Genomic DNA, 144,179 nt, shown 5'->3' with positions numbered 1-144,179 from the left:
TTCTTACATGGACACCAATTGCCTTCCTCTCTTCTAGCTGAGTGGTCTTCAGTAGAAAAAGAAAGGGATCTACCTCTGATTGAAATAAAATAGCACACACAGAAACAAAAGGCCAATCAGTTCTTAAGGAATTTCCTGAGTAGGGGAAAGGTAAGCTTTGAGGCCTGCATCCTGTCTCTACTGCAACTAAGATGGCACCAAAATAACCACCCAAAGTGTGGGATTCCTGTGGATCTGGGCAAAAGGCAATTCCTTCCTTCCCTTTCTCCAGCATTTCACATTTCTTATTGTCAGATTATTCTTTTTAGTGTTCGGTCCAAATTCTCTGCAAATTCTGTCCAAATTCTCTGCTAATTTGTTCTGTCCATGGGGGAAAGATAAATGGAGGGGCTGCTAGCTATTTTGTGTTCCTGGAGGACTTACAATCATCCCCTTGCACAGAGCCAGGCTACAAGCTGCAGGTTCAGACCTCGGGGTGGTGAGGATACAAGGCTGGCTTTCTGCCCCAAACAGAACTATTTACATCTGCATTCGATGGAGGCACAACCCAGACTAAATCAGGAAGAAGGAACGGTCCCATTCATCTCAAGGATAAATTACCCTAATTGAGTGGTTAAGAGCCTGAATAATTTCTAGATACTTTACAGTAAGGGACCTGCTACTCCTAGATGCAATAATAGAAAACCACGGACCGTCAGAGCCATTTGGGAAAGAGCATTAGCATCCCGTCTGCTCACATCCTTGGTCCTCAGCACTGGTTTCCAGGAAATCAGCTCCGTTTTAACAATTAGTGCTATATTATTTGAGTTTTTATTTTAATTTTCTCTTGTATGTTTCTGAAAAAGCAAGGTCTCTTTTTCTTATCCCTATGTGTATACATGTGCAGTATATGCCTTTTATTTTTAATTTTTTTCACTTTTCCATGTTATAACAGTATATGCCTTTTAGACTTCTGACACAAATCTCTGCTTCTGAATTATGAAAGTAAATTCCTACATCCCTCTACCCCACCTCCATAAAACAGGCAACTCTGGAATTCCTCCTCAGCACCCCCTCCAGCTTGCTATAGGCATAGACACCTCTGCTTCTGGAAAAATGAAAGCTTAGTTATTTACTTTTTGAAAAATATAAAATCTTGCTTTATGCAGTCAGTTGGAGAACTAGCTTTTAAAAATATTCTTATTATTATTTTTGAGACAGAGTCTCACTGTGTTGCCCAGGTTGGAGTGCAATGGCATGATCTTGGTTCACTGCAACCTCTGCCCCCTGGGTTCAAGCGATTCTCCTGCCTCAGCTTTCTGAGTAGCTAGGCTTACAGGTGTGTGCCACCATGCCCAGCTATTTTTTGTATTTTTAGTAGAGATGAGGTTTCACCATGTTGGCCAAGCTGGTCTTGAACTGCTGACCTCAAGTGATCTGCTGGCCTTAGGTTCCTAAATTGCTGGGATTACAAATGTGAGGCACTGTGCCTGGCAAAACAAAAAATATAAATTTTTAAAAAACTGTATCTTTTTGAACAGACAATGCATTTACATGATTAAAACTCCATATATTTAGTACATACAAAAGTATATACAGTGGAATGTCTCCTTCCTGCTGAGGGCTGATTTAAAAAGTAACGCTTTATAAGCTATGGCATCAGAGATCCTTATCTGCATATATCCCTTCTAAGGCTCTGTATCTAACTTTGTATTTATAATTTTGTATTTTTTTTTTTTGGTAAAAGTGCTCCCCACAAAATGTATGAGCTTCAGTGCACCCAAAACTTGATTCTGCTCTTCTTCCATCCTTAACCCCCACATCCCATTCCCTTCCCAGCAGGCAGCCAATGCCATTCATTCCTTTTTTAAAAAAATTATTTATTTTTAACTGGCTTATAATAATCATGGATATAATTGTTATATTTGAATTACATAATCAATTTCTTGCATATTTTTCTGGATATGTTTTATGCACATTTAAGTAAAAACATTTATTTATCTTCCCTTCCCTTTCATATAAATGGCAGTGTGCTATATCCACTGTTCTGCACTTTTTGCATTTGTCTTGAAGTAAATTCATCTCTTTAAATTTTGTTTTTTCCATCTATAATATGGAAATAATTGTACCTATCCCACAGACTTCTGTTAGGATTACCTGAGATAATGTAAAGCACTTAGCTCATTCCTGGAATACATTAAGTGATCAATAAATTTAAGTTATTATTCTATTATTAATGTCTAAAATATACTACAAAGCTACAATAATAAAACTAGTGTGGCATTGATAACATACTAGCAGACTGATGAAACAAAGTAAGAAGCCTCTTCAACTTCCTCTTTATGATTTGTGTGCAAGATACTGTTGTCAACAGATGAAATACAAACACTAAAACGAAAGTTTGTCTCAAGGAACTTAAAGACTAGGGGAAGAAAGAATATGTGTGTGTCAAAAATATAATACAAAAAGAATTGTGGATAAGCTCAGTGCAGCGGTGTGTGCCTGTAGTCCCAGCTGCTTAGGAGGCTGAGTCAAGAGTGTTGCTTGAGCCTAGGAATTCAAGGCCTTAGTGGGCTGTGATTATGCCTGTGAATAGACACTGTGCTCCAGCCTGGGAAACATTGTGATACTCCATCTCTAAAAAGAAATCAATCAATCACAGATAAATGGCCTTGGGGGTTTAGTGAGGAGTTCTGATGATGGGGACACAGGGAATACAGAATCAGGAAGGTTAAGTGGATGAAGTGGTGTCTGAACTGATTAAGTAGAAATCTGGAATCCAACAATAATAGGAGGATGGTGGTTATGGCAAGGATGATCCAATCTGACAGAAGCACAAATGCTGAGAAAAATCTGGTTAACCAAAATAATGTGTAAAAGAGTTTATTCTTTAACATCGAGTTACAGATTGGCAGAATGTTTTCCTATATGACATGATCTCTGGGGTCCTTTCTACAAGTCTGCACAAGTAAAAGAGAAGCAGAAGTCCCTTGGCGGGGGATAAGATGTGCATTTTGATTGAATTTGGCATCTCAGTCTAACTCCTAACTGCATTAAAGGGGGGAAACAGTATCAATATTAACAAAACCGATCCCTCATGAACAGACTCAAAGTCTAAATCTTTAGCTAGCTCTTTATCAATAACATGTTCTAATTACATGTGAGGCTTTGAAAATATACCTCTGTGTGATAATTGCTGGAAAGCAGATTTTAATCCCAGGAACTTACAAATTGCAGTTGTAAAGAAGTAGAGAGCTTATCAATTGACACTATTTAGTGTCATTTGTTTGCAACTGCAGATATTGACAGGACGCTGCTTGGAACAACGGGTGCCCTGACCCCCTTTGTGACCACTACCCCAGTAGATCAAGTGTATAAGTGACAGTTCATATGCAAAATGGTCTAAAGGCTACCTGATCACCCCCCAAGGCCACATGGGGCTTTGAGGAAACTGAATGCAAAGCCACATGTTAGATAAAATAAAGTTTATATCTTCTTCCCAGAAATTAAAAAACCTCCTGGCAAAGTCAGCTTCCAGACAAGCTGAGTCCCAAAAGAACCAGTTCCCCAAAGCTCTGTCATTGGATTGAATTGTTTCAGACCTGAGGAGAAGGGAGCTCCTGAAGCTGGCTCACCCTGGCACATGGAGGGTGGGCTTCTTCTGCCATCTGCCACCTCTTTATTCCAATGCCTTCTCCTCTCAGTCTAGATTTCCCTGGGCCCCCAGTCCTCGCCCAACCAGTGTGTGCTGTTTGTGTGATCAGCAAATCATTTAGGGAAAACCTTTTAATTAAGAGGAAAGCAACAAATTATTAAATCAGAGTCATTTATTACCCTGCCATCTGGCCAGACTTCCTTCTGGCCCCCCTTCTTCCTCAACCAAGCCTGCGCAGGCATATAAAGTAACAAAGAGAATGGAAAAAGAGGAGATTCCTTTCTGCCTGGACTTGGAAAGGACCATCCAGCTCTTCCTGGAAGCAGCGTAAGGGTTCTAGGAGGACTTTCCCACACCCTTTCTATACTGTAGAAGCCAAGTCTTGGTTTTCCTCTCCTATAAAATGGGGATGATGAGGTCTACCTCCAGGCTTCTGGATGCCTGTCCCAATGGCTGGTATAGTGGAGGCACTCAGGAAACAGAAGCTGAATCGGAAGCCTGCAAATTGGAAGCTTTGTTATGGATGGTGGCATCAGCAGTAGCAGAGGCAGTGATGGCTGGAGGGAGCCTACTACATGTTTCCATCCTGTAAGCCCCGCTGGCTCTCCCTCTGTTGTAACCCACAGAGGTATTCCCTTGCTGCCTCCCTGCAAATGTCAGGGGAGCTCAGGAAATTCATGCCCACCCCTTGCCCCCATCCCCAACCAAGCCTGGATGCTAGGACATTATTCTAAGAGAAAGGCAGCTGGAGACCACAGTATCTGGTTCAGGCATGGTGAGAAGGACTGAGCAACACTTAGAGTAGGAAGAAGCTAAGGAATCACACATAAGGATGTATTTCAAAAGCCAACAGCTCAGGGAGGACTATACTGGGATACATAATAAGATAGTCAGGCACTATTTCCTAAAAGCAAAATCACCACAGTTATGACAGCTATGAATTAAAACTAATACAAGCATATTGGAGACTCAATTACCATGAGTGGTGTGGCAGTCAATGATGTGATTTTCCAAAAGAGTGAGCAACTCTAGTAAAGAAATTAACAACACAAACTATAACCTTCCCTTAACTTACAGTGTAGTTTCATTCTTAGCGTATACTTCATGCATGTTAAAAATCATTTTTAAAAAGTCTCTCTGGGCCGGGCGCGGTGGCTCAAGCCTGTAATCCCAGCACTTTGGGAGGCCGAGACGGGCGGATCACGAGGTCAGGAGATCGAGACCATCCTGGCTAACACAGTGAAACCCCGTCTCTACTAAAAAATACAAAAAACTAGCCGGGCGAGGTGGCGGGCGCCTGTAGTCCCAGCTGCTCGGGAGGCTGAGGCAGGAGAATGGTGTGAACCCGGGAGGCGGAGCTTGCAGTGAGCTGAGATCTGGCCACTGCACTCCAGCCTGGGCGACGAGCAAGACTCCATCTCAAAAAAAAAAAAAAAAAAAAAGTCTCTCTGTTTACATATAAAACTAAGTTACTTTTTAAAGCTCAGATAGTTATAAACAAGTTATAAACAACTCTGTAAATATCTAGTAGAACATTTGAAAATTGTGTGGAGTATCAGGTAAGTGTATATGAGATGGTGAGGTTGTCTCACAGATAGTAAAAGATTGAGCTGCCTGGGGTTCCAGCCTCTACTTGCCAGGAGTGAGCCCCTTACCCATCATTGGGGTAACCAGAAACTCTCCACACTTTTTCAAAATGCCCCCTACTGGGTGATCCTGTGCTAAACTAAAAATTAAAATGTGAATCAAACTAAATTAAATGTTAAAAAAGACCTTACTTTGACACAATCAGGAAATTTTGAATTTGAATGGATACCTGATGATAAGAAAGAATTTTTGTTTTGTTAGAGATGATAATTGTCTTAGTCCATTTGTATTGCTGTAACAGATTACCACAGACTAGGTAATTTGTAAACCATCAAAATTTATCTGGCTCGGGGATCTGCAGGCTGTGAAGTCCAACATGGAGGAGATGCATCTGGCGAGGGCCTTCTTGCTGTGTCATAACCTGGCAGAGGGCATCACGTGGTGAGAAACCTCTCCAGAGAGCAAGAGAGCAAGAGGGGGCTGGACTTGCTTTTATAACTGTCCCACCCTGGAGACAACTAACCACTTCTGCAATCATGATTTTAATCCATTCTTGAGGGCAGAGCCTTCTGACCTAATCGCCTCTTACTTGGCCGTGCCTCCCAACACTTTTGCCTTGGGGAGTAAGTTTCCAACACACCAACTTTGGGGGACACATTCAGATCATAGTAATAATGAAATGGTTTTACATAAAAGCACATTCAAACATGCATATACTCATATCAAAAAATCAGGCTCACAATAAAATTTCAGTAGTGACCATCTGAGTACAATATATCTTTGCATTTTATAGAAAGTATTTCTTGGGGTGGCTACTCAGCTCCCAAAGACTCATTCATCTCATGGAACGTCGTTAATACAGTAATCAAGGGGACCTTAGTAGTGGAGTTTGTGTCACTTACTCTCCTGTCTGTAGGTGATGGGTCTGTGTGGGGCTGGAGCATCCCTGACCCTATTGAAGCCCATCAGATACTCTTGCACAGAGATCTGGCCATTCTGAAAAGAGAGATGGGGGCCTGGGGTGTGGGAGCAGAGTCACATTGGTGGCAACTCCTAGAGAAGAGCCTTGTCCTGCAGGAACTGAGGTCTCCAAAGTCACCCTGTTCCCTGCCCTTGTTGAGGCTTAGTAATCCAGTCCTTCCAAGGTTTCTGTGAGACACCACAAAATCTTTCCCCCAGGTTCCCTTTATTTGTGTCCAAGACAGCTAAAGTTGGTACTTGTTGTTTATTACTAAATAATTTTAGCAAGATTATTTCGCTCTGGAGGCAAATAATATTTCAGGAGATGATTTACAGATGAAAGATGGACTACTTAAGACTAGGTCCTTTGGGAGTCAAAATTTGAGAATTGTTGTATTCCTGAATTTGTTTGTTTTTTAGATAAACACTGCAAAGGGGGATGCAGTTGAACTTGGTAAATCATCTGTCTTTGGATATATTGGAAATTCTCATTTAAATAGGATAGCTGTGATAGCCAGTTTCCAAAAGGGCCCCCAGTGTTGTTTCCTGCTTGGTATTCACGTTCTTGTTTAGTCTCCTTCCACACGGAATAAGGCTGACCTGTGTAAACAATAAAATACTATGAAATATTATGTGTAGAGTCATAAAAAAGTGGAGCCTTCCACTTTGTCTCATGGATCACTCACCAGGGAGGAAGCTATTCCCCATGTCATGAGGACCCCATGGAGACGGCCATGTGGTGAGGAACAGAGCCTCCTGTCAACTGCCAGCACACACTTGCCAGCCTTGTGAGTGTGAGCCACTTTGGAAGAGGGTCCTCCAGCCCCTTTCAAGAGCCTGCAGATGAATACAGTACGTGGCCACCATCTTGATTACAATCTCACGAGTGTCCCTAAGCCACTGAAACTGTGAGGTAATGAATGTTTGCTGTTGTTTTAAGCCACTGTGTTTTAAGTTTTGTTATATTCCAATAGATACTTAGCCCAAAAATCAAATCAAACTCCTCACAAACGGTACATGGCCTTCCCACTTTCTTACCCCAGCCGCATTTTTTTTTTTTTGGAGACCAAGTCTCACTCTGTTGCCCAGGCTGGAGTATAGTGATGCGATCTCGATTCACTGCAACCTCTGCCTCCTGGGTTCAAGCGATTCTCCTTCCTCAGCCTCCCAAGTAACTGGGACTACAGATGCATACCATCATGCCTGGCTAATTTTTGTATTTTTAGTAGAGATGGCGTTTCTCCATGTTGCCCAGGCTGGTCTTGAACTCCTGACCTCAGGTGATCCACCCACCTTGGGCTCGCAAAGTACTGGGATTACAGGCATGAGCTACCACACCCGGCCTTTCCCAGCTACATCTTTGTTTTTTTCTTTTCTTTTCTTTTCTCTTCTTTTCAATTTCTTTTGTTTTTTCTTCCCCCAACTACATCTTTGACCTTATCTTCTGGTCCTCTCCCTCTCTCTCATTCTGCTCCAGATACCCTGGTCACCTGCTTTTCTTGGAACTTGCCTGGCACACATCTGCCTCACACACGTTGTATCTGCGGGCCTCTCTGCCTGAACCACCCTTCTCCCAGATACCTAAGTGACTCGTTCCCCCTGCCTCCTTCAACACTTGGTTTAAATCTCCCCTTCTCAGTGATGCCTTCCCTAGTCACCATATTTAAAATGAAAATCCTTCTCCTTACCTGGTAATTCCACCCTCCTCTCCTGTTTTATTTTCTCCATCACTCTTATCGCCATTTTACATCCCGTATGTTTTACTTGTCCATCTTCTTTATCATCAGCTCCAGGAGGGCAAGGATTTAAGTACATTTTGTACATGGCGTCCTTAGGGTCCAAATCAATGCTTTGCATGCAGGAAGCTCCAATAATTATTTGCTAGGTGAATGAATAAATGAATTAATCTAGTTAGCTTAAAATATTAAACACATTATAGGGGTCCCTTGTAGGAAAATTAGAAACTATGATAATCCTTAGGAATGAAATAAGAACCACCATCTGGAAATATCCAATACTAACATTTTTCTAGCTATTCTTCTTGACTGTTCTCATTCATGCCCTTAGATTTGCAAGGAATGGAAATCCACTCTGGCTAACCCAGACAAAGGCTGCAGAGGACTCTAGGGAAATGGACAAGGCACAAGACACTTCTGGGGATTAAGAGAACCAAAACTCCAACCAACATGCTGCTCTCTCTGGCTTGTGGGGCCTGAGGACCTCCCTCCTGTGGCATCTCTGCTTCCTCTCCTCACCTGCTCCAGTCTGCTCATTCATTAATTCACATGTGGTTTTCATGGCCATACTGGGACTGCCACGCTTTTCAGTCTCGCTGGCTTAGTCCCTCTTTGTCTCAGTTCCCAAGTTCCAAGAAAACTCTAAGTATGCCAGATTGGGCCAGGCATCTTCGTCAGGTGGACGAGGTCATAAATCTGTATTTGTTTGCTGGAGCTGCCATAATGAAGTACTACAAACTGGGCGGCTCAAGCAATGGAAATCTGCTGTCTCATGGTTCTGGAGGCCAGAAATCTGAGATCGAGGGGTTGGCGGGTTGGTTCCTTCTGAGGGCTGTGAGGGAGCATCTGCTCCATGCCTCTTGTCAAGCTTCACGTGGTTTGCTGGAAATCATTAGCATTTCCTGCCTTCCACTGCATCATGTGATCTCTGCCTTCATCTTCATATGACACTCCCCCTGTGTCTATCTCTTTGTTTCAAAATTTCCCCTTTTTATAAGGACACTAGTCGTATTGGATTATGGTGTACCTAATGACCTCTTCTTAATTTAATCATCCACAAAGACCTTATTTCCAAATGAAGTCACATGCTCTGGAATTGGGGGTTAGGGCTTCAGCATAGACCCCGTGATGGTCACACTGAAACACAAATGCTCCCTGACTTATGATGGCTGCAGGGCTCACCTCCTTTTCTCTGCTTCTGAGTGAGGGTGATGCTCTGATATCAACTTGCAAAAAGGACAGGTCTAGATGATGTTTTCCCCAACAGATTGTATTATATAAATGTCTCAACATCTGCCAAAAGGGAGACTTGGGCCAGATACTCTCAAACCTCTCTTTTAGATCTTAAAAACCTGTGGTCCCCAAACCTGAGCCATTGGCCTGGCAATATGAACAAGGTACAGGAAAACGAGTGGTTCTGTTTAGCCAGGACTCAGGGTGCCTTTTCCTATAGAGGGTCCTCTGGTTCCAGGCACCTGGAGGGACAGGATAAAGTCACATAAGTGGGAAGGTCATGTTGAATTCATCCCTGTATCCCTAGAGCCCAACACATTGCTGGGTCTTGCCGGACATGTTTGATGTCTAAGATAAAAACCCCTCGAATGACAGTGGCTCAGCTGAAGCCCTCATCCTCTGAGACCCCCAAACCATTTCTGACAGTTTCCCAGAGTGCTGCCTTGCAAAGGTCCGGAAACAAATCCAGGAGATGATTTCTGTTGCCTTATCCCTGAGCCACTGCCTCCTTCATTGACTTTCACCGTGTTTCAGCTGGATACGATTGCCCTGCTACTACCACTGATTCGATTTCTCTGGTCTCAAGGGAGGGGACACTGTCCACTGCTCTACTGTTTGGTCCCAAATGGGTACCACAGTCTTCCCTCAGCCCCTACAGCATCACTGAGACCAGGCTGTAAATCTTAAAGATACTTTTCTCTAAGTCTGAGATTAATGGAAGGAAATATAAAAACTGAAAATTACCAAAACTCTTGGCCCATATCAAGTTCTTCCCTAGGATCTCTTTCCTTGTTTGGTTCCTGGGCTGCCTGCATTTGGCAAAGGGCAGCCTTCCTTCTGCCCCAAAATGCACTCACTGGGAATATCCTACTCCTCTCTTGAGACACCAGATAAAGACATTCTGTGCTCTGGGGAAAATGAATACTTTTTTTTCTTTCCACTCTCTAAGTGTCTCTCCTCTTTATATCCTTATAGCCAGCATCAAATCAAATTCTTGCCAGGATGATGGACAATGACAGTATCCATTAGCTTCGTGGGCAAGCCCTCCCCATTCCTCTACCAGGGTGTGTCTGGCCTAGATAAGACAACCACAGAATGGCCTGACATGAATGAATTTCTTCACTTGGGTTCGCTAATCTTATTCATATGCACTTTATTGATGAAGCAATGAATGATGTGACCTAAATCAAGGTACCCACCCGAATTCCAACCAGCAAGGCCTACACCAAGCATCTTCTTAAGTATTCAGACAGCTTCCTCTTCACACCAGAGCTTATACATTCCCAGTACAGTCCCCCGCACGGATCAACACTATCCTCCCCTCCTCTGGCCATCGTCAGTTCTCCAAGCCCAGGATCATTAATCACTCTGCCCCCGCTAGGCCCTTTCTGTCAGCCGTGGTTTCTTCCATCGTGTCCTGTCAGTCCCTCTCCCTTGCCTCAGCCTCTGACAGCAGAGCTGAGGCTCACACCTGTCAGAATGGAATGGGCAAAACCAATCAACAGGAGTGTCAATCTCCCCTACTGCCCACCTTGCCGCCCACCCTTTCATTCCTCTACTTCTCAATAGTACGCCATGACCTGACACATTTAGATTTTTTCTTTTTTTCCTTTGAGAGGGGGTCTCACTCTGTTGCCCAGGCTGGAGTGCAGCAGTGCGATCTCAGCTCACTGCAGCCTTGACCTCCCAGGCTCAAATGATCCTCCCACCCTAGCCTCCTTAGTAGCTGGGACTACAAGCGTGCTCCACCATACCCAGCTAATTTTTGTACTTTTTGTAGGGACAGGGTTTCACCATGTTGTCCAGGTTTGTCTGGAACTCCTGGGCTCAATCGATCCACCCACCTTGGCCTCCCAAAGTGCTGAGATGAAAGGAGTGAGCCATTGCACTCGGCCCACACTTGTATTTTTAATTTTTTCCTGGGATTAGCCAAGGGGAAGTGGTGATGAGAGGAAGAGGGGAAGAACTTTGGGAGAACAACAATCTCTGGGGGATCCTGTGGGGCTTTGGGTGCACCCTAATGCCTGGCTGGCCCAAGCACATAAAAAGTTCTCCAACTTGGACCCAGATTCCCATGAGGAGAAATTGCAAAACCTAAATGGAACTGCAAAGGAGAAGCAGAATATGATGCTTTACTTGTGGGTCCATTGCCTTATTTTCTTTACAGCCTGCTGCCTAATTTCTTCAGGGCCCTGGTCATATGGGCATGAATGAATTAAATGACTGGCATCTTAGTAGGAGGCAAAATTGTAAAGTAGGCCACTCCTGCCTCCTCTGAGCTTCTGGCCATATTAGCTTTTTGTGCTAAAAGGAGCAGACTCAAGGGCCTCCCTTCCGCTCCCAGGAAGCCTGCTTTAATGGTGACCTGCTGGGAAACATGCCCTGTTCTTTGTCATCTAAACCCTTAGCAACTCTAATGGTAGAAATTTCAGGCTCGATAAGAAGGGACGGTGTCCCAGGCAGGTGGGTAGAGGAGCTATTTTTAGGCAGGCAGAGCCTCTGAGAACCCATCAAATCACAGCGGCCCGCCCACTCCACCTGTGTTGTCAGCTTTAAATTTGGATGGTATTTTTGGTGGCACAAAAGAGTCTATGCCTCCTGCCACTGGGAGGGCCCATTCTCCCAGCCCGACATCTCTGGATGTTCCATCCTTCTCCTCCCTGCTGACCCCAGCACCCAGCTGGCTCCACTCAGCTTGAAGGACAGCAGGCTGCCAGAACAGCCTTGCTAGACTGGCCATCTGTCCCAGAAGAGGGTGGCAGTCCCACCTATCCCAGGACCTCCCAGGGCTGCTGACACAGCTGCTCCAAGAAGAAGATTTTATTTTATTTTAATTAATTTATTTATTTTGAGACAACATCTTGCTCTGTTGCCCAGGCTGGAGTGCAGCGGCGCAATCTCTGCTCCTGGCTCACTGCAGCCTCTGCCTCCTGGGCTCAAGCGATTCTTGTGCCCCAGCCTCCTGTGTAGCTGGGACTACAGGCACGCACCACCATGCCCAGCCTAATTTTTGTATTTTTAATAGAATGGGGTTTCGCCATGTTGGCCAGGCTGGACTTAAACTCCTGGCCTCATGTGATTTGCCCTCCTCTGCCTTCCAAAGTGCTGGGATTATGAGTGTGAGCCACCATATCCGGCCAAGAGAGATTTGAAAGCATGTTTTCTCATAGGTGCCACCGACTGAGATTGGGGTGCAGGGATAGTGACTTCTAGCACTTCAAGCCAAATCCTCAATCTCTACATGGATCATTTAAGAAGATGGGACCCAGTATCAGACAGAGTTGGTGAGGGAAAATGAGCTGGGATAGAACAGTGAGGAGACGTGACTTCTGGTCCTGGCTCTACCACTCAGTAACTGAGTGACCTTGGTGATTATTTCCCTCTCTGGGCCTCCATTTCCTCCTCTGTAAAATGAGAAGGCGGGATAGGATGTATCTATTTCCTTTTAACTCTTCCTTTTTATGGATTTAATATGATTCTTATGACCAAATATGTGTATGAAGCATCCAGGCAATACCTGCAATGATTCAGTGGCATTTGAAGTCGTGACAACTGTCCAAACTTGAGGCCCATACTTTCTTTAATTTTATTAATATTTTAAGCAGAAGTATTTTGTTTTATTTGGGAAAGGTAACGGGGTGGGAGGAGGCTGGGTAGTTGCTTCATTCTACTTTATTTGCTGGTATAGATTAGATTTATTTGCTGGGTTCAGATTAATTTGAAAATACTTATATCTGTTGCCTGCACTGGAGGGACTTTTGGGTACTGGGAACTCTATTCCTACTCCATCTTTATCACTTAAATCTGTTGCAAGCAACAGAAACCCCACCCCTAATGGACTAAAGCCAAGCAAAGAAAATGTATTGTCTCATAAATCTAAACCATTTGTCACTAAGATCCACTTCTTCCTTCTCCTCAGCTCTGCATCCTTGAGTCCTAGATAGGGCCTTTCTTTGTGATTAGAAGAGAACTTCCAGGCCGGGCATGGTGGCTCATACCTGTAATCCCAGCACTTTGGGAGGCTGAGGTGGGCAGATCACCACGTCAGGAGTTCAAGACCAGCCTGGCCAATGTGGTAAAACCCCATCTCTACTAAAAATACAAAAATTAGCTGGGCCCAGTGGCACGTGCCTGTAATGTCAGCTTCTTGGGAGGCTAAGGCAGGAGAATTGCTTGAACTGAGACTCAGGAGGTGGAGGTTGCAGTGAGCCGAGATGGCGCCACTGCACTCCAGCTTGGGCTACAGAGCAAGACTCCTCAAAAAAACCCAAAAAAACAAAAAGAGAGAGAGAACTTCCAGTAACTCCCAGGTCCACATATGTCCTTATTGAAGTCTATGTCAGTTAGGATAATTTCAGCTGCAAACAACAGAAAATCTGTAGCTTAAATGATAAATAAATTTTTCTTTTGAGATGGAGTCTCCCTCTGTCACCCAAGCTGGAGTGCAGTGGCGCTATCTCGGCTCACTGCAAGCTCCACCTCCCAGGTTCATGCCATTCTCCTGCCTCAGCCTCCAGAGTAGCTGGGACTACAGGCGCCCGCCACCATGCCCCGCTAATTTTTTGTATTTTTAGTAGAGACGGGGTTTCACTGTGTTAGCCAGGATGGTCTCAATCTTTTGACCTTGTGATCCATCCGCCTCGGCCTCCCAAAGTGCTGAGATTACAGGCGTGAGCCACTGCACCCAGTCAAGAAATTTTTCTCTGCACACAAGAAATACAAACATGTGGTGAGATCCAGAATAGTTGATTAAGCACCTCAACAATGTAGCTGAGATGCCAAGTTTTTCCCACCCCTTTATTTTCAGTGTCAACTCTCTCAGGATGGCTTCCCTCGTGGTTACACAGGCCGTTAAATTTTTGAGTGTCATATTCAGACACTGCAGTGTGCAGAAAAAGAAGTGAAACCACCTCTTCCTTCTGCTCTTTTGTCAGAAAAAGGAAATGTTTCCCAGAATCTCCTAGAAGACTTTTTACATCTTATGGGACAGAATTGCATCACATGCCCATTCTCACCCAGCCACTGATAAGTAGGATAAAATGTTCATGGTTAGCTTAGACCAGTGGTTCTCAATCAGGGGAGATGTTGCCCCATTGGGGCCATTTGACAAAATCTGGAGTCATTTTGGGTTGTCACTGTGGGAGGTGGGGTGCTCCCGCAATCTAATGGGTAGATGACAGAAATGCTGCTAAACATTCCAGATTGCGCAAAACAACCCTTCTACAACAAAAACCTATCTTGTCCAAAGCGTCAATAGTGTGATGTTGAGAACCCCGGCTTGGACGACCACCTAGGGTGGAATGGCTGGTGGAAAGTCAACCAGCCATAATGTCTTCTGCAATGTCTGCTCTATGAAAAGTCTTTGTTCCAGAATTTCTAGCAAAATTTCACTACATTTTATTGGCTCTGACTGCATCACATATCTACTCCAAAACAATTTCTGTGTACAGGAAAATGGGACGCAATGATTGGATTAAGCCCAGGTCACGTGTTCTACCTCTGAACCAGGCTCAAGTCAACTCTACCTGAAACACATGAGCTGAGACTTGGGAAGGAAGGGATGATACCCTAGAGAGAAGCAAGAATGTCATCAAGATAAGATGAATATATGCTGAGCACTAATAAACAAATAAACACAAACAAACAAACAAACAAAACTCCAGATGTCCACTACCCCAGTCCTCTTACTGAGAAATTGTGGGCAAGAATTGTGCATGTACTTTGACTTGGATAGCAGCAGCAGCAGCAGCAGGCTAATGGGACTGTCCAGGAACTCTCTGGGCTGACTCCAAGAATTTCTCATTCCGCATGGTAGATAGCAGTACTGACTTTGATTATCACCATCCAGGAACTACTTTTCACCTGAGGGGATGCTCAGTCAACCTAGCAAAGTGAAAGTGGGAGGAGCAGAGAAGGAAGAGGGAGAGGAGGAGGCAGCAGCTAAGAAGAGTGCAGAGAGAGGGAGAGCTGGAGCACAAGTATACTGTTTGTCCCCAACCCCAGATGACTTCTCTGGCCTGGAGGCCATCTCTATGACCCAGAAACCCAGCTTTTCTTGTCTTGTGGCTTTCAGTTGGGTTTGGCCAATGGGTGGCATTATCAGGGGATGAAAAGAAGGAGGAATGAGAGATTGGGATATTTGTTCCTCCTGTTTCCTCCCCTACTTGTCACAGTTCTGGCAGTCGCTACATCCCACTTCACTAGTGCTTCTTTTGGGTGGTTCCCCACAACACCCCTTCCTCCCTTTGCTCCTTTAGGTCTAAAGGTCACATTACATTACTGATGGTACCTTCCTAGACGAGTCAGTATTGGTTTTCTTAATTCTACCTATACATCTGTAAATAGTACCTTCATTAGAAAGTCTCTGAATGTGTTGTCTGGTTCCTATAAGGATTCTGACTAACAGGCAGGTGGGAGGCCCAAGAGCCTCTTGTGCCACACTGTTGTGTCTGGGTACCACATGCTTTGATCACACCCAATGCTCTGTGAGCCTAAAGAACATCTACTCATACCTGTTTTTAGGACCTAGCCTTCTTGGGAAGCCTAGTAGTTAAAATGATGGATTTGCAGGTCATTCTCTCTCTCTCCTTTCAATCTCTGCCAACCTCTTCTCCCTATTTTCTAAGCAAGTAAAAAGTATACCAAACATGATACATTTGATGAAGGTGCCTCCCATTTCTTGAACACATTATGTGCCAGACACTGTGATAAACACTTAAGATGCTTTACTTTATTTAATCTTCACAACAACTTATATGTTAGATACTCTTGTTTTTCACATTTTACAGTTCAGGGAACTGAGGCTCAGAGAATTAAGTAACTTGCCCAAGATCCAACAGCTGGTAAGTGGCTATGGTAGCTACTATCAGTGGTCACCAATATTTTCAATTCTCTGCCTTTCCTAGATACACGGAAAATTTCGTTTTCCATCTTTCTTGGCAATTGGGTAGGGTCTTATGACTAGTTTTGCCAATGTGTTGTGACTTTGAGTGATAAGGTACCTCTAGGCTGACACATGTAAGAACTGCCCTGTGGGCTTTAATGCTTTATTCCTCTGCTCCATCAGTCACGGAGGCATTTGTTGAAATAGAGGTGCCAAAAGATTGAAGAGATATGGATTGCTGATCCACTGCATGAAGGTGGTTGCCCTACAGAGTCACTTGGACCTGCGCTGACTTGGTATAAAGGCAAAATAAGCTTTTAATGTGTTCAGAAACTGAAAATTTGGTGGTGCTGTTTGTTACTGCAGCAAAACCTAACCTCTCCTGAATGAAACAGTGAAGGAGCCAGGATTAAATCAAAAGTCAGTGTCTTTAACCACTGGATAATACTTTTTCTCCCTGCCTCTTAATCCATGGAAATTTCTTGAAAGTTGTGGTTTTAGAAGGATGAGTGAAAGGGGACAAAAGAAAAGAAAGTGATACTCACGAGGACTATCATTGAAGGAAGAAACATGTTAGAAAAGGGATTAGCAAAAAATCATGCTTGTCTTTCCTTTACTCCCCATGTCAATACAAAAAATTAAAGAAAATAAAAGAGAGGAATGTTTATACATAGGGCCTCCAGGAGTTTTGTTCTTGGCCAGGGAATTAATTGTGGCTGCTTCTTACTGAAAATAACTTGCAGCCCATCTCTAGGGAAGTTGAAGTGGAAATTCTGTCTGCTTTAGAAGAGAAGCTTCAAGCAACAGTCCCTTTGCCAGAAAGCAGGACAGAACCTCCATTCGGGTCATTGTCTCCCTGTGAGGTTTATCTCTTTTTTTGGTTCAATAAAGACAGTTCGCTGGTTTAACACTGTTTATTAATCTTAACCACCTCCTCCTTTCAGCCCTCCATCACCTACTGCTCTCAAATCCCAAGGATCGACAGGCCGTGTCTTTGTATCTAAGTTTGGAAAGAACCCAGGTAATGAGGCCAGTGTTCATGGATCTAAAGGCACTTTGTGTAATAAATCACAGTTCCCCAAGGTTACTAGAAAACCTGAGTTTAAAGGGATTACATAGGAAACCAAGATGCTAAAATGACCTCTTTTTCTGGAGTGAAAAAGATAATCCTTTCTATTGAAAGGAAAAAAAAGATTTGACAAAGAAGGTGGTACTTATTGCTCATACCTTTATATACCTATGGGTGAGAACATAGAATGGTGACCCATCTTATCCACATTCCAGGGCATGTGTACATGTGTTCCCAAACTGGAAACAGCTATGAGACGATTTGCTAATTAGCATCATGTTTACACATTTATTGTCAACTGCAATTACTTGTTTATTAGAACAGAGGTTTCCCTGTTTATTACAGTCATTATGGTCTGTCAGCAAGAGATAGTGTGCTTGAATTTCACAAGTATGTGTACATTGCACAAATCCTGCCAGCCCTAGCTAGGACCAACTCTCAGTTAAAATGCTCAGGGAGGTAATTATCAAGGAGGTATGGAGATTTAATTTAAGCTAATAAGGAGTTATCCTGCCCAATAGAACCGCAAATCTTCTCTTAAGTAAGGAGTTTGCAGCAAGCTCCTTCTTATTTAGCATGAACGTGTTTCTCTTCAGTAGTGTTAATGCCAGGCATTGTGCTAGGCACTTACTTGGTATGTGTGTTTTCATTCCATCCTCAGAACAACCCTTCAGTGTGAAAGTGAATGGCCTCATTTTCTAGATGAGGAAACTAAGACTCCAAGAGGTCAGGAGACTTGCACTGAGGGACGCACCTGGTATCTATTACACACACACACACGCGCATGCACGCGCACACACACACACGTGCACATGCATACACACTCTGCCCACTCATGCTCTCCTGCCCCACGTAAGTGAATTACAAGATAACACTGATTGGGCTAGTTTTTCTGGTGTATGTAACTGCAGGGGCGTATAAGAAGGGGCATTGCTGGGAAGGACAGGACGGGGAGGTAGATTCTTTAGGTTAGGAAAAGCAAGCAGAGATGTGGCAACGTGTTAAGATGGGGAAGCTGGTGATAGAACAGGGTTGTGCTGTTTGCTGAGGAAGTTAGAAAACATGATGATTCGTCGAGGAATTGGGAGATCAACTGTTGTGGATGGAGTTGGACAACCAGGACAGTAAGAATCATTAGATTATGTGTAATTCTTTTTTGCTTTCACAGATACTCTGGGGCTGAGGTTGTGTCCCATAAATAGTGCTATGCATTGAGCATCTCTGGCATTGTCAGTGTGAGGACTAAGGGGTGGTCATGGTCATCTTGGAAAGAGCCCACTGTTGCTGAGAGTTACCATGTGCCAGACACCATGCAAAGTGCTTTATGTTAATTTTTTTCATTTGATTTTTCTGCAGCTCTATGAGGTTTGATCTATTTTGTTTGTGGATGAGGAAGCAAGCACAAGGAGTAAAGTGGCCAAGGAGACATGACCATGAATTATCAGAATCCGGACTCAATGCTCCACCTTATCTGAACTAACTGATAAGTGCCCCATGTAGCAAGTTCCAACATCCCTCTGAGATGTTGCAGATTCAGTTTTAGGCCACCATAGTAAAAGGAATATTGCAACAAAGCAAGTTACACACGTTTTTGGTTTCCCAGTGCAATAGAAGTTATGTTTACATTATCTTGCAGTCTATTAAGTGTGCAATAACGTGTCTAAAAAACAAGGTACACATCTTCATTAAAAGATACTTTATTGCTAAAAATGCAGGTGGTCATCTGAGCCTGCAGCGAGTCATAATCTTATTGCTGGTGGAGGGTCTTATCTCTATGTTGACAGCGGCTGGAGGGTCAGGCTGGTGGTGGTTGAAGGTTGGAGTGGCGGTGGGTTTTGTTTTGTTTTTTTCCTTGAGACAGGGTCTTACTCTGTCACCTAGGCCGTAGTGCAGCGGTGCGATCACAGCTCACTGCCTCCTTTCAAGTAGCTGGGACACCAGGCACGCGCCACCACACCTGGCTAGTTTTTACAAACTATTTGTAAAGACAGGATCTTGCTGTGTTACCCAGGCTGGTCTTGAACTCCTAGGCTCAAGCAATCCTCAGCCTCCCAAAGTGCTGGGATTACAGGCATGAGTCACTGCACCTGGCATGTGGTTATTTCTTAAAATAAGACAACAAAGAAGTGTGCTGCATTGATTGACTCTTTTGTGTTTGGTTTCTGAGACAGAGTTTTTCTCTGTTGCCAGGCTGAAGTGCGGTGGCATGATCTCAGCTCACTGCAGCCTCTGCCCCCCGGGTTGATTCTTCTGCCTCAGCCTCCAGAGTAGCTGGGATTGCAGATGCCTGCAACCATGCCCAGTTAATTTTTATATTTTTAGTAGAGATGGGATTTTACCATGTTGGCCAGGCTGGTCTCAAATTCCTGACCTCAAGAGATTTGCCTGCCTTGGCCCCCCAAAGTGCTGGGATTACAGGCACGAGCCACCGTTCCTGGCCCAATTTGCTCTTTTAAGAAAGATTTCTCTGTAGCATGTGATGCTGTTTGATAGCATATCACCCATGGTAGAACTTCTTTCAAAATCGGAGTCACTCCTCTTAAGCCCTGCAGCTGCTTTATCAACTAAGTGTATGGAATGTTCTAAATCCTTTGTTGTGCAATGAGATCACTTGGACACAGGAAAGGGAACATCACACACCGGGCCTGTTGTGGGGTGGGGGGAGGGGGAGGGATAACATTAGGAGATATACCTAATGTAAATGACGAGTTAATGGGTGCAGCACACCAACATGGCACATGTATACATATGTAACAAACCTGCACGTTGTGCACATGTACCCTAGAACGTAAAGTGTAATAAAAAATTAAAATAAAAATAAATCCTTTGTTGTCATTTCAACAATGTTCACAGCATCTTCACCAGGAGTAGATTCTATCTCAAGAAATTACTTTCTTTGCTCATCCATAAGAAACAACTCCTCATTCATTAAAGTTTTATCATAAAATTATAGCAATTCAGTAGCATCTTTAGGCTGTAATTTCTAGTTATGATTATCTTGCTATTTCCACCACATCTGCAGTGACCCCCTCCCCTGAAGTCTTGAACCCCCAAAGTCATCCATGAGGGTTGAAATCAACTTCTTCCAAACTCATGTTTAAAGTTGATATTTTGACCTCCTCCCATGAAACACAAATGTGCTTAGTGACGTCTAGAATGATGAATCTTTTCCAGAAGGTTTTCAATGTACTTTACCCAGATCCATCAGAAGAATCACTATGTGTGGCTGCTATAGCCTTACAAAATGTATTTCTTAAACCACAAGACAGGAAAGTTAAAATGACTCCTTGATCCATGGGCTATGGAGTGGATGTTAGGTTAAAAGGGCATGAAAGCAGCACTAATCTCGTGGTGCATCTCCACCAGAGCTCTTGGGTGGCCAGGGGCATTGTTAATGAGCAGTAATATTTTGAAAGGAATCATTTTTTTGCTTAGCAGTAGTTCTCAACAGTGGGCTTAAAGTATTCACTAAACCAGCCAGGTATGGTGACTCATGCCTGTAATCCCAGCACTTTGGGAGGCCTAGGTGGGCAGATCACCTGAGGTCAGGAGTTCAAGACTAGGCTGGCCAACATGGTGAAACCCCGTCTCTACTTAAAAAAAAAAAAAATGTTAGCCAGGTGTGGTGGTGGGTGCCTGTAGTCCCAGCTACTCAGGAGGCTACGGCAGGAGAATCACTTGACCCCAGGAGGCTGAGGTTTCAGTGAGCTGAGATCACACCACTGCACTCTAGCACTCTAGCTTGGGTGACAGAGCAAGACTCTTTCTCAAAAAAAAAAAAAACAAATATTCAATATATATATATTCAGTAAACCTTGCTACAAACAAATGTCTTGTCATCCAGGCTTTGTTTTTCCATTTATACTGCACAGGCAGAGTAGATTTAGCATAATTCTTAAGGACCCCAGGATTTTTGGAATGGTCAATGAGTATTGGTTTCAACTTAAAGTCATCAGCTGCATTAGCTTCTAACAAGACAGTCAGCCTGTCCTTTAAAGCATCAAAGCCAGGCAATTACTTCCCTAGCTGTGAAAGTCCTAGATGGCATCTTCTTCCAATATAAGTCTGTTTTGTCTACACTGAGAATGTGTTATTTAGTGTGGCCACCTTCATTAATTGTCTTAGCTAGATCTTCTGGCTAACTTGCTGCAGCTTCTCCACCAGTACTTGCTGCTTCGCCTTGTATTTTCGTGTTGTGAAGACAGGATAATGAACTAACCTTTGCTAGTTTCCAGCTTTTCTTGTGCAGCTTCCTCACCTCTCTCAACCTTCACAGAGTTGAAGAGAGTTAGGTCTTTGCTCTGGATTAGTCTTTGGCTTAAAAGACAGTTGTGTCTGGTTTGACCTTCTATTCAGACCACCAAAACTTTCTCCATATCAGCAATGAGGCAGTTTTGCTTTCTTATCATTTGTGTGTTCACTGTAGTACTTTTAAATTCCTTCAAGAACTTTTTCTCTGTATTCATAACTTGGCTGTTTGGCTCAAGAGGTCTAGCTTTTGGCCTATCTCTGCTTTCAAAATGGCTTCCTCACTAAGCATAATAATTTCTAGTTTCTAATTTAACATAAGCGACATGCAACTCTTTTTTCCACTTGCACACTTAGAGGTCATTGTAGGGTTATTAATTGACCTAATTACAATATGGTTTGATCTCAGGGAATAGGAAGGACGGAGAAGCAGGAGAGAGATGTGGGAATGACCGGTCAGTGGAACAATCAAGACATACAAAACATTTATCAATTAAGTTTATTGTTTTATATGGGCATGGTTCATGACACCTCAAAACAATTACTATCGTAGCATCTAAGACCTCTCATTACAGATCCCCATAACAGATAAAATAATGATGAAAAAGTTTGGAGTATTGTGAGAATTGCCAGAATGGGACATAGAGACACGAAATGAGCACAGGCTATTGTGAAAATGTCACCAATAGACTTGCTCCACGTAGGGTTGCCACAAACCTTTCAATTTGTAAGAAATGCAAGATCTGTGAAGTGCAATACAGTGACATGTAATAAAACAAGCTATGCCTGTACTCTACATTACCCTGAGCCCAGGTTATGAGACAGCATCCTGGATTTCAAGATGCAACTTTGTTTTTTCTCACTTTTTAATATTGAGGTATTTACCTATATATAGCAAATTGCAGGAGTCTTAAGTGAACCACTTAATGGATTTTTACCCAATTATCTAATCATGTTAATCATGTTCTATTTCAATAACTATACCTAATCTGAAAAGGCAGAAATGAAAATGCACTTACAAAGTTTTTTTTTTTAATCTCCAGGTAATGTTACTTAGGACATAGTCACATAGCATGCATGTGTATGGTATTACATACAAATTCTTGATATAATTTATATTTTAGATGGTGTGTGAATTCAGACGCTTAGGGTGCATATGGTGCATAGGTAGCATTAACTAAAATGTTATAGGACTTTCTCTGTGTTTATATTAATTCTGCTTCACATCTCATGCATAAACTTTTGGACTCTCCACATAGGGGAGATGTGATACATTCTGCAAATTCCCCAGGAGAAGGATGGTATATAAATTAAAGGTTTTATTGTTGCTATGTTTGCATCTAAAAATCAATATTTCTATTTGTCTGGCTATCAAGCTACATGTGCCCATTGAGCCATTTAAAACAGGCTCTTTTTAAAGTCACATTGCATTAAGTGAGCCCTGTGGTAAAATGGGTTACGTGTACATGGCTAACGTTTGCAGAATGTGGGTATCACTGTACACATATGAGCTGGGGGAATTTGAGGTAAATACAGATTACATTTCTGTTTAGAACTATATATGTATACACATACATCTCAGACACCTGTAATTCCACACATTGTCACATGTCACTTGAACAAGGTGATATGTCACCATTGAGGAATGGTCTGTGGAGGGACTTGTCCCCATGAAGGATAAAAGCCCTCATATCTGGGACCACATGTAGGGTGGACACATCAGAGGAGCCCTGGGAAGCATTGGCTGAGACCACACCTCCTTTGTCCCAGCCTCACTCTGAGTAGGCAGCTGCCCTCTCAGCACAATTGAAAAGCAGGTTCTGTCTATCATGTCCACTGCCTCTTTGCAGGCGTATTGAATATTTAATAATGCCATTTGCCTTCCCAGAAAAAGAGCTCAAAGAAGCCTGCACAGGCGGGCGGTAGGCAGCAGGGTGGTGCTGGAGGTGGGTAGTAGGGCTGGTGATGATACAGAGCAGGCTGGCCAGTCGTTTCCCCCCAGGAGCATCCCCAAACTAGAAACCCTGGCAGATGGCTCTGGGCTGGGATGCGACAGGCAAGGAGGCCATCTGTGTGGTTTCAGGCACCAGTCAGGAGCCATGGAGAGGAGGAGGAAGTGCTGAGCTGATATCAAGTGACCATGGCATGCAGTGAGATGGAAACCAGAGACTTATTTTCCACTCACATATAAGAGCTTGGTTCAAATTCAGGCTACCACGGTGTATTCATGGAATAGTGAAGATAGAAGGAACCATACTGCTCCTTTGGTGCCAAGTATTTTACTGATTGGGAAACTGAGGCCCCAAGTGCACTCAATCTCTGGAGTCATACAGCTGATTAGTGGCCAAGCTGTTTCCACTCTTGCCTACTTCCAGTCCACTCCCTACTCAGCAACCGAAAGGATGTTTTACAAAAAAAAAAAAAAAAAAAAAAATCCATTACTTAAAATCTTTCAGTGGCTTTCCAGCTCAGTTAGAATTAAATGCAATCTCTTTTCCCATTGTTACAGTAGCCTACATAACATGATTCCTGCCCTCCTCTCTCATTTCATCTTCCATTACGCCGCCTCTCGTTCCCTTGCCTCCAACTGGCCTTTTATATGTTCCCCTAATGTGCCACATAGCCTCACCTCAGGCTCTGTGCTTGCTGACTTCTCTGATTGAAAACAGCCTCAGATCTTCAAATCATTAGTTCCTTCTCTTTGAGGTCTAAATTCAGGGAAGCCATCGCAGCCCTTACCATCTATTTTCCTCTCGTAAACACACATTCTAGTAGGTCATTCTCTACCACATTACTGTGTTTAGTCTCCTTATAGCACCTATCAACACAGGAAATTAACTTATTTTATTTGCTTACTTATCTGTCTTTCACACCAGGCTGTGAACTTTGTGAGGGCATGGACATGATCTGTCTTACTGTATACCTATCACCAGGAGGGTCTAGGGCTCCAGAGCCAAATGAACAAATCTCTGTTCAGCATCTTTTCTGTTTCACTATGTTGCTTCTTTTTGACATTGATCCAGAAATTGCTCTTTACTCACTCATGTCTACAGAGTAATATTAAATCATGGCAGGCAGTGGCTAGCTCTGCTCTCATGGTAACTGATAACTGAAGGGTGGGGTCCTGGCTCTGGGCTTTACCTTTTAAGTCAGTGTTCTTCACAAGGGAGCTCAAGGATTGTCTGTCCCAGAATTGCCCAAGGAACTAATCCAAAGTGCATATCCTAAATCCTACACTGTACTAAATTGGAATCTCTGGAGGCAAGAGTCTACCCAGGAATCTGCCCCTTTAATGAGCACCACAGGTGATCCTTAAGATAATCTTAGGGCATGAATTCAAGCTCACCAATTAAGCATATCAAAATACTTCCCCCTCCCCACCCCCATGAGCTCTCACATTTATACTTTCAATGCCTTATGAATGATCAAACTCTGTCTGAGTTTTTAGGGTAGCATACATTGCAGTACAGGAAGTATGGGCATAGTGGTTGGTGCTCTAAGTGCCCTTATGTATGGGTTATCAATTGCTGTGTAACAAATTACCCCAAAACTTAGTGTGCTCCTCTCATTTAGGGACAATCTTATTCTCACCAGAAACTCCTTGAGAAGTATGGAGTAGGGTGACATGGGTCAGGAACAGAAATAGGAAATTAAAATCCTTTTCAAATTACCCCCTTGTCAATGGTTTAGCCTCCCAAAGTGCTGGGACTACAAGCATAAGCCACCGCACCCAACCAAGTCACAGTCTTTTGTATCCTGATCTCTGAAGTGACATCCCATCATTTTCACTGTATTCTGATTATTAGAATCAAGTAAGGCATGGGTGCCAGAAGGCAGGGATCATTGGGGCCATTTAGGAAGCTCCCTACACACCTTACCTTGAATTTGAACTATCTTTTGACATGGGACATGTAGAGCAGACAGATAACTATGTGGGGATACCATGTGGCACCTGGAGATCTAATTAAAAGGGCAGTATTTCATAGTAAGAAGAGCATAGACTTCAATTTCAGAGAGCCCTCTGTCAGAATCTCAGCTTTGGTATTTACCAACTGCATGACCTTAGACTTAGTTTCCCCAAGACTCAGTTTTCTTACCCCAAAAATGTGAAAAATAACAACTACCATCTAAGGCATTTTGAGGTTTAAAAAAATCACTTGGGTAATGCACTTGTCAAAAAATGGATTTCCAGGTTGTTTCCCAAGAAATTCTTATTTAGTAGACTTGCAGTGGCACCTAAGAATTTATATTTTTAATAAGTGTCCAGGTGCTCCTAAGTACATATGAAAAGCACATGGTAGCTCTTAATTTGCCTGTTAACCATAATTCTACACCGATTATTGAGGAGCTATATGTCTGAAGAAAGTCTAATGTGGTATAGCAGAAAGCAAATTGTATTGAGGAGTAGAAGAGAAGATATGTGAGTTCTGGCCCCTACCTGACACTTACTTTTCAATGAGATCTTAGTCACAGAGTTATTTAATTTTTCTAAACCTCTCTTTTTAAAGGGTCTGTAAAATCTCCTCTAGCCTGGGTTACTATCTGTCTAGGCAAAGAAGAAATAATAACAACGAGCATGGAGTCTCTTTAGAGCTCTTTGTTGGAGAAACAAGTACAATGGCCTCCATAATGCATCCCTTCTGAATCTCTGGGTCTCCTCACATTTCTTCCTGAAGACTATTTTTTGGTGCCTTTCATTCCTCTATTCCTCTTCTAATTCTTATGATCTCAGCATCCCTGTATGTAATGAAATATATCTGAAAACAACCTCATTTAAAAGAATAAATCTATTAAGAAGCTGAGAATTTTCTGGCGTGAAATGAAAAATATTGATTGCTTCCCACCTGTTAGCAATGAAATCCCACCCAGTTAATTAACCTGCTCAGAGATAAAGTTTATTTTTGCCCTTCACTTTCAGCTCCAAATCTTTAAAACCATTAAAACAAGTACCTGGTCAATGAATAAATCTTCTCCCAGAGTGGCGTTCAGGGTCTTCTGTAATCTGGCTCCAGCCTACCTTTCTGACATTTCCTCTAGCTACTTACCTTTGAGTAACTTCCACCATAGCCTAATGGAAAAGCTAAAGTATTCAATGCTCCCACTGCCAGGAATATGCCTCCTTCCTCTAAATTCCACGTATTTTAACTGAGTTCAAATGTCACTTCTTGAAAAAGGCTTTCAAGGCTTTCCCAGAGCTCTGGCGTCTATCTCCACCTCCCCGCTCTTCCCACCTCTCCTAATTGCTGCCAAGCTGTAAGCATTATCTCCCTATTCTGACACTCCCCAAACTTTGTATGCTTTTGTAAAACTTACTATTTTATGCTTTATATTATGATTGCATACATATTTATAGTACTAGACTCTTGAGGATGCAATTCCAAAGAATTTGTGTTCGCCACATCTTTCAACACAATTCAATGCCTTACCTATGATGGGTGTTCAGTAAATATTTTTCGAATGTCTAAATAGGAACCCATTGATTTAATATGGTCTTTATGGTTGTTTTTACTCTGGAGCTCATTAGACAATAATGGGGTTTTTACTTTTAGGCTCATGCTTAGACAATAATGTAAAAAGAATCTAACTCAGTTAAGTGTTTTACAAGATTTACATTATATTCAAAACAGGCCTCTCAGGCTTCTCAGTCTTTTTTTTTTTTTTTTTTTTTTTTTTTTTTTTTTTTTTTGAGGTGGAGTCTTACTCTGTTACCCAGGCTGGAGTGCAGTGGTGCAATCTCTGCTCACTGCAACCTCCATCTCCCTGGTTCAAGCAATTCTCCTCCCTCAGCCTCCCGAGTAGCTGGGATTACAGGTGCACACCACCATGCCTGGTTTTTTGTTTTTTGGTTTTTTTTTGTATTTTTAGTAGAGATGGGGTTTCACCATGTTGGCCAGGCTGGTCTCAAACTCCTGACCTCTGGCAATCCATCTGCCTAGGCCTCCCAAAGTGCTGGGATTGCAGGTTTGAGCCACCATGCCCGGCCACTTCTCAATCTTTCTGAAGGCAGTCCTGTTGTTGCTTCCTGTCCTTAGCAGTTTTCTGTTTCTAGAAATCTTTTCACTTTCAATGGAAGGGTTGGGAAAGGTAATCTTGTTATGGACATCATACATTTCCTTCTTTTCTATTCTTTTCTTGATGGAGTTTCACTCTTGTTGCCCAGGCTGGAGTGCAATGGCACAATCTTGGCTCACCGCAACCTCTGCCTCCCAGGTTCAAGCGATTCTCCGGCCTCAGCCTCCCAAGTAGCTGGGATTACAGGCATGTGCCACCACACCTAGCTAATTTTGTATTTTTAGTAGAGACGGGGTTTCTCCATGTTAGTCAGGGTGGTCTTGAACTCTCAACCTCAGGTAATCCACCCGCCTCGGCCTCCCAGTGTGCTGAGATTACAGGTGTGAGCCACCGCACCTGGCTGGACATCATCCATTTCTATGACTCTGGATATAGGTCTCATATGGCATTTCTATCTCCTGCCCCAATTTACTTGCACAACACACTTGGAGCTAGAATTTAATGAGCACAAAACCCTAAAAGTCAATTTTAGGTAAAGCAGATATTCAGTCATATGTGGGAGCACTCACATGTATGTGTCTAGGCTGAAGGGGAGAAATATGGTAGCTTCACTGAAATAAAAAAGCCATTTATTTATTCAGAGTCCATTTTCTTGAACACCTACTAAACTTTGGGTGCTGCATTATGTGCTGGTGATACAAATATAAATACTGATCCTAGCCTTAAAGTAGCTCTGAGTCATATAAAGGGAGATTAATGTATGGTGAGATAATTATTATATAGAATATGATTTCTGCAATACCAGAGACAGATACAGAGTGATGTGGAACACAAAATATTTTCTTGAAGAACAAATAAAAATTTTAAAATAAAGAGGTTCTGCACAGTCTTTGTGCTGATATTAATAAATATTATTTTGTAGTTATTAAAAATATTAGTATCATCTTTAAACCAGCCACCTTGGGCTGGGTCTCAGCATCCATGGTGGGTCCTGGGGCATGATTCAGACAAGTATCCATGCTGGGTTAACCAAGACTGAGATGTAGGTCGTTTCTCCTTAGGGCTTATAGGAATGAATCATTCATGGAGATGGCAGCAAAGGGGTAGTTTTCTTATGACTCATTGGACTGAACTTCATTCCAATGATATTTTGCTGCAGAAATTTTGCATGCTACTCTGTCTATGGCTCCAATATTTCTAAAGACATTACCACGGCTGTTTGGATGAATCACTGGCATAACTTCTCTATGGTCCTAGAGGGGTGTGTGTGTGTGGGAGGGGGAGAGTTTATAAGGAAAGGCAAAAAAAAAAAAAAAAAAAAAAGCAATCCTAAGTTTTCAATGACCAAATTCTACAGCTGCAAATACTGAGGTTTTATATAGCACACTTTAAGTTTCCTGCTTTTTCTTGCTCTTCACATTTAGGGACACTTTGCTGCTCACTAGAAACTCCTTGAGAAAAATAGGGTAGGATGACATGAGTCAGTAGCAGAAGTAGGAGAGGAAATTAAAATCCATTTCAAATTACCTCTTGTCAGCGGCTCAGTGAAAGGCTTGAATAGGGAGGAGGCTGGGGATATTGGTGAAGATGAAGATGAAATATTGCTCTGGATTCTTATGATTCACAATTGAAAGAGGACTGTGACTTACAGTAGTGATGACTGTGGTGATGGTGGCCACAAGCCATTCAACAAATATGCATTGAACACTTACTACATACCATCACTGACTTAGGCACATGGGATCAGATGAATTAAAAAATTATCTCTGTCAGTTGGAGCTTAAATTCTAGACGAAGAAGTTGACAAAAAAAAAATGGTACTAGCATCCTCCTCCCTGTTTGAACATTTGAAGCATTTCCTTCTCATGAGGTCTTAGTCGTGAGGGATTTAATCTCCATCAAGTCCCAGCTTCATTGTGGAAGTCACAAAACTTTATCTCCTCGAAACCTTGCAGACTGAGATCTACTTTAAATGTTTACGTGAACAGAGAAACGGTCTCTGGTCGAGAGGTGTCTGTGTCTTGTATGTGCAAAGAGGGGAACTGTGATAGTGGACAGCTGGCAGAGAGTCTACAATCAGACCTTCCACACCGACACGTTCCTGCTGAGGAAAACGCAAGAGTTACTGCCTGAATCGCTCCCCTCCCTCCCCGTGGCCTTTCTCTTTCTTTCTTTTGCTCTTCACTTCGCTCCCTCCTCCCTCCCTTCCTCAATCCCTCCCTCTCCTGGTTACCTCCCTTTCCCTTGGTCCCTCCCCATCCCCTTCCCTCGCACAGTCTCTCCTCCTCTTGCTCCCTCTCCCTCCAGCTTCTTTTCCTCTCATCCCCTTTCCCTCCTCCATCCCTCCGCGGCGTCTGCGTCAGGCCCCCACTAGCGTGACGCGCGGGGTCTGGGTGGGAGCTGTCCACTCGCCCGGGGTGCTGAATGCAGCAGCGGCGGCCGCGGCGCCGGCGGCGGAGATAGCCGAGAGCCTCCCTCGCTGCAAGAACCTTGTTTCCAATTCTCGGACGGTCAGCTAGCCGCCCCGCCACCTCCTTCCAGCACCACCCCTTTGGGAACCGAGCCAGTGGGGGCAGCGGCGGGTGCTGAGCAACGGCGGAAGACGAGACAACACCTGGCAGCAGCCTGGAATCTGATTTGCTTCCTCTCGGCTTTTATAAGAGATATATTTATATACGGTTTTGGGGAGTCGCGAGGACCAAGCTGGAGCCAAGTGCCGGCTGCCTCCCACCTCGGCCACACTGCTTCGCTCCCCCCTCCCCACCTTCAGCTGGCACCGCAAACAAGCCTTACCTCGTTGCATCTGCGAGGAGAGGTAGCAACAGCGAACCCAGCCAGCCAGAGGCGGCGGAGAGGAGGAAGGGGCGGGGTGGGGGGGCAGAGAGCGGGCCGAGGCCGCCCTTGGTGGGGGTAGCGGGGGCAGAGCTGCCGAGCAGACCCGGCAGCCGCCCTCCTCCGCCCCCACCCTTCAGAAGCACTCTTGCCTGACTGAGAACCGAATTATTCCACTAGTATTATTTCATTTTTTATTACCCCCCCTCCTCACTCCCCAGCCGCCCCCACCCCCACGCCTGCCTCGCTTCTGGTTGCATGGCAGCGCTGCCCGGGCGCGGGGGCTCAGGGCTGGCCCCCAGGGAAGGGGGAGGAGGAGGAGGAGGATCATGAAGGCCGGAGTCGCGACCGCGCCGGACGGCGGGCAGCAGCCAGAGGACGAGCCCGAGCAGCCCCCGCCCCGGAGACATCCGGACGCCGAGCAGCAGTCGCCTCCACCGCCGCAGCAGCAGCTGCGGGCGCGGGCCGACCCGGAGCCGGAGGAGGAGGGCGACCGCGACCCAGAGGAGGAAGAGGAGGAGAAGGCGAGGCCACTCGCCCGCCCGGACCTGCCCTTCTCTCGGCTCTTGCCCCTCGCCCGAAGGGACCTTTGATGGAACCGAGGGGGGGGGCCACGGATTTGCCGACTGCAGCAGGGGTGGGCTGGGGGCTGAGATAATGTAACCGCTCCTTTCTCCTGTTCTCTCCCACACGCCCCTCTCCTCTACCCCTGTTCTCTGCTCCACCGCCCTCTCACCCCGGTACACACATCCTTCCTCTAGCCAGGATCTTCACGCTCAGGAAGGAGGCGCCTCTGCAAGGGTTAAACGATCTTTTCTTTTTCTTCCATCCTTTTTCCTTCCTAACCCTCTATTTTACCTCTCTTCTCCTAATTGGCTTTCCCCTCTTCTGCTTAGCCCTTTGGCTGCAGAGGCAAAGCACAAGCCCCTAGCCCAGTTTCACCTGCAACCCCCTCCCCCACCCAACTGCTCTCTTAAAAGCAACTCTGGTGCTTCTGGGGGTTAATTGCCCCAGTTTTCTGCCCAGGAGAATTAAAACTTCTCCCAATCTTCTCTCCTCCCCTACCTTGACTCCCCCTAACCCCTACCACCTGAGAAGAACTATCTTTTCTCTCTCACACATGCAGTCTTCAATTCTTCATTGAGCTAGTTTTCTCTAAGCCCAGTTCAATCCACTCCAAATTTGATTTACAATTGTCCTCACCCTTTTATATAAAAGAAAGATTTCTCACGGCCTAGGAATTTGAGAAGAACCCAATAATCCTTTCCTGGGGAACTTTTAAACAATTCAACATTGATCTTAAAGCTCTAGTGGCCCCTTCAGCACACTTCTTCAAACCCTCTGCTCCTACCAGTGTCCTCAGGTCAAAGGCAGAAAGGAGACACACTGAACAAAGTTGGAGGTTGGGGTGGGTGTGTGAGGGCAAGAAAAACTTTTTTGTTATTGGGCTTTGCAGGTGGAGTTCAGAACCAGTGACTCACACTTCTCAGTCCTGGGATCAATTTATTTGCTACTTGGAGGGGTTGTACGAAAAGCCAGTGAGAAAGCAGACTGCCCCCACAATACAGATCCACTGTGGGCCCCCAAACCTGTCCTGTCCCCCTCTTTTAAGACTCCGGCCACCCCTCTTGGGCTCTCTCCTTCCACGGGGCACATGCTGATGCCCCTGTGTGGGCTGCTCTGGTGGTGGTGGTGCTGCTGCTGCGGCTGGTACTGCTGTGGATTGTGCGCCCCAGCCCCCCAGATGTTGCGCCACCAGGGTCTCCTCAAGTGCCGCTGCCGCATGCTCTTCAATGACCTGAAGGTTTTCTTACTGCGGCGCCCTCCTCAAGCGCCCCTGCCCATGCACGGCGACCCCCAGCCCCCCGGTTTGGCGGCCAACAACAACACCCTTCCGGCTCTGGGCGCCGGGGGGTGGGCAGGCTGGAGGGGCCCCCGAGAAGTGGTGGGCAGGGAGCCCCCTCCTGTGCCACCTCCACCCCCCTTGCCACCTTCTTCTGTGGAAAATGACTGGGGTGGCCCAGCCACAGAGCCACCTGCCTCACTGCTCAGCAGTGCCTCCTCAGATGACTTCTGTAAGGAGAAGACCGAGGATCGTTACTCACTGGGCAGCAGCTTGGACAGTGGTATGAGGACCCCACTCTGCCGCATCTGCTTCCAGGGGCCAGAACAGGTGAGTCCCCTTTTCTCTTCTCCTGCTTCCTGTGGTATTTTCAGGTCTTGCAGATTGCTACTCGCCTGCTTGCCCTGGGGAACCATTATGTTGCCTCTAGTATGAGGACTCTATATTTAAGAGCCCTCATTGATATTTCTTGTGGTTAACTTTGCCCAATGAGTGTCTGGTTCCCCGTGGAGCCTGCTTGGTGGTTCGTTTGTGTTCTAGGTTTTGCATTTTCTTTCCAATGCTAGTGTCTCCAATTCCATCTCCAAATTTCACAAACATCCTCAGAATAGAAGATCTAGAAGTAACGGAGTGAAGAAACTTGGTGGTACATTCACACTGGTTGCCAAGATATCCTTTTATCTAATTTGTTGTTAATAACATTTCGTCTAGCTCATCTTCAGTCCCATATCCCAACTTCTTCCTGCTCTGAGAGTATGCCAAGATCTTGTTCTCTTTTCCTATTCTCATAGGTTGAAATCCAGTAAGCTTGTTCTTTCACTTTGGACAACTTTCTTTCATATCACATTGACATCCTCTGCATATTATGTTCTAGCAACTGAGGAGGAAATGGAGAGGGATTCTAGGCCCAAGACTAAATGGTTTGCTGAGACACTTCTTGGCAGACCCAAATTTTTCTATGTTGAAAACAGGCAGGTAAATAGGAATGAGAGTGAGTTTAAAGGACTGGAGTAGGGAATAAGGTATCTTGTTATTTCTCTTTTCAGACCTAAAGTGTATTGACTTAGAAAATCCCTTAAATGCTGCCCATCCAGGATAGGGAATGCCAACTCTCTCATGGACCAGAGCTTTCCCAAGTCTGGCAGGTTTTCCCTACCCTATTCATTCAGATTTTTCACAAACACCTCTCCTAAGTTCACCTACAATCTAGTGCCAGTAGTGCTGGATAGCATGTGTACATTCTTCAAGAACCATAGAAGGTGGCAACACTCTCCAAAGAATCACAGATAGAAAGGCTCAGCCAGTAAGTGATGCTGGAGAAGGAATATTCAATTGCAAGGTGGGCAAGGTTATGTGTTCCCATCAGCCACTTCTTCAGTAGTTTCCTGAAGTGCAGAGAAGACCTCTGGATACTCCTTGTGGAAGTGGCAGTGCAGCAGGATGCCATGCCAGGCTTTGACTGGCTCTGGTTCTTGCTGAGGGTGTGCTCTGTAAGACGCAGGCTTAGCTGGCATTTTCATTCATTTTCTTGCTTTGCTTTCAATGGACAAAGAACTTTAGGGACTAGCGATTCCTGGAGCTACAGCTTGGAATTATGAGGGGAAGTGATATAGATCTCAGTATGAATAAATGTCTCTGAGAGGCTGGGGGCTGGATTCTGCCTTCTTATGACTAAGATTACCTAAGTATCCAATAAAGTGTTGTCCAGAGTTGAAAACTCCTGTTAGGAAAAAACTTCCAGAGTGCCTTTCCTTCAGTCCTTCTCTCTACTTCCAGCACCAGGCTCCATCAGAGCTGTGGGATAGAGTGGCTTGGCTGACAACAAGAGGGTGCCTCACTTTAATATCAGGCTCTTGCCGCCATCAAGTACTTCATACTTTTCAAAAGAAAGAATTATTTAGCTTCCTAAATTCCTAAGGCATTTCTTTTGTCTCCCATATGGGCTCAGGTCTGCATGTCACAGGGGCTGCTGCAAATGTGGCTTCTGGCAAGAGCACTCTTGTATCTAGAAAACAGCAGGACTTGGAGGTGCCCTGGGATAATATTTCCCCTCCTGTGTGAACTTCTCCAAATAGCTTTATGCCTCTGGGCTGCTTTTCCAACTTACATGATTTGGAGACACCTTTTCATGCCCCTCTCCCTTCCTCAGAGGTGTGTTGGGAGAATCCAGGAGAAAACAAGTATAAAAAATATCTTGGAAGGGATTTATATATAATGAGCATGTATTTTGATAACAGAAAGCTGTATTTTATTGAAAAAAGAAAAAAAAATGGCAATATTGTGAAATACCCTCATGTGATACAAGATCTGGTCAGAGGTTAGAAGCTTTCCTTTCTTGTTCATTATTTTGATGATGTGTCATAAATAAAGCATTGAATAAAAAAAGCTAACACCAGTAAAGGAATGGGCTCTATTATGTGAGAGGATTAGGGGGCCAAGTCTGCATTAAGACTGGATCAAATTAAGCACTTCCTGCATATGATTATTATGTTTTGGGGGTTTACTTTATCTGTGCAGGAACCAAGAGGCTTTAATGGGATTGTGTTATAGCAGTAATAAGAGCAATGTGAGTACTGCATTAGGTGTGGAGAATACAGTTTCCCACTTTCTTCTTTTTTTTTTTTTTCCCACAGCATTTCTATGAAAGAGACAAAGGAGAGAAGATAAGGGAAACTCTAGAGAAGGAAGAGAGAGATAGAGAGATAGAAGGGCAACAGCAGCAGAGGGGAAGGAGAAAGAGAGGGACAGAGAGAGGAGGAGGAGGAGGAGGAGGGAGGGGGAATGGGGGAAAGAGAGAGAAAAAATTTCTGTATTTTAGTTTCTGTTCAGGGAGAGAGCTGTTCAGCAATTGTCTACACATGGCCCTGGAGGAAATGTGGTCTGCAATCTTAGTAGCTGAATGTCTTGGTGTTATCTCTGGCCAAACAAAGGAATTAAGCAGACCCCCACCTCCCCACTCCCCATCACCCCAATCATTTGCTACTGCTATAGGGGCTAAACAACTGCCCAAAAAATGAATATTTGGTCCTTTCCTGCCAAGGGCTTGCAATATCTGTGGTGAGGAACAACAAGAGAATCCAGCTAGTTTCACCTTTGCACCTACCTACAAAGGACTTTGCATCCATTCATTGGTGCATGCATTTATTTAACAATTTTTTGGGGGCATCTACAGTGTGCCCGTTGCTGTTCCAGGCATGAGTATTCAGGAGTGAACAAAACAGATGAAATTTCTGCTCTCCTGAAGCTGACATTCTGGTAGAGACCATACATAGACAAGTAAAATAGTAAGAAAATAAGGTAATTTAAGTGCCGTGATGAAATTTAAAAAAGGAAAATGAGTTAGAAAGGAATGAAAGGGAGGTAGTAGGAAAGGCACCACCACATTAGATAGGGTAATCAGGAAAAGTCTTCCTAAGAATGTGTCATCTGAGCTGATACCTAAATGATGAGAAGGGCCCGGCAATGCATAGGTCTAGGGGAAGAGCATTTCAGGTGGAGGAAATAGCAAGTTCAAAAGCGTGAATGTGAATGAGCTTAGCATGTTGGAAAAATGGAAGAGAAGACAGGAACTGAGAGAGGGATAGGTGTGAACACTTGCTCTGAGAACCTACTTGGCTCCATGCTAAAAAGCTACTGAGTAGCCTCTCTCCTCTCCACCATTCATTCATGTTGAGCAGGGGTCAGGACCCATGAGACTGTAGAACCAGAGTCCAGCTCAAAACTTCCTCACTCTTCCTTTTTCGTTGAAGCTGCGCTAGCCCACTTTGTGGGACAATGTACCATTGTGGGTAATCTGAACTCTCTGAAGCCAGATGTCCCCAGCTATAGGCCTGAACAAGTTATACACCCTGTCTGTGTCTTGGATTCCTCATTTGTACAACTGGGAAAATAATAATAGTCCCTATGTCATAAGATTATTCTGAGCATCAAATCAGTCAATACTATAAGAGCAGTGCTATCATAGCATTTTGTTATTGTTATTATTACTATCTCAGATTCAAGAGAGTGCTGTTCCTGCCTTGTTTAAAAGGAAAAGTGTGCCCTAGCCCACAGGCTGTCAGGAAGCCACTATGATTGTGGCATGTATGTGGACTGTTTCTTGCAGACTTATAATGCTCTAGGCACAGAGTGCAGCTTGTCCATTTCCATCATCAAAGTCTTTATTAAGCACCTACCTTTTGCCTGCTGTTCTGCTGGACAAGGTCCAGAGATGCAGGGTAGATGTGGTCCTGCCCTCTGGGAGTGTCACAATCTAACCCAGACATCACAGGGGCTGATAGAAATCAAGAACACACAGACAGTGAGGCTGAGTGAATTACAGTAATATCAGGTACAAGAAAGAGATGTGTATTTAAAAGCAGCTAGTGGGCAGGGTGCCTATTGAAAAAGACAAGTCGGGGAATTTGCCACTTTATCTACAGTTAGTTAGAGAAGACTTCTCTATTGCTGCCGAAGACCAAGTGAGAAGAAATAGATTTAGGCTGCCAGGCTGAGGTTGGACAGATGGAAGCAGAAGAGATGTGTGTCCCCCACCCCCACATCTGACTGCCATGGAGGATTTTATCTTTGTGGAACAACCTCCAGGCACTCCACACATGGATACCTTGAAAAGAGGCGAATCCGCCTCCCAGCTAGGCAGCTGTGGAGTGCCTAGAGGTGGGTGCAAAGACGAAATCCACCATGGCAGTCAGAAGCTAGGGTGGGAGGCCACCTGTTCTGGCCCTAATGGAAAGTAGGACGTATATCTGGATAAGTTTAGCAAGCTTAATCTGCCTTTTTATTCTTTCTGGGGTTGGCTTCCCTGGAATTCTGTGTTCAGAAGGGGCAATAATTGTATGGAATGGTCTAGTCAGTGTTTCGGTTAGTTGGGAATAAGATATGGCTTTTCAGGGCATGGGGAATCTGGAGATCCTAAGATGCAATGAAAACCTGGGAATGGAGCTCAAGTAGAGCATTTTAGAAGAGACTTAAATGGTGTACTTAGTCGTCTTAGTGCTATGGTTTGATTTTACATTTCTTTGTGTGGTTATTTAGTATCTGTCTTCCACAAAGAAGAGACCCATCCCTCACATTTACAGGCCCTGGGGCAGGAGTATAAATGGAACCTCACATACCATGGGCCAAAATATTTAAAAGCAGTAAATCCAGCTAACAAACTGTTAAAATATATTTTATCCTCCTTTCCTAACAAATACTCCTTGAAAACAACCTGGGAGACAGGTTTGAATTTAGAACTTTTAGATGTCTCTGGATTCTGTGCTAGTCAAATGGGGATAACTGTCTTTTGGTCTACAGGACATTCTGATTCTCTTTCCAATGCTGACTCTAGCCTGTACTAATGAGCCTTGGACCCACGTGTACACACAGTCCTGCTGGCTTGTCCAAGCTCTGTCCATACCATTCCCCAAACAGTGGTGCCTTGCCCCAATCCCTGCCCTTGGGCCAGGGAGGGAAGAGTTTATGGATCCAAAGAAGAGAGTCCTGCAGGTCCTGGGAGCAAGTTCATGGCTCTCTGGACAGGAATTCCAGAGTTCCAGGTAATTGGAGCATATTCCAGAAGACAGGTGAGGTTCCTTGACCCTGCAGACTCCTCACACTGTGGGGAGAGGTTCAGCTGAAGGGGGAGCAGAGTGGGGTCCTCTAGAGCTAGAGGTTATCTTGTCTAGGTCTAAGGGGAGCACTGCAAAGGGACTACAAGATCCCTGGAGGAAGTGAACTGTGTGTGTTCATTCGTTGCTGGATCATCGGCTCTCAACCCAGTACCTGGCACCTGCTTCATGCTGTATGAGTATTTCTTGAAAGGACCAGCCTCTGGAGCTCCTCCAGTGGGCAGCTTCATAAGTAGGAGAACTGGGGAAAAGAGAACATTTAGGAAAAAAGTGGTGTCAAATGCCAAAGATGTGCTCTGCAGAAGAAAGGGTCCACAGGGCAGTGCCTTCGATAGTGATAGAATTTCCAGGGAAGTAAACTTGGGTTTCACTATTATACAAACTTTCCATGAAAGCTGTCCCAAGATCTTATAGGCTGCCTTAGAAGGGAGATCTTATGGGGACCTGGGACTAGATAATCCTCAAGATCCCTTCTGAGCTTGGGAGTTAGAATTCATAAATAAGATAATTTTGGGGTCTGGGAGATTTTTAATCTAAGCAAAAAGAGATGATCCCCTCACCTTCTCCAATTCAAGGGGTTATCTTATCTCAGGGCATCTAGGCTCAGTAAACACATTACATGGCATACACAAATATATCTTCAGCAAAGATTGGAAAGAACAGTTTCTGTCCTGTGTTCATGGAAATCCTAAGGTGTTACCAGCCATTTACAATGCTGCAATTGTAAATTTTCACCATGCATACATCATGATGGGAGAGCAAGTCCTTCATGGCCAATAGACAACAGACACCATCATGGACCCAAGGATACAAAACCATCCTGGGAAAGGGGGAGCCCACTTACCTCCAAGAGTTGTGAGCTTTCAGTTCCTATTTCTGTCAGTCCTGGTCCTACTTAAATTGGAAGCTCCAAGAAACTTTTCTTCACTCAAGCCTCTTACCAAAGCTCTAATTCTCTATTGGGAGGTAAGGTAAGGATGTTAAAACCCCACCACAGGGTTACAGGTTATTTCACAGATATCGCTGTCTTACATGTACACACTTGGTCACGCATAAGCACGAATACAACATTGAATGCATCTGTCTCGCTTTCACAGGCAGAACTGGGAACGAGAGGAAGGGAGATGCCTGTGTCTTGGCAGTTGCAGAGCAGTTCTCAAATCAATTGATTGTAAGATTCTCTACACAGTGTTCAGTTTGTAGTAATCCTTCACTTACCAGGATCAGCTTGGGGTGAGTTGACCAATTTATTGGACGTGGCTTCTAGCTGAGGCCCCCATCGAGAAAGTGACTTAAGGCTAGCAGGACAGGAAGTTACAAAATATGGATTTCACAAGAGGCTGGGAGAGAAAAAGGAGAGATATTGGGATTCTCTCTTTCTGCCTGTTTTTCCAGCTGGTATGCTGGAAAAGTCCAGCTGTGGCCTGTGAGATGGGGGAGGGAGAGGAGGTTGGAGGGAGAGGAGACACTCAAAGGAGTGTGGGGATGAGCGAGCTGCTGCTTGTTTGCTGGGAAGGAAGCCAAGTTGGAAGTAAGCCTGGATGTAAAGGAGCTGGCAAGCAAATACTGTGTGGCCCAAGCTGCATACCATCCCCCTCCCGAGATGCATCATATGTAAGCCAGAGTTTACATGTACATATAGTACACATTTGATACCCCATTCTGTGTATGGTAAAAGCAAAGGTGAGGTGTACCTGGGGCTGACTGTCTCATGACAAAAGAGCAAAATTGAGTAAGTTACAATTTGAAATCCAGGTAGATGCAAATTGTCAGGGAAAGAAAGGGGGGAGTTTCCAAATACAGGTTCTACCCAACTCTGTGATCCAAGAATGACTTCATGACTCACAAGAGGTATACAAGGGCCCCATTCCTGAACCCAGCGAATTGTACTCGTGAGGTGTTTTGCAGGACCTGTCCATAGAGGTGTTGAGAAGGACAGATCAAGTTATTTTTCTCCTTTATGGAAAGACTGTTTTGGATGTGGTTGAATAGAATCAACATCAATGTCTGAAAGAACCCTCTTGAAGCCACCCCAGTGGCTAGCATAGGGCTCTGCAAACAGTAGGGACTCATTATTTGCTAATCCTTTCCCCCTGCTACTTGCACATGTTCATTCCGGATTAATAGTGCTATATTTATATGTATATGTGTGGTAGAGGATATATTTGTGTGTGTGTGCATGCGTGTGTGCACACATATGTGTATAAACTAAAAGGCCAAGCAACGGGGGTATGGATGACCCCTTGCAATCTCATCCAACCTCATTTACTGTTTCTATAATGACAAATAGTGATGATTCTTGTCCTAGTAATCATAGTGATCATTATCTTGGCTTAAGACCATTTGGCTAGCATGCATTTCCTTATTCTATTGCAGAATGATGGGAAGAACATGGGCTTTGAAGTCCAAAAGACATGGATTTCATTCCCATTTGGGGCCTTTCCCAGCTGAGTGGTCTTGGGCAACTTATTTAACTTCCCTGGACCTAGATTTTATTGTTTATAAAACAGAGATAAAATACTGAGTTTGAACATTTGTAAGGAATTGACATGATGCATTAAAGATCTAGGCACACAACAGCTGCTAACTGAAAGGGAGTGATATTTACCCCATCCCACTAGTGTGTCTCAGAGACCTGGAATGGAGCCCTCAGATCACACTGTTGCTTTTCCTACTACCCTCTCTCACTGAAGTCTTTAAAAAATCAGATGTCTAAGGCTATGCTTCCATCACAGTAAACCCCAAGCTGTTTTTATGACTGACAATCAGGGATGGGTGTTTTGGACCAGTCTCTGTTTAGCAGATTTTCTGCCTCTGTATTGTCTGATTCAGCTGAACTCTGTCCTCTCTTCCTTGGGTCCCTCACTCCCAACATCGTTGTCTTTATCCATCTCCATCATCACCAGGTCCCTGACAGATCTTTACGAAGCAGCACTCTCTGCTTGGCAGGAGCTATGTAGAAAGACACTTTCCTGCACTTTGAGTCCCTACAGGTCAGGGGCAGACCATGCATGCAGACAAGCATGCAGAGGAAGTTGCAGAGGAAATGCTTGCCCAATAAGCAAGCAAGAGGTTTGCATTGAAGGTCCTCCTTGGACTGGTGTTTCTGAAAACCTAGGATGGGGTGGACAGCCCCAGACAGACATGATGTTAAATAACATTGATCCCCAGGTAAGAATGTTGTTCCCTTTTCAGTCTGCTCTCATGCTTCATGATTATGTCTAGGAGAAAATCTCACCCTAGTGATAATATGTATTTAACACCTTTCTAGGGATGTCAGTCTGCTTTATAAACAAAGAAAGAAGGCATTAGACTCAGATCTTCGGACATGCACTTATTTTAGCTAGAATTTCTCACCTTGTTTTGTTTATATTTGTATGTGTCTACTCCTTTTTTTAATGGGCTTCATTTTTTTAGAGCAGCCTTAGGTTCACAGCAAAATTGAACAGAAAGTACAGAGAGTTCCCATGTACTCCCTGCTACCCCACCATCAACATCCCGTACTTTGGCCAGGCACAATGGCTCATGCTGTAATCCCAGCACTTTGGGAGGCTGAAGTGGGAGGATCGTTTGAGCCCTGGAGTTTGAGATGAGCCTGGGCAACATAGCAAGACTCCATCTCCACAAAACAAAATAAAAGCAAAAAAAAAAAATCCCACCAGGGTGGAACATTTGTTACAACTGACCCTGCATTGACACATCATTATCACCCAAAGTCCATAGAATACATGAGGGTTCACTGTTGGTATCGTACATTCTAAGGGTTTTGACAAACATATAGTGACATGTATTCACCATTATGGTATCACACAGAAAACCTATGGTATGGTATCATACCTAAAAACCCGCTGTGCTCCACCACCTATTCGTCTCCCTGCTTCCACTCCCAATCTCCTGGCAAAATATTTGGCCTTTTCTAGGATGTCATATAATTGGAATCAGATAGTGTATAGCCTTTTCAGATTGGCTTTTTCACTTAGTAATATGCATTTAAACTTCCTCCATGTCTCAGTGTCTTTTTGTGGTTGATAGCACATTTCTTCTTAGCGCTGAATAATATTCCATCGCATGGATGTCCCAGAGTTTGTCTATTCTTTTTATGGCAAATGGTACCAGTCTTTCATTTATGGCAGTGACAAAAAGTCTCCCTTAGAAATAAATTTATTGAAATAGAAATGTGAGACATTTAAAGGCAAATGTTAAGTTTGAAGAAAATAATAGTATAGATGGTACATGAATACATCAAAAAGCGTAAGTGACTGAAGTTATTCTGACCTGGCTATACTTTAAAGTAGTTTTTGAAACATCTGTGGACATCAAGAAGTGCTTCAGGAAGGAGATGATACATGGAGTCCCAGGCTGTGATCCCAGGGCATTTTCAGTCTCTGGCTTTGAGAATTCCAAAGTAGATGATTACTTCAGGAATACTGTGTATTAGTAGGAAACCAAATGGGGAGAAGACATGTGTCCACCAGACCTGAGGTTCTGGAACAAGGAACAGAGGTGTGGGCCCTGGAGGAGGAGAGGAGAGTTAGTTGGGAGAGTATGATGTAATCAAAAATGCAAGTTCAGTCATTCAGCACTGGCAGAGTTCAATTAATAAGAGTAAGATCTGCTATGAAGAAAGTGACTTTTTATTCCAAAGCTAGCTTAGGGGAAGAAGTACAGGCTTCTTGCCTTAAAGGTACCACTTCGTTTTTAGAGCAGAAATCAGGTGCTTTTAGAAGGGGTCTCAGCGCAAAAGACACACAGTGGAGGAAGCAAGCAGGTGGAGGTCTGCATAACTCATTTCAGTGCCTTATCTACTGGGTGGTCAAGCTGGTGACTGCTGGCATCTTCAAGAGCAGAACTAGACTGTAAATGTGACCGAAGCTTTCCAGGTGGGAGAGAGTTTTGTAGTGGGCATACTTGGGGTTGTAGATTGACTGTTGTCTCTTGAGGCAACCTCCTGGTGGGTGAGTTCCACTCAAGCTTCTAAGTACATAGTTAGGTGAACTTGCCCTGTAGGGAGAGCCTGATGAAGAGGAGGTGAAAAGCTATAATTGCCTTTCTAAAGGACTAAGTAGGAAGTGGGGAATAGGGGGAAACAGAGAAAAGAGAAAATAAGATGAAAAAATAATAAAAATAATAATTCATTCTCTTTTTTGTAGAAAAATGGGGGTACTTGGCTACAACAGGGCCATGTGACTAGGAATGAAGAGGCATGTGTCACCCATGGCAGAGGCAGGAAGGGATGCCTCTTGCATCTCTCTTCTCCCCTGCCTCAGGGATCTGAGAACTCTAAGTCCTAGATGGGATATCTGCAAGATGGAAAAGTCTGACCAACATGGGCTCTGACATGAGGGAAATGCTAACTTTGATTGCGTTAAGATACTGAAGCTTGGGGGTTTGTCTGTTACCCAGCTAATGTTAATTTCCCTGACTAATACAACCATAAATTCCCACTCCTGAATTATGTTCTCAGGGTATTCTTGAGTGAAGCCAAATCTGGGGCTCGCTTCCCATTTCTCCCCATTTGGTTTCTTTCCCCTAGATCCCAGAGCAGGGCAACAGATGGTACACAGCTCCATCCCTCACAGCTCACTAAGCCCCAACAACGAAGTGTTTCAGCTCAGGACTGACATATCACTTTTGCCTACAACTCCCTGGCTGGATCTAGGAATATGTTTTTGCCTAACAGCAATAGGGGTGGGGAGTATAATCCTTCTGGGTGCCGGCAAAAAGACGAAGGCTTTTTTTCCAGAGATGGGTGAGTTCTAGAAGTCTCTACCTCAATAAAGGTAGAGTGAGTGAATGAATGAAAAAACACATGGCAAGCTTTTAGAACACCACTTGACCCACATTAAGCATGCAATAAGTATTACTAGTTATCGTTCTTATTTGCTCTTTTATAAAAAGAGGAGGTTGTACTCTGGAATATCCAAGCTGCTTCTAGTTCTGCTGTCCTCTTTTATGCCTTGTGATGCCCCAGTCACACCTGGGGTTGATATAAATCCAATTCCTCCTTCCACCTATAGCAGATGCCTCCCTAGAAGAATGGCCTAAAAACTGGACATTAAAGGCTGAAAAGGGAAAAGAATTTGGGAAATAGAAAATGAAGGATGTTCCTGGCACAAGGACAATGAAAGCAAGGAGTCAGAGATGCTTTTGTAGAAAACTAGCAAGGTTGATAAGAACACAGGGCTTATAGAGTCAGGCAGAACTGCTTTCAGATCCCACTGTTACTGTGCAGTAGATGTGTATCCTTGGGCAAGCCACTTATAGACTCAGAATCTTAATTTTCTCCACTGTAGAATGGCAATGATAATAACAGTACCTGTCCCAGAGGTTGTTGTGAGGTTAACTGATATAATGAATGCGAAAATGTTAGCATAATGCAGAACACAAACATACAATAAAATCACAAATATACATTAAACATTAGTGCTTGGTGTTTTTATATGACCTCACAAGCTCTCTATTGTTTTCTTCAAACTTCGAAAATGTCTGCCTTCGACTGTGTATGACTGTGGGCTGCTGACCTCAGGAGGAGCTACCATGATATCATCTGTCAGGAATAGATGAAACTAAATATACCCAACCATTGCCTGTAGCTAAGTAAAATGATCTCACAGATATACTTACTATTTTTCAAATGTATATGGAACAAACTCAAAAGCATCCTTCAATTTACTGTAGCTTGTCAATAAATATATTCTCAAAGAGATACTCAAAGTATAACTACAGTCATTTGAGGGTTTGTGATACTTTCTGAATATTAAAAAGAGTCTAATTAGAGAGATTGTATAAAATAACTAGCCAGTACTTTCCAAAGTCTCAACATCAGGAAAGATATAGAAGAACGGCCGGGCATGGTGCCTCATTCCTGCAATCCCAGCGCTTTGACTGACTAAGGCAGGAAGATTGCTTGAGCCCAGGAGTTTGTGACCACACTGGGCAGTATAGTGAAACTTTACTTCTACAAAAAAAATTTAAAAATTAGCCAAGCATGGTGGTACACGCCTGTGGTCCCAGCTATTCAGGGGACTGAGGTGGGAGGACTGCTTGGACCCAGAGGCAGAGGCTGCAGGGAGCCATGACTGCACTACACACTCCAGCCTCAGTGACAGAGAGAGATCATGTCAAAAAAGTATGTGTGTGTGTATATAAAAGTGTACATATAGAATGATGGAGAACTGTCTCAGATTGGAAGAGTCTAAGGTGATATAACAATTAAATACTTTGTATAATCTGGATTGGATTCTGGACCACGTAAAGGACATTAGTGGGACCCTCGGTGAAATTCAAATAAGGTCTGTAGATTAGTTACTAGACTTGTATCAATGTTAAGTTCCTAGTTTGGGTCATTGTACTATGGTTAAATGAGATTTAACTTTTGGGGAACTTGGCTGAAAGTCATATGAGAAATCTTCATGCTGTTTTTTTTTTTTTTTTTTTTTGAGATGGAGTCTCATTTTGTTGCCCAGGCTGGAGTGCAGTGGCACGATCTCAGCTCACTGCAACCTCCGCCTCCCAGGTTTAAGTAGTTCTCCTGTGTCACCCTCCTTAGTAGCTAGGATTACAGGGGCCCGCCACCACGCCCACCTAATTTTTATATTTTTAGTAGAAACAGGGTTTCACCATGTTGATCAGGCTGGTCTCAAACACCTGACCTCAAGTGATCCACCCACCTCGGCCTCCCAAAGTGCTGGGATTACAGACGTGAGCCACTGTGCCCGGCCTATTTTTATAATTTTTAAAAATAAGTTTAATGTTATTTCAAAATGAAAAGTTAAAAAATTCACTTAAAAGGGGAGAGGATGCAGTATACTTACACCTGAGGAACTGCGTGAAGCATGTTTGTCATGTATTTTTATAATCTTTTTATTAACCAAACAATATGGAAATTTTCAAGCACATATAAAAGTAGAATATTTGCGAATTATTGCGAATTGGAATAATTGTGAATTACCGGTATAGCAAAAAATAGCATGGATTTGCTGGTAAGAAAAACCTGTGTTAGAATTCAGGCTCTATCATTTACTAGCTGTGTGACTTTAGGCATATCAGTTAAATCCTTTAAACTTCAGTGTCCTCTATCTGTCATAGGGGGCTAATGAAAATAAATACCTCATAGAATTGTTTTGGAATTTAAGAAGACAATACGTAGCCCAGTGCATGAAACGGGCTCCTGAGAAGTCTTCGTTCCCTTTCTGGTCTTTCCTTCCCCTTCTGTCCAAAGCGGATGATAAACATGCTTCACGCAGTTCCTCAGGTGTAAGTATACTGCATGCTTTGAGATCGACAGGATTGACACCGGGGCAGTGCGGTGTTGAGTGGGCAGGAAAGTTTCCCCAATACGGGCCCTTCAGCATATAAACAGAGTTAATGATGATCAGCACAAACAGCATTGGCCACTATGCAGTGTTCTTGAACACGTCCTAACCCGACACTGCCAAAAAAGTGCCTTCGCACATTGAAGGAATGTGGGTTGTATCTTTTGATTTATCCCGTGGTGATCCCTCTAGGAGCCACAGATTTAAGCCTCTGTGGAGCCAAAAGAGCTTTCTAGTCCTGGGGCTGTCAGTTCGACTGGTTTGGAAAACAAGTGCCAAAACCAGCCATTGGCAGGTGAATGAGTGTAGGCAGCCAGTGAGTGTGCAGAGGTGTCCCTTCTGCTGTATGTGTGCCTGTGGGTAGGAGCGAAGGAGAAGACTGAGGGGTTGGGGGAGGAGGCTGGGTCTGCACGAAATGCAACTTTTTAACACAAAAGAAAAAAGGCACTCCAGGGGTTGGCCCATTTGGCTGCTCCAGCCTTTTGTGTATCTTTGTTCCAGGGAGAACCCAGAGGGTCTGGTCTTTGCAAAGTCAATGCAGGCATTCTGTGCAATACTTGCTGTCTTATTTCTGGTTTCTTGACATCCATTACGCATTTGCCTCCAAAAAAATAAAAAATCTGTTTGAGTATCAGAAAGAGTACGTGATGTGATTTCAAGGACTTTCTACCTCCAACCAAAAACGAAACAAACAAACAAACAAAAATCCACTTATTGGGAAGTGACCCTAGAGATTTAAATTAATTTTTATTCTTTCTACAAATGCAATTCAAGTAAAAAAGTGTGTCTTTGACATGAGGCTGGAATTTGCTTCAAAATAATCGAGTGACTATAAGTAAAACAAGACTGATTGTGCATGTCATTGCTGAAGGTGGGTGCTGGGTACATGGGAGGTTTATTCTAATTTTCTCTCTACTTTTATATGTGCTTGAAAATTTCCATATTGTTTGGTTAATAAAAAGATGATAAAAATACAAGTGTTAGGGCCAGGCGCAGCGGCTCACGCCTGTAATCCCCGCACTTTGAGAGGCTGAGGCGAGTGGATCACTTGAGGTCAGGAGTTCAAGACCAGCCTGACCAACATAGTGAAACCCCATCTCTACTAAAAATACAAAAATGAGCCGGGTGTGGTGGCGCCTGCCTGTAATCCCAACTACTCGGGAGTCTGAGGCAGGAGAATCACTTGAACCTGGGAGGTGGAGGTTGCAGTGAGCCAAGATCACGCCACTGTATTCTAGCCTGGGTGACAAAGTTAGACTCTGTCTCAAAAAACAACAAAAAAAATACAATTATTAAATAAGTTTCACAAACAGGCAGGTGGAATTAGCTGAGAGTAGACAAGACAGCTTTGGGCACAATTATGCTGAGGACGAGAGTCAAAGACAGAGAGGACCTGACTGAGTCCCACCAGGTATTCACCAGTCTTGTTCAATGAGGGGAATCAACTTGATGACCTCTTAAGGGATCTTCCATCCCCCAAGGTCATGATTTAGAGATGAAAATGTCCTGTCGTCCGTTTCCTTTCTGGTCCACCTGGTCTAGTGGCAGCAAAAGGATCAGTGACCATTCATTCAGTAGAGGTTGAGTGAACACCACTGGGTGTCAGATCCCAGGAATGCAGAGATAAGGTGGGGAGCTCGGAGTCTAGTGCAAGAGACTAGTGTGCTGAGAGCAACCACAAGACATAATGAATGCCGTGGACCAGGGTTGCATATGTCGTGCTAAAAAAACTGCACAGGAGGGGTGACTAGTGATGCCTGGGAAAGCTGGAGAAGGACCCCCACATGGGCTTGCCTTTGAGTGGTTGAGTAAGAATGAGTAGGTGGAGTCAAGGCAGTTAAGGGAATTCTCCAGGTGGAAGTGTATGTCAAAATATGGCAATAAGAGATTAACCCTGATTCTCCTCATCAGAAATGTGTTCCTTCCTACTCAGCCTAATCCTGTCTCCCTCTTGTTGCATTTTAAATTACCCTCTGTGCTTTAAGACCCAGAATGCGGGGTAGGGTGCAGAGATGGGAGAGATGTACTTACTCCTCTTTAGCAACGAGTCCTCTTAAGCCCAGCCTTTCTGTGGTTGGTCCTAATGACCTTTCTGTAATAGGAGCCTAGAGGTCTGGATGTGCTTGGAGGCGCCTGCCTGGGAACAGTAACTCCACAACAGCCATCTTTGTTGATTGAATGGAGCTTTTATTTGGAAGCCACCAGAGGGTGTGGAAGAAATCTTGTGGGTTCAGGAGCTTCCTTATCTTCCAACACACGCAGAGCCACTAGCACATGTTTCTATGGTGGGAGGGAAGAGCAGGCACTGTTTTCCTAATCTTTTTTTTTTTTTTTTTTTGAGACTGAGTCTCGCTCTGTCGCCCAGGCTGGAGTGCAGTGGCACGATCTCGGCTCACTGCAAGCTCTGCCTCCCGGGTTCACGCCATTCTCCTGCCTCAGCCTCCCGAGTAGCTGGGACTACAGGCGCCAGCCCCCGCGCCCGGCTAATTTTTTGTACTTTTTAGTAGAGACGGGGTTTCACCGGGTTAGCCAGGATGGTCTTGATCTCCTGATCTCCTCGTGATCCGCCCGTCTGGGCCTCCCGAAGTGCTGGGATTACAGGCTTGAGCCACCAGGTTTTCCTGATCTTTAGAAGTGAGAAACTGGAGGCCGGGCATGGTTGCTCACACCTGTAATCCCAGCACTTTGGGAGGCCAAGGTGGGCACATCACTTGAGTTCAGGAGTTCGAGACCAGCCTGGCCAACATGGCAAAAACCCCTTCTTTACTAAAAATACAAAAATTAGCTGGGCTTGGTGGCAGGTGCCTGCAATCCCAGCTACTCGGGAGGCTAAGGCAAGAGAATCATTTGAGCCTGGGAGGTGGAGGTTACAGTGAGCTGAGATTGCACCACTGCACTCCAGCCTGGGCAACAGAGTAAGACTCCATCTCAGAAAAAAAAAAAAAAAAAGAAGAAGAAGAAGAGAAGGAGAAGGAGAAGAAACTAGGACCCAGAGAGATGAGGGGACATGTTCAAGGTGCAAGGCAAATCCCTAAGCTGGTATTTCCTATTCTCAGACTGGAAAATATCTGTGATACATCAGCACCTTTCAGGATAAATAAATTCTTCCTTTTTTCACCCCCTTTCCAGCCTCAGAACTATTCATCTATTCATTTCCTACATATTAATATATTGTAGTAAAGGATTAATTTACCAGAATGTTTAGAGAATGGAAGAGATCAAAGAGAATGGGTGGGAGTTTATGGTTAATTTGATTATCTAGTGAATTTGGGGCTAACCCCTATAAGTTTTATTTCAGTTTTATTGTTGAAAGTCTTTTTTTTTTTTTTTTTTTTTTTTTTTTTTGAGACGGAGTCTCGCTCTGCCGCCCAGGCTGGAGTGCAGTGGCCAGATCTCAGCTCACTGCAAGCTCCGCCTCCCGGGTTCACGCCATTCTCCTGCCTCAGCCTCCCGAGTAGTTGGGACTACAGGAGCCCACCACCGCGTCCGGCTAGTTTTTTGTATTTTTTTAGTAGAGACGGGGTTTCACCGTGTTAGCCAGGATGGTCTGGATCTCCTGACCTCGTGATCCGCCCGTCTCGGCCTCCCAAAGTGCTGGGATTACAGGCTTGAGCCACCGCGCCCGGCCTGTTGAAAGTCTTTATAAAATGTGAGGCTACTTGGCAGTGCATTTGAACATCGCCTCAATTTTTTTATGTTGAAGTGTTGTCATTTAAAGTTAGGCTCTGTGGTTAGAAAAGGCACAGGAAATGAAGTTCTAGCTTCATAGGCCACAGGATATCTTGTAGAAGCTGGTGGGTGGCTTTTATTTAAACTGTGATATCAACTTGTTTTATCTTTCTCCCACACGAGGGGAATAAAATCTCTAGTTCATCCATTCTGCAAATATTTATTGAGCAGCTGCTTTGTGCCAGAACTGCGTGAGGATTCTCGGTACCATGGTGAATTGGAACACAGCTCCTGTCTTCTTGGTGCTTTGCCAGTCTTGTGACTGCAGGGCAGGAATTAAGATATAGTGTGGTAAGGACTGAGGACTGCTCAAGGTGCTATGGGAGGGCAGGCTTGAGGAGGGTCAGGGATGGCTTCTCACAAGATGAGATATCTATGGTAGACCTGAATTTAGCCAAGATAAGAGAGTGGAACACACTCCAGGTAGAAGGAGGAGCTTTTCCAAAAGCACAGAGGGGCCAGGTATGGAGGTTTATGTCTGTAATCCTAGCACTTTGGGAGGCCAAGGTGGGAGGCTAGCTTGAGCCCAGGAATTCAGGATCAGCCTGGGCAACATAGTGGGACACTGTCTCTATTAAAAAACAACAGAAAAAGCAAAAGCTCAGAGGGAGGAAAGAAATGTCACCCCTGGGAGGAAGGGAAAGGCCCACTTTGCTTCCATACGTAAGCACTAGCTCATCCTCCTTTCTCTGCACACTCACCTTGGGCAGTAGAGTTGTGTCGGACTCCCTGGAGCATCTGCTGGGGCAGCTGAGTTTCCCTTGACTTGGGAGCTCCATCTGTGCAGGCCCCGGCCTAGCCCAGCCTGGCTTCCATCAGGAGGCTGCCTTACTTAGCCTACTTGAGGAAGAGGGACATGGGAGTCCCTCCATTTGGGGTGATCACTATGGTAACAATCACGTCAGGTTGCTGGGGACTGCAACAGGTTGACAAAGGGGAGTACAGAAGCCCTAAACCCCTGAACATGCCAAGGTTCCTCCAATGTGGTTGGCAAATTGGATCTCTTTCAAGACCCATGCGTACTTTTATTTCAGATCTTTTACCCAGAGGCCATTTTCTGGACAGAGAGCCAAAAGAAAATGTCAGAAATGTAGCACATACCCCATAGTTCTCTCAGAACTTGGAATTATCTAGTCCTTGCCATTATTCTGCATTTGCTCATACCTGTAGGGATCTGGTAGATGCACAACCAAGGTACTATATTTGCCTTTTTTTTGTCCTTTTAAAATTATTCCCCAGGTGCCATCAGCATTATTACTACCTATCCTCATGTTGGAAAGGCTTAACAGGTTCTGTTATATATAGAATAATGCACTTTGAGAAAGGGACCTTCCTTCATCTTTGAGATGAGTCAATCAAGGTCTAGAGAGGTTAAGTGAGGTGTTTGTGTTCCTGTCATGCACAGATGCTGTGCTAGCCATGGCCATATCTTCATAAACAAAACAGACAAGGCCTCCACTCTCACAGAGCTTACAGCCTGGAAGTGAAGTCCAGCAGAATGGTGGGTCCTCAGCTCATGATAGGCGTCCTGGTGGCCTTGGCCCCTTGGCTGAACTGCACCAGCTTCTTCTTTTTATTATTTTAAAATGTATTTTATTTATTTATTTTTTAAAGGCTAGTCAAGTGAAGCAGTGGGAGTGGAAAAGGAACAAAGAAATTTGTAACTGGTTCTGATCAATTATTTGTAAATACCACTGCACTTGGACCAGCCAAGCTTCTTGGCATGGTTCTGCTTATAGCTCTTGCATTCCCTCTGCTGATAAGCCTTCAGCCTCTCAAAAAGTATTGACAATTTCTTGATCAACTTTCATGTCCTTTCTCCACTATATTTCTGCTTCAAATATCCAAGATGTCCTTTTCCTTGCACGTGGTGATGCCTGGCATGCAGTGGGACTCCCAGTGCCAGTAATGTCTATTCTTTGCATGTTTCCACTCTAGAAACTATTCACTCTGAATAAACAATTACAGGTGAGGTAAGTGCAATGGGCAGAAGTACAGCAATTATGTCCCAGAAATATAATAGGGTCCTCCAGGAGAAAACTATGAAACTGAGATTATCATCCCTTTCCCCTCCTATGGATGAGAGGTAGACCTGGAGGGTTGGGTAACTTGTTTGTTGGTTGTAGGACTGGGGTTTGGATTTTGGGCTCCTGGCTCCAAGTTCAATGCTCTTTCTACTGTTTAATTAAGCATAATTAAATTTAGCAGCTATTTTTCAAGTACCTGTGATGTGCCAAGCATGGCGCTAGCCCTAGGAATTCAACAAATAAATATGGTTCCCTGTCTCAATAACTTTTCAGTTTAACAAGAGAGGTAAGTGTGTGAGCAAATGATTGTCATAAAAAGCCATGATGACGAGATGTTCCAATAACATCAGCGGCAGAAAACAGGGAGAGACATGCTTAGATTGCATGAGTCAGAGGCCAGTGGCTTCCTAGACAACAGAACCTCTAGCTGGTGGTAGGAGCATGTGCAACAGCAGACCAGAGAGATGGGGAGAAGGGGTGCACAGGCACCTGTCAAACAAGGTGGTCTGGTGTCAGTGTGGTGGGGTGGCACAGTGAGGTAGTACGGCACGGTGTGCTGTACTGTGGTGGTGTGGCACAGTGAGGTTGTGTGGCACAGTGTGGTGGTGTGGCACAGTGGTGATGGTGTGGCATGATGAGGTTGTGTGGCATCACATGATGGTGTGGGTAAACAAGGTGGTGTGGCATCGTGTGGAGTTCTGGCATAATGAGGGAGTGTGGCATGGTGAGGGGGTGTGGCAAAGTGAGGAGGTGTGGCATAGTGAGGGAGTGTGGCATGGTGAGGGGGTGTGGCATAGTGAGGGGGTGTGGCAAAGTGAGGGGGTGTGGCATAGTGAGGGGGTGTGGCATAGTGAGGGGGTGTGGCATAATGAGGGAGTGTGGCATGGTGAGGGGGTGTGGCATAGTGAGGGGGTGTGGCATAGTGAGGGAGTGTGGCATAATGAAGGGGTGTGACATGGCGAGGGGGTGTGGCATGGTGAGGGGGTGGCACAGTGAGGGGATATGGCAGAGTGAGGGGGAGTGGCAGAGTGAGGGGGAGTAGCATAGTGAGGGGTTGTGGCATGATGAGACAGTGACGTAACATGGTCGATTTGTGGCACAGTGTAATGGCATGGCATAGCATGGTGGTGGTGGTGTGGCATGGTGTGGCATTGTGTGGCATAGCATGGTTGTGTTTTGGCCTGGTGAGGTCGTGTTGTATTACATTATGGTGTGGCAAGGCAAGGTGGTGTGGCAGGTGAAAGAAATCCACTTGATGAGGGTCAGAAGACAGGAGGGCAAAGCCCAGAGGTCCCTGAGCATATTCAGTTTTTTGCCTCCACCTGGCTGTCCCTTGCAGTGAGATTGGGAGGAAAGCATCAGGCCACCACCTGACCCAGTGACCCTACATAATAAAGAGTTTGAGCAGTTCACTCTGCTGCTTCTCATTGTCGAGAAAAATGTTAAATGCCCTCAGCACAGTGACAACCAGGCACTCCTGAGGTCTGACCCTAACCTCTTGGTCGAGCCTCCAGTCTCGTCACTTTATCCTCCCACCAGATACTCTGGCCAATCCCCACTGCCTGCATCTCCAAATAGACTCCATAGCTCTTTGCCTTTCATTTCCATTCAAAGGCGTTCTTCCCCACTGAGGCCTCTCTTCCATCACCAGTCCGAGCCCAGCCTCCTCCAAGCCCTAGCCTGTCACATGTCACCTTCCCCATAAAGCATCCTTCCTGCACTTCGCATCATCCCCAGCTGTGCTCCTGCAGCACACAGTGCAGGCCGCCTGCCCCGTTATCACTATGTACCTGTGAAACCTCCATTTCCTCCTCCCAGGTGAACGATGAGCTCAAGGGAGCTTGTTCCATGCGTCTAGTTCACCTTTATTCAGCCCTGTGCCTAGCAATCGCAGAGGCTCAGAAAGGTAATGTAATTACCACAATCGAAGCCAATTAGGCGTTTAGATACGTTCATGGATCCGCTCAAAAAAAATCATTTTTGTTTCCTAACCAGTGTTCTCCCCTTTCTGCTAAGACAGGAGAGGAGAGATCCCTGAAAGTTATGTTTTTATCCATCTTGTGGTTAGTACATTATTCTCTCGTCCTTTCTTCAGCACATTGAGCATGTACACTGAATTTGTTACTGCTCCCCACACTAGGAATTAGTCACTGAACAATGAGACAATATCCCTGCTCTCAAGGAACTTACCTTCTTGCTCTCAGATACAGAAACCCAAAGACACCAGACCAGCCCAAACTGACCAACAGTCAGCAAAATCCCTGATGTCTCCTCGGTATCAAAATCCTAAAAGACACGAAAGATTGAAGAACTGTGATAGATGGCAGCAGGCCAAGAATAAACAACAATTAAATGCAACGTGGAATTCTGGAACCAAAAACAAAAAAAAAAAATAGGATGTTAGTGGAAAATTGATCAAGTTTGAATGGAGGCTTTAGTGTGTACCATAATTTCCTGATTCTGATAATTGTACAGTGAATATGTCTAATGTTAATGTTACAGGAAAAGGGTCCTGCTCCAGACCCCAAAAGAGGGTTCTTGGATCTCTAGCAAGAAACAATTCAGGGCAAGTCCATAGAGTAAAGTGAAACCAAGTTTATTAGGAAAGTAAAAGAATAAAGAATGGCTACTCCATAGAGCAGCCCTGAGGGCTGCTGGTTGCCCATTTTTATGGTTATTTCTTGGTGATATGCTAACAGGGGTGGATTATTCATGCTTCCCCTTATTAGACCACATAGGGTGACTTCCTGATATCACATGGCATCTGTAAACTGTCATGGCACTGGTAGGAGTGTAGCAGTGAGAACAACCAGAGGTCACTCTCGTCACTGTCTTGGTTTTGGTGGGTTCTTTACTGCAACCTATTTTATCAGCAAGGTCTTTATAACCTGTATCTTGTGCTGACCTCCTATCTCATTATGTTACTAAGAATGCCTTAACTGGCCAGGCACGATGACTCGTGCCTGTAATCTCAGTCCTTTGAGAGGCCAAGGCAGGTGGATCACCTGAGGTCGGGAGTTCGAGACCAGCCTGACCAACATGGAGAAACCCCATTTCTATTAAAAATACAAAATTAGCCAGGTATGGTGGTGCATGCTTGTAATCCCAGCCACTCGGGAGGCTGAGGCAGGAGAATCACTTGAACCAGGGAGGTGGAGGTTGCAGTGAGCCAAGATCGTGCCACTGCAATCCAGCCTGGGCAACAAGAGCGAAACTCCATCTCAAAAAAAAAAAAAGAAAGAATGCCTTAACCTCCTGAGAATGCAGCCCAGTGAGTCTCACCCTCATTTTTACTCAGCCCCTATTCAAGATGGAGTTGCTCTGGTTAAAATGCCTCTGACATTGACATTAGGAAAGACCCAACGAGGGATGTATGGAAACCATATTTTTGCAACTTTTTGGTAAGTCTAGAAGTAGTTCAAAATTAAAAGTTAAAAAAAAGAAACCTGTGCCTAATCTCCAGTTCTTCTCTGTCTTTACCTTCACCCTATCTCTGTCAAGGGCATTTTTCTTTTTCTTTTTTTTTTTTTTTGAGACAGAGTCTCACTCTGTTGCCCAGGCTGGAGTGCAGGGGCACCATCTCAGCTCACTGCAACATCCTCCTCCTGGGTTTAAGCAATTCCCTGCCTCAGCCTCCCAAGTAGCTGGGATTACAAACACCCACCACCACGCCCAGTTAATTTTTGTATTTTTAGTAGAGATGGGGTTTCACCATCTTGCCAGGCTGGTCAGCATTTTTCAAACACCATGTTCTTTTATGGCTTCTACTCTCTGGATAAAGAGAAATGGAAGGATTCAAGAGATGTTTATACTGTTTATACTGCCACCATCTCAGTTCAAGCTACCCTCCTCTCTTGCTCCTGGATTACTAAGCCTTTGTTCTGAGTTCCTGCTTTCATTTTTATTTTCCCCATTCTATTTTCTACAGAATTGCAGAGTTATTGATCATTTTTCACCCAAATCTGCTTCTCAAAATTGGCTTTAAATTCTTCTGTGTATCCCCTTCTCTTAGAATGATGCCACAGCTCTTTGACTTGTTTTACAGGGTCATTCATAGGCCGTACTTATGAAATACATGAGAGTGGGTAATTCACAAAGAAAATAGGTTTAGTTGGCTCATGGTTCCGCAGGCTATACAGGAAACATGGCTGGGGAGGCCTCACGAAACTTATAATCATGGCAGAAGGTGAAGGGGAAGCAGGCACATCCTACATGGCCAGAACTGGTAGAAGAGAGAGAAGTGGGAGGGGCTACACACTTTTAAACAACCAGATCCCGCAATAACTCACTCACTATCACGAGAGCAGCACCAAAGGGGAAATCTAGCCCCGTGATCCAATCACCTCCCACCGGGCCCCACCTCCAACACTGGGGATTACAATTTGACATGAGATTTGAATGGGGACACAGACTCAAACCCTATCAACTGCCCTCTGCCCGCCTCTCTAAACTCATGGCCTACCCTTACCTCCCACCTCTCATTGTGTCTTCATTAGGAATATTGACCTCCTTTCACATTCAAAGGAGCCATGCTCTCTTTTGCCCCAACCCATGGACCACTATTCCCTCTGCTTAGAAGCTTTCATCTCCTTACTTTGTCCCCACCTGGTTACTTTCTCCCATCCTTCAGAACTTTCTGGCACACATCTGTGGTGCTCCTCCTATGAGCTTCTGCAGAACCCTACATTCATTCCAGTGATCACGGCGCTCACTCCAATGCATATCTTCACTCTGTATTCCCCTCTAAACTGTAATTCCCATGAGGGCAGGTGTTGTGTCTACTTCGGTATTTCGCGGAGGCTGGCACACTGAGGACACTCAATGAATTTTTGTTGAATGAATGAACCAACATTTTAAAGCATTAACTATATGCACAAAAACACCCAAGCTCCTAGCTATGTGTGTTCATGACGGGATGGTGGGTACCAAAGAAGCAGAGCTTGCCTTTGATGAGGTGTCTGTGTGTGTGTGGGTGGGTGGGGGTGGTGGGCTTAAAATCAATTCAAAATGTTGCTTGACATAGAGTGACCAACTATTCTAGTTTGCCCAGAACTGACAGATTTCCCAAGATGTGAGACTTACAATGCTAAAATTGGGACAGTCCCTGACAAACCAGGACAGTTGGTCATCTTACAAGAATGCTCCAGCTAACTACACTGTAGACTGTTAAGCCCAAGAGGCAACACTCAAATACTGAGTGTCTGCTTGCTGAGATGTCAGGAAGCACTTGTTCATGATTGGTTGATAGGTGCCTGTTTTCACACTCTAGGGAAATGCAGACATCAGCTCTTTGCCAGGCTGCTCAGAGATAAGGAGGTGTGATCTCAGAGACCCTCCTATTTGATTTTACAGGGGGTGGGTGGATTTAAGAGGTTAGATCTCTAGCACAGAGCTTCTCAGGCTTCAGTGGAGAGCAAGGCTGGAGTCCTTGTTGAATTGCAGATTCTGATTTCTCAGATCTGGGGTAGAGCCCGAAATTCTGCATTTCAAACAGGAATCCAGGCTCATGTGGGTACTTCTAATTCACAGATCACACTTTGAGCAGCAAAAGGGTCAGTGGTTCTCATTCTTAGCTGGCATATTAAAATTATCTGGGAGGGTTTTCCCAATGCCCAGCCACAAAACCAGACCAATTAAGTCAATCACTAGGGGTGGGACCAGGCATTGGTATTTTTAACTTTCCCCAGGTTATTCCAATGTGCAGGCAGCGTTGCAAATCCCAGGAAGGGGGAAGTGGAGAAAAATACAGCTTGATGATAAAAGCTGATTGATTGGTCCAGATGGGCTAGGCTGTGCTGTCAAGAGATTTATTGGAAGTAGAATCAGAAATCTAAAAGAAGTAGCTTATTTTGGAAAGCCTCGAGGCAAGATTCTTAAGAAAATCAGAATGTAATAGTTTGTGTTCTTTGGCCTTTTAGCAGGGAATCAACAACATTCCCTGAACCCTTGATCGATGTATAACCTTGGGGAGAAGAAGGGGCCGTGCTTTAACAGTATTCATAGGGAGAGAGCAGAGGCCCTCCAAACCAGCAAACCACAGGTTTCACAGACCAAGGGATCTACACTGGACCTCCCACTATTCAGCCTTTCTTTTGTTTCTTTACTTGTTGATGTTTCCTAGCAGCTGTTCCCAACATTTCTTATTCACATGAAGTTGCCATCCTCGTTCTCAGCAGATGACCTTGGCTTCTACATTGCTGAGAAAATTGGGGTCAGCCTTTCACATTCCATCATCTTTCCCCTTCTGCTTGCCATCACTGCCTCTTCACTTCTGTAAATATATATTCTTACCTAGACTCTCCCCTTCCCTATCTGAGAGAAAGAAGGACCCTGCCTCCTTCCCAAAGTGCTCTTTGTCCCAGCTCATTCCAGGATTTTCCATCGCCACGTGGACTTGGCTCCGTCCATTACCACCTGCGCTTGTACCCACACAGCTCACTGTGGGACACCTTCAATCACTTCCTCTTTTCTGGCTCTCTCCCCTCTGCATGCAGGCAAGCCTTTAATAGCCTTCCCTCTTTCATCTCCTTATGCCCACTCCTATTTTCCAGTCCTGTTTCCACCTCCCGCACTGACTGAAATGGTTCCTTGGAAGGTCCCTGATTTCCTCATTATAAAAATAAGGGCCTTTTAGAAGCCCTGCCCTCCTTGATTCCTCTGCACATTAAGTATTCTCCATTTCCCATTCTTGCCAATATCAATTCCTCTCTTGGTTCCGTCTTTCATAAAGTCCGTGTGTGGTGACCATGAGGACTAGCTGCTCCACTCCGCCCTGCTTCTGGTAAAGTCTTAGCCAAACTTTGGGCCTTTCCCCATTTATGAGTCATGAAATCAATTCTATGAGTTGCAGCCAGCGTTCTCCTTCTCCACCCTCACCCCCACCATGAAATTGAATAGAATAGGATAGGAAAAGTCAGAGTACATTATGTAGAGGAAGAGCAAATATTGTTACATGCTTTTTTGTTTGTTTGTTTTTGTTTTTGTTTTGCTGTGGCTGAGTTAGAAAGTTGGGAAGTTTCTGTTCTAATTTGTCTTTCTGTACTGCCAAGCTGGGAAGTAAAAATGATACTTCCCATTCCTCTATAACTAACACAACATTTCCAAAATCATAGTAAGACTATCTTCTGAAAACTGAGCTCTCTCCCAAATTCTCTACATTGCTAATGGTTTTGCCAGGGTTCCCATCAGTCCCCACTCCCCTGCCCCATCCTCTGTGGCTTCTTCCTCCGGCCCCATCCATACCGTATCAATTACCACTAGGTCCCACTCTGAGATCTCCAGCATTCATTCCCTCTCGTGATTCTCCTGCCTCAACTGCAGTTACAGATATTACTATTCATATCCAAATAGTACTTCTAGCTACTCTTCCGACCTCTAGTTTCACAAAGTCCCCCAATTTCAGTTACAATCCTGATCCGTCATTTACCAGCTGCTATATGACCTCAGGGATGTTGTTGGACATTTCTGAGCCTCAATATCCTTACATGCAAAGTGAAACTATTTAATATTTTTCTCACAGGGCTGTTCTCAGAATTAGAGGAATATGGAGATAAATGTATATAAATATATAAAGCTGGATAAAGGATACACAAAGGGGCTAGCACAAGTTAGGAGCTCAGATATTAACGTCTAGCCTCACAATGTGTCTGACACTATTATGGACTAAATGTTTGTGCACCACCCCCAACGCCCGGATCATATGCTGAAATCCTAACCTCCTATGTGATGGTATTAGGAAGGGTGGGACCTTTGGGAAGTAATTGAGTTTAGATGAGGTCATGTGGGTAGATTCTTCATGATGGGATTAGTGTCCTTATGAGACGAGGAAGAGACTAAAGCTCTCTCGGACATGTAAGAATACAGCACGAGGGAAGCTGTCTGCAAGCTGGAAAGACAGGTCTCACCAGAACCCAACCATGCTGGCACCCTGATCTCAGATTTCCCAGCCTCCAGAACTGGGAGAAATAAATGTCTGTTATTTAAGCCACTCAGTCTATGATATTTTGTTATAGCAGCCCAAACTAAGACAGATACTCCACTAGCAAACCTTCCATGGCTCTCTGTTGCCTGCTGAATGAAATATCTCAACTCTGGTCCTTGTCCCTTAAGAATCCCTCAACCTGGTCACAACCTGCCATTTAAGTCTTCACTTTCCACTAGTCCCAGTGCTTTGGGACAGGGGGACAGTTCACCGGTCCTCCTACAGACACGTGTGCTCCTGTCCCCATGCTTCTTCCTCAGGCAGTCCTTCTGCCTGCCCCACCCTCCCCACAATCCCACCTCACTCTCATGCTGGTCCCTACAGCATGGTCTTGCTGAAGTGATCACAAGAGCCCACCTACCAGCTGGTGGCCCTACCTGGGACCTGGGAAGGAACTGGACTGGAACCCAGGAGCAGCAGGCATCTTGGAAGGGGGCATGTACCATGTGGCCGCACTTGGCAATCAGTTCCCTGGGCCAGTGCAGAGAAGGTGGCATACGGACCTTTCTGCAGGATCATGGAAAACAAAACCTCAGCCCCTCAAGGGAGTCTCTGAGTCCTCACTAAGACCCAAGTCCGCTCATTCCTCCCACAAGAATGAACTCCAGAATCTCTCTAACACACCTAACCCATTCCCACTTCTCCATGCAGGTTCACACCCCTTCCCACCATTCCTGCAGGCATTCTAGGCCCATCGCAGCCACCCCTAGAACCTTGCCAGTCCCTCTGCAGACCTGTCCTCAGCTCCCCCCTACCATCAACAGGACCTGTGCTGACTGGAGCACAGAAACATTTTTGCACCCAAGAGGGTCTTTTCTCCTCCTTGGAGACAGGCAGGTTTAGGTTCAACCAGCTGCCTTCTCTTGTTCCAGATGAGTTCCCCTGTGGGCTCCCATCACCCCATAGAAAACGGACTTTCAGTTTTCTCCTCTTTCAAGTGGAGGGAATAACAAGAACCTGGTGGGTGGTTGTCAGGAATTAACTGCAGTTAAAGTTCGGCACAGTTCCTGGTACCCTAAGGCCAGAGGGCTCAAACTGGGGGCTCTCAGAGGGCATATGGGCAAAGATACATTTTCTTTGGCCTAGTCTGGGTATGTAAACAAATGTTTTGAAATAAAAAGTTCTACATACACATACACACTCCAGATCGGACTCCTCTTGAAAAATGGGAAGATCCAGAATCAATGGGCGGCTTCCTCCCACGAGGCAATTATGGGCCGATGCTGAATAGTGGTTGCCCCTAATGATAAGTTTGCCACAGTCATCTCCAACCTTCTTATCTGACCCTCTGCTCATATGGCTGATATTTAATATTGCTGTAATATTGCAATCCTTCTGTGCTGGTTGGTGAGCAACTGCTGTCTGGGACTTCACCATTCTGGCTGCTCCAGTCCTTCCCTGGGACCCCCCAGACCTGACTAGGATTCAGCACCTAAAGGGTTAATGCCCGGCCCAGTTGGGGAGCCCCTGGGACCGTGTTACTTGGTGGCTGAGGGGTTGGTGTCTGTGCAGGTCCAGTTGTTAAAGATTTAGAGTAACATTCCCACCGAGAGGCACTAGAGTTGCTGTCCTCCACTCACCGCTTCGGTCCTTAGCATTGAGAACAGGGTCTGGTGCACAGTAGGTACTAAGCCTACTAAGACTTTGACTTTGTGGACTGAGTTTTGCCTTATGCCCTTAAAACCATTAGTTTCCTCTCCTTGGCCTTGCCCTCCCCTTCCTTTAAGGCTAACAGAAGACGGCCCTCCCAGATGCTACCCTTTGCACAGCTCTGCCTCTCTCCAGGCTCAGTCCGCATCAGCAGTGAACGTGGGTGGGGTCTGGGCTGCTCCCTTGGCTCAGGCTCAAGCCCCCGTGGAAGAGGCAAGCAGGCCTCTTCCAGGAGCCATGGTTGAGGGATGCAGCTGGTGCCTTTTGCCTTGCGGGTAGCCAAAGTACAGTCATTCACGAGAGACCGTGGGTGTAATCAAAACCATTTTATTTCTCAGACAATGGAAACAAACAGAACAGCCATCTCAGTCAGGACATGGAAGGACCAGCAGGGAGCAGGCAGATTGGAGGAGCTGCAAAATAGTATAAATTAATGGAAATGATTCTGCTGGCATTGCACACTGCCTCCTCCGAATAGTTCCAGCAACTGCTTTCCTGGGGCCCGGCCACTCAGGGAGGGTAAACGCTGGAGGATCTGAGGAGAGTGAGGGGAGGGGGAGGAAGAGGAACTGACTGACCAACTGGGCATAGTTCACAACCTGGACATTTAACTTTCCAAGCCAGGAGGCTTCAGTGTGAGTCTTGTGCTGCCCCTGACCGGCTCTGTGACCTTGGACAAGGCGCCTCACTCCTCTGGGCCTCAGTTTTCATATCACTGAGTAGAATGGGATAGTGCAGCATCCAAGGCCCTGCCAGCCCCTATTCTGTGGCCCCACATACTGTTTTATATAGTATACTTCCCTCGTCCCTACTCCAACACTGTATTTTCTCTGTTGAAATACTTGGCTCATAGACAGCTCTGTCTCCTACAGCCAGGAGCTCCTCCTCAAGGGTAGGGACCACTTCCTTTCCCTTTTTGTCCATGAGGTCCTAGGGGCATGGGAGATGTTCAGTCAGCCCTGGAAGGCTGGACCAACCATAGGCTAAGACTGTTGCAGGTGGCAGCCTTCGGGGGCTACTGACAAAGCCAAAGGAAGAGCAGGTGTTGGTGGAATTAGGCGAAATTGCTGGCTTGTCTGGATTTGGATGGGGTGTGTTGACTCAAACCTGGAGCCCCCCAGGCCTCTTCCTCTCCCTTCTCTAAAGGTAGCCTCAGAAGGCTGCAAGAAGAGAGCCAGGGAGACCTGTGTGAGTTTCTGGTGAAACCGAACCACCAGCCCTTCAAAATCATGGGATTTATATTCTTGTGTCACCCTAAATTAAACAACAAACAACACTCAGACGGGAATTCCACCCCCACTCCCTCCCAGCCCACTCTGAGGTCCCTCATTCTGGCCAGGAAAGCTAAGCATGCTTCCAAGCGCCCAGGTTGTAAAAGGAATCTGGCAGCAGGCTTTGTGGAAAAGCTCCAGGGACTGGATGGGTCTGAACAGCAGCCCCACCCTCTCGACTTCCTGTTTCTTTTGTTTGGGGAGAGGAATTGGGAAGAAAGGCTGCAGGGGAGGTTTGGGAAAGACAGAGGCAGATAACGGCTGCAAATTGAGCTTCTCCAACCCAGCGGACTTGAGGGAAAGGGAGTGGGTGCTGGGGAGGAGAGCCCAGCAGGGAGGGAGCCAGCTGCTACTTGATTTAAAGAGTTGTTTTCCAGTCACTCCAGCAGGAGGCCCAGAGAGATGGTGGAAATTAAGTGCATAAGTCCCCTGAGGCTCCACGGTACCTGATTGCCCTGGCTGGGTCCTGGGTGATAATGGGATCTCCTGGAGGGTCTTTATGGGATCCTTGCTGATGCCAGCCTTATACTTGAGAGGCCCCAGTAAAACCCAAAGCCCTAAGTCAGTGCCTGCCCCATAGAAGGCACATGAATGAACGAATGAACAGATGGACGAATGACCAGGAGGGCAGATGAGGATTTGAAAAGGATTGTAAAACTGCCAGACACCCTGTGTTAATGCCACTTTCACTCTTGCTGAAGAAAAACACTTCTCCAGAGCAGCCAAGAGAGAAAAGTGTGTTTTACAAGAGGAGGGGAAGGGTAGAGGAGAGGAAAGAATGAATGGATTTTGTGTTTTGACATATTTACTCAAAAATGTGGAAACTGCTCAGCACCTGCTAATTAGAGTCAGAGCAACCTGCACTCCCTGCGATGTGCAAATGCCGAGGCAGCGTGAGCCTGAAGGATGGGTGGATTTCCCAAGGGGATTGTGGGCTTTTTTCCCAATGGAGGAGAGAGAACCATGGGAAGTAGGAGGGTGGAGATGAAGAGCAGAGGGAGGTGCTGAGAAGGGCAGGGCCATTGAACACTGCACCTTGGATTTCTTGGCATATTTTCTTTACTCTCTTCTCCCGTAGATGCCTAGAATGATGAGACTGCTGTTGGGCACCAGGAAAGGGGGGATTGGTGACTAGGTCTATCCTGTCAAACTACCGATCAGGAACTGCAATCCTGAGGTCAAAGACTGGTCCAAAGCTCCCCTTGTCTTTTTTCTAACTCTCATCTATCTTAGGAATCTCTCCCATCTCCCTGCTCCTTCCTGTCCAACCTGGGATAGCCAAGAGGTAGGGACGCAGGTCCTGGATTCAAACTTCCTGGGTCTCACTCTTCCTTCTCCAACTTGCTTGCTGTGCCTTTTGGGAAAGTTTCTTGGCTTCAGCTTTTTCTCCTGTAAATGGGAGATAATAAGAGCACTCACTTGGTAGGGTTGTGGTGAGGATTAAATAAGATGATCTGTTTGAAGAGCTTGACACTTAGTAACTATTTGATGACTATGGGCTACCATCTTTGAAGACTTTGGAATCCAAGAGCCATGAATATCCTAGTTCAGCCACTGATTAGCTGTGTGACTATATGGGTCAGGATCTGTTCAGGAACACAGGCCACCCTAGATTGTTCACGCGGGGATTTTAACATCAGGAAGAGTTATGGAGGTGGCAGTGGAGCTGTAAGTCCACGCAGGAGAGGCTGAGGCGGAGCAGAGATGGAATGTAGGAAGGCAGTGCCTAAACTGGAGGGACAAAAGGAGGAGGTAGGTTACTAGAACCTGGGAATCCAGGATTGATGGGAACTGGGACCATTGAGGAAGGGCTGTCAAGGTTTGTGGGGGCTGGAACCAAGGAGGCAAACAGCCACTGTTGAAGCTGCTACCTGCAGTTGCTACCTGGAGCTGGGAGGAAACCAGCAGAAACTTCTGTGGTTTCTCCCTAACTCCCATCCTCCAGCCTCCCACTTGGCTGAACCAGTTGGCAATGGTGTCTAGATCGTGTAGATTGCAAGGCCAGTGCTCTGGGAGAGACAGCAGAAGAGGGCAAGGCAAAGAGTGACTACACAGCACCTGCGCAAGTTATTTACCCTCTTGCACTTCAGTGTTCTAAACTGCTTGAGAAAAAGCTGGGAAGGGGAGAGGATGTTTGGTATGATTGCTGGGAGAATTATATGACATAAGGCATGTAAAGTCTATGCCACAGGGCCTGGTCATAGCCAATAACTGTGGGCTCATCATGTTCCCTCCTCCAGGATCCAACTCCAGTCTTAACTCTTCAAGAAGTCACTGCTGACCTCTGTGATCTTAGACCACTTTGCTCATACTTTTATGAGTGTGTTTTTCCACATTGCAGTGCCATTTCTGATCAAATATCTGTCTCTTTCACTAGAGTCCGAACTTCTAGAAGTGTCTTCTTCCTTTTGGTGTCCTTTGCTCCTTAAGTGCCTGCCACTCAATAGTTAGAGGATGCAAACCCTGTATGTCAGCATACAACGTGTAACTGTTCAAAACAGTCTCCAAGCAATGCTGTAGTTCATGGGGTATGAGTTTCTAGAAGTAGTGAGTCACTAAGCAATTTTTTTTTTGTATCGTACTTTAAGTTCTAGGGTACATGTGCAAAACGTGCAGGTTTGTTACATATGTATACATGTGCCATGTTGGTGTGCTGCACCCATTAACTCGTCATTTACATTAGGTATGTCTCCTAATGCTATCCCTCCCCTCTCCCCGACTAACCAAATTTAAAGAAGGGAAGGGAAAGACCAGGAAAGAGATGTGAAGTTCAAGGAAAATGAGAAATATGAAGACTTGGAGAGAGGCCTTATTTAAGTCCATATACATTGGAAGGGTCTCCTGGCTTCTAAGCTAATGAGTGATTAAAAACTCTTTTTTCTTTTTATAAAGAATAATACATTTTCAATGTCGAAATTTTAGGAAATTCAGGTACACAAAAAGAAGAAAATAAAAATTATCCATAATGCCAACCCCAAAATAACTAAATATTTTGGAGTTTATCCATTCAGTCACATGCATATGGCTTTTTTTGTGTGTGTTTGCTAAAGTAGTATCAGTCTGTTTCACAGCTTTTTAAAAACTTAACAACAATGCTTGAACAACTTTTCAAGACATCAAATATGCCTTCACAGCACAAATTTTAAAGCTTCATAACAGCCCGCTGATCCATTTAACCAACACCTGTTATTGAAATTTTTACTTGTCTTTAATATTTTACTGTATTAGATAATTCTAGTACAAAATCCATATAGCCTGATCTTTTTGCACATTGTCATTCATTCTTTTTTAACCTTTCTTTTTTTCTTTTTTGAGATGGAGTCTTACTCTGTCACCTAGGCTGGAGTGCAGTGGCATGATCTTGGCTCACTGCAACCTCCATCTCCCAGATTCCAGTGATTCTTCTGTCTCAGCCTCCTGATAGCTGGGATTACAGGCATGCATGACCGTACCTGGCTAATTTTTGTATTTTTATTAGAGATGGGGTTTCACCTTGTTGGCCAGGCTGGTCTCGAACTCTTGACCTCAAGTGATCTGCCTGCCTCAGCCTCCCAAAGTGCTGGGATTACAGGTGTGAGCCACCATGCCTGGCCTCTGTTTTAAAAATAATTTATTTGAAACAGAATTGTTGGTCAATGAATCCCATTCGCATTTTTACAGTTTCTAACAAGGGTTGCCAAATTGCTTTCCAGAAAGCTTTTTTTTTTTTTTTTTTTTTTTTAAATCTATTTGCCTTTCCCATTTGCCATGGAGGAAGTGGTTTTGGGTGAATTTACCAACACCGAATCAATCTAAAGCCATTTTGCCGAAAATCAATTCATCAAATAACCAGTTCACAAAATAGCCAGTTAGGAAGATCGAGTGACAGACAGACAGAACAAGCCAAAGACAGACAGACAGAACAGACAGAACAAGCCAAAGCCACTTCTTCAAACTACCAATGAACAGAATGAACAATTTAACAAATGTACTGATTAACATAGTTGTAAAGCAATTTCTACTTTGCAGGAAGGTTTTCATGTGGTTTTTGGAGATCACCAACAAGTCTGAGTGGATGGGTTTTCATTTTATTCTCACAGCAGGCATTACAGATTACTCAGTTTGTTGAAATGATGGGGCTTTGTGTGTGGGTATCTTTAATATTCAAAAAGTGTATTTCCTCATTAGACACCAGAATGTTGTCATTTTAAACGGGAATCTTTCGGTTTTTACTGATTTGTTTTGAATTCTTTTTTAATGTCATTTTCTGTTGCCACACTTAAAATTTTTATGAGTGTTCAGCTACTTTCTCCACAGTTTCTCAGTTTATTCCTAGCAATTAGTGAACAAAATTTAATATGTGATATGGGTGCTACTGCCACTTCTTAGTCCCCCTCTTAGCTTAGCAATTGTCTAGCATTTTTTGGATTAGTAACCAATTGACTTGTTATCTTTCCTTAATACCTTTTTTTTTTTTTTTTGAGACAGAGTCTCGCTCTGTCGCTCAGGCTAGAGTGCAGGGGTGCAGTCTCAGCTCACTGCAATCTCTGCCTCACTGGTTCAAGCGATTCTCCTGCCTCAGCCTCCTAAGTAGCTGGAATTACAGGTTTGTGCCACCATGCCCAGCCAATTTTTGTATTTTTAGTAGAGATGGGGTTTCAACATGTTGGCCAGGCTAGTCTTGAACTCCTGACCTCAAGCGATCCACCTGCCTCGGCCTCCCAAAGTGCTGGGATTACAGGCATGAGCCACTGTGCTTGGTCTTCCTTAATATTTTTGTATTTTATGTATTTCTATTGTATATTGATCATTAGTGTCTGTTGTATTCAAGGCACTCATTGTACTGCTCATTAAAGTAATCTCTCCTAGATTTCTGTACTCCTTTTTGGCCGCCTGGAACAGTTTACTCTTTTTTGTCAACTCTTCTACAAACTGCTAGTAAGTCCTCAGATCCCAAGTATTCCTTGCTAGACATCAAAATGTCAGAATTTCATATTAGATGGGGTTGTTTCCTCTGATCTCTTTAGTATGCTGATGAATGTCTCTTACATTTATTCAATTACATGCATTTTTAGCATTCATTTGCTAATTCCTCAGATCGTGTGTTAACCTCAATGCATTTCTAGCCATTAAATTGTTAAATTTTTATCATTTCTCCTGTGAGGAATTCACAGGATTGTTTTGGACTCCTGCGTGCCATTTTCTATCATTCCAATCTTTAGTCAATTGGGATTTTCTTTTATTTCTCAATGGCATATCAGCTTCTATTTTAAATCCTTCTGATGGTTTCTGCCCTTTTCTTGCTTAGCCCATCTTCCGGGCTACTCTTTGGAGCCAATTAGTGTTTGACTCTCTTAGTTAATTTCTTATTTATAGTGAATCTATATCCAGATTAGGTGATTCTAATCTGTCAGATACCTTCTTTTTCATATTTTGACCAGTTTTGTCTTGATTGTGAGCTATATAGATTTCTGAAAATTGCTATCAAGTTGATATTATTATTATTATTTACAACTTATAAATCATCCATGATTACTGGAAATAGCACACGGCTATTTGAACAGTGGGATAGTTCTGAAGGTTCCTTTCCTACATCATTCCTCACAGTACTCCAGAATCCACAGGCTACTTTCAGTGTTATCGTAAATTGGTAAATTTGGTACATTTATTGAATTATTCCACTAACGGGCTATTTGGAGAATCCATGTTTTAGTGAGTTCTTTTCTGATACAACAGCCTGCTTTCTTATGAAAGTCCTATTTTCTTGCCTCCTTGACAACTATCTCAGTTTTCCATTGCTGTTGTACTATTATAAATAGCTACAAACTAGGTAGCTTTAGGCCAAGCACACTGGTGGCTCATGCCTGAAATCCCAGTGCTTTGGGAGGCTGAGGTGGGAGGATTGCTTGAGGCCAGGAGTATGAGACCAGCCTGGGCAAGGGAGCAAGACCTTGTCTCTACAAAAAATTTAAAAACTAGCTGGGTATGGTGGCATGCAACTGTAGTGTTAGCTATGTGGGAGGCTAAGGAGGGAGGATCGCTTGAGTTCAAGAGTTGGAGGCTACAGGGAGCTGTGATTATGCCACTGCACTCCACCCTGGGCAACAGAGCAAGACCCAAAAAAAAAGATGTTAGGATATCACCTTACTTTCTGGAGGCCCTAGGGAAAAATTCATTTTTTGCTCATTCGGGTTGCTGGCAGAACTCAATTCCCTGTGATTGAAGGACGAAGTCTCTGTTTTCTTGCTGGCTAGTGGCCACCACAGTCCTTGGCTCAAAGCCTTCTTCCTCCATCTTCAAATCCAACAACAGCGGTCAGTCCTCCTCACATCACATCTCTCTGATCCACTCTCCCGCCTTTTTCCACCTTTAAGGGCCTGTGTTATTAGATTGGATCCACCTGGATGATCTAGGACAATCTTCCTACACTAAGCTGATTAGCAACCTTAGTTCCCCTTTGTCGTGCAGTGTAACATATTCACAAGTTCCATGGTTTAGGATATGGGCATCTTTGGGGGGTCGTATTCTATTCTGCCTATCAAGCCAACATTAGGTATTATTGTTAGAAAAAAAAAAAAAATTACTTCAGCCAGGTTGTTTCAGGCCTGGATTTAGGAGAGTGATATAGGAGGCCCAATGATTGCTTTGGCACCATGTCACAAAAGTTTCCCCACATTCTTTTTTTTTTTTTTTTTTTTTTTGAGACGGAGTCTCACGCTGTTGCCCAGGCTGGAGTGCAGTGGCGCGATCTCGGCTCACTGCAAGCTCCGCCTCCTGGGTTCACGCCATTCTCCTGCCTCAGCCTCCTGAGTAGCTAGGACTACAGGCGCCTGCCACCGCGCCCGGCTAATTTTTTGTATTTTTAGTAGAGACGGGGTTTTCACTGTGGTCTCGATCTCCTGACCTTGTGATCCGCCCGCCTCGGCCTCCCAAAGTGCTGGGATTACAGGCTTGAGCCACCGCGCCCGGCCAGTTTCCCCACATTCTATGTGGCAGAGGCTCCAGGCTGTGGTCAGTGCCAAAGGGTGTTGCGATGTGTCCCAGGGACAGGTGTCTTTCCAGGGCATGTTAACTATAGGGGGATGGAAGCTCTCATCATGCTCCTGAGGTAGAAAAGGTGAGAAGAAACTTGGAAGATTTTAAGAGAAAATGGGATCAAAAGAGACTGTTTTAGTGCAGGGAGACATGAGTAAACCTGGAGCAAGTGGGGAGCTGATTTTATGATCATGTGGTGCAGCTGCTGGGATGTGGGGCATGCATGTGCGATTTGTGTGGCACCTACCATGTAGGTTTCCATATTTGTTGTGCAATTTACATTCCCACTAGCAACGAAGAGGCTCCACCGCTTCTGCCACACTGGTATTGTCCATCATTTTAACATGAGTCAATCCAGTGGGGTCATATGGCATCTCATTTTGGTTTTAAATTCATTTTTTATGAGCACTGAAGCTGAGCACTTTTTCATACATTTATTGGCCCTTTGGACATCTTCTTTTGCGAAGTACCTGTTCAAGCCTTATACTCATTTTTCTGCAGGGTTAGCTGTCTCTTTTTGGTTTCTAAGAGTTCTTTCTATGTTTTGAATTTCAGTTCTTTGTCATATATGCATTTTGCAAATACCTTCTTCTATTCTGGGGCTTGCCCCTTTACTCTCTAAATTGAATCTTTGGCTGAGCTAATGTTCTTAATTTTACCAATTTTTCCCCTTATATGATTAATGATATTTGTGTGTTATGTAAGAAAATTTTGCCTATCCCAAAGATCATGAAAATATTCTTCTTTGTTTTCTTCTAGAAGAGCTATGAATTTTCCTTTCACATTTAATCCACCTAGAGTTGGTTTTTGTGTATGGGATTGGGTGGGTTCAAGATGCACTTTTTTTTTGGTGTGGATATATAATTTACCCAGCAACTGTTTATTAAGAAGACTAGCTTTCCCTCACCACCCTACCATTTCACACTTGTCATAAATCAAGTAATCGTGTATCCGTGTATGTGGATCTATGTCTGGACTCTCCTCTATTCCACTAGTCTCTTTCAATTTAATTCAATACCACACTGAATTAATTACTATGGCTATATCATTAGTCTTAATATCTGGTAGTTCAGACAGCTTTGTTAATTCATAGATGCATCTGGGGAGATGACCGTCTTTATATTTTATTAAATTTCAGCAAATTTTGTAGTTTGCAGTATAAAGATCTTGCATATCTTTTATAACACCTATTTTTAAGTATTTTAAAGTTTTGATGCTATTGTAAATGAAATTATTTAAATTTTTTTCTTTCTGTTTGCACTGATAATATAAATTGACTTTTTTTTTGCTTGCACCGTCACATATGCAGAGCAGTGATTTTTATATTGGACTTAAAATCAATAAATCTTGCCAAATTCAGTTTTTTGGGGTTTTGGGTTTTTTGTTTTTTTCTTTTTTCTTTTCTTTCTTTCTTTTTCTTTTTTTTTTTTTTTTTTTTTGCAACAGAGTCTTGCTCTGTCACTCAGGCTGGAGGGCAGTGGCTCAATCTCTGCGCACTGCAACCTCCACCTCCTGGGTTCAAGCGATTCTTGTGCCTCAGCATCCTAAGTAGCTGGCATTACAGGTGTGTGCCACCACGCCTGGCTAATTTTTTGTATTTTTAATAGAGACAGGGTTTTGCCATTTTGCCCAGGCTGATCTTGAACTCCTGGGCTCAAGCGATCCTCTTGCCTTGGCCTCCCAAAGTGATGGGATTACAGGCACGAGCCATTGTGCCTGGCCCCAAATTCAGCTTTTAATTACAATTTGTATATTATTTTTTCTTTTTTCTTTTTTTTTTTTTTTTGAGATGGAGTCTCACTCTGTTGCCCAGGCTGGAGTGCAGTGGCACGATCTCAGCTCACTGCCAGCTCTGCCTCCTGGGTTCACTCCATTCTCCTGCCTCAACCTCCCAAGTAGCTGGGACTACAGGCGCCCACCACCACGCCCAGCTAATTTTTTGTATTTTTAGTAGAGGCAGGGTTTTCACCGTGTTAGCCAGGATGGTCTCGATCTCCTGACTTCGTGATCTGCCTGCCTTGGCCTCCCAAAGTGCTGGGATTACAGGCCTGAGCCACCACGCCCGGCCGATTATTTTTTTCTATGTATACTGACTCCAAATAATGCAAATTTTATTCTTTTCTTTACAATTCTTATAACAAGTTACATATTTGTTTTTATTGTTTTACTGAAGTGGCTTAAGACTTCTAGTATAATACGAATAGAAACTGTGATGTGTGCTGAGCATCTGTTCACCTCTGATTTCATGGGAAAATTTTCACTATTTCTCAGTATTATTTTTACCTTAAGAGTTTTGTAGATACTCAAAGATCTAAAAATTCTCTTTTAGTCTTAGTTCACTAATAACTTTTTCATGCATGGGAGTTGAATTATTAAACCTTTTTCTCATGTATTTAGATGGCTATGTGATTTTTCTCAGTTATTCTGTTTATGGCATGAACTATGTTGATTGGTTTTCATTTGTTAGATAATTCTTGTGTTTTTGAACAAATCCACTTAGCCCTGATATATTGTCTATTTTATATATTGGTGGATTCAATTTGCTGATATTTTGTCTATAACTTTTGTGCTACAGTCTTGGAAGATATTGGCCAAAATCTTCTTTCCTTTTCATGTGTATGTCAGATTTTGATATCCAAATTATATTTGCTTCATAGAATGTAATATTCTCTATTTTTTGAGTTTGCATAATATTGTTATTATTTGTTTCTTAAATATTTGGGATAATTGATCAGTGAAGCCATTTGTGCCTAGAATTTTCTTTGTGTGAAGATTTTTAATTATACATTTAATTGATTTACTAGATATACAGCTATTCAGATTTTAATTTTTTAATTGTTTTTTTTAAAATTGTGCTTTTCTAGAAATTTTTCCATTTCTCTAAATTGTCTAAAATGTTTGGCATGAGGATGTGTAATAGTCTATTAACTTCTTAGTGTCTGAAAGGTTTGCGGTGAATTTAATTTCTAATATAGGTAATTTGTGCTTTTCCTCTTTCTGTCTTGACGAGTCTTGTTAGAGATCAATTCATTTTTATTAGTCTTTTCAAAGACCAAACTTTGGCTTTGTTGACTTTCTCTAAGGTGCAGTTGTTTTCTATTTCATTACTTTCTTTTTGTTGTTGTTTTGTTTTGTTCTCTATTTCATTAATTTCTTATCTTATTTTTATGATTCCCTTCCTTCTACTCACTTTGAGTTTAATTTGCTGTTCTTTTAAAACGTTATTCAATGAATACTCAGATTCTTGAATTTCAGCCTTGTTCTTTCCTAATACAAATGTATAAAGCTATAAGTAAAGCTTTAATTGCAGCACATATTTTTGATTTGTCATATATTATTATTAAGGATGAAAATTCTCCACTGTGGGCCAGGTGCGGTGGCTCAAGCCTGTAATCCCAGCACTTTGGGAGGCCGAGACGGGCGGATCACGAGGTCAGGAGATCGAGACCATCCTGGCTGACACGGTGAAACCCCGTCTCTACTAAAAAATACAAAAAACTAGCCGGGCGAGGTGGCGGGCGCCTGTAGTCCCAGCTACTCGGGAGGCTGAGGCAGGAGAATGGCGTGAACCCGGGAGGCGGAGCTTGCAGTGAGCTGAGATCTGGCCACTGCACTCCAGCCTGGGCCACAGAGCGAGACTCCGTCTCAAAAAAAAAAAAAAAAAGAAAAAAAAGAAAATTCTCCACTGTGATTTCTTCTTTGACCTATGGATTATTTAGAATTTTATTACTTAATATTTGGTGATATTTTAGGGTTTTTTTGTTATTGGTTTCTAGTTTAAGTTAACATACTCAGAAAATTCTGACTGATTTCAGTTCTTGGGATTTTCTTAGAACTTCGTTTTTGGCACAATATATGTTCAAATTTTAGAAACATTTCATGTAGACTTGAAAAGAATGTATTAATACTTTTTGTCATCATTATGAACAGTATTTTGTATGTATCTGTAGGTCAAGTTTGTGTCAATTTTGTTTTTCAGATCTTTCATATCCTCATTAATTTTTTTGTCTGATCGTTCTGTCAGTTATCAAGAGAGATGTGGTAAAGTTTCCCTCTGTGATTGTAGTTTTATCTATTTCTCCTTTTAGCTCTCTTCATCTTTGTTTTATATACTTTTAGTGATATGAAAGTTATATAAGCAAATAATTATTATGTTTTCCTGATAGACTGACCATACTGTCATTATAAAATCATTATCAATGAAAAAATTGACCACACTATCACACTATCATTATAAAATGGATGACCATATTCATTCATTACAGCATTAATCTCTCTGGTAGTGTTAGTGCTTCATGCTACAAATCTACTTTGTCTGGTATCAGTATAGCTACATAGCTTTCTTTTAATTAGTGTTTACTAGGCTTTTTTTTTTTTTTTTTTTTTTGAAGCAGACTCTCATTCTGTTGCCCAGGGTAGAGTACAGTGATCATAGCTCACTGCAGCCTCAAACTCCTGGGCTGCAGGAATTTGAGGCAAGGAATCCTTTTGCCTCAGCCTCCCAAGTAGCTAGGACGACAGGTGTGCATCACCACACCAGCTAATGTTTTATTTTTGTAGAAACAGGGGTGTCACTATGCTACCCAGGCTGGTCTCAAACTGCTGGCCCCAGGCGATCCTCCCTCCTTGGCCTCCCAAAGTGCTAGGATTACAGGTGTGAGCCACTCGACCCAGCCCTTTTCTTTCTATCTGTTGTGTCCTTACATTTAAGGGACATACAGTTGGGTTTTTATTCTTATCTAGCATGACCATATTCGTATTTTCATTGAAGTAGACTATTTACATTTAATGTAATTACTGATATAGTTAGGTTTGTATTTACTATCTTTCTATTTGTTTTCTGATTTTTTTATTTGTCCTACCTGTTTTAGGTCATTTTCTCTCCTTTCTTGCCTTCTTTTATATTAATCCAGTATTTTTCCTTGTATTAGCTTCTTAGTTATACATTCTTCTATTCTTCTTATAGTGGCCAACCTTGCTTACTATGGTCCAATATAAGTGATATTTTTCCCATTTCTGAAATAATCCAAAGACCTTATAAAGTTTAAACCTGTCAACTATCTCAGGGTGTTTTTATTTTTATCATAGCTTTTATTTTTTATTTTATTTTATTTTTTTGCTTTGTTTTTGTTTTCTTGTTTGTTTGAGATGGAATTTCGTTCTTGTTGTTCAGGCAAAATCTCAGTTCACTGCAACCTCCACCTCACTGGTTCAAGTGATTCTTCTGCCTCAGTCTCTGGAGTAGCTGGGATTACAGGTGCCCACCACCATGTCCGGCTAATTTTTGTATTTTTAGTAGAGACAGGGTTTCACCTTGCTGGCCAGGCTGGTCTCAAACTCCTGACCTCAGGTGATCCAGCTGCCACAGCCTCAAAAAGTGCTGGCATCACAGGTGTGCGCCTCTGCTCCTGACCTATCGTAGCTTTTAATTCTACAAATATTTAATCCCCCATAAGATGTCATTGTTATTGCTCTGTGCAACCAATAATTCTATTGCATTTATACCAAATTTACTCTTTGAGTTGCCCCTCATTTTTTCCTGCATTTTCCACAAACAACTGATAAACTCTGGGTGATGTCTCCAAACACTAAGAAGTGAGCCAGGGCTCTAAGGGACCCTGGAGGGTAAAGCTGAGATGTAACAGGAGTCACAGTGAAACAGAACCATAAGTCCTAGGTTCCACCAGATGTGCAGTTTGAACAACTTATTTCATATTTCTGAACCTCAGTTTCTTCTCTTAAAATCAGGATTGTCAGGCGGATCACGAGGTCAGAAAATCGAGACCATCCTGGCCAACATGGTGAAACCCCATCTCTATTAAAACAAAAATTAGCCGGGCATGGCAGTGCACACTTGTAATCCCAGCTACTTGGGAGGCTGAGACAGGAGAATCGCTTGAACCTGGGAGGCGGAGGTTGCAACGAGCCGAGATTGCGTCATTGCACTCTAGCCTGGTGACAGAGCGAGACTCCGTCTCAAAAACAAAAACAAATCAGGATTGTACACCCCTTTGCGTTTCCTGTTTTGCAGGTATATTGAAGATTAAATGAGGTAGCAGATGTAAAAGTACTATATGAACTACAGCAGGGATTATAAACTGATCTATGGACTCTCGGCAGGCAGCAGACATGTTTTCTTGACCTACAGAGAGCTTTCTTTCTTTTCTTCTTCTTCTTCTTCTTCTTTTTTTTTTTTTTTGCAAGCTAATGTTAAAAAAATATGTCACATAAAAATACGAATTCCTGCCTTTTTCCCTAGAAGGAAAATCTGAAGATCTGGTGACTGTAAAAAACTTGTAGATCTGGTTTCACATCTGTAGAACAATGAGGTAGGGCTGATTAGTGCTTACCCTCTGCCTGGGCGCAATCTCAGTTGGGTCAAATCCCGCCATTCTCAACAAGGACACACGTGCACTCATTTATGTGGCCAGGTTTACTCCACTCTGCCTCCTTTCTTATCGCATTTCATGGCTCTTGCTAAAGCATTGTATCAACAATAGTCATTATTACCCATTTAAAAGCCAGGGACACACAGAGACAGAGCTTTCTAATGTTGTGTTGCTAAGCGCTGAAACAGGTAACTGAGAGAGGTTGCAGAAAAGCTTTCCCTGGAGATCTAAAAATAAAACCAATTGGTTTTTATCTATAGACTTTCCAGGATGCAGGAAAGGGGCAAAATGACTGTACCAAGGTCTTTCCAGGTTTTAAATTTGGTTGGGGGTGGGGAGGAGCTATTTTAGAACGTATAGAAGCAGATGTCAAGATGAGGGGAAAAGGCTGGGCGCGGTGGCTCACGCCTGTAATCCCAGCACTTTGGGAGGCCCAGGCGGGCAGATCACGAGGTCAGGAGATCGAGACCATCCTGGCTAACACGGTGAAACCCCGTCTCTACTAAAAAAAAACAAAAAAATTAAAAAATTTAAAAAAAAAAATTAGCCGGGCATAGTGGCGGACTTCTGTAGTCCCAACTACTCGGGAGGCTGAGGCAGGAGAATGGCGTAAACCCAGGAGGCGGAGCTTGCAGTGAGCCAGGATCAGGCCACTGCACTCCAGCCTGGTAGACAAAGCGGGACTCTGTCTCAAAAATAAAAAAAAAAAAAAAGATGAGGGGAAAAAAAGAAAAAAAAATAGAATCTGTATGCTGGAGCAGGGGGTGAGGGTGTGAAGATTTTTCATGGATAGATTATATATTGTAATATAATTCAGCATTTGGAAAACGAAAAATTTTAGAATATAGGCAATAGAAAGGGCTTTTATCAAAAAGAGGCATAGATTTGTCAAATCGTATTGAACTGTCCAGTTAAAATCTGTGAATTTCACTGTATGTAAATTATATCTCAATTAAAAAAAAATACAAAGTGAAAACAAAATTTAAAAAGGGAGGCAGGAAGTAAAGTCTCATTCTAACCTGTACCAGGCACTTAGTATATGCCAAACACTGTGACTTACATGGATTAATTGGATTATTTTATCCTCACAGTACCCTATAGGGTAGATACTATTTTTTTTTTTTTTTTTTTTTTTTTTGAGACGGAGTCTTGCTGTGTCACCCAGGCTGGAGTGCAATGGCCAGATCTCGGCTCACTGCAAGCTCCGCCTCCCGGGTTCACGCCATTCTCCTGCCTCAGCCTCCCGAGTAGCTGGGACTACAGGCACCCGCCACCTCGCCCGGCTAGTTTTTTTTTTGTATTTTTTATTAGAGACGGGGTTTCACCGTGTTAGCCAGGATGGCCTCGATCTCCTGACCTCGTGATCCGCCCGTCTCGGCCTCCCAAAGTGCTGGGATTACAGGCTTGAGCCACCGCGCCCGGCCTGGGTAGATACTATTATTATCTCCATTTTACCAAGTGCTGAAACTGAAGTTCAGGGTGATAAAATTATATACAAACCTCTCCAACTGGTGTCTGGAAGAACCATATCTTGCGTTTCAGACTGAAGGACTCCAGGGCCCAGATTCTTACCCACTCATTTGGATGATTGCAAAAAAGGAGAAAATTAATTACTATGAGCTTAAGGAGGTTGAGAGAATGTAAATATAACTTACTAGGGTATCAGTTTGAACATCTAATGAGGAACACACTTTGCTTATTCAGTATTAGGTACATGCATTCAGAAAACCCAAGCCACTCAGAGAATCACCATTGGATTCTTATGGGCAAGGTGATCAAACTCCATACAAGAGGAAAAAGGTTCTTCTGAGGCATTAGTAGCTTCTTTCCAAGAAAAATTACAACTTTCTTGGCCTTAATGGTAAATAGCTTTGTTTTCTGACAGGACATCTTATGGTATAATGTTTCCATTTTCAACAAAATGCACTCTGAGCCACCCAGCCGGGTCATCTGTGTATCTCGAGACCAGTTCTGTTGTTTATTTATTTATTTTATTATTTTATTTTTTTTTGAGACAGAGTCTCGCTCTGTCGCCCAGGTGACAGGAGTGTGATGGCACGATCTTGGCTCACTGCAACTTCCACCTCCTGGGTTCAAGCGATTCTCCCACCTCAGTCTCCTGAGTAGCTGGGACTACAGGCAACCACCACTGCACCTGGCTAATTTTTGTATTTTTAGTAGAGATGGGATTTCGCCATGTTGGCCATGCTGGTTTCGAACTCCTGACCTCAGATGATCTGCCCGCCTCGGCCTCCCAAAGTGTTGGGATTACAGGCATGAGCCACCATGCCTGGCCGAGACCAGTTCTTAATCTGATAATCTGATGACTGCTAAGACCCTCCACAGCAAAAGTGTGTATGCACACATATATGCAAAATAATACTATAATTTCAGGAGGTTCAGAGGTCCCCTGAAGGTCACTGGTGGACCCCCTAGTTAATAACATTTGCTGTAAACCAGGATTGAGCCAGATTCCAGGGATAACCAAGCCAGCCTTCAAATTCTCTGATTATTCCAGGCAACTTATCATCAGTGGGCCAGTCGTTTGGTTTTAGTTTTCTTCTTTCCTAACGACTTGAGGTCCACCTCTTGCTTTTTCATTATCTCCTGTAAGCTGGTCCTGGTAAACACATTTTAGGAGATGCTGCCTTTGTTGTTTCTCATTCTTGTTACCTACCTTGGACTTCTGTAGACATCTTTGGCAATTCACATTTATTCACCAGGACACACACACATACACACACACACATGCACACCCTTAAGTATCCTTCATTGTGCACAATGCTTGCGGTCAATTTAATCCTCATTTCACAGCCATTTCAGTCACAGCAACTTGTAAAACAAAGGTCTATTCACAGGCCCACCATGTGTGGATGTTCAGGTTGTTCACTGGACAAGAGTAGCTGGTTTGGGTTGGAGGAGCTAGTCACTTCAATAGAAATTGGGCCCACGCTGTCCTCCTCAAGCTAGATGCCCAAGGCTGGTTCTTCCTGGAGGAATGGGCATCTTTTTCTGAGTCACACAAATGCAGTATATGGGGCAATGGCAGTCCTGCCCGATTAGCAGTGTCACCAAGAAGTCCAGAAGACTGACATATCAGAGGATAAAATACCCATGTCCCTAATCTGATTTTGTATCACCAGTCACCTTGTCTCTTCTTTCTTTTCAATGAACAAAACTTCCAGTGTTCCCAGGGCTACATTTGCTTAGAAGAAGGAGACCCGAAGGATCCTTGGTCTGTATTGCCCATCTCCATTTCACAAGATTCAGGTTTCTGCTATGGCAAGCTGAGAGGGAGAAAGGTGGATGATTCCATTAGCATTTTCCCTCTCCTCTTTGCCGACTCAGTCAGCCATCATTCATATCTTGGCTCAAGCATCACTCCTTCAAGGACAGACAAATCCCCTCTTACAGCAACTACATTTCTCTCTTGCATTGAACTTACCACCATTGCAATTTCATATTTTCTTGGATATTATGGATATACATATATTAATTGTATATATATCCATACACCTCAAAACGATGAGCTTCATGAGAGTGGGGGCCATTCTATTTGTATTTACCATTGCATTCCTATTGCCTGGCACATAGTCGGTGTCTAATTTAATATTTGTTTTACTGAATGAATGGATGGGAGATAATTAGCCCAGATTGTGAGAAGTCTCGGAGTCTTGGTGAAGAGTTAAGACTTTCCTACAGACAGTAGGAAGCCTATTTTCTGGGCTAAAAGAACTTCTTGTCTCAGTCCAACGTTCTAGTTTTGAACTGTGTATTATAGCTCTGGCATTCCAACATCATTATTCTTCTTCACTCTTACTCAATTTCAGAGAAATTTTCTAAAATCTTACTTAAAGAAAAAGAGGCTACGACTCTACATGCTTATCTGCTCTGAGAGGCTGCATAATAGGGTGGTGGCTTAAAACATGGACCTTGGAATTGGGTAGACCTTGGTTTTAAACCTGGGTTGCCCATTTGCTGGCTGTGTGATTTTAAGTAAATGATTTCATGCCTCGAAACCTCAGTTACTTCAATCTGTAAATGGGGATAATAATATCTTCCCCAAAGGATTGAATGAGTTAAGCAATGGAAAATGCTTATTAGAGAACCTGGCCTTTAGTAAGGACTCAATCAGTAGAAGTGTTTATTATTCACTAGACTGGATCCTCATAAGAGTGGCAGGGAATAAAGCACCCATAGGAACTGGGTCAAAAAGAGTTAATACATGGCATCCTCCTTTCTTATTTGCTTCTCAGAAAATATGGAAGGAGGAATACCTTAACAGCTGATATAGTTTATGGGTTTGTTTGATAATGAGTCCCTTATGTTCCCTAAATATATCTTTGTGTCTTACAGTAATCCTAGTTCTGTGGCAGATTTTTTACTTTCCCTTTGACACCACCCATCACACTGGGGAGAGGAAGAAAAACTCAACCAAAGCATTGACTAATGATTCAGCTTCTAAACTCACAGAAGCATCCAGATTGGAGGAGCATGTCAAGGACCAGCCAGGAAACAAGTGAAGGCTCTGGTGAGGAATGTGGCTTTCTAGATGACCATGGCAAGTGCTCTTTGTGAGCGTAGGCCAAGCAGTTGGGGGTATTAGTTCCATTATCCTGAGAGTAGTGAGCCTGGGAAGGTTGGCATCTCAGTCCTTGCAGAAGGAGGCAGTGTGGGTGATGGGCTGGGGACTTAAATCCCCGCATCTAGTGTAGACTTCCTTATTCAATCCTGTTTCTCCCATTACCAGTTTCAGCAGAAAGTCCACAGCCTGAAGTCAAAGAAGAGGCTTATTATGTTTCCCAAGAGACCAGTAAAAGTTCTATAGCTTCTTTGCTCAAAATCATAGTGTTTCTTTAGTTATCAAACTCTCTATAGGGCATGAATAATTTGAAAATTGCAAAACTCTAAGAATGAGGTAAAGAAACTAGAATTATATTGGCCTGCTTCAGGTAGGGCCTGGAGAGCTTCTTCTTCTCTTGCTCTAGACAGAACATGTAACCCATCTCAAGAGGTTCATTTCATTGATTCCACAAGCATTTATGAGTGTCTTGCACTGGATACACTGGAATTGCACTGGGTACAATTCCAAGCACTGGGGATATAGAAGCACCCCCTACCTATTGCCTCTGTGGTGGTAGATTTGTGTTTTTTGTTTTTTTGTTTTTGTTTTTGTTTTTTGTTTTTAGATGGAGTCTCACTCTATTGCCCAGGCTGGAGTGCAGTGGCGTGATTTCAGCTCACTGCAACCTCTGCTTCTTGGGTTTAAGCAATTCTCCTGCCTCATCCTCCCGAATAGCTGGGATTACAGGCACCTGCCACCATGCTGGGCTAACTTTTGTATTTTTAGTAGAAATAGCGTTTCATCGTTTTGGCCAGGCTGGTTTTGAACTCCTGACTTCGAGTAATCCACCTGCCTCAGCCCCCCCAAAGTGCTGGGATTACAGATGTGAGCCACTGCACCTGGCGGGTACATTTGTGTTCAGGTAAACATATTTCATATTCCAGAAGTATCGCAGCAATCAAAAATTCTTTTTTTTTTTTTTTTGGAAAAAAAGAAAAGAAAATCCATAATCCTACCTCCCCTACATAGACTGCTTTCATTTTTGTGTGTCCCTTTTCTGAAATCTTTGTCTTTAAAATCCCTAAAGAAGTAGCTTTGATGATTTTTTCCTTAGTCACATCATTAAAGTTTGAGGGTAGGGAATATCTCTTCAGCTGTAAGAGCTTTCTGTATGTTAACCCAAAGTCCCACCATGAGAGCAAGGCCCTGGGCAGTGGAGCCCCTGGCACCTCTCTGATTTCATTTCCTGCCATTCTCCTCATTCATGGCAGCCCCTTTTCTCACATCAGCCTGCTCCTACCTCAGGGCCTGTGAACTTGCCTTCCTCTGTCTCGTCTTCCCTCTGATATTCACACAGTTCACTCCCTCACTTCCTTCCAGTCTCTGCTCAAATTTCATCACCTAAGGCTTTCCCTGAACCCTTCTGGTACTTTCTACTGCTCTCCATCCCTTTATCGAGATTTAATTATCTTCATAGCACATATGACCCCCTCCCATACATATTTGGAAAGTACTTGTTTATTAAAGTCTGTCTTGTTCTGCTGGAATGAGACCCCTGAGAGCAAGGGCTTTGTCTGATCTGTTCACTGCTACATCCCTATCCCCTACGGCAGTTGGCTGGCCCGGGAGGGGCACTCATCTGCCCACTCAAGGATGCTTTCTGCTTCAGCTCCCTTTCCCTTACGTTTTGCTCAACAGAGGTGGTGAGGAACTGCCTGCTTCCCTTGCTGTAACATTCATTTAAGGATGACCTGTGCCAAGGTAAGGAAAACTTAGATCGAGGCACCAATCTGCAGAACCTTGAGAGTAAAGACATGAAGGCCACTCTGTTTTCTGCTGATGACTTGAATCGAGCTTCCTGCTGTAAGAAGGAAAGATTCTGCAATGAGCAATATGCTTTCATTTCCACAGCTTGTATCTAAGATCAGCCTTGGGAGAGCTTGTTGCATTTGCTTGGAAGAACTCTTGTTTTCCTAGTAATCTTAACACCTACTCCCTTTACCTTCTCAGTGTCAGACAGCTGGCACAATGGCTGAGATCTTTCTATTGTCCGCCATCAGCACAAACTGTCCTGGAATTGCAGAATTCTCTGGATAGTCAATGTGTCCACTGTTTACTCTTCCATTCATATCCTTCACGCCATCACCACACGACACTGTCATATGCTTTCTCTACTTTACCTGCTTATAGAGAGGTGTAAAAAAAGCTTGCTTTAAAAGGATTAGGGGCCGGTCATGGTGGCTGATGCCTATAATCCCAGCACTTTGGGAGGCTGAGGTGGGTGGATCACTTGAGGTCAGGAGTTCAAGACCAGCCTGACCAACATGGCGAATCCCCATCTCTACTAAAAATACAAAAATTAGCCAGGCATGGTGGCTTGTACTTGTAATCTCAGCTACTTGGGAAGCTGAGACATGAGGATCGTTTGAACCCAGGAGATGGAAGGTTGCAGTGAGCCAAGATTACACCACTGCATCCAGCCTGGGCAACAGAGCGAGACCCTGTTTCTAAAAAAACGAAAAAGGATTAGGAAGCTGATATTGCACATGGGCACCCAAATTGGCTCCTCATGGGAGCAGAGGGAGTTTAGTTGGATTTCATGTTTTAGAGCCCAACCTTCCTGCTGCATTTCCCTGACAAGATATGATAAAAGCGAAATACACGCAAAAATATTCCCATTACCCCAGACACTTCTATGAGATAAGAAAATAGCACTACCAACCAATGGCTCTGCCATAAGATAATTGTCCAGCAATGTATCACTGGAGAGCAGGTCCTCTATAAAGACGCCAATGAAAGAGTATGGCTTTGGGGGGTGGGGGACACTCATATCAGGCTTGGACTTGACAGGTTCAGAAGCCCCTTCCAGACGAGCTTGGGCTGAAGAGGTTAGAAGGTTGGAGAGTGCTCATCTTTTTCCTCACTTGCAGGCAGTCCCCTCTCCCACCTCATCCCATGCTGGTCACACTTAGATTCCTCAGATGTCCCTAGCCAGTCCTGTTGAGCAAAATGTAAGGAATTCTCCCTTGGAGTCCTCTGACGTGCCCAGCGACTAGTCTCTCCTCATCCCTTACGCCAGGATTCTCAAAGTGAAGAGCACAGATCACCTGCTTCTGAATGACCTGGGGTGCCTTTTGCAAAATGCAGATTTCTGGACAACACCTTGGACCTGCAGAATCAGAAGTTCTGGGGGTGGGGCAAGAAGTACATAGCAACTTAGGAACTTCTATCTCAGTGTTCAGTTTTTACTTAGTACCTTGACGCTACTCTTAGTTCCTGGCTCTACTGTTATAATTTTGGGATTTGGGAGTGTGTCTATTTTTTGTGTCTCTGTGCTTCTAACCCTGTCCCTGCACCCCTCTCCCACCTCCCATTTCCCAGGACTGTGGGCCTATTTCATTTATTCAAGAATGAAGTTTCCTTCTTCCACTATGCAATACCCCTTTCTAGAAATTTGCCTTTCATCTCTTTCCTGGAATCAGAGAGCTGCCCTGTTTTTGCAAGATTTTGCAGTCTTCGGCAATTTTCCTGCATGTTCAGGAGGGACTAGGAGGAAGATAGGGCCTCTGTTTTAGAAAGGGGCGTGAGCAGGCAGGGACCCCACGGCAGGAAGCACAATTAAGAATGTTCTCAGCAGGAAGGCTGCTCTCCGGGAAGCACGGAGAGCTGTCAGGACAAGTGACCTTTCTAATCACGCCTGACATTTCACAGCCTTGAAGGCGGAAGGACTGCCCTTATTCCGGAGGTTCAGTGTCGCGCTGTGTCACCCCCAGACACCTGCGTCTGAGCTGTGGTGACTTGGCCTCCAACTGGGCGATGAATCAGAGCAGCAAAGGGCTTTGTTTCCCTGGAAAAGAAAAAACATTGAGCAGAGGGCTTATGTGGATGGTGACTGTGTCTAAACCAGGGATAGAAAGGCCCTGGTGGAGGATGTCGCCTCCCTTAGGGATTAGCCCTGCTCTGGAGGGCTCCAGTGATGCGGATCAAACAGACCCGCTCCCAGGAAGTGAAACAGACAGGATCCTCTTCCAGTTCCTTCTGGCCTAAGGCGACTGGGATGACTCACTTTTTACCCATCTCAATAAGAAAACAGCTTAATTTTTTCTTAGTATAAACAGTAATGCACACTCATTCTAAAAAGGTCATAAAAGTCACATGTAATCTCATCGCTTAAAGAAATCCATTGTTAACATTTTAAGGACATTTCTATGTATATATACAGTATTTTAAAACAAAATACAGTCCTATTGAAGGTGCTGTTTTGTAAGCTGCACTTTTCTATTCAACATCTTGAAGACATTTTCATGTCAGTAAAATATAAATTTAACAAAATTCTTCTTAACAATTTCACTGTATTCCATTGTATGAATATAGTCTCCTGAGGTTGTCTCTGATTTTAAATCATAATAGAATATAGTGTAATGAATATCCCGACAGTTAAATTTTTCTGCAGAACTGAGAGTGCTTCCTCACAACAAATTCCTAGCAGCAGACTTGCTGAGTTGAAGAATATGTGTATTTTTAAGGCCTTTACTCTCTGTTTTCTAGAAAGATTATACCAATGCACATTCCCACAGACTAGCAGAGAGTAGAATACTTGCTTCTCCATGTAGAAGCAAGAGTAGAATACTTGCTCTCCTTGATTCTGTGAATTACCATTATTTTAAATCTCTGCCACTCTCACGAGTAAAAAATAGGATGTCATTATCGTTTTAAGGTTTATGTCTCTATTTACTAGAGTTAAGATTTCCAATGTTTATTGATTATTCGTGTTTCTTGTTTTGTGAATTTGCTTGACCTTTTTTCCCCTCTTTGGGAGTATTAACTTTTCTGACATTTAGTTTTAAGTACTTTCAATCTAGTAAGGACAATACTATATTGACATTCAAGTTATAACGATTTTTACCAGTTTACCATTTGTCTTTAACTTTATGTGGTCTCTGCCATGAAAGAATTAAAAAATTCTGATGTGATCTGACTACTGTGGCTCCAGCTTATTTTGGAATCACATTTAGAAAGGGCTTCTCTGTTCCATGGCTGTAAAAATATTTATCTGTGTTTTCTTTCTAGCTCTGTCCCTCTCATGGTCTTCTTACCACTTGCCCTCTCTGCCTGGAATGATCTTCCTTTACTCTTCAACCAAGTGGCCCCTTTTCATTCCTCAAATCTCAAATTAAATACCATCTGCTTAGAGAAGTCTTTCCTGGTTATACAACCTAAAGGAGGTTTCCCTAACCCTGGTCTTCTTTCTCTTAGCATCCTATTATTTTCCTTTTTAACTTTTATCAATACTTGTAGTTACAGGCCAAGCATGGTGGCTCTTGCCTGTAACCCCAGCACTTTGGCAGGCTGAGGAGATTGGATCACTTGAGGCCAGGAGTTCAGGACCAGCCTGGCTAACATGGTGAAAACCCATCTCTACCAAAAATACAAAAATTAGCTGGGCATGATGGTGTGTGCCTGTAATCCCAGCTACTCAGGAGACTGAGGTGGGAGAATTGCTTGAACCCTGGAGGCAGAAGTTGCAGTGAGCTGAGATTGCGCCACTGCACTCCAGCTTGGGCGATGGAGTGAGACTGTCTCCAAAAAAAAAAAAAAAAAAGAATTGTAGTTACATCATTTGTCTACTTATTTAATATGTGCACCCCTAACTAGATTGTAAACTCTGTGGAGGGCAGAAACCATATCTGTTTTGCATTTTAAGAACCTAACCTAGCAACTGGTACACAGTAGACGTACAAGAGACATTTGTTAAAAGTCATTGCATGCTAAATCCATCTAGAATTTATTCTGATATAGGGGTAAACTAGAGATCTAATTTAAGTTTTCCAAACAGTGTCTTGTGATTATAACACACAACTACAATGCAGACTAGCTGTCTTATAATCCCCTTTCACCGGCACCAAGAAATGAGACCTAGGATGCAAGAGGGAAATAGGATCAATGGCTCTTGTTATTGCAGTTCTCCAGCCCCACCGTCTCTTCTCTCTGCAGCGACTTCCCTTTCTCCATTATTGCCTTAGCCCTAAGTGCTTCCCATAATGCTTATTTCAGGGCTTAGCCTAGAGTGGATCCTTAATTAATGGTATTTACTGGCTGGCTCAAATCATTTAAATGGCAGGAGAATCAGATATCTTTGATGTGTTTCATACAATATTCACGTCAGCTTTTGAAAGCCCTGAAAAATCTATGCTCCCTTCACAATCCTGAGAAAGTAGATCTCTCTACACCCTTTCCTTATCTAGGGATCATGTCTAATAGTTGTGAACAAGGATGAAAGAGATGGAGAGCTGTCAGAGACAGAAAGAGGAAGATAGGGACACTTGCTTACATGTGATTGTAAAGTTTCAAGTGCCACCTCATGTTACATGCCATTTGCTCCTTCAAAACTGACCTGTGAAGTAGGTATGGGAGCTTTACAATCAGGTCTAGGGAAGCCATAACTTTTAGTCTTTAGAATTTAATATCAGTATTTTTTTCTAATTTATGAAAGTAACACACTAGGAATAAAATAGTAAAAGACCAATTTTTCTCCATTTAAAATCTGTTTTAATGAACTAAAAATGTTCAACTTTACTAATAATCAAAGGAATGCAACTTAAAAGAGAAATTAGATGCCATTTGCCTCTAAAATCAATGGAAGTCACATAGAGGAACCAAATTTACTCAATTTAAAAATTGTTTTATCAACATAGATCAATGGAACAGAATAGAGAACCCAGAAGAAAAGCCACATACCTACAACAAATTGATCTTTCACAAAGCTGACACAAATAAACAATGGGGAAAGGACACCCTATTCAGTAAATGGTGCTGGGATAACTGGCTAACCGGGTGCAGAAGAATGAAACAGGACCCCTCTCTCTCACCACACACAAAAATTAACTCAAGGTGGATTAAAGACTAAATGTAAGACCTGAAACTATAAAAATCCTAGAAGAAAGCCAAGAAAAAACTCCCTGGACATTGGTCTAGGCAGAGAATTTACAATGAAGATCCCAAAAGCAAATGCAACAAAACCAAAAATATACAAATGGGACTTAGTTAAATCAAAAAAGCTCTGCACAGCAAAAGAAAATAATCAATAGAGTAAACAGGCAACCTATAGAATGGGAGAAAATCTTTTCAAATTATGCCTCTGACAAATGACTAATATTCAGAACCTACAAGGAATTCAAACAACTCAACAAGAAACAACTCCATTAAAAACTGTGCAAAGGACATGAATAATGATTTCTCAAAAGAAGACATCCAAGCAGCTAACAAACACATGAAAAAATGCTCAACATCATGAACCATCAGAGGAATGCAAATTAAAACCACAATGAGATATCATATAATACTAGTCAGAATGGCTATTATTAAAAAATCAGAAAACAACCGATGGCGTGGATATGGAGAAAAGGGAATGCTTATACACTGTTGGTGAGAATATAAGTTAGTTCAACCTCCACACTGTGTATCTACCCAAAGGAAAATAAATCATTGTGTTTTAAAAAAGGCACTTGTACTTGTTTGTTCATCACAGCGCTATTCATAATGTCAGAGTCATAGAACCAACCTAAGTTACCATCAGCAGCTGACTGCATAAAGAAAATGTGGTATACATACACCTTGGAATACTACACAGCCATAAAAAGAATGAAATCATGTTCTTTGTAGCAACATGGATGAAGCTGGAAGCCATTATCCCAAGTAAAGGAACCCAGACACAGAAAACAACATGTTCTCAATTATAAATGGGAGCTAAACAATGGGCACATATGGACATAAAGGTGGAAATAATAAGCACTGGTGACTCCAGAAGGTGGGTAAGGGTTGAAAAATTATCTAATGGACACAATGTTCACTATTTGGGAAACACATATGCCGGAAACTCAATCCCCACCAGTACACAATATACCCATGTAACAAACATGCATATGTACTCTTGAATCTAAGTTAAAATAAAATTTAATAAAAAATTATTTCATCAAATCTAAAAACAAATCAACCTTATAAATAACCAATGGATACAACTTAAAACAGCAATTAGATACCATTTGCTCCTAATACATTGATTACAATATAAAAATTATAATGCCTAATCCTGAGCAGAAAGTGATCAGACAAGTGCTTCATACACTATGGATGGGAGGATAAATGGCTAAGTCATTTCTGGGATGGAATTTGCTAAGAAGATGCAAGAACCTTACAAAAGTCCTTATTCTTGTGCAAGCCCATGGTCTGGTAATTTAAAATAAGAAAAAAAAGTTCTTACCCTACAATTTCTAATCTTATTTCTATAAATCTTTACTAAAAATGTTTAAACTGCAGTTGTTTATTAAAGCAAAAATGTCAGAAAACCTAAGTGTTTAACAATAAAGACATGATTTACAGCCGAGGCCAGTGACTCACGCCTGTAATTCCAGTACTTTGGGAGGCCAAAGCAGGTGGGTCACTTGAGGCCAGGAGTTTGAGACCAGCCTGCCTGACATGGTGAAGCCCCATCTCTACTAAAATACAAAAAGTAGGCAGGTGTGGTGATGCACGCCTGTAATTCCAGCTACTCGGGAGGCTGAGGCAGGAGAATCACTTGAACTTGGGAGGCGGAGGTTGCAGTGAGCTGAGATGGCGCCACTGCACTCCAGCCTGGATGACAGAGTGAGACTCTGACAGAGTGAGTCTGCCCCCCGCACCCCCCCAAAAAAGACATGATTTAAAAATTCAGGCATGGACTATTATGGAGCCATCACCAATATTTCCATGAATTACTTAATGGCATGGGATATGCTCCTGAATCTAGTAAGTATTCAGAATTTGATTCTAAAGTTTATTTGAAAATTATGTTTATATTTGTATAGAGAAAAGATTAGAGGAGAGATAATAAGGTGTTAGCAGTGCTTATCTCTAGATGGTAGGATTGTAGGTAATATTTGGTTTCCTTCTTAATATATTTGACTTCTTTATAATCCAATATATTGCTATTTAATTTAAAATAATCCTCCCCCACTCCTTCCCATCACTTGCTGATGTTAATGCGGTCCTAGTCTATCCTCACTGAAGTCTGGGATCCAGGAAAGGGGAGTTAGAGACCTCCCATACTCCTATTTTGTCAGCCTAACACCTGTCTTGTGCAGGATGAAGTCCTGAGTGCCGCATGCCCCCAGAAGTGGATTAATAAAAAGGTGACTGTATGAAGAGACTTAAAATCATGTGACATGAAGAGTAGCTGGAATACATGGCAGGACCAGGAAGCCAGACTGGCTGCCCACCAGTACTTTGAAGGTTATCATGCAGCAGAGAGCAAGCTTACCCTGCATCACCCCAGAAGAGAGGGCCAGTGGCTGGAAATAACAGACAACTAGATTTTGATTCATTTTTCAAGAAAGAACTGCCTGGGTGTGGTGGCTCACACCTGTAATCTTAACACTTTCAGAGGCTGAGGCAGGAGGATCGCTTGAGCCCAGGAGTTCAAGGCCAATCCAGGCAACATAAGGAGAATGTCTATACAAATAATTTAGAAAAATTAGCCAAGCATGGTGTCATGTACCTGTAGTCCCAGCTACTCGGGAGGCTGAGGTGGGAGGACTGCTTGAGCCCAGAAGGTTGAGGCTGTGGTGAGCCATGATCATGCCACTGCACTCCAGCCTGAGCGACAGAGTGAGACCCTACCTCAAAAAAAGAAAAGAAAAGAAGGAACTATCTAATGATTAGTACTGCCCCAAAGTGAAAGAGCAGCCTCAGCAAGGATGGAGACTCATCACTGGGGTCAAGGCTAGGTGACCACTTGGTAGCAAAGTCGAGAGGGGCCTGGCACCATTTGAGTGATTGCACTGGGTAGGTGCCCTCCAGGGTCTCATCTAGGCCAATGGCTCTATACTTTGCCTATCATAAAATGGGAAGTATAATCCTAGAGATATTACTTTATCACCGTCCCCTCTTCCTGCCAGCTCCTCAGTTTCAAGTCATAAGGCACCAAAGCCATTCTAGATAGGTGGTGTGTGTTTGTGGCTAGGATAGGACTGGGCTTCGGAATCAGGGAAATGGAGTTACATCAGTTAGAGCTCTTTTGGTTGCAAGGGGCAGAAAGCCAAGTGGAACTACATCATGCAAAAAAAAAAAAAAAAAAAAAAAAAGGCATTATACAAAAACAGGGAAGCTACAGTGAATGGCTGCAGTATGGTTACAGCCGAGGCCTCTCTTTCTATTTTCATCCTTTGGTCTGTGTAGCTGGGTCTAGCTCAGGTCTCTTCATGTGGAAGCAAGATGGTTTCCAAGTTTATCTTGTACTTATAGCTCATAAACTCAGCTCAGACTAAAATAGTTTTTTTTTTTTTCCAATAAAGCTTAAGTAAAATCCCTGGGAAGCCCTCCTCAGATGGTTTGGGTCATGTAACCCATTCCTAAACCAGTCGCTGTGTCCCAGGGTAGGAGTCTTCTGATTAGTTAGGCTGGGGTTTTATGTACACCCTAGGAACTTGGGTGTGGTAGGTGCAATTTAGCTTCACGTGGACCACGTGAGTTGAACAGGATGAGCAAAGGAAAGTGTCCTATGTCCACTATAGGGAGATCGTGCCTGTGTTAAAAATATTTTGGAAAAAGAGTTATACCAGCTGCCATGGTAATCTATTTCATGTCCATACCATCTGGTAATTCTACCTCTCTTCTAGCTTGAATTTCTCCTGCTATAATTTTCACCTGTCTATTCTGTTCCAGCTTCAGAGTAGATGCAGATCAAAAGCTCTTCCCTGAAAGACACACTGTGCGGATTAATTAGGTTTTCCAGAAACCATCTTTAAAGTGTCATGAGATCTTCAGAACCAAATGCTTTGTGAAGATACATTGCCATTAGAATCAGTTCTCCAGTTTTTATGCTTATAGGGGATTGGTGGTTGGGGTGAAGATGGACCAAAAGGCAAGGAGATGGAAATCTATAACTAGTCCCAAGACTTCATTTTGACCATGATAACCATTCTCTTCCCTCTCCAAATACTTTGCTTCTGCAGTTCACAAGGAGCAAACATGAAAACCATGAATAGGTTTGAATATCCACACCATTCTTTGAAAAGAATAGGAAAAAAATGGGAACAGGGGACCAGGAGTTGCTAAGCAGGTTGTATAATTAGAATCAAACCAGGATCGGCCCCTGGAGGATTCACAGCTGGCTATGGCAGTGGCTTTCTATTTTTAGCTCAGGTTAATGAGCTATGAATGATATATAACTGTCTAGGCAGCACGCATACATCATAGTCTGGGCTCCTATAACAGTTTGCAAGATCTCTTTCTGAGGACTCTCAGGGGCAAATGCTGGGAAGCACAAGTAAGTTAGTGGGAGGATCACAACTCCAGAAGCAGAGTGCAGGCCTGGCTCACAAGCCACACCTTAGGCAGTACCAGGCACACTGTAGGGCTCTTCTGTGCCGTCTGCCTATATGGATTGCACAGTCCTATCTTCAGCGTTCAGCGTGGGTGATACAGGAAACAGATTCTAGGGAGTAGGGCCTGGAGTCCAGGATAGAGCTCCATGTGCCTGACTTTTTTCTTTTCTTTTTCTGAGACAGGGTCTGGCTCTGTTGCCCAGGCTGGAGTGCAGTGGCATCATCATAGCTCACTGGAAACTCCGCCTCCTTGGCTCAAGCCATCCTCTGATCAGCTTCCCAAGTAGCTGGGACTACAGTTACACACCACCAACCCCAGCTAATTTTTGTATTTTTGAGGGTTAGAGACGGGGCTTCACCATGTTACCCAGGACGCTCTCAAACTCCTGAGCTCAAGCAATCTGCCCGCCTCAGCCTCCCAAAGTGTTGGGATTACAGGCATGAACCACCGCACCCAGCCTTTTTGTCTTGTCTAAAGGCAATTTGACATATTTTCCGCAACTTTGAGGTTTTTTTCGTTTTTGTTTTCTTGAGATAGGGTCTTGCTTTGTCACTCAGGCTGGAGTGCAGTGGCTTAATCATAGCTCACTGCAGCCTCGAACTCCTGGGCTCAAGCAATCCTCCCATGTTAGCGTTCCGGACAGCTGGGACTATAGATGCATGCCACCATGACTAGCGAAGTTTTTTAGATTAAAAAAAATTTTTTTTGTAGAGTTAGGGTCTTGCCATGTTGCCCAGGCTAGTCTCAAAATCCTGGTCTCAAGCAGGGCTCCCACCTCAGCACCTAGGCATCAATAAGTATTTCATGAACAAATGAATGAATGAATACATGGAAATGTGATCCTTTTCCCTTACCCTGCTCAACAAGTGGTTTCAACCTGTTTTCAGTAGAGCTATCACAGGGGCCTCCACGTGCTCCGGGGAGAAGCCAAGTGGGCAGGGCTCAGGAAGCTGCCTATGTCCATGGCGATAAACAGCTCCCCTTTTATTTGTTTTTTATATTGGCATTTCTTCATAGGATACCTTTGGAGAAAAGATTTCAGTTCCAAAAAAAAAAAAAAAGTAGGTTTGAAAATCGCTTCCCTAGACCTTACCCCTCCCACCAATTACCCCTTGCTCATTCCCATCTTTTCTTCCTTCTTCCTTCCTCACAGAAACTTCCACAGAGCTAATGCCTAGCAAGGGTTTAAAAATAGAAACCCCTCTCCCTCCCTCTCTTCCTCCATTTCCTTTCCTTCCCAGCCCCCTTGTAATTTGTTGTAAAAAAGGAAACTGTCTGGATGTGCTCCACCGAGAAACCATGCTCTTCCTTTCTAAATAAAACAACACTGATGGACTCCCTCAGCCAGCGGCTGGGCCCCTGTAAGTCCCTGCGGGGATGCTTCCTTCAGGTTTCCCAGGTGGAAATCAGAGGCACACCTGTGAGGGCCACCTAACATGCTGGCCTGGGAGCTCCTTCTAGGTGGTTCCCCGGGGCCACTGTGGGACTCACCTACCGGGGAGGGAGGAGAGAGGAAGTCGTGCTGCTCCCAGGGTGAGGCCTGGAGCACAGTGGCAGTCTGTTGTGCTTTACTGGGAGCACAAAGGGGATGTGTGTGTGTGTGTGTTTGTGTGTGTGTGTAAGAGAGAGAGAGAGAGAGAGAGAGAACAGGAAGTAGGCAAAAACAAGGCAAAATGTGTTATGAGATGTGTGTACAGTCGGTGAACACAGTATACTTGTGAATGAATTGAGAGACACTAGAAAAAACAGTACAGTAGGAAAGAAAAAAAAAGAGGGATTTTAACACCCAAAGTCCTGGTTTTTAATTCCCAGGTCTGTTACATAGTCTCTGTATGAGACTGGACAAGTGACCTCATTTCTACCCTCAGTTCACTTATCTATAAAATGGGGATAATAACACCCATCCCTCAACACTGCTGCAGGATTAAATGAGATAATGTTTCTTGATGCTCACATATACTAAGCAGTTAGTAACGTACCCTTGCTATTATATGGCAGGACACCTTCACTCTGATGATGTTTAGATATATTCAAAATAAGATAAAACTGACAGTGATCAAAACCCTCCTCAGTTAAATGTATAGTTTATTAAAATCTGGCAGAAGATTACAACTTCTTGACAAAATTCAGATCTGCAAACTTTGATCTAGAAAAAAATAGATTTGGAAAGATTATAAAGCCACACAATAAAGTCTTCATTGACAGAACTGTAATTAGTAAATTTTGATACGGATCCAAAACTGATCAACTTATCAAAAAGTAAAATGGGTTAATGCCCGTTTTACTTATAAAATGATTTATCCCAAGGAAAAGTTTCAATAACATTAAATTAGAAATGGGAAAAAATGGAAACAATTTAACTGCTCTATATTTTAAAAGATTGATCAAAAATTAAATTGGCTAAAGAGAATTCTCTTCGGAGAATAGATTGTCAATGAGAGTTTATCAATGCAGATATAATTTCAATTAAAACTTTTCATGTATAAATACAGAATCAAAATGTCCTTGGAGTTGAAATGGTGAACTCAGACAATCTCTACAATGATGATAATTATTGTAATGATGATGATAATAATGATAATGACAACTATTACAAAAAAATATTTTGGTGCAGGAGGGGTGGGGTGTGGTTAGGTAATGTGTTGGGATGTCCTGGCGAGAACAGAGAATGTTTAGATTAGATACATGGGATGCCAAGGCTAGATGTGTATGGTCCTTCTGCCTCTTTATGTTTGAGGATTTATGTGATGTCATTCCTCCAACGGGCTGAGTACAGGGAGATGGTTGGCAAGGACAATCAGCCCTTGATTTCTTTCATATGACCAGGATGATGCAAGTTGCTCCATCTCCACATGGGCCTATGATAACACCAGTCGGATTAGTGGAAGGTCAAAAACTCACAGATTCAGTGCTCTTGGTCATAGAGTCTGAGTTTGTAGGTGTGAATGGGTGCTGGCTTGGCTCAGGCAGTGAGGGCCTGCCCACCCATTCTGCTACTTTTCTTGTGAGTCTTTTGGCAGCTCCTTAGCACCCCAGGCTGGCTCTTTTGTCCCATGTTCTCTTCTTCTCCTCCTCTCTACCATTCTTCTTGCCTCTGGCATTTTTGTCTTAGCATTAGAGCCAGACAAAGAAAGGTGATACTTAAGGTGAATAGGAATAAGGATTTATCCCAGAAGACAGAGGTGGGACAGGTGATGGAGGAAATTGCTGCGAAAGAGCATTCAAACCATAGACCAAGACCACATGAACATTCAGACAGACCTGGTACACTTGAACCTTGAACACTATAACCTTGAACTTATACCTGCCTATCTCCTTTCCTGGCTCCACATGCATACCGGACTCACCAGTATAGGCACACATCACCAGATATCCTGATTCTCTTCATATCTTTAATAATGCCTCTTTGCCATGCCTTACACATAGTCCTGCCCTCCTGCAGCTTGTAATCTAATACTTATTCATTTCTCCAGCAAGCATTTGTTGATTGGAACAATGTTTTTTTAATGCAATGGGTACCCTTGTGAGGTAGTAAGCTCCCTGTCACTGACAGGCTAGTGAATGATTAGGAACAGGACGCATAGGATGCTTGCATGCTGAATTGAATGACTTCCATGCAGTGTATGAAGGTTTTCTTTTTTTTTTTTTTTTGAGACAAGTGTCACTCTGTTGCCCAGACTGGAGTACAATGGCGTGATCTCAGCTCACTGAAACCTCTACCTCCTGGGTTCAAGCGATTCTCCTGCCTCAGCCTCCTGAGTAGCTGGGACTACAAGCACATGCCACCATGCCTGGGTCATTTTTGTATTTTCAGTAGAGATGGGGGTTCTCCATGTTGGCCAGGCTGGTCTCGAACTCTGGACCTCAGGTGATCCACCCACCTCAGCCTCCCTATGAATGTTTCCCTATGAATGCCCTAGGGTCTCAGACAGACTTGACTGATGGAGATTTATAGAGCAAAAACAAAAATGGAATAAAAACAAAAATACATTATGTTGGCCTTATAACATATGCATTTCAGGAATGATGAGTCTCCTATTTGGATGAGAGTGCCAGGAGAATTAGGACAAGAAGTGAAGAGGTGATCAACCTTAAGAGAAATTTTGGCCTGAGAGAAACCATTCTATTTGTCCTCAGTCATTACAAACAGCTTGTCTTTCCTCTACTGAGGGATCTAGGTGTCAGTTTTGCAAGTCTGGCACCTTGATTTAATGGCCCTTTGTCCCTGGGTATTCATATTCTGTCAAGTCATAATTCAAGCCAAGAAAACTAATGAGAAATCAAGCTAGAGACCAGAAAGATGATTTATAGCTACAACTGAAGATGATCCTTTTCAATACCTATAGTACTTATGTCCCCATGTCAAGGAAAGTCATTCTAGAATCTATATGTATATATGAGAAGCCAAGTAAAAGCTAAGATGCATAAGAAAGTGAATCAGAAGCTTTTTATAAATGATTTGCTGTGAGCAATAGAAATCTACCTTTTTCTGCTCTAGGTAGCAAATCTTTCCAGTACCCTGAGTACCCCCATGACCACATGTCTCACCCTCTGTAGTGCTACAGATGTACAATCCTAAATTTCTCTTTCCAAGTTCCCTGTTTCAGGGTCCTGGGGTGGGAAGGAGGTTTCCAGTAGCGGGTGGTGCCATTTCCAGGTGACCTCTTGACCTGCCCATGAAGTGTGCTATTCCCTTCCTTTACAAAGAACTCCTGCTTCTATGCCTTTGGCCTACCTCACTTTTAAGCAATTCCTGGAATCTGGTGTTGCTTTTCATCTACAGAACCTTTGTATAATTTATAAAATCTTTAAAAATCAAAACCAGACTAGTAGAGATGATTTATCCAACATCCCATATAACCGATGAGAAAAACAGCAGCTCACTTGGCAAGAGGAACAGACTTGCTCACTTGGCAGGTGGAGGGGACAGACTGAAAGCCAGGAACTTACCTAACCTTTCTCAGAGCTTGTTCTTCATCCTTTACACCATCAGAGATGTACCCACTTTGGGCGTCGGCGCTCTCTGCAGCACTAGCATTGGCTTCCGTAACTGCACTCCCAGTCGAGTGGCCCAGCCATACTTCATTTCAGGACCTTGGACATCAGGGAAAAAGTCAGCTCTGTCTCCAACAACCTCCTGACCTATTACAGAGTCAGAAAGTGTGAGAAAATTTATCCCTTGAAGAGGTGAGCTGATTTGTGCAGTCAATTATCTCTTTAAATGACCATCCTGCCCATTTCCCAAGCACTGATGGTCCAGTTAAGAAAGACTAAGCACAGGAGCCTGGGCACCCACGCATGATCTGAGGACCAGGTGTGCAGGGGAACGAGCTGTTTTCGATAGTGGGAGGCCTGTTCTGCCTTTTAAGGACGTGAACCAATGTCATCTTCCTCAAGCTCTTTTTTTCCAAAGGCCAAGGACTTCTGAGTGCTTTTTCTAGGAGATGAAGTTCTTGCCATTTCAGAGAGAACGCTGTGCATTGTTCACTTCTTTTCTTCCTTTTTTTTTTTTTTTTTTGAGACAGAGTCCCACTCTATCACCCAGGCTGGAGTGCAGTGGCCGGATCTCAGCTCACTGCAAGCTCCGCCTCCCGGGTTTACGCCATTCTCCTGCCTCAGCCTCCTGAGTAGCTGGGACTACAGGCGCCCGCCACTACGCCCGGCTAGTTTTTTGTATTTTTTTAGTAGAGACGGGGTTTCACAGTGTTAGCCAGGATGGTCTCGATCTCCTGACCTCATGATCCGCCCGTCTCGGCCTCCCAAAGTGCTGGGATTACAGGCTTGAGCCACCGTGCCTGGCCTTCTTCCCTATTTTCATTCCTGTGTTCTGAGCTTAAACCAGGATGTTTTATGCCTCAATGAAGAAACAGGAAGTATGAATGGAGAAAGGAGCTGTGAGAGAAGAAATGGAATTGAGGTGTGATTTTGGGGGGATTACAATTTAGGATCCTTTATATCTGTATACATATATCTTTATAAATTACAAAATGCCTTTTTTTTTTTTTTTTTTTGATACGGAGTCTCACCCTGTCACCCAGGCTGGAGTGCAGTGGTGCTATCTCAGCTCACTGCAACCTCCACCTCTCAGGTTCAAGTGATTCTCCTGCTGCAGCCTCTCAAGCAGCTGGGATTACAGGTGCCCACCACCACACCCAGTTAATTTTTGTATTTTTAGTGGAGACGGGGTTTCACCAAGTTGGCCAGGCTGGTCTCGAACTCCTGACCTCAGGTGATCTGACCACCTCGGCCTCCCAAAGTGTTGGGATTACAGGCATGAGCCACCACACTTGGCCTAAAATTCCATTTTCAATGGTCCTTTTCAATGTATTGCTCACCTTCCTTACTGAGTTTGTGATGAACTTTCAATAAAAACTTGAAAATAAATATCAAAATGCACAATAAAAACAAAACTGCTTAGTTGTTCTAAGTGATAGTTTATTGCTGTGAGTTTTAACATATTAATGAAGTAGACTTTACTGCAAATTCTGAATTTTTATCAAGCTTCCGTTTCACAAAATAGTCTCCTGAAAGCAATGATTTTGCTTGCAGTTTTTTGTTGTTCTGCTTTGCTTTTTGCCAACAGATTTATTATACCCCTAGGTCGACAGAACTTGGGTGGGTCAATGACTGGTCCCACTTCTCTACGTCACTTCACTAGAAGGAATCACGAAAACATCTTTATTAAGACTCTGCACTATTCTAAGCTCTTTACATCTCATTATTCTTTCCAAAAGCCTTATTCGATCAGTAATACTATTGCCCTCATTTTAATAATGAAAAAACTAAGGCACCAAGAGGTTAAGTAATTTGTCCAACATTCTCCAAAAACCACATACATCATTGTACATTTATGCTAAAAAGCCACATTGTCTTGTTTTTCATAGTCACATCTATTGACCTTCACGTGTCATTCTTTTCCATATTTGTGTTCCAGAAATTGCCATGACAGAAAGGACATATTCATTGCCATGAGAACAAGTTTTCCCTAAGCATAGTTAGATTAATTTATTTGAGTGAAATAAATTCACATTGCTCTGAAACAACAGTACAGGAATGCTGTGCCATTGCTTCAAACCATACAAATGGACAAATGGCACACACACACAGTACACTGGGAAGCTGGGCTTATGTTTGGAGAGCTCTCTGAAGTTGAAGATTGACAACACAAGTGATGGTAACTATGTGGTGCTTCTCTCATGGAAGTTGGAGAAGCACAGAGATGAGAAGATTCACAGGTTCCATGATCCTGTGCTGATCGCCCAAGTGTGAGAAGGTCCTTCACCTAGGCTGGAGTCTAGCCCTGGAATTGGAACTGTGGTGCTGCAGCCAGGAAGGCCCCTGAGCATGGGAGGTTCTTGCCGCCATGCACCTATTTGAGTCCTTTACCTTGGAGCTTCTCTCACCTGCTTTGGGGGAGCAGACCAACTCTTCCCTGTACCTCCTGCCATGATGCTTTCACAGCCAATTAAAATTCTATTCCATTCTCAGCAAGGAAGCTGGCAGCCTTGGGTCTTCCCAGCAGGATGGGCTGGCTGCAATTAATGTCCCTTCTGGAGCCCGATTAGCGAAGGAGAGGCCGGGATACTTATCCTATCCCCAAAGCCACATTTAAATTAGGAAATGGGGGTTTCCCAGCTTATTGCCTCTATTAAGAATCATCAGTTAATGCAAAAGTGTTGACTCCTTTCTATTTCATTTGTGGTAGTGGACCCAGATTAGAAAGCCAAGAGGTCATTTCACAACTGAATGGTCCCGGGAACAAAGGGAGGAGATACTCTTTGACTCCTTTAGTCTCCGAATTCCAGACCATTGGAACGAATGGAGGGCACACTTGATTAGGCACAGGCTAGGAGTTGGGGATTCAACAGAAGCCACGGGAATAATGTTTATTATTATTATTATTATTATTATCTTTGAGCTTTGAATGTAGAACGTAGTGCATAAGAATGATGCATTTAAGGGCCAGGCATGGTGGCTCACTCCTGTAATCCCAATACTTTGGGAGGTCAAGGTAGATGGATTGCTTGAGCCCAGGAGTTAAAGACCAGCCTCAGCAACATAATGAAACCCTTCTCTATAAAATATACAAAAAAATTTAGCTGTATGTGGTGGCACACATCTGTAGTTCCAGCTACCTGGGAGGCTGAGGTGGTAGGATCACTTGAGTCTGGGAGGTCAAGGCTGCAGTGAACTGTGATCATGCCGCTGCACTCTAACCTGGATGACAGAGTAAGTCCATCTCAAGATACATATATATATAATATATATTATATATTATATATATTTGAGTTTTTTCCTAAATGCATATATATACACATTTGAATTTTTTATTAAATGCATATATTTATATATTCTACTGGATGTATCCAGCATATATTCTACTGGATGATAAGAGACATCAGGCAGAGGACAGTCAACCTATCCTGAATCAGACAGTGTCTAGCCAATGCACAGATGCATTAGTGAGTTCAGCCAAGATCAACCAAGTCAGATCAGCAGAACCACTCAGCCAACTTGTTGACTTGTGAAAAGTAATAAGTAGTTGTTATTTTAAGACACTAATTTTGGAATGCGTATGCAGAAGTGAAGTCAGCAGCTGGTGTTAACTGATACAGCTAGTAAATGACAGAGCCAGAAGTCGTCTGATCTGAAAGCCTGTGTGTTGTTCATTCACCATGAAAAGATAGGAAAAGGCTGAAATTGCAGCAGGGAAAATACAGGTTAGATTAAGATATGTTTTTAACCACAGAGTCTTTTAGTCACACAAGAGTCTTACTGGGGAAGAGTGTGGGGTTCCCTCATCCAGGTATCTTACAGAAGGCAGTGGTGGGCAGTTATCTGACTGACAGGTTTTTAATGTGGGACCTTTCAGCCCAGGTGTCTCTGCCCTAAAGTTTGCCATCTCAGAGACTGACTATGCTGAGATGCTTGACAAGAATACTCCAAGTCATTCCTGTCATCCGTCAGTTCCAAGGAGAAGGCAAAGCACCCAAACTAAGATTCTGCAGCCTCCAGCTGGCAAGGCACCCCCTGGTTCTCTTTCATGGCTGAGACCCCCCTCCAAGATTGCCACAGTTGCACTACTGCTCATTTCTGACTTAGCTCTTCCCCAGTCCTGCACCCACATCCCACTCCTTCCCTACAGTGTGAAGTAAGGTAGAAAATAGAAAAAAAGAAAAAAGAAAACCGACGGTCTATGTCTTCTGAGCCTTTCTTTTCAGGGTCACAGTGGTGGTACTGTTGACAGTTGCCCATGAGAATGAGGAGAAAGGACAAGACCTTGAACATGAGGCAATAGCAGCAGATAGTGACATGCTCAGATGATACAGATGGAAATTTGTGTCATCCTCCTGAAGGCCAATTTGGCAGTATATATTAACAGCCTTAAAAATGTCCTTTGAATTAGTAATTCCACTCCAGGACTGTCTTCTCAGGAAACTCATGGACAGGACCTGTGAAATCATGGATCACTATGAGAATTTTTTCGTGACATAGTGTGAATGGAAAAATACAAGTTAAAAACAGGCTGTACGTTATGTTCCTGATTTAGGGGGAATTATATGTGTGGGAAGGGGCTGTAGTTATGAGGAACATTTTGATTTATAATAAATCTATACATTTTTAAAGATATTTTAAGGGCCGGGCGCGGTGGCTCAAGCCTGTAATCCCAGCACTTTGGGAGGCCGAGACGGGTGGATCACAAGGTCAGGAGATCGAGACCATCCTGGCTAACACAGTGAAACCCCGTCTCTACTAAAAAATACAAAAAACTAGCCGGGCGAGCTGGCGGGCGCCTGTGGTCCCAGCTACTCGGGAGGCTGAGGCAGGAGAATGGCGTGAACCCGGGAGGCGGAGCTTGCAGTGAGCTGAGATCAGGCCACTGCACTCCAGCCTGGGCGACAGAGCGAGACTCCGTCTCAAAAAAAAAAAAAAAAAAAAAAAGATATTTTAAGATGGGAATCATGTTTCCTTCCCAGCCTCTGGGCATGTACATCCATGGCTATCTTGAATGTAGCAGGAAAACATACCTTAAATACATAACAGAGGCTGGGCATAGTGGCTCATGCCTGTAATCCCAGCACTCTGGGAGGTCAAAGCAGGTGAATCTCTTGAGCCCAGGAGTTCGAGACCAGCCTGGGAAACATGCTGAAACCCCATTTCTACAAAAAATGCAAAAATTAGCTAAGCATGGTGGCGCACACCTGTAGTCCCAGCTACCCGGGAGGCTGAGGTGGCAGAATCACTTGAGCCTGAGAGGTCAAGGCTGCTGTGAGCCATACTGTGCCACTGTACTCTCCAGTCTGGACAACAGAGCCAGACCCTGTTAAAAACAAAACAAAACAAAACAAAAAAACCTAAAAGACTGGCAAAAAGTAGTCTAGAAAATAAAGTGGTTGAAATGATCAATGACATGAGAATAGAATTTAAAAATAGAACTTTTCAGGGTGGACGGATGATGGCTGAGCAGAAGATGAATGAAGATTAAATAATTGTGAAGCATAAGAGGATGGGGAACATGAGCTTGGGTCACCAAATCCCAGAAAATAACTGAGAACAGCAGGTCTTGATTGCTTGCTTAACTATCTAATCATCTGAAATAAAAAAGGTAATATGTTATATACCAGCTACTAATTAAGTGAAATGCAGGCCTGAAAAGCATGGCAAAAGCTGAGAATCCATCTGGATTTGAGAGAGTGTGTCCTCGCTTGTGAATGGCTCTTGGGCAGGTGCCCTCTTGAGTTCTCAACACCAGGGCTAAGAGTCAGTTCTCAACCAATACTGCTGAATAGCTCCTAAGGGAAGACCATGGGGGAGGGCGTGGTGGCTCACAGTGGGAGGCTAAAGCGAGCGGATCATCTGAGGTGGGGAGTTCAAGATCAGCCTGACCAACATGGAGAAACCCGTCTCTACTAAAAATACAAAAAAAAAGTAGGCAGGCGTGGTGGTGCATGCCTGTAATCCCAGCTACTTGGGAGGCGAGGCAAAAGAATTGCTTGAACCCAGGGGAGGCGGAGGTTGCAACGAGCTGAGATTGTGCCACTGCACTCCAGTCTGGGCAACAAGAGGGAAATGCCATCTCAAAACACACACACACACACACACACACACACAAACAACAACAACAACAACAAAGAAGAAGACCATGGGCTATGGCCTCTCTCCTTTGGATGGAAACAGTGCTGGTCCATAAATATCCCCCTGATCCCTGAGTGCAGAGGTGTGGGCTGTTCTATGAGCTTTGGCCCTGTCTCATGCTGATTTTCATATACAGATCAGAATGGGAAAACTGGAAGGCACTGGTGAGCAAGGAAGACCCCAGGGCTCCCTTCCATCTGCCAAGACTAGAGGTAGGCAATCTGACCAGAGGCTGGGGGAGGGGAGGAGGACCTTTGATGACCAGGCCCTTCCCAGCTCTAGAAGTAAGGGATGTAGAATTCTTTGAAACAGAAAATAAAATTGCCAAGATGACAGAAGCTACAGCCACTTGGAGCAGCTTAGCAGAAGCTCGGAGTCAACAGACCGAAGTCTATTCACACGCCATAGTAATTCAGATTCTACTTAGCATGCTTATTCCTGACAGGGAACTGGAGCCAATATTTCAGGAATAGTACGTTTCCTTGAGAGGTGTGAAAAGAACTGGGCCAGGTTTTCAGCAGACTCTGGCACAGCTATCACCTGGTGAGAACGACGAGGCATCAATCTCGCAGGGGCGCAGGACCCACCCTTTGGCGCTCTGAGCCCAGAGCAGGGTTTGGTCTTGAATTTTTTCCTAGTTCAGTGCTGCCCCATTGCGCCACCCTCACAAAGGCCAGTGCCCTCTCTGGGTGGCAGGTTTTTCAGTTTAAATTGAGTATAATGATGAAGCTGATAATGAAGAAGAAATACAAGTCCCATATAGAGAAAGAATTGAAAAACAATTTAAATGTTTACTGCAATGTCTTTATAAAGTGAGTAGAGAAAATGATAGGGCAGAGATTTCTTTTTCTTTCTCCCGTTCCGTTTTCCTTGCTAAGCTCTTAAAATGCAGATCATTTTACCCTTTGGGCCCTGCTTTCACTTTCTGTAGGCAAAACAAAACCCCCAGTTTCTCCTGGAAACACACACAAGCTCACAGCCCTACCTGAAAGCCGGGAGGTGAAGAGAGGAGATGGCTGTAAACGTTCACAACTTAATACCTGTTTGTTTCCTCTGGTCACAGAAGGTGGAAACACACATGTGCAGGAAGAAGGCTTGGGGAGGGGTGAGTCCTTAGGAAGAGACATGGAGGCAGGCAGGTGCAGGAAGGGCTGGGGTATCTGATTTTTTTTTTTTTTTTTTTTTTTTTTGAGACAGAGTCTCACTCTGTTGCCCAAGCTGGAGTGCAGTGGTGCAATCTCGGCTCACTGCAACCTCTGCCTCCCGGGTGCAAGTGATTCTCCTGCCTCAGCCTCCCAAGTAGCTGGGACTACAGGCACATGCCACCAGGCTTGAGTAATTTTTTTGTATTTTTATTTTTATTTATTTTTGTTTGTTTGTTTATTTATTTATTGAGATGGAGTCTCACTCTGTTGCCCAGGCTGGAGTGCAGTGGCACAATCTTGGCTCACTGCAACCTCCACCTCCCAGGTTCAAGCGATCTTCCTGCCTCACCCCCCCAGTAGCTGGGATTATAGGCATGGGCCACCATGCCAGGCTAATTTTTCTATTTTTAGTAGAGAGAGAGTTTCGCCATGTTGGCCAAGCTGGTCTCGAACTTCTGACCGCATGATCCACATGCCTTGGCCTCCCAAAGTACTGGAATTACAAGCGTAAGCTACCACGCCTGGCCATGGGGTATCTGTTTTGCCCTTTCCTCCCCTTGACACAACCAGGCCGTTAGCCACACCTGGAGACTGCTGGCTTTCAGCAAAGTTATGACCCACACACATGATCTAGGCTTCCAGGCAACTGTGCACTCTCAGGTTTCAGAAATGATGAACTTCATTTACAAGGCAGTAGAGTGAGGTGCCTGGGAAGGCCACACACGGAAGGCACCCCTTATCCACAAGCCAAGAGAGCAGTGTCCTCTCCCTACCTCTTTTTGTTAGGATGTGAAGAGATGAAGGATAGATAGGTGGGTACCTGAGAGCCACCAATGACACCACAATAAACACTCCCTAGGTTTCAGACAGGGTCCTAAGAACATCTCACAGCCAGGTGCAGTGGCTCATGCCTGTAATCCGAGCACGGCAACATGGCGAGACCCCATCTCTACAAAAAATAAACAGAATTACGGCATGGTGGTGCATGCCTGTAATCCCAGCAACTCAGGAGGCTGAGGTGGGAGGATCCCTTGAGCCTAGAAAGTTGAGGGCTGAAGTAACTTGAGATCACGCCACTACACTCCAGCCTGGGTGATAGGGCAAGACCCTATCTCAAAAACCAAACCAAAACAAAAAACAAAAAAACCCCTCACCTTCTACTATCCCACTGAATCCTCATGAGCACCTGGGGAGGCAGGAAGTATCTTTGGTCCCACTTTACCCCTGAGAAAACTCACTCCAGGTCAGCAAGGATTCAACACAGCCAGCTTGGGTCTGCCTGCCCCGCTAACCATGCTGCATCACCCCATGCGTGTCGGGTGCTCAGGACAATACCCGGCTTCTAGTACACATTCAAAGGTGTGAGCTACCAAGAGAGGCTGCAACAATAGCAGAAGCACTAGCAAAGCGGTATAGCTGCAGATGGTGTGGATGGGGTTTGGAGTGGGTAAGTACCTTGCACAGCATCCCTCACCTAGCAAGTGGAAGAACTGGGATTTGAACCCAGCAGTCAATGCTTGCATACAGGGTTTGGCACCTGGTAAGTGCTCAGTAAGTTTCAGCTATTGGTATTTATTTTTATCTTCGTATACATAAGAGTCTTAAAGTAATATAGGAGACAGAAGGTTTGCTGAGGTGTATCTGGTCCAGCGCTTCACAAAATGAGTCTCAGCCAAACTCACTTCAAGAGAAGAGAGGGTCTTCATGGAATCAGAATCTCTGGAGTGAAGCCTGAGCTTCTGAATGTGTAACAAGCCTCCCAGGTGATTCTTACGCAAGCTAAACTCTGAGAACCAAGAAATCAGGGCTTAGATTGCTTAAGCCCGTGGCCGCCAGCCAGAGAGGGTGGCAGAGCTGGAATTGATTCGTAGGAAAGATCTTGCTTTTTTTGCTTTGTAAGAGTCAGTGATACACAGAAGGGGTTCTAAGTGCCTAGGGCCATGATCCGGAACATTAGTGAAGTGTAACTTGTCATCACAGCTCATTTGCACTTGCAACATCTGCTGTTTCTCTGAACATACTGAATATTAATTACAGTGACTGAAAATTAATTTTTGAAGAATTTCACCACAGCTCCTACAAACACCACCACGAGAGTTTTGCACAGCTGAGGCTGGGATCCCTCTGCTTGTATGCAGAGATCACGGAGGGCTGCTCGTAGGAGGCAAGAGTATTTGCCACTTAACTTGCCAGGGAGCCTGTGCCTTTGCCTTGGCTTGAGTTCTGGGAAAGAGAGAGAACATGGTGACCTGGCATGCCTGAAATTCCAGGGTAGTGGCCTGGACCTTGGAAACAGGCCCAGCCCACCGTATGCAAACAGACCAATTCTGGTCACGCAAGATTTATCTAAATTATGTTTTTCTATTTAGCCAGGGGGAGAACTGAGAGCAGGTCAGTCTTTAATTGTAGCTGTTTGGTAACAATGGTGATGGTAATGATGAGTTATGCAGAAAGACAAACGGACAGTATATTACACATGTAGGTCGTCAGAAATACAGATATGATTATAAATATACACTTTAAACGTGACCTTTTTTTTTTCCTGCCAGCCCCCGTAAAGCTTGGTTTGTTTATTATGCAGATCATGTTTGACTTCATAGAATTGGATGTTATTTAAATTCAATTATTGTGAGGCTAAGTTCTTCTTTCTAGTACCAGTTGAGTAAATTTAGAGGCAGTTAGAGGGAATAGGTGCATTTGTCTTATACCAGTAAAATTATAGGGAGAAAAGCACTGTAGGAACAAAATAATTATTGTGAAAATGAAAAGCATAGTTTTGGAGGGTTTGGCTTGGATCTTTTTGTTTTCCTTGTCTCTTTTTACATTCTTTTTTTACATTGAAATGATGAGCAGAAAGGCTGGAAAATATTCCATGAAGACAGAAGCAGATTAAATATGTGTGTGTGTGTGTGTGTGTGTGTGTGTGTGTGTGTGTGTGTGTGTGAGAGAAAGCAAACTGCTGGTAGGAGAGTAGAACTAGAAATAATTATGGGGTTAATTGGATTTAGTGTAGATAACTACAGCTCATTAAGGCCTTAAATATTTTTTTCCCTAGTAATAGAGTTCTTTCTTTTTTTAATCAAATTATCTTGCAACAATGCCTTATTTCCTCTTGCCAGTGTCAACACACTGTTAGTCTCCTGAAGCCAAGACTTGGCCTTGGTGCGATCAGGAGGGAAGCAAGAATCCCATTGTGAGCCGGCCGGGAAGGGAGCATGTGAAATGCCATGGACAGCTGGTGCAGCTAAAGGATTGGCTGGGACAGACTCCAACCAGAAAACAAAGAGCTGCTCACACACTATCAGACACCACATGAGGAGAATTCAGATTGGCTGGTCTGTGAACAGCAATGGATTCTAGGGCCATGGGAGATCTTTGAAGGTCATCTTGCCAGCCAGCCTGCCTCCCACAGATAAGGGGGAAACTCACTTAATCATTCTCTAGGGCAGCAGGAGTCAAAGCCTTCTCCATTCATCTCTCCTCCACAATCTTTGTTGGAAAGAAGGTCTTTATGATAGGTTATTTTTCTTGATCCTGATACCAAAATACATTGACCTCCCACAGGTCTGTAGAGTGAAGAAATTACTGCCTGGTGTCTTGAAGGAAGAAGACACTGGAATCTTCTGGTTTCTCCTAGCTTATTTCTGTTCGCTGGCCCCATTGGTGATCCCCTTTTGTGTCCTCCCCCGCCTAACCCTTTCCACCAACCCAGATCACAGACACAAATAGTTGGTCAATATCACACACAGTTTGGTTGTGCCAATAAAATTGGGTGTGTGTGTGTTAGCTGGTTCCTCAAATATAGGAGTCCAAGAAGTGTTACAAAACAGTACTTTCTCTCGCAAGTCTATCATCATAGAGACGATCTAATATGGACACTGGAGAATTCCTACTATCTCTGTCATCTCTCCTTATTCTCCTCCACAAATCCGGTGAATTTTTCTACTTCTATACCCATTCCTCCCCACACCAATACACATGGGCTCCACCTCCACCCTGGAGGGGAAATTCTGATTTTAAGGCTTTAGATTCTCTGAGTCTTCACAGTGGAACAACTACAAGGCAACTGGACATTTCCTGCTGATGTGGACTCCATCTCAGAGTAAATTTTAATGGGTTGCTATGATTCCAAAAACCTCTGTCCCTTAACTTTGTCTTAACAGATATCTCCCCCTCACCAAGGGTTGGATTGTGAATAAAGTGTGAAGGGGAAGTAAAACCCCATGTTGTCCCACCCCCTAACATAAACACACACCAATTAATACTCAATAAATACTACCTACTGGGAACTGGTTTAGAGGAAAGGGACTCAGGGGAAAGCACGATATGGTTTCTGTCTTGGTGTTAATATCATAACAGGGGAGCCAGCAAGGCCATCTCTTACATCGGGACAAAGAAGGTAAGGGTCTGATGGACAGGCTGCTGTGGGTGGGAGAAGAGACAGAAGGCAGGTGTCACTGCAATGGGCAGACAGGATATGGGCAAATTTGATGGACAGACTGGTTCCACAGCCCTCCTTTTCCATTTTCTTGAGCAAGTAACAACCTCTCTATCTTCTCTATAAAGTGAAGGAAATTGTTATTAGCTTCATTTAGCTATTGAGGTAGTAGGTGGTATAATGTCTGTGAAAGTGTTTGTATGTAGAATTGTGAAATATTTATAACAATAGAATTATTAATAAGAAAATGTTACAGAGAGGAGAAAGAAAGAAAGCCAGAAAATTGATCAACATTTGAAGTGGGTGAGAAGGTAGGCTTAGAGATGAGGAGATCTGCTATAAACTCTTACCTATTAGCCAGCATTTACTGAGAGCTTACTGTGTGCCAGGCATGGAGCTAAACAGACTCTCTTACTACCTTCCTCCCTCAGTTTCACAGAGGAGCCATTTTATTTTAAAGGAAAGGACACTTAGTGCTGCCACAAGCATACTTTATTTCTCTAGTCTAATCACCCTAGAACTCTCCTGGATGACTATTTTATGCCAGTCCTCAGACCTTCAGGGCATCCTCCCCAATCTTCACTCTCAGCCCGTGCCTTTTCTTCATATTGCACTTAGAAAATAGAAGAAACCAGAAAGAAAACTTGCCAAGTCCATGATTAATGCTTTATTCCCATCAGCAGCATTTGACAAGGTCCATTGCTCCCTCTTTTCTTGGAACACTATCTTCTTCTTGGCTTTTGGAAAAATATACTCTTGCCATCTCACTGAGCTTCCCTTCTCAGTCTCTTCTGCTGGTTCTTCTACATCTCCTGACCTCTAAACCTTGGCATCCTCTAGCGATCAGGTCTGGTACCCTTTCCTTTTCCTACCTACACTCACTGCTTTGGTTGTCTCATTCAGACACATAGCTTTTAACACCATCTGTACACCAAATGACTCTCAACTTTATATCTTGAGCCTGGACCTTCCCCCTAAACTCCAGATTAACATACCTCTCAATACTTATGTGACATCTCCTCCTGGATATCTAACAGGCATCTCAAAGTTGACACTTTCAAAACTGAACTCCCAATCTTTCCTCCAAACCCGCTTCTCCTTCAGTCTTCCCCATCTCAATTAAAGGCAACTCCCTATCCTTCTCATTGTGCAGGTCAAAATTAGCATCATTCTTGACTTTTCGGCTTCTCTCCTTACCACATCCAACCCATCAGCAAATCTTAACATCTACATCCTCAAAATATCTCCTAAAACTGACCATTTATCAGGACTTCCTCTGCTACCATAGTGGTCTAAAACACCATCATGACTCACCTGGGTGAACACAACACCAGCCTTTATTTGCCTCCAGTCTGTTTACAATAGAGCAGCCAGTGATCCTGTCAAATATGATCAGATCATGCCACTCTCCTCTGCTCAAAACACTCACGATTGCCCATCTCATTTACAAATGCCAAGTCCTTAAAATGATTTACAAGCCTGGCCTGATCTATCCCCTGACTCCTGATCCGTGTTATATCTCTGACTGCATTTTCTGCCCCTCTCCCTCTAAACTTCTCTACCCTAGAGACACCAGCCTCTTTGGTTCCCCTAGAACATACCAGGCATGTTTCTGCCTCAGGACCTTTGCACTTGATGTTCCCTCAGTCCAGAATGCTCAGCCCCCAAATAACTGTATGGCTTGCTCCCTTACTTTCCTCGGCTCTTCATTCAAATACCTCCATTGAGTGAAGCATTCATACATAGCCACCCTATGTAGGATTTCAACTCCCCCCCTCCTTCTATTCCATTTCCCTTTTCCCTGCTTATTTTTCTCCATCTCACATAACAGCCTCTTAGGTACATATTCTTTATTATTTTTTAATCATATTTATTGTCTGTCTTGACTAGAGAATTTTAGTCAGTTCCATTCACTGTAGTATCCTTATCACCTAAAACAAAACCTAGAACATAGTAGGTAAACATTTAATGAATGAATGATAACTGAGCAAGGCCCACAGATGTTAAGCAACTCGCCCAGGGTCACACAGATTGTAACAGCTTGGATATACCCAAGTCTGCCTGAGATTAGAGCCCAAGCTTTTAACCATCATATTAGTCTTATTAAGGAACATGTCCCTAAACTGTACCCCAAGGCTGATGTTGCTATTGTCTCCTTGTTCTGTTCTCTCAGATTTCCAAACTGCAACATGGTACAGGACTGTCTTTGCTACACTAGACTGTGTTTATTTATTTCTACTCAGTGGCAGGGTTGCCTGGCATCTGTGTGGGCAGAAGGGGAAGTCTTTGATTTACCTGTCACTACCAATGGCAACCAGGTAACCTAGGGACTCCTAAAGCGAGACCTTCAGACTGAAAGAGGTAAAAAATGAAACAAGCTCAAAATAAACAGGAAGAAATCTATGAATGGAGAAACAACCGGAGACTGGTGCCTGCAGCTTGCTGTGTTATTGGCAGTGTTGGGAGGGAAACAATTTCTTCTCAACCGTTACAAGTTTCTAGTTGGGACAGACCCTTGTAACAAAAGACAGATTAACAAGAGAAAAACTAGCAAGTTTATTAGGGTATGCAGTGTGTATCACGTAAGAGAAACTTCAATGAAAGGTAATTCACTGGCTTAGAACTCTGGCTAATATAGCATCTTCAACAAAAACAATCTATTTTTACAGAAGTGGCAAGACAAAGGAAAAGGACTTTGAGTGGTTATGGGCAGCAACTCCGGGGGAAAGAAAACAAAGGGCAGAAAAACTTTAGTAAACTTTGTTAATATAAATTCCTCTATTGCAGTAAGCCTTGCAGTGAGCTGAGACTGCGCCACTGCACTCCAACCTGGGTGACAGAGAGAGACTCTGTCTCCAAAAAAAAATATATATATATATATATATATATTTTTATTTTTATACATTTATTTATATTAAATTTTTTAATATATTCATATATAGAGATATATAAATTCCTCTGGTGTCATCTGGAGGTTAATGAGAGTCTAAAGCTGTCTTCAGTGTTTACTTTTGTTCTCCCGATGGAGAGGCAGAGACAGGATAACTTTTGTCTTTGTAAATCTAAGTCCTACTTTTATGCAAATAGAGAAAGAGAAGAGAGCTCTCCTAAATCTGCTGCTTCTTAATCGTCTTAGCTCAACACGCCTTCGTATTTTGGGGAGGCATATTATGGTCTCCCACTGCAGTGAGCGAAATACATCTGTTCTCCCTCCCACCAGCTCCATCCCTCCTGCCTCCTGCCTCTAGCACGACCCCACTTAATCCATACAAGAGGCCTGCACTCTTCTTCTGTTTGGCATCCCCTGAAAAGAAGGTTCCCCAGATGCTCCCAGTGTCCCCATGGTGACACAAGGGATGATCTTGGGCTAGAAGTCAGGTTCCCTTATCCATCCCAGAAGGGCAGAGTCTCTTAGAAAATTCTTTAATCTTTACTGTTTTTGGTGACTCAACTGACTCTTTTCTTTCGGCAGTCGTTCCCTTCCTTATCTGTTTCACCTGTCTTAGAGTGACAGTAGGAAATAGAGTTGTAGAAGAAAAAACTATGACATTAAAGTTCTTACAGAAATGTGAGTTAGAATTGTAACAGTTTAACAGGAGGACTTACTTGTGCCATGCACTGTGTCAAACCCTTGCATGCATGATCTCATTTAATCCTTACAGGCCAGGCACAATGGCTTACGCCTGTAATCCCCACATTTTGGGAGGCTGAGGTAGGAGGATCATTTGAGCCCAGGAGTTTGAGATCAGCCTGGGCTACATGGCGAAATCTCATCTCTACAAAAAATACAATACATGTTGCTGGGCATGGTGGCATGTGCCTGTAGTCCCAGCTACTCAAGAGGCTGAGGTGGGAGGATCATTTGAGCCTGGGGAGGTCAAGGCTGCAGTGAGCCATGATCATTCCACTCTGAACCCCAGCCTGGGCAACAGAGTGAGATCGTGTCTCAAACAAACAAACAAACAAAATCCTTACAACTACCCTTGAGGAGGTAAGAGTTACTTGCCATGGAAAGATGAAGAAATGGAGCCTCAGAGAGGTTAAGAGATTTGGCTAAATTTGCACAGCTGGTGAACAGACACTCCAAAATGAAGCGGTTGTTTCCCAAAACCATGTTCTTAACCACTCCCCCACAGTGTGTCCCTTGGGGGCCAGATGATTAGAGAAGATCCCATTTTCCTTGTTTCAGTCATTCCCAGGGCAGTCTCTGGCCCCAACACTCTGAGCAGATCATTGAGGAAGTGTCTGGTACCCTTTGCATTAATGAGCCCCTTTGATCTGTGGAGTTTGCCGAGCTCTGCAAACAAGATCACAGTAATCCTCCCAGCCCAAATGTTGGAGCCTCAGTAGCTGGGCCAGAAGGGCTTGTCTTTTCCCATACCCTGGGGCCTGCTCAATTAGTAAGCACACTTTAATTGTACATCGCTGATGTGCTCAGTTCTATGGGGTATGTAGGCGCAGCTCTAATCCCAGAGCATTTGAAAACGATGAAGTGAAAAACTGTGGGTAATGATGGGAGACTTGGCTGAGGGTCTGAGCTGGGCCAGGAATTGGGGTGGGACCTGGAGAAGGGGAGACTTACAGGCACAGGTGCAGGTGGGGCAGCAGGAATCAGAGGATGGAAGGCTGATGAGCAGAGCAGGTGGTGAAGCTCAGAGTCTGACGGCCGTGTGACCTTGAGGGAGTCATTTAACCTTTCTCCTCAGTTAGGGACATCTATTATATTGAGAGAATTTTACTAGGGCAGAGGGGGCAGGAATTCACCTCAGTGTCCATGTAGCACCATTTTGGCTTTTAACAGAGTTTACTGCAAGGAGCGTCTTCCTAAGTTTAGCCTGAATCCATCTGGCTCATTTCCACTTCTGTTGCTCTTGGAGACATACAGGTCTGACCAGTAGAAGTTGGCAAAGAGTCCCTGTTAAAGCTTTTTAGAAGCCCTAAACACTAAAAAGATGATGGGCTTTCCCCGAAATGTACATAGAAATACACTAAATCATAACCCACAAAACTTGCCTGAATGCCAGAGTTAAAATAGCTTGTTTCTGGATTCCCCCCAACCCCCACAGCAAATCCCTGATCATCACTTCCTTTATCAAAGTTAAAGTTTTCTAACAGTTTGTTGTTCTTGCTTTATTTACTTTTTTTTTTTTTTTTTTTTTTTTTTTGAGATGGAGTTGCGCTCTGTCACCCAGGCTGGACTGCACTGGTGCCATCTCTGCTCACTGCAACCTCGGCCTCTGCCTCTTGGGTTCAAGCAATTTTCCTGCCTCAGCCTCCTGAGTAGCTGGTATTTTAGGATCATGCCACCATGGCCAGCTAATTTTTGTATTTTTTGTAGAGATGGGGTTTTGCCATATTGACCAGGCTGGTCTTGAACCCCTGACCTCAAGTGATCCACCTGCCTTGGCCTCCCAAAGTGTGGCATTACAGGCATGAGCCACCTCACCCAGACCATCCTTGCTTTCTAATATCTGTAATGCCAGCAGCAAGTCCCTATGCTGCCTTTTGGAGTTTTCTTCTCCCTAAAGGAAAATGAATGATTCTCTGGAGGGGAAGCGGCATAGTCCTTCCCTCTTGACCCTTAGCCAGTCACTGGGATTAGGCCAGGTCACGCTCCTCCTTTCTCCACCCAGATGAGCACGCTGAGGCTCAGGGCGGGGCTCCCGTGAGCGCTGATGGTCCCACAACCAGAGAGCCCAGCTATTGTTATCAGCTGTGCCCCAGGCAGCAGCCCTTCCTGCTTGTCTCTTGGCTGCTGCTTGGGAAGCAAGGCGTGGAGACTTCACTGTCGCTCAGCACTGTTGCCAGGGACCAGAAGTAATGTCTCTTACCTGATGGGCCATTTGACATGGCTGCTTAACAACCCGATTAATCAAACCCAGCTCATCCTGTTAGAATTAATGAGCCTGGAAATGCTGCCACGAATAATGAGGAATTTCGCCCCTCCCCCAGCACGTCTCTCCACTCACCCCCTCCTGTTTCCTTTTCAGAGTCATATAGCAGCTCCTCAGTACAAGGGCACTTAGGCCTTGATGAGTGTGCCGAGTGCCCAGCAACGTGGGCATGTCCCGCCTCTTCTTTTCCTCTCCAGGAGGTGGCTGCCTACCTGGAGCCAAAGGCTGGCCATGTCCTAGAGAAGCAAAACCTCTCGTTCATAAGACAGATACGCATGCATTCAGCTCTCAAAGTTGTGTTGAGTATCAAAATTTACCAGGCCCTTTACTAGATGTTAGGGCTGCAATGATGGGTAAGACATTGTCCCTGTGAGGGGCAAATGGGGGCGCGCTATAACAGAGGGTATGGGAAGGGCCTGGAGCCACAGCAAAGGGGGCCTGTTGATACTGGAGGAGCAGAGTGGGGAACCAAGGAGGGTTTCATGGGGATGAGCACCTGAGCATTTCTGCCAAGTTCATTCATTGCACAAATACAGAGTGCCAGGCACTGAGCAAGATGTTTGTTCCCAGAGGTAACAAAATGGATGTGGTTCCCATTCTCATGGAGTGGGCATCTTGTTCCTGTTCTGCAAGGCAATGCAGGCAACCTGAGAAGACCCTTGATTTATTTTTTCATGTACTTATTCAAACATGAAAACTTATTTAGGGCTTGCACCTTGGGTACAGGGCTTGCCACTGGAGGAAAGGGGTGCAAAGATGAATACCTCAGCCTGCCTTTGGGGCTCCTCTGGTGGGTAGACAGGGATATGCGTAGATCCTCATAATGATGCGCCAAGCGTGCTAACAGGGATGTACCCAAGTCACTCAGCATAAGGCACTCAGAGCTCAAAGCACTGTGCTCAACCTGGAGCAGCCAGGGACCACTTCCAGTAGGAGGCGGCATTTGAATCATCTTGAAGACAGAGAGTAACAGCTGACAGGTAGACCAGGTGCAAAAGGACATTCCAAACCTCTTCCAGGCCACAGTGAGATCCTTGAGTGATAGGTGTTGAAATGGAAAAGAAATATGATTCCAGGAATCTTAGAAGGAAGAGCCGATTCCACAGTCTGCAGCCAAGTGCGTGATTACAGAGGCAGATGGAAATCCATAATTTCAAGACCAGCCTGGGCAACGTGATGAAACTCCATCTCTACAAAAAAATAAAGAACTAGCCGGACATGGTGGTGCGTGCCTGTAGTTTCAGTCGTTTGGGAGACTGAGGCCAGAGGATCACTTGAGCCCAGAAGATCAAGATTGCAGTTAGCCACGATCGTACCACTGCACTCCAGCCTGGGCAGCAGAGTGAGATCCTGTTTCAAAAACAACAAACAAACAAACAAACAAAAAACACAGGTTTCAGCCACGACCATCTGACATATGGTCATGGGACATTCTGGAGAGTGAGCCCAAGGCTGCAGTCCACTCAAAGGAGGTTTCAAATCCTGACACCATCTTGCCCAGTTGAGTCCTCTGCCTCTCTGATTCCAACTGGGCTTCCCAGCTAACCCCAGCCAGGCCCAAGGGTGGCTGGAGGGACCCAGACCTTCAGTGAGGGCATCTGCCCAACATCCTAGATCCCCACATCTACACTGGCTAGAGCTGATGGTGGCTTTCCCTTTAACTTGGGTCTGAGCCTTCCAATTCAGTCTCCACTAGCTAGCTTTTGTTATCTGTGTTGCCCGTCTGTCCTTGAGGGCATTTGAGTTTGCAGCCCTTGGCCGAGCCTTTACAGAGACGCTTCTGCAGCCTGACACCCCACTGTGAACAGCAGAGGCTTCCGCAGAACCCAGCCCACTCATCTTCGTAGAACCCTAGGAATTAATAGCACTGTGCTGTATCAAGTAGGAGCAGGGGCTCAGAGGTGTTAGTTGTGCTGACCAACATGGCTTGGCTCTCATGGTGGGGGTGCAGGAGCCCAGGCCTCCTCTGTGGAGTCTGGTGCCCCCAAACAAAGCCTGTGGCCTACTTGGGCGGCCCAAACCAGGCTGCCATGCTCCCGCCCATCACCCACCCACTAGCCACCGTAGGTCTCAGCCTCATCACCTTGTGCTCTCTCCCTGCAGGGGGAGCTGCTGAGCCCATGCCGCTGCGATGGCTCGGTCAAGTGCACCCATCAGCCTTGCCTCATCAAGTGGATCAGCGAGCGGGGCTGCTGGAGCTGCGAGCTGTGCTACTACAAGTACCACGTCATCGCCATAAGCACAAAAAATCCTCTGCAGGTACGACCCAGGGCTGCCCGGTGGGGATGCTGGGCCTGGGGCTTCCACACCACCTGCTTCAGCAGGAGGCTTACTTCACCTTAGATTCAGGGCAGTTTGAGGGAAAGGAAGGAGATGGGCTGGGTGGGCAAGCACGGTGGGTGGCGTGGGGTAGGAGGGGATGAAAGGATATTTGTGTTTTCTCTTAAGCTTCAGCAAGAAGAAGAGGAAGAGATGGAACAAAGAGAGGGAAATAGATACAGAAGGAAAGAAGTGTGGAGAATCAGATAGAAAAGGGAGAATAAGTGATGGATGAATAAATGAATGCAGAAAGGAGAGGAAGAAAGAAGGAAAGGAAAGGAAGAAATGAAGGAGGGAGAGAAGAAGAAGGAAAAGAGAAGGGCCAGAGGGCAGAAGAGAACAGGAAACAAAAAGACAGAAGATGGGAGGGGTGAGGAGAAGGACTGAGATCAAATTATGGGCAGGTAAAGAAGAAATAAAGACTGGGTGTGGTGGCTCACGCCTGTAATCCCAGGACTTTGGGAGGCAGAGGCGGGTGGTCACGAGGTCAGGAGATTGAGACCATCTTGGCTAACATGGTGAAACCCCGTCTCTACTAAAAATACAAAAAATTAGCCAGGTGTGGTGGCGGATGCCTGTAGTCCCAGCTACTCAGGAGGCTGAGGCAGGAGAATGGCATGAACCTGGGAGGTGGAGCTTGCAGTGAGCCAAGATCGAGCTACTGCACTCCAGCCCGGGCAGCAGAGTGAGACTCCGTCTCAAAAAAAAAAAAAAAACAAAGAAGAAGAAATAAGAGTGGACTTAATGGCACTTCTCACACATCAATGTGCATGTAATTGATCTGCAGTCTTGTCAAAATGCAGGCTACTCAGTAGGTCTGGAGCAGGACCTGTTGATGCTTCTGGTTCAGAGGCCACTCTTCCAATGGCAAGGGACAGAGGTAAAACAGAAGAAACAGGAGAGGGAGGCAGAGAAAAATGGGAATATAAGCAATAAGAAATAGAAGAAGGGGAGAGAATATTAAAAAGCTATCCTGGAAAGGCAGGTAGGACCAGGGTGAAATGAGGGCCTGCCACACAGATTCAGACAGAACTTAGGGCTCCTCTGACTGCCCCCACCACTCTATCCCTGCCCTGACACACCCATTGTTCCCAGAGGAGCTGGCAGGCCTGTGCCGCCCTCACAAATGCCCCAAATCAAGCAGCTCTCCTTCGAGGCACACACACATACAGAGAGCATTTTGCTTCTGAAAATACCTCCACATATGCATGATCAGCCAATTAAGCTGCCACATAATCAATTAGTGAGCACGAGCGTGAGGATGGGACTTCAGCTCGTGGCACAGTCTCACTCCTCCTCTCTGGGGTGGTGGTGGAGGGGGGAGTCCTGAAAGCCCAGGAGTTGTAATGGGGGTTGGGGGGGGGGGTTGGCGATGGGGTCTTTGTATGGAGGAGCAGCTGGAAGCACCCACAGCTATGGTGTCCAGGTGTTTTGTTTCACACCCCATGGAGTTTTACATGGGGCAATCCCAAGAATGAGCCTGTGTGTGTGTGTGTTGCACACACAGGTGTGCTGGGCTTGTGGGGCATTTCTGGAAGGTAGCACTAAAAGCCCCAGGCACCTTAGCCCTCTTAGTAGTATACCAAGGGGTCATAAAGAAGTGCCTTTCCCTGCTGCTGGTTCCATCTTCAATTCATTTCAAAATCTCAAAGTGTCTTAAAATAGCAGTGTCACGAGACAGCTGACTCCACATCCTCTGGGCTCCAGCAGGGGTCTGAATGCATTAACCCTCCCCTTTCTTTTCATCCAGCTCAAGCCTCAAGAAAGGGTCAGATTCCAAACCTGTGAACCCAGCCCAAAGCACCCTTCCTTGGCTCTACCCTTGGCTCATAAAGTGAAAATGCATTTAGGGATAACTTTCTCCTGGGGGTAAAAAACGAAAAGGTTATTCTAATCTCCCAAGTCAGGTAAGCAAGTGGCAGTGTTAGCAATATGAATCTATGAGGATCCATATGCATCTATTCCTGAGTCCCTACCCTGTCTTCCACTGTGAGTTTCTTGACATTCACTGGTGGAGGCTCCCTCTGATTCTGTTGCTCCTGGAAATGCAATGGTGTGTGCTCAGAAAATGCCGTCTCACTTCTGGATAGCACTGGAAGAAGGAAGTAGTTTGGATTAGAAGCGATTTTGTGTGGTTGTGGTCCAAAATGTCCCAATTGTATGTCCTGCACTCCTCAGGTCCAGCAACATGTGAGACAGCTGCCTACTCAGCACAGTGGGCAACTTCTGGGCTGCTATGCCCCAGCCCGGCTGGATCATCTACAGTGTAGGATGGAGCTGGCAGGCCCCACCACAAGTGGGTGGAGCGATGGATGGGAATCCCAGGACTGCCTCTGCTACCAGAGGGGGGAAGTTCCTTCCAGGTCTCCTGGTTATCTTACCTCCTGGTTCATGCCCCAGACAGAGTCATGAGAAATAGGTCAGGCATGGTGGCTCACACTTGTGATCTCAGCACTGATGGAAGGCTGAGGCTGGAGGATCACTTCAGGCCAGGAGTTCAACACCATCCTAGGCAACATAATGAGACCCTGTCTCTACAAAAGAAATTAGCTGGGCATAGTAGCCCATGACTGTAGTCCCAGCTACTCAGGAGGCTGAGGCAGGAGGATTGTTTGAGCACAAGAGGTCTATGTTGTAGTGAGCTATGATTGTGCCACTGCACTCCAGCCTGGGTGGCAGAGCGAGATCCTGTCTCAGAAACAAAGAAAAAAAGTAGTGAGAAATAATACACTATTTAGTGTCCTATGGGGCATCAGCTTAGCGACCCTCTAGAAGCAATATTTCCAGCCAGAAGAACCACTGAGGAAGGAGGCACAGCATGGCTCTGAGGGTCTCAAGGCTTTGTGGCTGCTTCCTACCCTCTCTTTGTTACATCTGAATTGCAATTATTAATGAACATTTAGTTAGTGCTTATTAGGTGCCAGTCAGTGTTCTAAATATTCACATATATTGTCTAATTCAGTCCTGAAAACAACCCAGTGAAGTGGGCACTATTATTTTTCCTAATCTACAGATGTGACGATGGAGGCACAGAAGGGTTCAGCAACGTGCCCAGGCTGACACGGCTACTGAGTGGTAGAGTGGATGTGGGGGTCTGACTCCTGGGTCCAGGTCTTACCCTCTGCACAGGCACGTTTGGGAATACCCCCACCTTGACACGCTGATCTGTATTTTTGCTGAAACGTCATTAAGAACGCCCTTCAAAGCACTGGTTTAAGAGTGATTTCATTTCACACAACACTCTAGGAAGCAGGAAAGACCAATTATTTCTATTTTACAGAAAGGGAAGTTGAGGGTCCTCATGATTTCTTGACTTCTCCTAGGTCAGTGCGTAGGAGCGGAGCCCAGTCAGGATCGGGCCATCTGATCCCTCACTCGGTGCTCCTTCCTGTTCTAAGACACACAACATCCGGTCTCTGTGCTCTTCCCCTTGTCTCTCCGTTCACTGGTGCTGCAGGATGAGAGTTCAGGGGATGGAGAAACCTCATGATACTGAGATCAGAGTGGGGATCTGGTGGCAACCTGGTACCCCGGGTGCCCATCTCCCCCTCCCAGCCCTCCTGTGAGTTTTCAGAGCTCACTCACTCTCTGCTTTCTCCGTCATCTCTGTGGAGCCTCATATGGGACAGACAGGAGGAGAGAGCCTTGTCCATAGCACCCCGCCCTGCTTCTTCGTCACGCTTTACACTGCAGTCAGAAGCCCCATTTAGGTTCCATAGCTGGCTTCAGAGCTGGTAGAAGGGGTTTTAGGGATGAAGAGAAGCTTTCTGTGCCTCTATATTTGGCATTTTTGAAGTCTAGAGGAGCAGGAGAAAGTGAGGATTATGGATGCCTCAATGGTAGAAACAAAAACTCAGCCAGAAGCCCTCTTTCCAGGCAGCAGGGCAGGTCCTGGAAAAAGCATTTGTTGTGCATGAAAGAAGTCTGTATGATGAAGTCATCTTCTGGAAAATCCTTTCATTATGTGTAACCCTAGGCAGGGGAAACAGTGGAAAATGTAAAGCCCCAATTACCTGTAACGGAGCCTATCTGTATAATTAAATGTAGAGGCTCATGTCCTACGTCTGGACCAGCAAGTGAAATGCTTCCCTACAGTTACAATTCCCTGGGGGCCACCGGCCAGGCCAATCCCAGCTACAGCCAGAATGAATCAATGCTTCCATCCAGGTCTCCCTGTTGGCAGAGGGAAAATAGTCTGCCTTTTCTCAGAGTTCAGAGTGAAATGCTTTCTGGGGGTGTTCTTTGCAGAGTGTTATGCAAATGTCTCCAATTGAAAGATGTCCTTCCCCCCACTTTCCCAAATTTGATCCTGTCAGTCCTCTGCATAAAACCATTCATATCATCACATCTACACTTAGGACAAAGCACAAAGTCTCTGCATATTCTACAAGGTTCTGTGTGATCTCTCATTCTTCCTTTTCCAGTTGTCTCACCCCACAAGCTCTTTTGCTGTCTCACTCCACCCACTCTTATCTTCTCCCAGGCTTTTATCCTTCCCATGCTTTCTTCTGGCACAGGCCTTTGCACATGCTCTTCCCTCTGCTGGGAGCAGTCTTCCCTCCTTTCATTGCCTAGTTGACTAGTAACCTAGTCAACTCAAGCATCGCTTCCTCTAGGAAGTCGAATCCCCCTGTCACCGGCTCTCACTGTGCCGTGTTCCTCCCTGACTTACCCTTGATGAATTGCATGTGCAAATAATTATATTGTTGTCTAAGTTCCCTAGACTATAAGCTCCATAAGGGCAGGCACCTTGTCTGTTTTTGCCTAGGGCTTCATTGCCAACACCTAGCATAGTGGCCAGCACATAGAAAATACGCGATATGTATTCCTTGAGTAACTGCATGAATAAACCCCAAGCTAAAAATCTAACTCCTGACTCCTTCAGACCTATACGGCCTGGACCAACCATAGAATCATAGAATTTCAGTGTTGAAACTCACCCACACCCTAGCCTTTAACCCATCTGTCAATACTGCTATAAGCACAGGGCTTTTTCTGTTAAAAAATGAAATGATCGTGTTGATATACATTCAGTAAAATAAGCTGTTTTTCTTCTCTCTCCCCACATCTCATTCCCTGGTCTACTGAATCGGTAACCTCTAGCATATAAATTAAGTGGCATGCAAGGCGATGTTGTAGAAAGCAAGAAACAAACAAACAAACAAACAAAAATCAAAAACAAAGAAGCCTGTGCACTCTCAGCACCTGTTAGTTAGAAAATAGAGGCCGGGCGCGGTGGCTCACGCCTGTAATCCCAGCACTTTGGGAGGCCGAGACGGGCGGATCACGAGGTCAGGAGATCGAGACCATCCTGGCTAACACAGTGAAACCCCGTCTCTAATAAAAATACAAAAAAAAAATAAGCCGGGCGAGGTGGCGGGCGTCTGTAGTCCCAGCTGCTCGGGAGGCTGAGGCAGGAGAATTGCGCGAACCCGGGAGGCGGAGCTTGCAGTGAGCGGAGATCTGGCCACTGCACTCCAGCCTGGGCGACAGAGCCAGACTCCGTCTCAAAAAAAAAAAAAAAAAAAAAAAAAGAAAATAGACTGTGTTTCTCTGAAAAGAATCATCTGGGAGCAGGCCAGGCGCGGTGGCTCACGCCTGTAATCCCAGCACTTTGGGAGGCCGAGGTGGCAGATCATGAGGTCAGGAGATCGAGACCATCCTGGCTGGCTAACATGGCGAAATCCTGTCTCTACTAAAAAGTACAAAAAAATTAGCCAGGCATGGTGGCGGGCACCTGTAGTCCCAGCTATTCAGGAGGCTGAGGCAGGAGAATGGGGTGAACCTGGGAGGCGGAGCTTGCAGTGAGATCATGCCACTGCACTCCAGTCTGGGCGACAGAGCAAAGACTCCGTCTCAAAAAAAAAAAAAAAAAAAAAGTCAGGGGGCCTAGAACACCACCCTCACTAGCTCTGCATTTTCATCATTCTCTCCATTTCTCTGTCTATATCATAATCAAGTCTAAGGGTCTTCCTTTCCAACCATGCCCACCTAGAGCCCCCTCCTTACAATTAACTGTGATCATTTGGTGTGATAGAGATCTTCTCTGCATCTAAAGTTCAATGTGAAATTCAGAAACCTGCAAAATGCACATTGTACCACAGGTTGGAAAGCCCTGGCTTAAATCTTAAATCAGAGGTGGGCTGTTGGAGCAGCAGACGGAAGAGGGGTGGGAATGGGATGAGGGCATCCAAACGACTGCTAACTGGCCACTCTCTCCCCCACAGTGGCAGGCCATCTCTCTGACGGTCATTGAGAAGGTTCAGGTTGCAGCCGCCATCCTGGGCTCCCTCTTCCTCATCGCCAGTATTTCTTGGCTCATCTGGTCAACTTTCAGCCCCTCGGCAAGATGGCAGCGCCAAGACCTTCTCTTCCAGATCTGCTATGGGATGTATGGCTTCATGGACGTGGTGTGCATAGGTGGGTCTGGGGGCTTGCCTCCATGGGAAGTGGGGAATCATGTGCTCGTGGGATGGACAGATCCCTCAGGATCCCCCATTGTGGGAGGCTGAAGCAGATATGGCCCCAGGCTTGAGACCTCTGAGCTCAGGAGAGGCCAGAGGCTTGGATTCAAGGAGTGGATGGGAAGGGGGAGGAGGCAGGGAAAAGAAGGAAGATCTAGATATTTCCCAAACAAACCTGTCTGCACGGTTGAAGATAAAGATGAGGCTTGCCTCTAGGAGGATTTGAGAAAAATTGTTAAGTCTATGCACCTCAAGCAGGGTGTGCATGGCCTCCTCTCCACTGTGCACCCTACGCTGCCAAGCATGACAAGGGATGCCTGCCCATTTCATTCCATTCTCTTCACAGCAAACTGCCTAGAGACAGCCATGGTTGAATCTGCTCCCACTCCCTGCCTTATTCCAGCTTTCTCTAAGCCTGTTTCAATGCCGTGAGTTTCTCTAGTCCAGTGGTTTTCCAGCTTTGTGTAGTACTGGGGCCTCACACACAGCTCCAGGCTCCCCCATCCCAACCAGGGAATGGAAAAGGAATGTTGCACAGGGAGGCTTCAAATTCTCACTCCTGTTTCATCATGGCATCTGTTCTTTTATCTATTTACATGTATTTCTGTTCCAGATAAAGTTTTGTTTAAAAGGTTTCAGTGTTTTAGAAAAAAAAAAATTGGAACCCACTGCTTTAGATCCTACTCCTTCCCTGACACCACCCCCAAGTTTGTATTCTTCCTTTCTTCCACCATGTAGCTTTGGTGGTGGAGGGCTGGGTCTTTCCCCTCCCTCGCCCAACAGATGATTGTGGCTCTGTTGCGGCTCTGAAGACACGGTCCAAGCAGCTAAGGAGGTGGGGAAGCTCTGGTCAGACATCCCACCCTAGAACTCTCAGGTTATCCCCTAAGTCACAGTCCTGGGAACATTAGAGTTCCACAGTTATCCTCTCTGGGCGTTATTAGTATATTGTATTAAATATGCTACACTTCTCTGTTTGGCAGAAAAATATCTATTAGCTAGAATTTGGCTGGGCTGATGTTTGTGTGAATTTCTTTGGAGTTCTTTAATATTAGGGATCAGAAAAGCCTGGTTACTTACATACTTGTTATAGTAGCCAGATACCAGAGATGCTGGAACTTGTAAACTTGTCTAAGCCATCTTGCTGTCTCTCCAAGTTAGCTAAACCAATATATCAACTCCAAGTTCAAGAGTCTTTTCACTATAGCACCTAGGCAGTGAGAGAAGCAGGCGGCCCAGGTTTGGAGGACTATGAACGGGGAACAATTTGACATTGATGCATTCTAATTTCCTTCCCCCTCCCACCAAACTCTCCTCCTACTCCTGCTGAGCCCTGGATTATTGATGCCAAAAGCCAGGTGTGTCTCCATATGGAGGTTTATAGCAGCTCTGGCATGGAAGGGGGAAACAGTGGAGGGGCCCCTCTAGCTGCCCTTCATTCTCCTTCAGGCAGGCTTTAGATCAGTCTCTGATGTGTCCTTCTATGAGACATGCTTTCCTGTCACATGATGTATTAGTCAACTAGTCAGCACTGGCTGCAATAACAAACAATTCCACAAATCGCAGTGCCTTACAACAAACATTTATTTCCCATTCAGGGGTTTGGAAGATGGCTTTGGCTCTGCTGAGGTTGGCTGGGTTTAACTTCTGGTTGTGCATTGGGTTCAGGCCTGCTCTGAGTGTCTCCTCATGCTGGGACCCAGGCTAAAGGAGCGGGGACTACTGGATGTGCTGTTTTCCTGGTTGAATGCAGAAGCACAAGAGGGCTTGGTGGAAACTTGCAATGCATCTCAAAACATCTGCTCAGAACTAGTGCACTGTCCGTTCTACCCACAGCCTATTGGCTAACACTAGTCATTAGTAAGTCCAACATCAATAGGGTAACCGGGCAGGGAAATATGTTCCTTCCCTGAAGGGAGCATGGACAAAAGAGAGGAGGATAAATACCTGCTACCACCAATGGCTCTACAGATTTGAAGACCGAATTGAACATAGAAGAGACCAGGTCATCAACCAGTCTAGTTTGCTTGCTTTGCAGCTGAGAGAACTGAGGCTCAGAGAGAGGAAATAATCTGCTCAAGGTTCTTATCTGGGATTAAAAGCGAGTTCTCCTGACTCACAACCCAGTGCTTATTCCATTAGCTCTCTTGCACCACATAGCAGGAGTCCCATGGTGTGACCTATGGGAAACCTGCCACCTGTGACTTTGAGTGCACCTGGGCCCGCTCGCAAGGGGGCTGTCAGGCATAGGTCTGTTTCCTGTGGCTCTGGGCCTCCCAGTGCTCCTGCTCAGGCTGGCCCGGTGCTCTGGTCTCTCCTTCTCGTGGTGTTTCTCTCTGAATAGGGCTCTGTGCCATCTCTCCTCCTCCTCCTGTTTCTTGGCTTTCTTCTAGCTGCTTGCCTTTTCCCTGGCCCACTTCTATCTCTCTCATTCTTTTTCTTATACACATGTGGCACTCAGTCCTTCAGTTTATTGGGAGAAGCAGAGTGGGCTGACTGTTGAGAGTTTTCATTGTTTTCCTTTCTTCGGAAAACATAATAACCCAAGATGCAAAAGGACACCACAATTTATCCATTCTGTGCTGACAAGCCAGTGACTGCTTGGAGACAGCTATGGGATGGGAGAGGGAATGCAGAGGGACCCTAATGGCTTTCAGTGTCATCGGAAAGTGGTGAGATCTATTGACATTTAGACCATCTCACCTTTAAGGAGTTCAGACCGCTCTGTCATTGTAGTGATTATAATAAGAACCTAGACCATTTCAGAGCATGACTGCGGGGGCAAGGATTCGTCTTCCCATTTTTCAGATTGTGAAATTCTGAAACAGAAGCATTTGTCTTAGGCTGACTCCCACAGCGGAGTAGGACTCTCAGTTCAGTGTTTTCCTAGGAGAGGCTGTCCGCAGGGGAAAATGCTGGGAGAGGAAATAAAAAAGAGTAATATGTGATCTTGCAAGAGAGGGGGACGTGCCAGGCAATGGTGAGAATCCACAAATCTTGGGGTTGTGATGATGGGGATTTTGATGATGGCGAAATGATGATAACCAGTAGTGATGGTGGTGGTTTGAGGGTGAAATTCAGCTTCTCCTTCTGTGCAGTATTCTGTCCAGTAGAGGGAAAATGCATCACACTGCACAATTGGGTGCAAAAATATCCACTTTTTGGGGGCTCTCTGGAGGGAGAATCGGGTAAAGCCTGCAATTCCTGCCAGGGATATCTTTATTTGTAGGCTCAACTAGACATTCTGACTCATGGGGACTTCCAGAGAGCACACTTGGCATTAGATTCACTCAGGGCAATGTAGGACAGGAACTACAGCCTCCAGGATGGCAAGTCGGGCTTACCTCTGCAGGGAGTCGTCACCGCACTCCACCTCCTAGTCCCCGGCTATTCTCTTGGCTCCCAAACAGTAACTCAGGAGCAAGAAGATGAAACCCACAACCATGGGTATAGGATCCACCTGGGCATCATTTCCAGGGTTCTTGCAGAAGTCATACTCAGTTCAGGTCACTGTGCTCGGGGAAGCCCAAAGCCACAGGCTCCCAGCAGACATTCCCAGTAAAGCACCCATCAACCAGGGGTTGCCCCCACCTCAAGTGATGCTGTAACACAGCCAACACTCCACCTTCATCAAATTTCCAGAATGCCAACCCAGGGTGCAGTTTGCTTTGAGAGAAGGAGAAAATGTCCTCATCACCCCTCTCCCACCACCTCCTGCCTCCACCTATGAACCTTGACCTCTGGCCACCCAAACCAGATTTACTGAACCAATGAGAGACAGAGAAGCTAGAACAGGGAACAGAGACCTGGCTGGGACTGCCAGAAGGAGGCACAGCGTAGTCTTCTTGCTGCACAAAGGCGGAAACAAAGGCAAGAGCAACAGGAGGCATCTGTCTTACATTTGAGACATGTAACAGTTTCAAAACCTGATAAGTTAGCTTGCTTCCATGAAAAAGGGGGAAGCTTCCCTTCCAGAAGTCCTAAGAGAGTGGAAGAAGACAATGTGAGTGGGAAGAGGAAGAGGAGGCTCCCTGGCAGAGAGTAGGTGGAAGGGATTTCAGCAGAGGGGCATCTTCTCAAGAAATGCTAGTTGAGGAAAACGTTGACAAAAAGCATCAATATCCATAGGCCAGAGCTCCTTGGATGGGTGGAGCAATTCAGCACCTGAGATAAAAATGTTATCATCAGGAGAAAAGAAAATGAGTCTGGCCCTGTGTTGGCTCAAAAGGCTACGTAAGAGAAGAGGAACAAAACCGTCTGCTACGATGAGTCTCTAGACTTTCTTTATATTTCAGATACCAAGGACAATTTGTTCATTCCCTAAGACTGTTAAATGGCCACAGATAGTAAAGAATATGAGTAAACATAAAATGGATGATTTTAACAAATCGTTAACAATGCGTTTACCTTTCCTTTTGGAGCAGTGTGCTGAGGGACAGCTCATGAGAGTGGGAGGGACTCCAAGGAGAAACTTCACGGAACGCCAACAGCAGCTCTGCAGATATGCCCTGCCAGGAAGGCAGGAGGATGCGGTGTGGGACACTGCCTGCTTGCTGCTCATGGAGCCGCTTCAACCCCATTCACAGCTGTATCCATCCGACTGGCTCCTAGAGATCAATAAGAAGACTCCAGAGCAGTGACTCTCGGAGAATGGCTCAGTGCTTACCAAAGGATTTTGCCTGAAATGATTGCCAGGAAAGTCTGAGCTCCCTATTTGATGCAGCACAGCTCCAGAGTTGAGGATGGTGTCTTTAGACTTCCTTATACCAGAGGGTTGTACAATTACTGATACAAGCTGCCTCGACAGACAAAGCATCTCTTAGCTTAGGGTCCTAACTTTCTAGACTAATGCATACCACTGTGAAAGCCAAACATAAGTTGCTTTGGATGGAACAAACTGTGACATCCCTGCAAGAACAGAGAAACTGATTAACCCCAAAAGATAAGCAAGATACGTATTAGGATGCATATGTAACAGGTGAGGAAAGGCTTAAGTACCTGTGCTCCAAGTCACACAGCTAAGAAAATGGTGGAGCAGAGGATTGGACCAAGAACCTCTGGCTCTAATTCCAAGGCTCTTTCTACTATCTGTTTCTTCTCTGATTGCTCTTTAAAACTGCAAATGCAGAGCTTGGTTGGGGAGGCAGGTTGGGGGGAGAAATTAGTCCAGTAATATTTTGACCCTCACTATAACTACTGGTAACAATCAGAAATTAAGTGAGTCCCAGCTGCTCCTGTCTTATATTCAGGGTTTGGGAGGTTAGCCATTGTTGCATCTCCTTTTTGATTGTGCTATTTTGACATCAATTGAGAAAGAAGCCTGAAAAATTGAGATGAAATTTGATGGTTTATCCCCCTATAAAACACTCTAGTGAAAGGTTCTTCAGGTGGGAGAAGCTAAATCTAGTTACCATGAACTTGGGGAACCCATTCATTCATTAATTAAAAAATATTTATTCAGGCCAGACACAGTGGCTCACGCCTGTAATCTCAGCACTTTGGGAGGCCAAACAATGTACTTACCTTTCCTTTTGGAGCGGTGTACTGAGGGACATCTCTTAAAAAAAAAAAAAAAAAAAAAAAAAGAGCCGAGTGTGGTGGTGTGTAGCTGTAGTCCCAGAGACTTGGGAGGCTTAGATAGGAGGATCACTTGAGCCCAGGAGGTCAAGGCTGCAGTGAGTTATGACAGTGCCACTGTACTCCAGTCCGGGTGACACAGCAAGACCATGTCTCAGAAAAGAAAAGAAATTATTCAGAGGAACCTGGGTATATACACTCAAATGAGAGAGTCACCTGCTTTCAAGAATCTTTCTTCTTTTCAGGATGCAGACAAGGTAATCACTGAATCCCATATAATAAGAACTGGGACTGAGGTCTGAACATAAGAATGAGCGTGAACCCAGGAAAGAGGAACTTGAGTCAGAGCGGGTCATATCCATTCCTTCAGTAGCTTTTGTTGGCTGTCTCGTTTTGTTCCCAAAACTAGAGAACATTCACAAAAAGATGAATAAGACACAGTTCCTTGCCCTCAAGGAGCTCATAGTCTACAAATAAATCACAATTCAGGATGGGGTGTACACAGTACAGAGGAAGGTAGAGCAGAGCAGAGAGCAATTGACTCTCTTGGGGGAGTCCAGGAGTGCTTCTTGAAGGAAGGAACGCTATCCTTAAACTTGTTTCCAAAGACAAATCAAAGTTCATCCAGAACTGGGGGAAAGAGCATTTCAGGCAAAGGAACTAGCATTGTATGGAGGTGCAGAGACATGCATGAGCCAGGTAGCTCAGGAAATATTGGGGAGTCTTTATAGCTTAATGCAAATATTTTGGCTGGGAGGTGGGTGATGGGCAAGGGGCTTGGAGAAGTTGGCCAGGCCAAATCCCACAGAGTCATGGGTCATGTGCTAAGGCACTCAGATTTGACCCCACTGGTGGTGGGGAGGCATTGATAAAATTTCAAATGGGGAAATATGATCAGATGTGCATTTTAAATTGAACTCTAGCAACTATGGAGAGAATGGGTCAGAGGTGGACAGAATAGGGAAGGGAAGGACTTTGTTGGAAAATGCTTGTAATAGGCTAAGCAAGAAATGAAGAGATGCAACACAGTGGCAGTGGGGAAGAAGTGTAGGGAAGACCTTGAGAGGTACTTAGGATGTAGATTTGATAGGGTTGTTTGGGTCCCTCTCAGGAGAGTGAGAGTCCCATGGTGTGGCTTGAGTGGGGAATGGGCACCATAGCAGAGCCTGAGAAAGGGATGGGCAATGGATAGAACAAAGGACAACCAAAGGGTATGTCCTTAGCAAAGGCACCAAAACAAAAGGACTATCTTAAGTCTAAAATCCAGGTAGAGAGGCAAGAGCCTCTCTAAGCCAAGAGTTTGTAGTAGAAGAGAAACAAGACACATGGAGTACATTATGGAATACAAGGAGGAGAAGGCAGTACCGAGAAGGGGTCTCTCTGTCAGGGTAGAAAGAGGGAGAGGACTTTTATAGCACACAGGTGGTCCCCTCTTGTGACATAGAGGAAGATGTTGACGGCACTGGTCCTGTTCTGACAAGAGTTGGTGACTGATGGGGTTGGGGCTGGTGGTAAAAGAGGGTTAAAAATCTCTGGTAGGCCAGACATGATGGCTAACGCCTGTAATCCCAGCATTTTGGGAGGCTAAGGCAGGAGGATCACTTGAAATAAAGAGTTCAAGACCAGCCTAGGCAACAGAGTGAGTCCTCATCTCTACAAAAATTTTAAAAATCAGCCCTGCCTAGTCGTGCACACATGCAGTTCCAGTTACTCAAGACGCTGAGACAGGAGGATCACTTGAGCCCAGGAGTTTGAGGTTATAGCGAGCTGATTATGCTACTGCACTCCAGCCTGGGTGACAAAGTGAAATTTGTCTCAAAAAAAAAATCTCTGATGGATGCCTAGGTTTCTGTAGGCAGTTGGATAATGAGGCTTGAAGACGGATTTGGAAGTGAACAATAAAACGTGTTTGAAGCTGTGGGTTTTGATGAGATACTGCAGTGCTCAGAGAGTAGGTGACTGAGGACAGAGGACCAGGGGACACTAACCAAGTAAGGGACGGGTGAAGATAGAGAATGAGAAAACAATAGGAAGGACTGAGTCACAAAGGCCAGAGTGGTGGGTTTCCCAAGTGGCAGCCATGCTACAGAATGGCCCAGGGCTCCGCTTCTTACTAACCTTGTGACCTTGAGGAACTGGCACTTCTCTCTGCTTCCCTTTCCTTGTCTATGAAATAGGATAATAACACCATCATCAGAGGGCGGTTCAGAGGTTTAACACTGTGGCAAATGTAAAGGAGTGTGCCCTTGTAATTATCAGGGACCAGGTAGGAAGTGCTTGATCAGAGTGGATTCCCCTCAGAGGGAACACTCAAGAAATGTTTGCCAAAACTGTTATAATCAGAATGCAGCCACAGCCTAGATATAGAGATCGCCTGAACCTGTGTCCTCACGTAAATAAAAGTCTGCTCTTATTTGGAGCAGAGCTTTTTCTTGAAGGTTCTTGGTTCCCTCACCCGTGTCCCCTCAATGAGAAGATCTGATTACATCTAATGTCCTCGTTCCACCTGCCTCCTCTTCTGCCATCTCTAATGACGCTGTCCTCTGCTGCAGAGAAGCTGACAGAGCCTCCCAGCAAACAAATGGGGCATTCTCTGCTCCAGTGGGTCAAGTTATTAGGATTTAACAAGAGCAAATTAATTAAGGGCTTTGGCACCAAAAAAAACATTTTTTTTTAACTCCACAGAAGTACGAGATTGGACACCAAATAGTCAACTCTGCAAAAATGAGGCTCTCTTCTTCATCATGTTTGTTTTTAACTTGTGATTGAAATGGGGTCAAGGGAAGGAAGGAAAGGAATGTTCCTGAGATTATTTCCAAAGCTTTAAAACAGTAGAATATGGTAATCAGCAAAATTATAGAAAGTTTTGTGTTTTTTTTTTTTTAAGCTTCCCCTGTGTGTGGTCCCCTGAGGTTCTTTTCAGTGATTTAAAGATGCCTAGCCCCTGTCCTCTGAGATGAAGGAATTTAAATCTCATTTTATATCAAATAGGCAGAGGGTGGGGGCAGCAGGATTGTACAAACATTTTTCTTTCAAACCTAATTTTAATCCACATTAACTACAAAAACATATATATGCTACAAAAATTCCTTCCTCTCCTCCTAGCTATAAATGACTCTACCTGTAAAACCTTTTAATCTCCTGATTAGGAAACTTGGAACATTTGTTGGAAGCAGCCTAGCAGTATAAGAAACTAGAAAGCAGATCTAGGTCTGAAGACCAGAATAGCCACTGTATTAGTCCATTTTCACACTGCTATAAAGAACTTCCCTGATACTAGGTAATTTATAAAGGAAAGAAATTTAATTGGCTCAGTTCCACATGGCTTGGGAGGCCTCAGGAAACTTACAATCATGGCAGAAGTGGAAGGAGGCACCTTCTTCACAAAGCAGCAGGAGAGAGAAGAATGAAGGAGGAATTTCCAACCACTTACAGATCTTGTGAGAATTCACTCACTATCACAAGAACAGCATGGGGGAAACCGCCTCCATGATCCAATCACCTCCCTCCCTTGACACGTGGGGATTACAGGTCCCTCTCTTGACACATGAGGATTACAATTCAAGATGAGACTTGGGTGGGGACACAGAGCCAAACCATATCAGCTACTAATCACCTCTATGGCGTTGGACAAGTTACTCCCTCTCTCTCCAACTAGTTCCTCATCTATAAAATGAGAGGGGTGAACCCAACAACCTCCAGGTTCCTTCCAGATCTGACATCCCAGGATTTTGATGTCACCTCCACACTGAGATGCCAGGGCTTGCAGAGGCTGACACTTGTGGCCATGGGCCATCCCCAGCAATGTTGGGCTGGGCCACAAAACTGACATGAGAAGCAGCAGCTGCAGAAACTGGCGAGATGATGCCCATCCACGTTCTGTTACTTGCATGTGGCTTGTCTGGTTTTCTAGATTCCGTGTTAACTCCTTCCCACCCACCGGAGCCTCCTGTGACAGCCACCTATCTCCACAGCCAAGTGACTGGATGCTTAGAGATGAAGATGACTGATTTAGAAGCAGATGCGCCAAATCAGCATTGTCCCCTTCCAAGGAGACCCCTCGAGATGCACTTCATTTATGCCAGTTGTGCTGACAAAGCTCAACATATTTTAGGAATATCTCTTGGGAACTCCTTTGGCACAGAACAGATTCAGGAGTGGTCTGTCTGTTGGCAGTGGGTTTGTGACTAGAAATAGCCCCAATTTGATACGTAAGGTGGATGCTCAAGCCAGATAATAAATTTTGGGTACAATATGAAACATGCCATCAAGCCACAAACTTCTTTTCTCATGTGGCCCCTAACCTAGAGCTATAGGTATGTTAGCTAGGGTATATTCAGCAGATATAAAAAAATAAGCCCCTATGTGTCAGTGGTTGAACCCAATAGAAGTTCCTGAGCAGTAGGAGATTCTCTTCCACACAGCAATTTGGAGGCACAAGCTCATTCCATCTCTGGGCTCCACAGGCCCCTTGGGCTGCTGAGTCTTTTGCCTCCAGCTAATAGAAAATTAAAGAAAGCGTGAATAAGTCATCTTCTGCCCCAGCCCTGCACACATTTTCTCTCAACACCCATTTCTGTTTTCTTTGTTTTTATTTTTTACTTGTATTGGGCAAACCTCATTCTATAAAATCAAATGAAATGAGTGCTCCCTAGACCCATTTCTTAAATGCTGGCCTGGCTTGTGGTCACATTCAGTACTAGTCACCTGGTCTCCCCTTGGTGCAGAAAGCTAGACAATGCAATTTCTTCTCAGTGGCAACTTTATACCAAGGAAAGGGAGCATGGATTTTGGTGGACAGTTAGCCATCTCTGTCACAGAAGGCCAACCCCATTGAGCAATTTCCGGAAATATTCTGAACTGGGATAGCCCAACAGGAATAAATACCCTATTTCCAAAGGGCAATCCTTGGGATTTTAAAAGACAAAACTCTTGCTTCGAGATAGAAAGGTGTTGGCAGGTTTACCTAAATAAACTACTTTTGTAACTTTATGATAACTTTATAATAAGCTTTGTAATTTTATAATAGCTCATGTGATGTGCAGCCTGGCCATACCTGTGTCCAGTATAAAGATGCACCCTGGAGAATACTGGGCAGGTGGTAATGTTGTCAATCTGGCCTCTTCCAGCAGCACCCCCTGAACCTACCCAAAATAGCTGGTTATATTCATTTCTTTCAACCCTTGCCCAATATGTGCTTTGGTCCAGGTTCTTAACAGGGGTGGGCACTGGAGGAGTGGAATCTGGAAAATGGGTGGTTGGCAATGCTAGAGCTTCAGAGTGAGACACTACTAAGCCTCACCCCATAGCTGTCTGACAGTGGGGAATTCTACGGGGGAGAGTATCTCTCTGTGGTTGGAGAGGAGGCACCAGTATGAGAATCAGTTGGTCTCTAGAGTGCTTTTTAGCTCTGGCATGTCATTCATCTATAGAAAATGACTTGACTGAGGGCTGGGGAGGAGAGCAGTCAGGAGATGAAAGAGCAGGTACTTTTATTGGGGACGAGGTTGCCAATGAAGAAGGAAGAAGAGAGATGAGTGGGCTTTTCTTGTGTCCTGTGATCTCCCCCACAATAATCAATACAATGTGGCATTGAGAGTTACATGTGTCCCAGGCACAGTACCAGGTATCGGCATGCAGGACTCATTACTTTATTTAATCTCATAACAACCCTATGAGGAAGGGTTTACGATGAGAAAACTGAGTCTCAGAGAGAGAGGAAGTCCCTTATCTAAAGACTCAAGGTGAGTAAGCGGCAAACACTCTGAAAGCTTAATAAGAATATACACTCACTAGTAAGTTAACTCAGTTGTGGGGCTCGAAGGTCTTTGGATCTAGGAGAGGAAGTACTTATTTCTTCCATTTCTTCCCATGTTCATGTCTATGGCACCTGGAAGTAGATTACTTTTTAAAGTTACTTATAACAATTTTCGTGATCAAAATTTAGAGCTTTCTTTGAGGGATAAAAACTATGTCCTAGCCTAGCAGTCCACACACAGGCAGCATCAGTCTCACCTGAGGTTTCTTAGGAATGCATATTCTCAGGCCTCAGCCCAGAGCTACTGAGCCAGTAGTCCTCCAGGGTTGCAGCCTGGGAATCTGTCTTAACAAGCTCTTTGGGTGATTCTGATGCACAATAGAGTGTGAAATGCAGCTGGGTGCGGTGGCTCATGCCTGGAATCCCAGCACTTTGGGAGGCTGAGGCAAGAAGATCACTTGAGTTCAGGAGTTGAGACCAGACCGCAACATGACAAAACCCTGTCGCTGCAAAAAATACAGAAATTAGCTAGGCATGGTGGTGTGCGCCTGAAGTCCCAGCTATTTGGGAGGCTGAGGCGGGAGAATCGCTTGAACCTGGGTTGAGGCTGTAGTGAGCCGTGATTGCACCACTGCACTCCAGCCTGGGCAACAGACAGAGACCCTGTCAAAACCAGTGAAACCCGTGAAACTGTCACCAGTGAAAAGCACTGGTCTAGAGTTGTCAGCAACTTTTATGTCACTTAACCCAGGCCACTAGCAGGACATGGAGTGGGGATGGGATTCTGATGACCCATGGAGCTTGCAGCTTTATGAGGAAGAGGAGCCCCGGAAGGTGGAGAGACATTGGAAAGATGGAGACAATTCTTCTAGAACTGGATTTCCCACAAATACAGCCCAGGGTTGGGTGCATTGTAAGTGATCACTAGAAAACCATTAAATTAAGTTTTAAAAAGCCAGAAAGGACTTAATCAAAACTTGTTGGATTTCTGATGTTACTATGCCCCCTCATTTTCCATTATCTCCTCCTATGACTTTTCTGTCTCTGTTCACCGGCAGCCTTTTTTCCTAGTCGAATCCAGTTTATTTCTCTATCCACTGACATGCTCTATCCCCCTTCCCTTTTTCCCACCTCTTCAACTTTGGCCATGTCACCTGCTCGTATCAGATGAGCCCCAGTCATCTTCTCCTGTTTTTTCAATATGCTGCCACCCAAGGAATCAATAAGAAATTTGTAGAGCAAGGAGCAGAGGAAGGGCTGAGAAGAGTGGCTTTGAATGAGGTAGTTTGTGCTTTTCCCTCTTTTGCCAAACAAGCATTATCTAGAAAAACAGGTCCACCTTCCCCACCTTCAGCCAGCTACCCATTAAAATGGTTTACCTACTTCCTGAACACTAGACAGTTAGATAATTGGAAAGCAGCATTCACACCAGAAATTTAAGTCACGCTCTTCAATCAGGACAAAATTTTCTGATCAAGAAGCTATTTGAGAATCAAGTGTAATGGCCCTTACTGGAAAGAGTGAATTTGGGGCTTCAGAAGATCCTGCTTCTCTCTCTCCAGACCCCATCTCTTCCACTGTACCATTACACTCCACACTCCTGGTGCTGTGTTAGCTGCTGGAGATTAACCAGACCCGGCTCGGTCCTCGAGGGGCTTACAGTCTGGAGAGAAGAGCATAGCAATGTTCAAACAAGGTTTGTGGGATAAATGGACAGACGAATGGCTTCAGGGCCAAGGGTGCATAAGGTACACATTCAAAAGGTTGGCAGAGATGATGGGAGTTGGTACAATCGGGAGAGGGTGAGAGAGTGGGACAGAAAGGAAGTCTCTGTTGAGCATCTGTCAGGCCAGAGCAGAGGGTCCACCAGTGATCTTCAGGAGATTTAGTACAAGGTAATTTGAGTGTCTGGTTGTTTTCCGCTCCAGGAAGATGGTCCTTCCCTTCATTAGATCCTCAAAGGGGTGTGATCCAAACAAAGAGCTAGAAACCCCCGAGACTACCTCTTTCTCGATGAATCTTGAAGAGTTGTTGAGTGAGGCGTGATTTCAGACACAGTTGGAACACTGCAGGAGAAAGTGACTGTATGGGTGGCTCTGGTCTCTGAGAATTGCAGCCTGTTGGAGACTGAAGAGGCTCTGAGGTTTTGCACCAGGAGGCCGGGTTCACTCATTGCTGTTTGCTCCGAACCAGCTCCTCCCCTGGATCCTCAGTGGCTGTGGGATGAAGCCCGCCATGCGATCATCTCACCCACCATCACAGGGCCCAGCCCCTGGCAGCCTCACTCTGTGCACCAGCATCCCTTTCCTGCTCAGCTCATCCCTACATCTGAGCCTGTCTTCCCAGCCCTTCACCGTGCCCCACTGCACCTCATGGTCCCTCATTAGCAACCTTCTCTCTGCGCGTTCCCTTCATCTTTCCTACCTGAAGCATGGCTGTGTCCTGAGAACATTGTTTCCCTCACGCTGGTGGCGGCTGTTCTTTCTCCCATATACTGTGTCCTGTGGGGTCTGGAAGTGGGGTCCATGTCCTTCTTGATTTCCATCACTACTCGAAACTACTTCTCTTCCTTCATCCTTCAGAAGCCCCAGCCCCTTCAAAGTCTGTCTTTCTTTCTTTCTTTCTTTCTTTCTTTCTTTCTTTCTTTCTTTCTTTCTTTCTTTCTTTCTTTCTTTCTTTCTTTCTTTCTTTTTCTTTATTTCTTTCTTTCTTTTTTCTTTCTTCCTTCCTTCCTTCCCTCCCTCCCTCCCTCGTTCCTTCCTTCCTTCTTTCCTTCTTTCCTTCCCTCCCTCCCTCTTTCCTTCCTACCTTCCTTGCTTTCTTGCTTTCTCTCTCTCTCTTTCTTTCTTTCTTGCTTTCTTTCTCTCTCTCTCTTTCTCTTTCAGACAGAGTCTTGCTCTTGTCACCCACACTGGAGTGCAGTGGTGTGATCTCGGCTCCCTGCAACCTCCACTTCCTGGGTTCAAGCAATTTTCCTCTCTCAGCCTCCTGAATAGTTGGGATTACAGGCGCATGTCATCATACCTGGCTAATTTTTGTATTTTTAGTAGAGACAGGGTTTCACCATGTTGACCTGGCTGATCTTGAACTCCTGACCTCAAGTGATCCACCTGCCTCAGCCTCCCAAAGTGCTGGGATTACAGGCATGAGCCACCATGCCCGGCCGAAGTGTATCTTTCTTTATCACCCATTTTCACTTCTGGATGCTGTTGGCTGCTGGCCACCTACTCAGTCCTCAGATACCCTCACGCACCTGCTCATACACTCCCCCAACTCTTGTCCTCAGCAGCTACATAGATCAGTGCTCGGCAGAGACAGGCCTGTCCCCCAGAGGCATTTTGGAAATGTCTGGGGTTTGTTTATTTGTTTGTCCTTTTTCTAATGTAGTTGTGCTGCAGCGTTTTCACTGAAATGTTTATTGTTTTGTTATAAAAGATTTCCCTTTATTATTTTTATTTGACATTATCTGTTAGGGCATTATATTAATTTAAAAGACATAGTAGTTTGCAGTAGCTTATGAATTTCATTTCAGGATAGGAATGGTGATGTTAAAATAAATTTGTTATAGAAAGGGAATGTTTGGTGTGATAGCATTGAGGATGGCTGAGGCAGATAGTCTTTCCAATTCCCTGGCTTTGCTATTGCTCCAAAGATCTTTTCCTCCAGCACACACCAGCCCCAATCAAATAGTCACATCCTGGATTCATAATCGCCAGTAACCACACCACTTCCAAAATCTGGATTGAAACATCATACTCTCTGACCATCACTCCCTATTCACTGACTCCAAGAATCCTCCAACCTCATAAAGACGTGGCCTTGACTCTCTCACTTTCCACTTTTCATTATTTCTTATACGTCTTCTATTCTCCCCCATCCCCAGCCTGGGCTCCATGGTCCAGCAGGATAACCACTCTCTTGCAAGTACATATAATTCTCATGTCTGCTTGCCCAGGGAAACAGTTTACCCTGGTTAAACCCAGATTTCTTCTTCTTCCACATGTGCACCTGAGCAAGCAGTTTGAAGGCGTGGAGAAAAATCACACAACCAGTGACTAGAGTCACTTCAGCTTTATGGCCACAAATCTCAAATGGACACTTAACACAGTGAGCTAATTCTACCGCATCTCCCTTGTAAATTCACACTCCTACTTTCCGAGATAATTATTTCCCACCTTCTCCTCTCTTCACAAATCTTTAACACTTCCCCTCTTATCTCTTCTTTCTTAGCTGATGACTTCATGGGGAAAAAAATATGTATGTGTGCTTGGATGAGAACTACCTGATTTTCCCACTGTCATTTCTATCATTCTCCCGCCATCTGTGCCCGTGGAACCAGTGGTCATTTCCCAATTTACTCAAGTTGACCTCTTGATAACATTGTAAAGAGTCACTGCACTCTTTCTGAATCCTTCCCTAGGCTTTTGGGTCTCCACACTTGCTGGTCTTGCTTTTACCCCATTGGTTGCTTCTTTTGAGCCTCATTCCTTGGCCCTATCTCCACCAAAGCCTCCACCAAGCCTCTAAACACCTAAAGCCCAGGGCTCTGTCTTTGGCCTTCTTCTCTCCCCTAAGAGGTCTCAGCCATTTCCAAGTCTTCAAGTTCTACCTCTACAATGATGGCTTCTATCTCCAGGCCAGACCTCTCCCTAAGCTTCGGACTCATATGTCCAATTGCCCATCTGATCCTTCTAGTTAGCTTTCTATCAGACACCTTAAACTAACCATGACTAAAATGTAGCTAGTAATCACTCTGATAGACTTGAATCATGGGCCCCAAAGACATGCAGGTCCTAATCCCTAAACCTGTCAATGTTACCTTATATGGAAAAAGACTTTGCCAATGTGATTAATTTAAGGATCTTGAAATGGGGACAGTATCCTGGATTATTCAGGTGGGCCCTAAATGTAGCCACAAGTGTTCTTACAAGGAGAGGGAGATTTAATGACAGAAGAATAGTAGGAGAGGTGAGAACAGAAGAAAGAGGCTGGAACGATGCAAGAAAGAGGCAGAAATTGCAATTTCTAGAAACTGAAAAAAGGCAAGGAGACAGATTCTTCCCCCTCAAAGCCTCCAGAAAGAACCAGAAGGTGCCCTGCTGACACTTTCACGTCAGCCCAGTGGGACTGATTTTAGACTTCTGATCTTCAGAACTGTAAGAGAAACATGCGTCCCATTTTAAGCTACCAGATGTGTGGTACTTTGTCACAGCAGCGATAGGAAACGAATTCGGTCACCACAGCTACCACACAAATCCATAGCCTACCCTGATGCCCTCCACTTCTCAGGGAATGGCTCCCCATTTATGCAGCTGCTGAGGCCAAGAGCTTCGGAGTTGTCCAGATCTTTCTCTTCACTCCCACCTTGCCAGTCAGCAAGTCTTAGCTCTACATCCAGCACACGGCCTGACTCCAGCAGTTTCTCACTGCTCCACTGCCATGACCCTAGTCAACGCTATCACCATTCCCAACTTGCATGACGCCACTGCTTCCTGCTTGGCTTTCCACGCCTTCTCTTGGCCCTCTTCACATGCACCACCGGTGGCTTTATGAAGGCTGAATCAGATCACAGCATTCCCCCTACTGAAACCGTCAATGTCTTCCCATTACACTCAGGATAGAGTGCAAATCCCTTGCCATGGCCTATAAGGCCCTGCCATTCACTGGCCTCTGCTCGCCTTACCTCCCTCCACTTCCTCACTGCTGCACTGTACTGATCACACTGACCTTCTCTCTGACCTTGCTCATTCCATTCCCACCTCGTGGACTTTGCGCTTGGAGTTCCTACCACCGAAGTGCTCTCTCTCCAGATCTTTGCATGGATCTCTCCTGTTCATCACTTAGGTCTCAACTCGGATATGGTCTCCTCCAAAAGGCCTTTCCCACCGCCCTTGCTGAAACAGGATCTCAGTGCCCACAGCCAGTGGCTATTTAACCCCAGTTATCTTCCTTAAGGCATTTGTCAGCTCCTGAAATTGTCGCATTGGTTTGTTTACACATCTATTGTGTGTCTCTGTGAAGATGTAAGCTCTCAGAGGGTGTCCTGCTGACTGCAGTATCCTCAGTGCTTGGCACATAGTAGGCATACAATGATTATTTATTTGCCTTGCTGCCTGGTGTAGCTTGTTTCCAACTCTATCACTGCCTCTGGCAGATATAACTGCATCAAATTATCTCTCCCAGGGCTGTTTGTATCTCAGTAGCACTGGGGTATCCGTGCAAAGAGTTAACCAGTGGGATTTCCAGCAACCTTTAGCAGGTGTGGAGCAACCGACCATGGGATTTCTTTTGTGGTACTTTAAAAGCACACAATTCGTTCAACATCTGCTAAGGACTGGGTGCCATGGATACATAATAGAGGGAGGAAAAGATATTTATATTATGCCTTAGTGGATGAATTTGGATTTTGTCAAGGCAGGAAGGGGGTGGGGTGGAATAGAAGTGGGCGAAGGCACTGCCTGAAGGTGCTCAACTATTTCATGGACTCGGCCTGGTGGCCCCTCCACCTTCTGCCTACTGGAACTCTCTGAGCCTGGGAATCTAGGGATAGTCTGCCTGTGGCTCAGCACTGGAGCCAACGCCCATACCTTACATAGATTCAGAGACTGTGGTCTCCTGGCAGTGACCCACTTCCTCTCATTTGGCCTCTGTTTCTCCTCTCCCTGCTGCCTCAGGTCTCATCATCCATGAGGGACCCTCGGTGTATCGCATCTTTAAACGGTGGCAGGCTGTCAACCAGCAGTGGAAAGTGCTGAACTATGACAAGACAAAAGACCTGGAGGATCAAAAGGCAGGAGGCAGGACCAACCCCCGGACCTCCTCATCCACCCAGGCCAATATCCCCTCCTCGGAAGAGGAGGGCGCAGGCACCCCTGCCCCTGAGCAGGGCCCTGCCCAGGCTGCCAGCCACCCCTCAGGCCCTCTGTCCCAACACCACTGTGCTTATACCATCCTGCACATCCTGAGTCACTTGAGACCCCATGAACAGCGGAGTTCCCCAGGCAGCAGCCGAGAGCTGGTCATGAGAGTCACGACAGTGTGAGAGCAGAGGCCCAGGAGGAAGGCCATGACCACCACTGAGGGCCCGGAGCAGGGTGGGGAGGTGCAGTGGCACCCCCAGAGCCAGCAGAGGGAGCAGGCAGAGGGTGGGGGGCCTGGCAGGAGCCTGGGGCAGGCTCAGAGTGGGAGTGAGGCTGGTGCAGGAGCAGTTCTGCTATTTCCAATCAGTCAATGCCACTCACACAACAGCAATGAAAACCAACACCAACTCAACAACAAAGTGCAATACAGGCTGAACCCGGCCCAACAGAAAAAACCTGCCCCAATGCGCCTGCAGGCAAGGTACCTGAAGAAGCAGAGGCGGAGGGCAGGCAAAGCCTGTGTGACTGGTGGCAGTGCCGGAGGCCAAGGGGGCCAAGAGGAAAAGCGTCTGTGGTCTGCTCTGCTCTCACCCTGTTTGGTTTTGTTTCTCCTGGGGCTGTGTTCTGCAGGCAGCCAGGAAAGGGGGAGGCTCGTGAGCGAGCTGGCAGGGACACACTGCCTTTGGGGATCCTGGGCTCATTTGGATGGGCAAGATTCACTGACAAATGGCTGTGGGGATGGAGGGGTGGATGGTCAGGGAGGGATGCGCAGGGAGGGAGAGCTGGTGTGAGCAGCCAGAGGGAGAGGTGTGTCTCCTTCCTGAAGGAACTTCCAAATGGAACTCCCGATTTCAGGTGGGCTCAAAGAGGGCTTAGGTTTGGAAAAGGGTGTCTTTCTGTGCCCTTGTTAATTTATTTTATAGTGCTTTGGTTCAAAGATGTTTACAGGACACACACACACACACACACACACACACACACACACACACACACACCCCCCTCTAGAGAAAAGTACAGATTTCCAGTGCGTATTTGAAGCACAGTTCTGCTGCTGTGGCTTCAGCTTTGGAAGCTGTCAATCCCGGAGCAACTTTCCCAACTACCCAATCCCACCATGGCCAGGACATGGGCAATGCCAGCCCTTTCTTGTCTTGGCACATGCACATACCCAGTCCCCTCACGGTAGGGCACCCCTGCAGCTGCAGTGGTTGGGAGGAGCTTGGCCAGTGTGCCCCAAGGAGTGGAGTAGAGCCCAATCTAAGCATTCCTTGCTGCTTAGAACCCTCCCCAAAGAGGCAGTCAGGCTGACGCTCAGTGCTTCATGCTCCCTGGTCCTTCCCGTGCAGCCAGGTGGGCCCAGGGGTGCCTGGCAGGGAGCACTACCCCTGGACCCCCCTGCTCGCTCGGGGGACCCTGCCAGGGAAGGCCACTGGGTGGTCACCTGCAGAGTTTCTGGTTGTCACTGCACAATGGCCGCATCATCCATGGGTATTAAAAGGACACTGTCAAGTACTTTTTTAAACTAGTTTTTAGGGTTTTTTAAAACTCTCTGTTGTTTGTAATATTCTCTTAAAAGCTTGAAAATAAAACTTCTTTCCCTACCATTAGTGTCCCTTTCCATATGCGAGTTTTTCTTCCTCTTCCCTATCCTCCCTCTGTGGTGTAAACAGCCTTCTTTCTCCCTGTGTCTGCCCCACCGCTAGATTCTCTCTCATCACAAGAAATCAAGCACATTTTCATTTCTCCTTTGAGGGCATGGATGGGGCAGGGCAGACAGGGATGTTCCCTTCTGTGTGCCTCTGTGTGAATCTGCAGTGAACTCCTGGCCTCTTCTTGGCATCCTAGCAGACAGAGTCCTTCAGGCCCCAGGCTCTCCCAAGGATTCTGCCTAGGAATCCTAGAAGCAGAGACCATGGGTGCTGGAGGAAGTTTGCAGAGCTCCACTCCATCGGGTCATTTCACAGAGGTTGGGAGAGGGTTGTTAGGACCTCATTGCCCTGACAGTGTCCTTTGACTATCAGAGGACAGCACCCACGTTAAGGCCTCATGAGAGGGCTTGGACATATTATGAGGCAGCAGACAAGATCTTTTTTTCCCTTCAACTTCATCTGGCCCTCCCACCCTGGGGCTGGCTGTGGGTCCGGCAACAACATCAGTGGGGTGTGCATAGGCTTAGAAAGGTTTCTCCCTGATGAAGCTCAAAATCAGAGAGTTAAGAAAGACACACTTGGAGAGAGACTGAAGGACACATACAAGGAAAACATACAAACAAATGAAAACCAATCACACTGTGCAAATAAACTATGTAGAGGAAGTGTATTTATTTTTCACTATGGTCTAGGAACAGGCCTTTCAGTTTAAGCATTTATGGAGGCTATAGATGTGTTATATGGACTATCTGTTTTCAAAAAAGTATTACAGAGTGGGTTGCAGTGGCACATGCTTTAGTCCTAGCTACTTGGGAGGCTGAGGTAGGAAAATTACTTGAGCCCAGGAGTTTGAGGTCAGCCTGGGCAACATAGCAAGACCCCAATTCTAAAAAGAAAAAAAGGCTAGGTTCAGTGGCTCATGCCTGTAATCCCAGCACTTTGGGAGGCCAAGGCGGGTAGATCATTTGAGGCCAGGAGTTCGAGACCAGCCT

The 144,179-nt window shown here is 44.6% G+C and overlaps 1 protein-coding gene and 1 long non-coding RNA gene across 5 annotated transcripts; one reads left to right on the top strand and one right to left on the bottom strand.

The window, feature by feature from the left end:
* Positions 1–30,516: 30,516 nt before the first annotated feature.
* MARCHF4 (membrane associated ring-CH-type finger 4) lies at positions 30,517–143,140 on the top strand. Its single transcript, XM_011740548.2, has 4 exons — positions 30,517–32,367; positions 116,664–116,819; positions 123,107–123,299; positions 141,353–143,140. The coding sequence occupies exons 1-4, from the start codon at positions 31,849–31,851 to the stop codon at positions 141,718–141,720; spliced, it is 1,236 nt and encodes a 411-aa protein (XP_011738850.2). The 5' UTR covers positions 30,517–31,848; the 3' UTR covers positions 141,721–143,140.
* LOC139357212 (uncharacterized) lies at positions 61,660–76,115 on the bottom strand. Of its 4 annotated transcripts, XR_011610022.1 has the most exons (4): positions 75,984–76,115; positions 63,889–64,008; positions 63,655–63,701; positions 61,660–61,761 (listed from the first exon to the last, which is right to left on the bottom strand). It is a non-coding gene; the product is annotated as an uncharacterized lncRNA (long non-coding RNA). The 4 variants fall into 4 exon arrangements; XR_011610021.1 differs by lacking the exon at positions 63,655–63,701; XR_011610023.1 differs by lacking the exons at positions 61,660–61,761; positions 63,655–63,701 and adding an exon at positions 62,150–62,278.
* Positions 143,141–144,179: the final 1,039 nt, after the last annotated feature.

Source organism: Macaca nemestrina, chromosome 11, assembly GCF_043159975.1.
Source record: "Macaca nemestrina isolate mMacNem1 chromosome 11, mMacNem.hap1, whole genome shotgun sequence".
NCBI lineage: Eukaryota > Metazoa > Chordata > Mammalia > Primates > Cercopithecidae > Macaca > Macaca nemestrina.
The sequence above is the reverse complement of the archived record's forward strand: the minus strand, read 5'-3'. Positions and strand labels throughout refer to the sequence as shown.

Bases quoted from the DNA above. Each gene is read 5' to 3' on its own strand.
- MARCHF4 (XM_011740548.2), top strand. From the start codon at position 31,849: ATGCTGATGCCCCTGTGTGGGCTGCTCTGGTGGTGGTGGTGCTGCTGC. The intron at 32,368-116,663 runs GTGAGTCCCCTT...CTCTCCCTGCAG, and splicing joins GCTTCCAGGGGCCAGAACAG to GGGGAGCTGCTGAGCCCATG. The intron at 116,820-123,106 runs GTACGACCCAGG...TCTCCCCCACAG, and splicing joins GCACAAAAAATCCTCTGCAG to TGGCAGGCCATCTCTCTGAC.